General features: G+C 43.4%; 4 protein-coding genes across 6 annotated transcripts; 3 read left to right on the top strand and 1 right to left on the bottom strand.

The window, feature by feature from the left end:
• Positions 1-5,610: 5,610 nt before the first annotated feature.
• LOC139552288 (PR domain zinc finger protein 12-like) lies at positions 5,611-10,381 on the top strand. The gene is made up of 5 exons (XM_071363865.1): positions 5,611-5,983; positions 7,673-7,863; positions 8,212-8,367; positions 8,721-8,835; positions 9,081-10,381. The coding sequence occupies exons 1-5, from the start codon at positions 5,764-5,766 to the stop codon at positions 9,524-9,526; spliced, it is 1,128 nt and encodes a 375-aa protein (XP_071219966.1). The 5' UTR covers positions 5,611-5,763; the 3' UTR covers positions 9,527-10,381.
• Positions 10,382-12,122: 1,741 nt separating this feature from the next.
• On the top strand, positions 12,123-18,980 carry LOC139552287 (exosome complex component RRP4-like). The gene is made up of 9 exons (XM_071363864.1): positions 12,123-12,315; positions 16,568-16,669; positions 16,876-16,921; positions 17,026-17,115; positions 17,327-17,392; positions 17,633-17,701; positions 17,823-17,999; positions 18,220-18,348; positions 18,584-18,980. The coding sequence occupies exons 1-9, from the start codon at positions 12,155-12,157 to the stop codon at positions 18,662-18,664; spliced, it is 921 nt and encodes a 306-aa protein (XP_071219965.1). The 5' UTR covers positions 12,123-12,154; the 3' UTR covers positions 18,665-18,980.
• A 5,591-nt stretch (positions 18,981-24,571) lies between these two features.
• LOC139552284 (tyrosine-protein kinase ABL1-like) lies at positions 24,572-82,761 on the top strand. 3 transcript variants are annotated; one of them, XM_071363860.1, is made up of 11 exons: positions 24,572-26,432; positions 67,607-67,771; positions 70,776-71,071; positions 72,712-72,984; positions 73,349-73,433; positions 73,538-73,715; positions 77,199-77,383; positions 78,766-78,918; positions 79,348-79,437; positions 79,675-79,800; positions 79,992-82,761. In XM_071363860.1, exons 1-11 carry the CDS (start codon positions 26,300-26,302, stop codon positions 81,605-81,607), a joined length of 3,300 nt encoding a protein of 1,099 aa, XP_071219961.1. In that variant the 5' UTR covers positions 24,572-26,299; the 3' UTR covers positions 81,608-82,761. The 3 variants fall into 3 exon arrangements, with proteins under 3 accessions (XP_071219961.1, XP_071219962.1, XP_071219963.1); XM_071363861.1 differs by lacking the exon at positions 24,572-26,432 and adding an exon at positions 47,675-47,819; XM_071363862.1 differs by lacking the exon at positions 24,572-26,432 and adding an exon at positions 57,676-58,293.
• Positions 82,762-83,179: 418 nt separating this feature from the next.
• On the bottom strand, positions 83,180-103,642 carry LOC139552285 (ras-related protein Rab-14-like). Its single transcript, XM_071363863.1, has 8 exons — positions 103,354-103,642; positions 96,148-96,206; positions 94,544-94,597; positions 93,263-93,440; positions 92,371-92,437; positions 89,921-90,008; positions 85,023-85,053; positions 83,180-84,916 (listed from the first exon to the last, which is right to left on the bottom strand). The coding sequence occupies exons 2-8, from the start codon at positions 96,197-96,199 to the stop codon at positions 84,736-84,738; spliced, it is 651 nt and encodes a 216-aa protein (XP_071219964.1). The 5' UTR covers positions 96,200-96,206; positions 103,354-103,642; the 3' UTR covers positions 83,180-84,735.
• Between the last annotated feature and the right edge of the window lie 13,613 nt (positions 103,643-117,255).

Raw genomic sequence — 117,255 nt, 5'->3', positions numbered from 1 at the left:
ACCCATAACATGATGCAGCCACCACCATGCTTGAAAATATGAAGCGTGGTACTCTGTGACGTGTTGTGTAGGATTTGCACCAAACATAACACCTTGTATTCAGGAGAAATTAGATTTTTCCTCTTTTTTTTCTCTTTTTTTAAAAACTTTAGTGCCTTAGGATGCATGTTTTGAAATACTTTTTTATTCCGTGCAGACCTTTTCACTGTCATTTTGGTTAGTATTGTGGAATAACTACAATGTTGATCCATCCTCAGTTTTGTCCTATCACAGCCATTAAAATCTTACTGTTTAAAAGTCACCATTGGCCTCATGGTGAAATCCCTGAGCGGTTTTCTTCCTCTCCGGCAACAGAGTTAGGAAGGACGTGTGTATCTTTTGTAGTGACTAAGTATAAATGATAAACTATCCGAAGTGCAATTAGAAACTTCACCATTTATCCATCTACTATTAACACAACAAAATGTGGAAAAAGTCTAGGGTGAGAATATTTTCTGAGTGCTCTTATGTCATGGTACATTTTTTTTTCATACCATTTCTCTTATGTTTTTTTTCTTTGCTTGGCAGTTGGCAACCATACCTTAAGACATGAAGAAACAATACAAATGTGTAAAGTTCATATACATGTCCAGAAGATGCATGGCAGTGATTGCCAAAGTCTAAAATGCACTTGCCCATTGGGAAAGTCAGGAGGACTTTTTATTTTTTTTGGTTGCCTAAAGACTGATCAATTGCCCGTATATGTAAATAAGCAATTTACATGCAGAAGTGCCATTCCCCCCCCCCCCCCCCCCTGCTTTTACTCACCTATGTGTAGGTGGATCAGAACTGGAATTATTTGGGTTCCCATACAATCAGTTAAAAGGTGTTTTTTCTTTACCACAAGGTCCTGTGTGATCTCAGCTGTATGAATATGGCAATTGTGGTTTCTTATTGTACATGTATGTATGTGTATATATATATATGCAAGTTCCCCCAATTCGGTGCCTTTGGAGATGTGTAACTTGGTAAAAAAAAATATATATGTATTTTGTTTTCACCTAATTTTGTCATTCTGTCAAAGAGCACATGTTCAATTTCATAAACATATTTTCCCATCTCGAGGTTAAATAAAATGACTTAAATTCAAAATAAAGAAACAGGATTGGCTGTAACAGGGTTGTCTAGTTAATCTTAAATCCTCCACAAATCACATTGTGACGGGCATGGAAGCTTGTGTGCAACAGGGAGTGGCAATTGAATGCGAGCTTCACATTTTTTTTAATATTAAAAACATTCTAGCCTGCAGGGTAGAAGGCTTGACGTGTTAACCTCGACCCGCTCAGTTTTCCACCACAAAACACCAGAAAAAGGACCAGCTCACCTGCTTATACACTGATTTCACTATTTGATGTTACATTTTTATTTTAAGAAAGGAATAGTTTCACCAAATGAAAATGAGAGTTCAGGTAACAAGGTTGACTTCATGAGGGAGAGGTGTAAATGAATCACTAACATGAAACAATCTTCAGAAATGACTGTCAGAGCAACAAAATAACTAGGGCTTTACAATGGTGAACCATTTTGGAGTTAGAGACATGCAAAAATGCTGACTTTTGGAACTTTAGGAAGACTTTTCATATTTCAGATTGATTGCATTCTCTACATGGTCTATATTAAAGAGCACTTTATTGAATATAACAGACTTAAATTTCAATATTGGTGCACAATTTCTGAATATCAAAGGGACACAAAAGACACGAATTTCATGGAACGACCCAAATTCTTTTCATAGACCACCTATTGGCTGATTTCTAAAACCATCCCAATATCAGGGAAAGGGGATTAATTGATCCACTCTGCTGTTAAACCCATTTTAATGCATCATCACTGCGTGAACTTAATCTTGTGACCATGCACGAAAAGGTTTGTGGACAAGTTAGTGTATGCCATTTTTGCATTTGCCATATTTTTCAACCTTAGTGTATGTTCTTGTAGTTAATGAGATGTAATTTGGACATCGCTTTATCTACCATCGACTTCAGACTGGAGAGGCAGAGCCAGGCTGAACAACTTTTGCAGGTATGGCAAAACACTTGGAGAAATTCTCCTGAAGTTCTCCCATAGTTCAGTTAGGCAATGTTTTATACTATCGCAAAGCTTTATAATTCCCGTCTATACCAAAAATTAAACGCGTAGGTTGAGCATATTCTTGGATTTAAAAAAATCCGTTATTCTTTGCTCTTGTCTCTGACTCTTCTCATTGTCCCTCTCCCTTTATGAACGGTCCACAGGGGTGTCCCCAGAGCACCGTTATTGAGCAGCTTTGTCATCCCACATCTTTACTCCCCGTGGGGGGGCCTCGGCCATAGTGGACCCTACTCTGCCCGGCCCTGTCCCCCCCATTGATACTGTGCAGCTGTTTCCAAATCCAGCCCTTGATTTTGATCCTCTTGCTTTTTAATATGAAGCCCCTGCGGACAGTCCCTGGCCTGCTTGGCCATTGTATAGGCGTGATCATTTAGTTGTTCTCCAGATCACCTCCAGATGGGTTGAGAGCCATGATTATGAAGGGGTTGGCCGTTCATTTTTGAATAGGGTCTCTATGCTGCTGCATGTGAAACCTAATCCCTATAGTATCGCTAACTGTATATGTTTCGTTTTAGGTGTACGCCAGGGGTATTCATGTAGAGAATGTGGAATGTGAAGGGGACAGTACGTATTATGGCTCATTCACTGTTCACAACGTTGGTCCTGAATAGCTGCCCTGTACAGCAATGAATAGTTTATTAAATGGGCTTTATTGATTTGTTTATGCAGGGCTGTCCAAATAAAAATGGATGGTTGTGCAGTTTGTTTTCACGGGTCTGGGTAAGTCAACAGTGAGACAAATTATTTGATGAAGTGCAAGTATTTGATTATAGTCTAATTAATTTGGCCATTTTAACAATGTGTTTACTTAGTACCAAGCCTGTCTATCTGAGTAGGGGGGGAATTGGGGGTGCTCTATCTCTCAAACACACACACATACACACATCTGCATTCCTCCTCTTTGCCCCCCTCTAAAGCTCCAGTTTCGTTAAGCAGGTGTCCTGCCCCCCTGTCTCATTCCAGGGAAACCCCTTTATGGGAGGGACTGGCCCTCTCTCACCTTTCCTGCAGATAAGCCGATCTACTGTATCCACCATGCTGGGATATCTACCTTAATCTCTTTTTAATGGCCCCAAGGAGGAGCCCAGGGGAGGCCTGTCTGCCCATCCCTCTCAGCTGAGGTTGTAGTTGGCAAGTAGCTTTTTTAGTAACAGGAATGATTCAGCTTCGAAATGAATGACAATTTGTCTTCCGGTTGGGAATGTTTGTTTGGTTAAAAACTAAAAGGAGCTTGGTGTTTTTAATACGATTTATTCAGCCCACTTTAATGTTGAATGCTTGTTATATAATAGCATGGCTGAAGGGGTGTTTTTGTCTTTTTTAAGAGGACTGTTTTAAGGAAAGCATGTTTTATGTAAGACTTTAAGGTAGGAAATATGGATTTACAGTAATTCAAAAAAATTATAGGGGGTATTATGAGCTTGGTCTATTTAATGGGTGACTACAAATATTGAAGTAACATGCCATGTACAAAAAAAATGAGTCTTTGCAGCTATAATTTGATTAATGAAATAAAATAAGTTGTTTTAAATGGAATTATAAAAAAGGCCTACTCTTAAGCTCAACCCCGTTAAACAATAAATATCATATAGTGTATATAAAGTTTAAGAATATATAGGCTAACGTAATTTGTAGTGATATAAGAACCTTTAGTTTAATTGTTGTAGGCCTACAAGATTAATCTGCGATATTTTACTTTATTCTATACAACTTCATATTTCTTTAAGAATTGTAGGTTTAGTGGCTGCTTGCCCTAGGCCTAAAATGTGAGATTTCTTTGCAAAATATTGGAAAGAAATCTATAGCAAATTTAAAGGCTATTGTTTAATCCATAGGCAACACTTTAATTGAGAAAATATTGGCCTAAATAGTTTTTCAATAGATCTTGACGTGTCCATCGCTTTACCAGACAGAAAAATTAAAAGGTTAATGCATATAAGTAAATCAAATCCATGCGTTACCCCATTCCAATTCATTTAATTCCTCTTTAATAAAGACCGGTCCCTCCCCTGGCCCTACGATTTAACTCAAAGCTGAAGCCTCTTAGTAAAATAAATGCTGAAATGCAATACATGTAAATAAATCTGAGAACGAATCAGATTCAGCGAGGGGGACATTTCATCTGGGAAAAGGCACACATGTAGGAGGTGCCCCTCCTAACAAAACAAAAAAAAGCAGCTGTGTGCGCAGTCATCTTTTTTCGTGCTTTGTCACTCACCTTTTCACTATCTCTGTATTCAAAACAACCCGTTCTATACTTTGCATTTAGAATCCATATCTTCTTTTCCATTCGAATTCTAGTCCACATTCGTCAGAGACCAACTTTTCGGACCATCCCCTTGTAGTTGTTGGAATGAAAGGCGGAGTGCATGGGTGTCAAAGTGCCCTCAAAACACCATGAAAGATTGATTTGCAGCACTTTTCAGCCCCCTGACATTACTTGGAGAGGAACTGAATAGGAAACCCGCGAGCCGGGGACGGAATAAAGATGTTCTCTCTGCTGGAAGAGAAGGAAAACTGCTCATTTACCCCCAGTCCATCAAGCCCGAAAAATAGAGAGGAAAAAACAGAGAGAACTGTGGCTATTGAGAAGAAAGGGGCTGTATATACTCATCTAAACGCTGTCACAATATACTGAAGGGCTATGAACAACCATGAATATTAAACCGCTTATTTCAACAAGGGCTAGAGAAGTGAACCACGTCAAAGCAGCTTTGCATTTTTTGCATGGGAACAATGCGGTAAAGCACGTTGAGCTTGTTTCTATTATATTATTCCCGCGCTATAACTCCCTGGAAGAAAATTAATATTGCCAGCCACATGAATGCGGAATGCCTGAGAAAGAACGTTTAAGCAACTCCCAGACCCAATGACCTTAATTTGATGACAGACAAACTTTTAAACGAATTGTTGAACCAGTTTAAAGTTGACAGTATTTTCACTCTGTTAAATAATCGTGGGACTCATTGTGCTGTATAGCATTTGAGTGGAATATAGAAACGTGAATTTTGCATCAATTGTTTAGCCATATTTACATGTGATCTGTGCTATATGTTATACGGCCCTACTCAGTAACATTAAAATGTACATTTTATATTTTACTAAAACTATTGGTAAACTGGCGACCAGGTGTTTTTTGGAATTCGTTTTATAGAAGGCAGTCTTGGACATCTCTCATGAAGAAAAATCTCATCTGATTGGTGTGTAAAGGGATGTTGAATAATTTGTAAGCGACTGAAAAAAATGGATACTCCCCTAACAGATTTTTGTTTATTTACAATCATGTCTGCATTAAAGACATTATGCATTTATATTGCTGAGTAGTCTATTGGCTTAGGCTCCTTGTTGTCTCTCTCCATTTCACTCTCTCTTTCGTTCTCTCTCTCTCTCTCTCTCTCTCATGAAAGGGAAGGACCGCCTAATAGAGGCGGCTTTTCTTCTGCTGGAGCAGGTCCATACCATAAGGGGAGTGTCATTAATAACTCATTAGAGAGGGGTCAGACCAGCAACTTATAAAGAGGACCCTCGCTGCAGGAGGACGGCACATTTCCACCCAGCCGTCTAACGGGAAGGAATATCCACTTTGCATTTGAAGACACTCATATCTGAACACGGCTTGCAATAGTTTGCGAGATGGGCTCGGTATTACCTGCAGAGGCTTTAGCCCTGAAGTCTGGATTTAAATGCCAGAGTCGGTCCTTGTCTGATATTATCACCTCAGACATTCTGCACAGTTTCCTGTATGGACGGTGGAGAAATGTGATCGGAGAGCACCTGATGGAGGAGAGGCAGAGCAGCATCGGTCCCAAGACAGCCTTCACAGCTGAGGTCCTCGCGCAGTCGTTCGTTGGAGGTAATTGCCCCTTTTGGAATTCTTCCTATGATTTCTGTACGGGCAACCAGCCACTAGGCCTAAAGAACGTGTTGCCTAGGCCTATCTGTTGCAATTTAACATCCTAATGCTTGTCTCGTTAAATGTAGGCTTATTATTATTATTATACCAAATTGTGACATGGGCTATACTCAGGGTGAAATCATATATATATTTTAAAGATGGTTCATTTTATTAGGCTATAAAACGACTGGTCCAAAAAAACAATACCCTCAACATGTTGACTCAACCTAGATTTATTTTCTATTAACAATTTCTGTTATTTCAACAAGTGTCCCTCTTGTTGACAATAATTGACTAAAAGGCGTGTAAAATAGGCATTTTGTAAGAATGTATTCAACACAAGAACCTCAGTGAGGTCTCATGTGTCATTGAGAGTGAACCAAAAGAAGTGGAAACCGTCACTCCTCTGTTCTAGATTTCTTCCCAAGGTCCCTGTGACTTTCTCATTACTGTTCTCCCGTATTTTCATTCTTTGGACCTTTTATTTCCACCCATTTAGCGCATTAACCCATTTAGTGCTTTGAGACCTTGCATTTAGAAGCTTGTTAGGCGTGTAACTGTTGCTGACTGAAAGACGAAGGGTATTAAACTCATTTGGTTAACTTTGTGCTTGACCTGAGAAAGTTTCCACTTAAACCGAAGGGAGAGAAAGGTTCCCTTTCTTTGAGGTGTCCCGGGTTTTATCCCGCATTCATCAATCTCCGGACAGTCTCTTTTCCTATTTTGGCAGCTATGGGCTCCGGCGCTTTTCTCTTTCTCTCGCCTTAAAAGATTTCTGTTCTTCAGATAATGCGCCGTGCAGGCTAATTCTATTGCCATTCATACCATGTCAACCATCTAATCGCCTTTCCATTTTTTTGTTCGAGAAATTCCTGGGCCTTTTAAACAAGTCCTCATTTCATTCAGCGCAATTTTATTGCTACAAAGTTCTTAAAAGGATAATGAATTTGGAATTAGCCGTTTCTTTCCAGTAGGGTATAATGAATATCACATCTGAAGCATGACAAATGGCTGGACCCTGAGCAATAGAAGACCATTTAACCTCTCTTCGAGCCGTCTTTTCGCAGTCCCAAATACATTTTCTTTGATTCTGACATTAAAGAAACCCAAGTGTTTTCTTAATTTTTTTGAATGAGGGTGAAAATGCTTGCGAGTTAAATATTTTTTTTGAAACAATAACTTTCAATTCATCCATTTAATCGAATTAAACGGTGGATGAGATGTTAGGCTACCTAATATTTCGTCACCAAAATAAGATGCAATCTATTTGCTGTGTTGGCAATTACAAAATGTTAAACACCTAATTCGTAAGACACTTAAATAATATTTTAGACCAGCCAGTACAAATATATATTTAAAATTCATGATTTATCAAAACATCATATTTAACTTTTTTATTCGAAAGATGGGCCTATACATCAACCATTTGCTTTTTGACATTTTATTTTATGAAAAAAAAACGTAATATTGGCATTAATGCACAATGCCTGACTTAAACCACTCCTATCCTCAACGTCTTTTAGGCAAATTGATTAGCTTGGGTAGGCCTACAATTTCATGCATTTATAACCATGGAATGACCAAATTCACAGGTTTAATGAAATGTACGCAGCAGTCAAATAACCTACATTTTTTTTCTGTTTGCAGAGGTCCAGAAGCTGTCCAGCCTGGTGCTGCCCAGTGAGGTGATCATTGCCCAGAGCTCTATACCTGGCGAGGGCCTGGGCATCTTCTCCAAGACCTGGATCAAGGCAGGCACAGAGATGGGTCCATTTACTGGCACGGTCATCTCCCCTGAACACGTGGACCTGCTAAAGAACAACAACCTCATGTGGGAGGTGAGAATCATCTGTGCAGCTACCATAACTAGGGACTGAGCTGCTATCACAATTAGGCAGGAGAATAACAGCAATGAATCTGTATGTCATGTTTTTGTGAAGGAAGCACATGTGCAAGGGGGAATAGTTGGTCTTGTTCACCAGTAAGCTGTATGTATAAGAGTCTATGTCACACATGGACAATAATACCCACTGGGCAAAGACATAAATTCAACGTCAATTCCACGTTTGTGTTAAGTAATTTCATTTAAATAATGTGGAAACCAGTTTAATTTAACCAGTGTGTGCCCAGTGTGTAATTTGCATTAAAATTGTACCAGACTCCTAACCTCTTGCTGTTGATCTCAGGTGTTCAACGATGATGGCACGGTGCGCTACTTCATTGATGCCAGTCAGGAGGACCATCGCAGCTGGATGACCTACATCAAGTGTGCCCGCAACGAGCAGGAGCAGAACCTGGAGGTGGTGCAGATCGGCAGCAGCATCTTCTACAGGGCCGTGGAGGTGAGAACCAAGCCAGATACGGTCACTCACAACTCTGACATGCAGCCTTCACAAGGACCGTTGAAAGCGTGTGGTTGCTGCCATGACAAGTTCTGCAGCTAAGCCCATTCGTTTGTAGGCCTTTGTTGGTATAGACTCCATAGACTGTATAAAAGGGTCAAATCTCCCCTAGCCTGTATAGGGCAACCTATTTTCAGCTGCTGAATAGCACAACCTGCTGTTTGTACAGAGATCTGTGACTCTTGATGCGTAATGCAAAGTTGGTGGAGAGTATCATCGGAACAAAGAATCTCCACAGATATAGTTACCTCATCCTATTCGTTCTTTAACATTCCTCCTCCTGCTCTCTACAGACTATCCCTCCAGACCAGGAGCTGCTAGTGTGGTACGGAAACTCCCACAACACCTTCCTTGGTATTCCTGGCGTTCCCGGTACAGAAGAAGAGCATCAGAAAAAGAGCCGCAATGGTGAGCTCCTTTTTCCTCATGCTATGGGCGTTAGAGAACCAGATTACTATCTGACCCCCTTTACCTGTGGGGCCAGTGTGTTATGGGCTCTGCTGCAGCCAACAGATTTACATCACCCTTATTCGTTTCAAACTACTGCAAATAGACTGATTCTATTCCATGTCAAAATCAACATTTGGTATGGCAGTCACATCAGTTTATGAATTAAAGATCTCACCTTCCCTCTCTTTCTCCTTTCCCTTCAGAGGACTCCCACTCATGTGACGGCTCTTCATCTTGCTCCCCCTCCTCCTCCTCCTCCTCCTCTTCCTCGTCTGCGACCAGCCGCATGCGTTGCGTAATCTGCCACCGGGGCTTCAACTCGCGTAGTAACCTGCGCTCCCACATGCGCATCCACACCCTGGACAAGCCCTTCGTCTGCCGCTTCTGCAACCGCCGCTTCAGCCAGTCATCCACCCTGCGCAACCACGTGCGACTGCACACCGGAGAGCGCCCCTACAAGTGCCACGTGTGCCAGAGCGCCTACTCCCAATTGGCAGGGCTGCGGGCACACCAGAAGAGTGCCAGGCACAGACCAGGTGCGGGGGGCGCAGACACTGCCTCCCAAATCTCACCTCCACCCCCACCGATCACCAGCCTGACCCAACACCAGGTCCCCCTGGTTCACCATATCCCCACCATGGTGCTATGATAGCAGAGAAGAAAGAGAAACTTGCTAATGCAAACAACTCTGCACTTTACTTCTGCACACTTGAGCCACAGGTTGCGCTCTCCCTCATTCTCAGAGAAGCTACTGTTTGCTGGTGTGGCAGGCATCGCTATGACATTGCAATGGACCAGAGTATGTCTGAGTGTACTATGTCTGGTGGGTTGAGCTGATACTACAGCCGTTCTCAAATACTTTTTTACTGGTTGCCTTATTTACAATCGAGTCTGCTTAGACTTATTGGGTATTATGTCTGTAATGGTCACGAAAAATCAGAGTGTGTCAAAAACACTTTGTTGTTCCAAAGGAAACTGTTGTACTATTGCCTGTACAGAGAATCTGAACAAAGGACTGAATGTTGGTTCCAAGAGTAGGCTATTTTTAGGTTAACTGTCCATTATTCATCTGTTTGTTTACTCAATACACTATTGCCAGGATGCAGCATGTCAAAGGAAATACTTTGCTATTCTAGTTAATAATTCTATTGGTCAAGAAGAGTACTCTGTATTTCAGATAAGGATGTTTTACCATAACATATTTTAGTTTTTGGGTGGTTCCTTCATGCTGTCATTAAATACAATTATCCCCACTTTACGTCCTGTCATCGTAGGCCTTCCAACTCAGGAGGAAGGTTGTTTGAAAAAGTAAAGTAAAAAAGTTGAATTCCAATGAAATGTACAGTATGTAGAAATAGGTGTACATTTATTTCAAAATTTTACACTGTAATAAATTGTCCCTTTATCTCTGTATATTAATGTAAAGTGTTGTGTAATTATGAACTGTATGTGAATGTAAATACGTGTGCTTTCCTTATATTCTAAATAAAGAATGATATTAATACGTCTGCATAGTGTTCTTTACTTTGGACATTTTGGTAGCCTATTATGAACTAGCGCAGTGGAGGCTGCTGAGGGGAGGACGGCTCACAATAATGGCTTGAACGGCGCGAATGGAAAGGCAATTGATACCATTCCTCTAGCCATTACTACGAGTCCGTTCTCCCCAATTAAGGTGCCACCAACCTCCTGTGAACTATACAAAACATTAAGAACACCTGCTCGTTCTATGACAGAGTGACCAGGTGAAAGCTATGATCCCTTATTGATGTCACTTGTTAAATCCACTTCAATCAGTGTAGATGAAGGGGAAGAGACAGGTTAAATAAATATGTTTAAGCCTTGAGACATGGATTGTGTATGTGTGCCATTCAGAGTGTGAATGGGCAATACAAAATATTTAAGTGCCTTTAAACAGGGTATGGCAGTAGGTGCCAGGCGCACCGGTTTGTGTCAAGAACTGCAGCGCTGCTGGGTTTTTCATGTTCAACAGTTTCCTGTGTGTATCAAGAATGGTCCACCACCCAAAGGACATCCAGTCAACTTGACACAACTGTGGGAAGCATTGGAGTCAACGTGGGCAAGCATCCCTGTGGAATGTATTCGACACCTTGTCGAGTCAATGTTGTGCAGAAGAAATATCAGCCAGAGCAGAGAAGCACGAGATTGAACTTCACTCAACTTCCTAGAGAGTTACCCCCTTTACTGTGGGAATTGTAATCAAATCAATGCAATATTAGCCTCTTTCAATGCAAAACAAAACAAACTATGCAAGAGTATGCAAAACTAACAATGCCAGAGATGCTGTTGTAAGCAGAAAGTATCGGAGTAGGATTCTATTGCATTGACATGCACATCTCGGCCGTGCTCTACACAGACCTGTGGGGCATAACCAATCAGGGCTGCAGTAGGCCTATATGCAAATAGACCATTGCCATATATGTATCTGTGCCGTTCCCTTTGAACTGGACTGTGTTTACAGCATGAGCTGTAATGAGTAGATGGCTTGTTTTGAGATCAAAGCGAGAGCTGCATGTAAAACGTGTGCACATTTGTTCATATCCTTTGCTAGTTAGTGAATTATTAGCCCTGTTAGAGATCATTTGTAGTCAGAAATGGGGGAGCGATTTTTTCCTACAAGAGCACAAAATGTGTACATTTCTATCAAAAGCTAGTCAGGTAAAGAGCTTTTTTTGTCTTAAAGGGGCAGTGTTGTATTTTGAGACAGGCTTGAAACAGCTAAGTAGCCAATAGGCAGAGGGTAGCATAATTTGGCTGATTCTCTGTAATAAAAGTATGGGAATAATAACGCATTTTATTTTGTAAAGTGGTTTCTTGCATCAAACAACAACACAACATTTTCAGTCACTTCCTTTTCGAAAGTCTCATGGAATGTAGGCCTACTTTGAACACCACACATTGGCTACTACTGTAGGCTGAATTATAGAACAGCTATTTCCATGTTAAAATGTTATGATTCTCTGTTATTTATTTATTGCCCTCTACACATAATGATAATGAAAAACGCTCTCGGTGGGTTGTATCGCTTCAAGTCCACATGATGGCGCAAGACACTAAAGAAAACTAGCATCCTTACGTAAACAATGTTTTTTTTTGCAAAGCAATGCATTGTCTGTTTCACATTATTACTCATGCAGTTTGAAATATTGTGAAAATAAGTTATAAAATGAATGAATGTCGAGAGACATTATTTAGATTTTGTGGAAATCGGCTTCGGTACATTCTGAATGGCCAAGTATCCGATGACGTCAATTACATGCGCCGTTTAAATTTACAGAAAACAGAAAACATGGCTGCGGACATGAGATTACCAACTTTTCGGAAACAAGTAACGTTATCACCCTCTCTGTCTGCTCTTGATGGAAAAGATCTAGTTGTGCCCGGTGATGTGATTACATCAGATACAGGGTTTATGAGGTATGTCTGTCTACAAGCTAGTATGAATCTCACGAGTACAAGTAAACAATCCGTCAACATGCTGCTCCAATTGTATAATATTTTGAGTCTGAGCTTTTTTTTTTTGTCCTTCTCTTTACTGTAAATCAATATTAATCCACGTCTTGTTTGCCTAATTTGCTTTAGATAGGTAGCTAGTTAACGTTAGATATGATGATGTTGACATGATATGTCAGGTCTCACTTGTTAGTGCATAATACTCTGCAAGTTTCACTTGTGCAGTACTGTAGCTATTCACTCCATTCATAGGTTATTTAGCCAGCTTGACGTCCCGTATGGATAATAATAATGAAAATCAAATAAGAATCTTGTATGGCAGAAGATTACTTATACAAAAATCGAATAAGTAATCCGTAATAAGGATCCTGTAAGGTGTTATTCCTTATACACTACAGTTCAAAAGTTTTGGGTCGCTTAGAAATGTCCTTGTTTCTGAAAGAAAAGCAAAACTACATAGGCGTACAGATGCCCATTATCAGCAACTCCTGTGTTCCAATAGCACGTTGTGTTATCTAATCCAAGTTGATCATTTTAAAAGGATAATTGATCCCTTTTGCAATTATGTTAGCACAGCTGAAAACTGTTGTTCTGATTAAAGAAGCAATAAAACTGGCCTTCTTTAGACTAGTTGAGTATCTGGAGCATTGGCATTTGTGGGTTTGATTACAGGCTCAAAATGGTCAGAAACAAAGTACTTTCTTCTGAAACTCGTCAGTCTTTTCTTGTTCTGAGAAATTAAGGAAATTATTAATTTAATGCTAGAAATTACCAAGAAATTGAAGATCTCGTACAACACTGTGTACTACTCCCTTCACAGAACAGCGCAAACTAGCTCTAACCAGAATAGAAAGAGTGTGAGGGCCCGTTGTACAACTGAGGACAAGTACATTAGAGTGTCTAGTTTGTGAAACGGACGCCTCACAAGTCCTCAACTGGCAGCTTCATTAAATAGTACCCCCAAAACACCAGTCTCAACTTCCAACAGTGAAGAGGCGACTCCGGGATGCTGGCCTTCTCGGCAGAGTTGCAAAGAAAAAGCCATATCTCAGACAGGCCAGTAAAAATAGAAGATTAAGATGGGCAAAAGAACATAGACACTGGACAGAGAGAGATTGTAAAAAGTGTTATGGACAGACAAATCTAAGTTTGAGGTGTTCGGATCACAAAGAACAACATTTGTGAGATGCTGGAGGAGTGCTTGACGCCATCTGTCAAGCATGGTGGAGGCAATGTGATGGTCTGGGGGTGCTTTGGTGGTGGTAAAGTGGTAGATTTGTACAGGGTAAAAGGGATCTTGAAGAAGGAAGGCTATCACTCTATTTTGCAGCACCATACCCTGTGGATGGCACTTAATTGGAGCCAATTTCCTCCTACAACAGGATAATGACCCAAAGCACAGCTCCAAAATATGCAAGAACTATTTAGGGAAGAAGCAGTCAGCTGGTATTCTGTCTATAATGGAGTGGCTGGCACAGTCACCGGATCTCAACCTTATTGAGCTGTTGTGGGAGCAGCTTGACCGTATGGTACGTAAGAAGTGCCCAAGAAGCCAATCCAACTTGTGGAGGTGCTTCAGGAAGCATGAGGTGAAATCTCTTCAGATTACCTCAACAAATTGATAACTAGAATGCCAAAGGTCTGCAAGGCTGTAATTGCTGCAAATGGAGGATTCTTTGATGAAAGCAAAGTTTGAAGGACACAATTATTATTTAAATTAAAAATCATTATTTATAACCTTGTCAACGTCTTGACTATTTCCTATTCATTTTGCAACTCATTTCATGTATGTTTTCATGGAAAACAAGGACATTTCTAAGTGACCCAAAACTTTTGAACGGTATTGTATGTCAGTGGTGTATTTGTGTTAAATTATATGCCTTATATGATATACACAATTGAATACTTGATTGTGCTGCATTTCCTACAAATATATGGTATGACATATTTGAGCCAAAATATATTCATTATGAGTCGTCTATGAATATTATAAGAAAAGTGTGTACTGAGAATGTAACCTCTACAAAATAAATGCTTTAATTGTAGGTTTTACATTGTTTTTATAAGTCAACATATAAAAAAACATGACAATTACTAAAAGAAATACAATATTTGTATTGTATATGAGTTTCCATGATTAAGGCTGGGCAGCACCTCCTACTGGACAGTTAATGTATCTACAGCTATGCCGTTGGTCTCCCATCCAGTGTTTTAACCAAGCCCAGCCCTGCTTAGCTTCAGGGGTGTCATGCAACCCAAAAATATGAGGGGGCACAAAGTATGTGAGGATGGCAAAGGGGTGGTCTCGAGGGGGTCAAGTTGGAGAATTTAGCATTTTGAAATGAGAGAGCTTTTTCCTGAAATCTGGAGCAGGGATGGGCAACTTGATTTTTACTGTTGAGAGAATAGAATACAAAAGACTGAAAAGCAAAGCTAAAAAGTTGTGTTTTTAAGATCGCTTTTAAAAAATGTCCACAGTTTCAGCCCCCTCAGGTTGTCTGGCAGGCTATTCCAGAGGATTGGGGAATGGCAACTAAAGGCTGCCTCTCCATGCCTTTTGGTCCTAGGCTTTGGGATAGTTAAAAGGCCAGAGGAACTGAGGGACCTACTGGGTACACAACTTAAAATCATCTCTGACATGTATTGTGGTGCACAATCATGGATAGATTTAAAAACCAATACACCCAACACATCAGTTATCGTATTAAAACTGCAAACATTTGCCTCCACCCTATAGCAAAATGTGTAGAATTTCAGGAAATGAGCTTTAAAACTGCAATTATTTCTATATGCCGCATGGCAAAATGAGTAGAATTGCATGAAATTAGTTATACAATTGCAAAATCTTCTCTCCGCCCTGTGGCAAAATGTGTAGAATTTCAGAAAATGGGGGGAGGGGTTATGGATGTGGGTACGCAGACCTACAAGCCACTGCAGCCCCTCATGAGTTCTGTTTTTGTGTGGCCCCACCCCAATAAAAGTTGCCCATCCCTGATCTAGAGTATATCATGGTTTCTATGTGTAGCACCTTTTTAATTAAACTAAATATGCTTATCTGCTGAAATCTGGGTAAAAGATGGAAAGGAATGTGAGTCTTATTCAGTACATTTAGTAATTACTTGCCAGCAGGCATTCCAGCTAAGATAGTTAGACAAGCTAGCTACTCTAACTTTTTATTGATAGCCTGAAATGTCTTCGTGGTAGCAAGTTAGAATATTGGGAACCAATCTACGATAGCTAAAGCCAACTTCATAAAATTGCCAGGTGGCTAGTAGTATTACAGAGAAAAACAACCAAAAATTCCACTATATCTATATTAAACAGGACAATTATGAGGGGGCACATGCCCCTGTGCCCCCTATGGGCATGACGCCTCCACTTAGCTTTGATATTTTTCCCAGACTAGTACCAATGTGCTATCGTGAGAATGATTGTAGGATTGTTGCGAGATCTCCACTTAACAGCAGTGAATCTATTTAGTTATCAGTCATTCCTCATTCTCCCCCTCCTCCTGTCCTTTTCTCCCCTCTCCTCCTCCTCTTCTCTCATCTTCTCCCCTTCCTCCTCCTTCACCACTCCTCCTGCTTTCCTCCTCGAGGTGGTCTTGCATGCTTCAATGACGTCAGACAGTGGTATGCAAGTGCTTTGAAATGTGTATGTCCCATGTATGTGAGACCTTAGAATGCTTTGCTTTCATGTCTCTTGTATGTTTTTTATATAATACATGCAATATTTCTGTTATGTCTAAATGTTAAATACCCATATGTCAGATATTAAAATAATATTCTATGAATCTTGTAAGTATATTTACTGCTATATGTATTACTTACAAGTTCCAGGTAGAACATATAACAATCTTTTCCATATGGGTTACTATACTATTGTTAATATTTGCTGCACAATTTCAAGTTTCTCTTAATTGAATCATACACCTTCTGCCAAGTTAATTTGAATTGTGTTCAAATCAAATTTTATTGGTCGCATACACATATTTAGCAGATGTACTTGCAGGTGTAGTGAAATGCTTGTGTTCCTAGCTCCAGCAGTGCAGTAATATCTAACAATTCACAAGAATACACACAGATCTAAAAGTAAAATAATGGAATTAAGAAGTATATAAATATTAGGACGAGCAATGTCGGAGTCCGGAGTATACATGACATTGAAAGTGGATATAGAGTGAGTCATGATTAGACCACACTGATTTTCATTCTAGGGGTCATGGGACTTACATGGATGAAGAAAAACTAACAGCCTCTGTGGCAGGAGAGGTGGAGAGGGTGAATAAGCTCATCTGTGTACGGCCGCTCAGGACCAGGTAAGTGGACCAGGTGCCACAGTAATGTCTGTAGGCTTAGATTTACCACAGTGGTTAGCTACTGACTCTATGTTGAAGACAACTGTTCCATTGTGCAGCATCTGCTGTTATTGTATCACAGTCTAAGTTGGTATGTACAACAACAACAAAAACTATATGACTTGTTATTGATTAATTTTGCCATCATAATCTGTTCTGATTCCCAGGTTCAATGGGGAGGTTGGAGATGTGGTGGTCGGAAGGATCACAGAGGTAAGTTTCCGTTTGAGGTGGTGATACGGTCAGTAAGGCTAATAATGACTTGGGGTGATCGTGCTTCTCCTGGTTGGAGCTTAGTGTTTGTCTGCTGTTTGCAGGTGCAACAGAAGCGCTGGAAGTTGGAGACCAACTCCAGACTGGACTCTGTGTTGTTGCTGTCCTCTGTCAATCTGCCCGGAGGAGAGCTGGTGAGTGGAATAGACAACTTAGATCTGGGAATATGGAAGTGTCTTTGGGTAAATGTGTGCTTGGTCCTCTCTTCCTCTTAGCACCCAGTGCAAGCATATTGTTATGACACTGTTGGTCAAACTTCTTTGGATATTTATTTTCATTATTCTCTCTTTCTTTCTTTGTCTTACCATAAATCAATCTTTCTATGTCTATATCTGTCCTTCTTAGAGGAGACGGTCAGCAGAAGATGAGCTCACCATGAGAGACTACCTTCAGGAGGGGGACCTCATCAGTGTATCCTCTGATCTGACCCTAACCAGTAACCTGGGCCCTTTTGCCTTCATAATATCCAGCCTACCCTCCAAACCACACTGAAATACATGGAATCTTTGTTATCTTGAGATTCCCTTTTTTTTTACTCTACCGTCTACTAGAGAGGGTCATTCTCTCATTGATGAATGCATTAACTTCTATCTGTTTCATAATTTGTATGTGACTATGGTCAAGATTGTCCTTGACTAGCTCTTCTCTCAGGCAGAGGTACAGTCTGTTTTCTCGGATGGAGCACTCTCTCTTCACACCCGCAGTTTAAAGTACGGAAAGGTAGCAAAGATGAACTACCCAATGTGTGATCAATAATTTTGATGTTCTATGGTTTTTAAATTGATTGAAAATCATTGACCTCATATTCTTCTCTTATTAATTTGCAACCACATCACATCAGCTGGGGCAAGGAGTTCTTGTGCAGCTATCTCCCTCTCTCATCAAGAGACAGAAAACCCACTTCCACAACCTGCCGTGTGGGGCCTCCATCATCCTGGGCAACAATGGCTTTGTGTGGCTGTACCCCGCCCCAGGACAGCAGGATGAGGAGGCTGGAGGATACTACACCAGTCTGGAGGTAAGAGCTGCCTGGGGCTACAGAGATGCGAGTGGGAAATACAAGGGATCCAACTTCTATGTAGATAATATGAAGTGTTACTTGAATTTGTACTTATCTTTCAACAAGACTTATAACTGTTTGACTTTTACTAGATTTATATTATCTACCCCAATCCTTCTGTTTCCCCTTTTCAACATGGTCTTTCAGCTCACCTCACTGTAACCTCTCCCTCTCTCAGCCTGTCTCTCTCTCTGATCGGGAGGTGATCTCGCGGTTAAGGAACTGCTTGCTGGCCTTGGGGGCACACAAGGTGCTGCTGTATGACACCAGTGTGCTCTACTGTTACGAGTCATCACTCCCACACCAGGTAACGCTGTCTGTACTGATCTGGCTAATGGAAAGAGGATCTGAAAGAAGCAAACCTTTCCATTCATTGTGCCTCAGTTAGATCATTAAGGACACGATGGCAAGCCATTTTGCATGACACACAATCTAAAGCCATCCAAGCCATTCATATGATGACATTGCCTTTTTAGCACCTTTCATCAGATTTCAAAGTGTTTACAAAGCATATAAAGTTACCTGTCTCTCTGTCTTTCTAGATCAAGGATATCTTAAAACCGGAGGTGATGGAGGAGATTGTGATGGTGACACGTCAGAAACTGGTGGAACAGGAGGGTTAGAGTATCAGATGCAACCTTTCTGTGACCTTGTCGCAATGGAAGGTTTGTGTTCCCTGCATTCCAAGTCTAGGAACCAAGGCCTTAACTGTGTTATGGACTGAACCCCCACCCAAGGTCTGAACTCTCAACCAGAAGATACCTGGGTCGTTCCACGAAAAGCGCCTTTAGCCCTTTGATAATTTAAGTAGAAATTGTACACCAATATTGAATTTGAATTGTTATATTAAATGAAGTGCTCTTTAATAAAGACCACATGGAGCATTCAATAAATCAGGTGTTTTTTTTATATGAATAAAGGCTTGCTGAAGTGTAAAAATTCAGCATCTTATTTAACCCTGTGTCACTTCTAGGAAGATTTCAACCCACTTAATTCCAAAATGTCTCCCAAGTTTCACCATTGTTGTAAATCCCTAGTCATTTTGTTGCTTCAACAGTCATTTCTGAAGATTGGGGATTAATTTACGTCTGTCCCTTAATTAATTTAAGGTCAACCCTGTGAACTGAACTAATTTTAATATGGTGAAATTATTCCTTTTTAAATATTTTTTCAAAAACATTGAACAATCATAGTGTAAAATCAGGTGAGCTGGTTATACTACTTTTGTCCATTTTCTGGTACTTTGTGGTGGAAAACATACCGGGTCGTGCATAACACGTCAACCCTGTTACCCATAGATAGACAGGCTTGAAATGTTTTGGCAATTTCAATTGCCACTCCCTGTTGCACACAACCAGCTTCCATTTCCCCTGTCACGAGGGGATTTATGGCTGATTTAAGATGAAATCCTGTTAACGTCAACATTGTACACTTACTATAGTCATTATTTTATTTAAACTCTTGAGATGGGAAACATGTTTTTAGGAAGTTGAACATTTGCTCTTTATGACAATGTTAAATTAGGTGAAATCAAACACTTCTTTTGATCAAGTTACACTTCTCAAACGGCACCGAATTGGTGAAATGGCCCACCTGTGACCTGCATATCCCCCTTTTGATAAATGCATTTCCTGGTCAAGCCAGAAGAGTTTATCTCCTGTTTAGTTTATGAAGAAAATCAACTATAACTGTTTCTCAATAGAAACCTATGTTAGAGTGGGATTGTAAATGATTTACTGTATTATAATGTTTTTGCATTCTGCACCTAAGTTTATAGAGAACTGTATTTGTATTTATTATGGATCCCCATTAGCTGTTGCCAAGGCAGCAGCTACTCTTCCTGGTGTCCAAACACATTAAGGCACTTTCATTACATATAAACAGCACATCATATTACATTATTACACCACTACATATCTATAATACAAAATGTATAATACCACCATACAACAATATTACAATGTATGTGTGTGTAGAGTGCTTGCGCTTGTGTGCGTATGCATGTGTCTGTACCTTTGTGTGTCTCTCTTCACAGTCCCCGCTGTTCCATAAGGTATATTTCTACCTGTTTAAAAAAAAATCTGATTCTACTACTTGCATCAGTTGTGGAATAGAGTTCCATGTAGTCATGGCTCTATGTAGTACTATGTCTGTTCTGGACTTGAGGATTGTGAAGAGACCTCTGGTGGCATGTCTTGTGGGGTATGCATGGGTGTCCGAGCTGTGTGCTTGTAGTTTAAACAGACAGCTCGGTACATTCAGTTTGTCAACACTTCTTAAAAAAACAAGTAGTGATGAAGTCAGTCTCTCTTCTACTTTGAGCCATGAGAGATTGACATGCATATCATTAATGTTAGCTCCCTGTGTACTTTTAAGGGCCAGCTGTGCTACCCTGTTCTGAGCTAATTGTAATTTCACTAAGTCCCTCTTTGTGGCACCTGACCACACGACTGAACAGTAGTCCAGGTGCGACAAAACTAGGGCCTGTAGGACCTGCCTTGTTGATAGTGTCGTTAAGAAGGCAGAGCAGCGCTTTATTATGGACAGACTTCTCCCCATTTTAACTACTGTTGTATCAATATGTTTTGATCATGACAGTTTACAATCCAGGGCTACTCCAAGCAGTTTAGTCACCTCAACTTTCTAAATTTCTACATTATTCATTACAAGATTTAGTTGAGGTTTAGGGCTTAGTGAATGATTTGTCCCAAATACAATGCTTTTAGTTTTAGAAATATTTAGGACTAACTTATTCCTTGCCACCCATTCTGAAACTAAATTGAGTAAAATGGTGCCGATAGAGAAGGCAGCCGAGCTTCTTGCCCCTAGGCAACTTTGCAGTATTTTTTTTAATGTGTTATTTCTTAGATTATTAGGCCAGATTTTTTTGTTTGTTATTACATACAGCCGGGAAGAACTTTTGGATAACAGAGCAGCGGTAACTTACCAACATTACCAGCATTACGACCAGGAATGCGACTTTCCCGAATCAGATCCTTTGTTCGTAACCCCCAGGGCAATTGAACTAATTCCAGAGGCTGACCCAAAACATCGCAGACGGAGAAGAGGAGTGGACTTCTAGTCTGACTCAGGAGGCGTGCTATCCACCCACAGCTTCCGAGTATATTACTCGCTAAGTTGACGAGCTGAAGGCGAGGATTTCCTTCCAGAGAGGGATTGTAACATACTCTGTTTCACGGAAACATGGCTCTCTCGGGATATACTGTCTGAGTCCGTACAGCCAGTTGGGTTCTTAGTTCATCGCGCAGACAGGAATAAATATCTCTCCGGGAAGAAGAAGGGCGGGGGTGTATGTTTCATGATTAACTACTCATGATGCGATTGTGATAACATACAGGAATTTAATTCCTTTTGTTCACCCAACCTAGAATACCTCACAATCAAATGCCGACTGTATTACCTCCCAAGATAATTCTCTTTGATTATAGTCACAGCAGTGTATATTCCCCGTCAAGCTGATACCACAACGGCCCTCAAAGAACTTCACTGGACTTTATGCAAGCTGGAAACCACATATCCTGAGGCCGCATTTACATAGCTGGGGATTTTATCAAAGCAAATTTGAGGAAAATGCTACTGAAGTTCTGTCAACATATTGACTGCAGTACTCGCACTGCTAAAACACTCGACCACTGCTACTCCAACTTCCGGGATGCCTACAGGACCGTCCACCGCCCTCCCTTCGGCAAATCTGATCATTTTGCTCCTCCCTTCCTATAGGCATTTTGCTCCTCAACACTGGGGCGTGCTCAGCCCCCTCCTGTATTCCCTGTTCACCCATGACTGCGTGGCCACGCACGCCTTCAACTCAATCATCAAGTTTGCAGACGACACAACAGTAGTAGGCTTGATTACCAACAATGCCGAGACAGGTGAGGGCTCTGAGAGTGTGGTGCCAGGTAAATAACCTTTACTCAAAGCCAGTGGCATGCCTTTAGTAAAGATTGAAAAAAGTAAGTTGCCTAGACAGCTGCCCTGGGGAATTCCTCATTTTACCTGGATTATGTTGGAGAAGCTTCCATGAAATAACACCCTCTGATTTCTGTTAGACAGGTAAATCTTTATCCACAATATAGCAGGGTGTGTAAAGCCATAACACATACGTTTTTCCAGCAGTAGACTATGATCAATACTGTCAAAAGCCACACTGAAGTCAAACAAAACAGCTCCCACAATCTTTTTATTATCAATTTCTCTCAGCCAATCATCAGTCATTTGTGTAAGTTCTGTATTGAATGTCCTTCCCTATAAGCGTGCTGAAAGTCTGTTGTCAATTTGTTTACTGTAAAATAGCATTGTATCTGGTCAAACACAATTTTTTCCAAAAGTTTACTAACGGTTGATAACAGGCTGATTGGTCAGCTATTAGAACCAGTAAAGGGGGCTTTACTATTCTTGGGTAGCGGAATGACTTTTACTTCCCTCCAGGCCTGAGGGCACACACTTTCTAGTAGGCTTAAATGGAAGATATGGCAAATAGGAGTGGCAATATTGTCCACTAATATCCTCAGTAATTTTCCATCCAGGTTGTCAGACCCCGGTGGCTTGTCAACAATTTTTTCACCTCTTCCACACTCACTTTACGGAATTCAAAAGTACAATGCTTGTCTTTCATAATTTGGTCAGATATACTTGGATGTGTAGTGTCAGCATTTGTTGTCCTGCCTAAGTTTACTAATCTTGCCAATGAAAAAAGAATTGAAGTAGTTGGCAATATCAGTGGGTTTTGTGATGAATGAGCCATCTGATTCAATGAATGATGAAGCCGAGTTTGCCTTTTTGCCCAAAATTTCATTTAAGGTGCTCCAAAGCTTTTTACTATTATTCTTTACTTTATTTATTCTTTACATTATTTATTTTTGTTTCATAGTATAGTTTCTTCTTTTTATTTAGTTTAGTCACATGATTTCTCAATTTGCAGTACGTTTGCCAATTGGTTGTGCTGCCAGACTTATTTACCATACATTTTGCCTCATCCCTCTCAACCATACAATTTTTCAATTCCTCATCAGTCCAAGGGGATTTAACAGTTTTTACAGTCCTTTTCTTAATGGGTGCATGCTTATTAGTAACTGGAATAATCAATTTCATAAATGTGTCAAGTGCAGCATCTGGTTGCTCCTCATTACACACCACAGACCAGCAAATATTCTTTACATCATCAACATAAGAATCACTACAAAACTTATTGTAAGATCTCTTATACACTATATTAGGCCCAGCCTTTGGAACGTTGGTTTCCCTAAACATGGCCACTATATTGTGATCACTACATCTGATGGTTCTGGATACTGCTTCAAAAATCAAATTTCTGCAGCATTAGTAAAGATGTGATCAATACATGTTGATGATTTCATTCCTCTGCTGTTTGTAACTACCCTGGTAGGTTGACTGATAACCTAAACCAGGTTGCTGGTTTTGGGTCATTGATAAGTCATTGTCTCAACGCAGCCTTGAAATGTGTAGACAGAGTCCAGGAGCCAAGATGATTTGGATGGACTCCGTCATTCCTGTAGAATATCTTCTGTTTCCAGAAGGTGTCAAAGTTATCTATAAAAGTGATTTCAACAGAGGTACAGTAGTCTTTTAGCCAGGTGTGTCATGCCAGTAGCCTGCTGAATCTTTCACACCCATGGACCAACAATGGTAGCGGACCTGAAATGATTGCCCGCTTTTTGGAATCTTTCAGTGCTAGAATCAGTTCTTTAAAATACATTTTCAGAAGTTCCAAGCTAGGACTCCTGATGTCATTTGATCCCACATGGACTACGGCAGCATCAGCTCCCGGCATCTGTCGTAGAACGGTCGGAAGCAGTCTTGTAAATGTCCTGTACTCGTGCTCCTGGGTAGCACAGGGTTTTTGCCCTGGGAACCAAGATGTTTCTTACAATAGAGCCGCCGATGACGACAGCTGGTGCAATGGCTGAGGAGGTCAGAGGAATGTTGATAATGTTGTACTTTTGTATGAATAACTACTCTTGTAAGAAATAAATACCAAGCTGTTCATGCCTCAAGCTATCAGTGTGTGAGAACTTGATATAATCATGCTTGCAAGTAGTGTTTCTATTTAGAGGTTTCCCCAATAAGACTATCTTACCTCAAGAGGGCACACGTTCTGAGATTATGAGATCCTTGTGGAGGAATCTTAGACAGCCCCTATATGTCCATCCCAAACATTTCTCAGCTGATTCTTTCTTTTTTGTTTACTCCTATTTTCCGAAGATGAGTTGAAACGACTCCAGTCAGTAAGGACACCTTTTTGATTCATGAAACCAACTCTGCTGCCTGCCCTTTACTTTACCTTTAGTGAAACTGCTATTTATCAACAGTTGATACTTTGCAATGATTTTATGTCAGTCTATGACTTTAGCCACATTGACATACTACAGAGTAGTTCAGCATGTCCCATCAAAAACACAGAAGAGATGAGTTTGTGTGGGCCCCATCCCTATCTACTTGCCCACGCACGCTCTGACGTAAAACGTATCCCCACCCATATTTTAGCAAACCACCTTGCTTACGGAAATAATATGGCGGCCTCAGCGGCGACTATCCGACCGAAGTTAATTGCACATATTTAATCGAAAGAGCTATGAATAAGTATAGGAATCAGGGAGATACAAACGACGGGCTTGTTATTTGCACATGTTGAGAAGGAGCTGCGAAAACTCCCTGACAACACACTGGCTGTCTCGAGAAGTTTGGAGTCTGCGCCTTGGTTAAAGTACCTGGGTCGGGATGCACTGCTGGAGATAAACTCTGCAGAACGGTGGACGCGGAAGTTTGACAAATAATTGAATACCAAGGGTTGGGTGGACATTTAGCCAAAACTTTATTCATGGTGTCACTATTTACTCAAACGAGAAGACAACGTACTCAGTCCGAAGTTATCGTTGGTTGTTAGCTAGTTAGACAGATGTTGACTGTTCCGATGTGTGTTTCCAGGTTCTCGCACGCCATCTAGCAAGCAAGGCTAGCTCCGCCGTTAGCTGTAACTAGCTAGCATTCCAACAAACAAAGTGTTGCACGACCACTCTTGCATCTTCAAAGCTACTGAATAACATTTTTCAGTTGTCTGCAAACTAGCTCATTAAATTAGTGTTTAAACCTTTTATATTAGCTTTCTGGTAAAGCCAGTGGCTATCATCTAAGTAATGCTAACTAGTTAAGTTTCCCATGATTGCTCATCAAACACAGTTTAGACCGTACTAGTGCCTTTTGTCATGCCTAAGTGTGGCCTGAAAAGCATGAGAGATGGCCACAGAGGGATATGACAGCAAAACGAGCTAAATGTCAAATATACATTTAAGGCCTGTCAAATGAGTGGTTTGCATGGAGATGAAAAACAATACGTTTGTTTAAGGGCACAATCAGAAAACATATTATCCAGTTATTGTAGTCTAGGAGGAAGTTGCTACAGGGCCATGTGCAGTATTGACATGATCACAACTGTTGTACAACATGTAGCCGGTATTTGACTAGGCAAGTGTTATATGACCTGTGTCTGCAGAGATACTGTATTGGGACCACCAGGATTGGTGCCTGTAGCTGTCTACCGCGGTTGCTAACTCTATGAACCATTTGACCAGATATGGAACTGAGGTTTCTCAGCTCAGCTGGTAAATGTAGAAGTTATTGTGCCTTTTCTATCATTCTGTGTAGTTCCTCATCTTTGTAGTAGCTTTCTCAGTTGTTCTCTTAGTCCTCTTTACTTTTAAAGCAACCATGTCGATGGAGCACAATAGTGGCTTAGGCCTGCATTATGTTATTTCATGCTAGATGAATGTAAGTCATCACGATTAGGCCTTGGATCTTCATTAATGTCTTTTGATTGGGCCTCCTCCAGTATTCTTCTGACTGCCTTCGTCTTACAAATAAAACCCACAAGTGCCATTAGAGACCTTATCTTATCTAATAGTAACAGACTCCACCAAAGCAGTCAATGCATGATAAAGAGGGAGGAATTGGAGTAATAAGGACCAGCCTGCCCGTTCGCCATTGCATTGACCTCCATCCAAAACTCCTGCATTGGTGTCAGTGGTGGGATGCAGAAGTGAGCATCTCCCACCGCCTCCACTTTCCAGTCATCACCGCACCAGGAGAGACCAAACTGACTGAGGGAAATCGCACCACGGAGGGGGTCCCTGCTCTCCATCTCCTACCCACCAGGTTCCCTACACCCAGGTGGTGAGAGAGCCCAGTTTGGTGACCCGGCTGCGGCCTGGCACCCTGCACTTATGGGGCAGCAGCCGGGGAAATTTGTTGGGGACCAGAGGAGACCGAGTCTGCCAGCGCTGAATTTCATCAAGGGAGGGAAGAGGGAGTCATCACGGCATGGAGCCCATCACTGTAACGTGTTCGCCGTGCACGGTAAAAAAACACTGTTTCTGTACCTTCCCCCTACTTTGGTCATTAACAATATATTGTCTTTCTTTTCTCCCTGTCTTCTCTTCCGAATCTGCTTCTACTTACCTCTTCCTCATTCACAGTTCAGTAGAGTTTGGTCATGATTGGTTTCATCATGCTTGTTCACCCTGAAGGTCAACCTTTTATGTTCGTTGGTGATATAGGTTTCAGGGCTGTGATGAGGCAGGCACAGTTTCTATTAGGACCTGCATCTCAGTTCCTTTCGCTATCATTTGACCTTGCTAGTATGCCCACGCTAGTATGCCCACGCTATTACTCAATCTTCTGTGGTAGCATTATTGATTTGTGTGAGAGGGGTCGTGTGAGTGTTTGGTCATGGAGATTGATGAATAATATCCCACTGTGATGTCAATTGACATGGCAATTAAAATTTTAAAAAATCCATCACTGTACTCCAGCTATTGGTGGGTTGGACAGTTTTTGTGTTTCCTCAGATTTTCAGATGAAGCTTACCATAGTAGGCTAGTGGAGACAACAAACTGCAACAGGTGATATAAAGAGTAAATGGCTTGCTTTGACTGAAAGTCAGGCCGAATTGACCGGATAAGCCCCAGGAGATGCATCTCCTTGTTTTCACAGGGGCACTGTGCAAACATTAAGCATAAACATTTTCAGGGATTCTGTATAGAAAACTTTGATTTGGTAGCCTGTTTGTTGACATGTTCCCTTTTTAATCAGATTGCATGGCAGTGATACTGAAGGTCTTTTAATACAGCGATTGTCTCGGCATGGATAGATACTCGGAGGCCTCTTGCTTAACAATAATGGGTAAGGATGCAAATAAAAGGTGCTGCCAGTAAATGGAGAGGAGGACTGGAGTGATCTCCGGCAAAGGGTCAGTGGCAGAATTATTATATATATTTTCTCCTTCCTCCTGCAATGAGTCAGATAGGTTACGAGGTGATGTGAGTCATGTTGCGAGAGGAGGGTGATCTCAGTCACTCACATCCATGTTCTACCCGGGATGCCTTCGCTAGCTAGTGAGCTGCTAGCCTACGCAAAGCTTCTCACCAGGCCGGTTTAGACCTCTGCACACAGCCAGGGAGAGAGGCAGAGCAGGGCAAGCAAAGACCTGTCTCCCCCTGCACCACTGTGTCACCACCCAAGAACATCAGAGTTGGGCTTCTAGAGAGTAATTGGAGTAGGTTGGTCTTCCCTACCTAATTTCCTCTAACTCCTGGTAATATTGCAATTCAGATAACAAGAAGTGGTTTAAAAGCCTGTCATTTGTTACCTGATCATCGCCGTAGTTCTGTATCAGCTATTGTTTTTCCTCTCAAGGGCGCTTGCACCAAGGCATGACGGCTGCCTGCTGGGAGGTTTTTGCTGGGGTTCAGGAAATGGAAATGCTGTGTAAATGTATCTAAAGGACAGTTGAGGAGATGCTCTGTTTTCTTTCCCTTTGTCCCCTCAAAAACAAGCCTGAAACAGGAAGGAGGAACGAGGTGTGTGGTCTAGGATGGAGATTGTAGAGCAGAAAGGGATGTGAGCAGAGTGAGGAGGCCATTCCCCCAGGTTCCTGACTGACTTTCCAGGCTATTGCCCTCATGTGCTGCAAGCTAGTCTGACATGGTCCTCCTGCGTTTATCTTGGTCTCTTCCAGGATTCATGTAGACTAACATAAGAAGCATACTGGCTGTTGTACGTCTTTTATAGACCAACTAATGCACCTGCCATGGAAAAATCTAATGAGGCAGGCCTACTTGCCTGATTTAGGTCAATGAGCCGGTGAGATAATAAACGTTCAAATGTTATAGACTTAGTGTAAAATACACTAAATTATGGGTAGCATGATCTAATTTTGAAGACTATTGCTTCGGATGATAGCCAGGATATACTTCTCCAGTCTCTCCATATGAGGAGCATTGGTTAGCCTACCCCCCTCTAGTGCAGGCATGTTGTGATATCACCCCCACTTCCTGGTGTCCTATGCCAGGGATCTGGGCTGTTCTAGCAGCTGCATTCATCATGTATGGCCCATGGAAGAGTCACCCCTTGTTTTTTCCCCCCCTCTGTCTTTTGTCTGGAACTCATGGAATCTGTGCAGTCTAGACACCAAAGCTACCCCCTGATCCCTTTGGGTCCTGAAGACTGGGGCAGCAGGCGCCTCCTGGTAAGATTTGCCGCTCACTGCGGCCAGCTGTTTGGCCCCTGGTGGCCTGGTCCTGGCCACGTCGCCTAGCTCTAGAGACAGACAGCACTCTGATGTGTCAGAGGAAATAGGCCTATACAAGGCTACATGACTGTCTGTTACTGTTTTACTATCTGATTGTTCAGATGGATGATACGTAGACTCTGACTCTTGATGTGATTGATGTTGGGAACTCTGACTCTTGAACGGTGAAGAGATTTTTGGTCAAGGAAATTTAATTTTGTGATTCTAATGCTGGCATGTAGTTTTGATGTCTATTTTGAGGGTTCTGGAACAGTTAGTCTAGCTGGTGGAACTTACCGGTAAGTAGATATTGACATTTCTCATGTCATCTGTTTCCATGTTGGAATGTCCCACTGCGGGGGTGGTTGGAGGGCCGTCTTGGCCCCCCCCCCCCCCTACATTTTGCACTGTCAATTCTCTGTAACGACCTTTGTGCCCCCGCTTGAGCAACACCTCCTCGATGAGTCATTTTGACCACCTGGAAAGGAGTGGTCAGCAAAGCCACTTTAGTCCCTAGCTGATGACTGGCTAAAGCAGGTATGTCTGTGTATAGACAGAGGGTGAATCTCTCCTTTAGGTCAGCTTGACATGTCCCCTCTCTCTAGGGGGCTGTTCACAGCATGCAGGTGGTACCAACACTCTCTTATGGTCTCCTTTCCTTGTTTCCTATCCTCCATAATGTTTGAGTTAAAAATTATTCAAATGAGAGGTTTTGAAACAAATGTTGTCACAAGTAACGCGCTCTTTTCACACTTGCACGTGTCAAATTGAGGTCCAGTCCATATAGGTAGAGCTCAAGGCTCCACACACCTTTAGCCTACATGTAGCCTAGCTTGAAGGCAATGAATGAACACTGATGCTTTTGCCAAATCTCTCATTTGGCTTTTTTCTGTTTTGCACTTCCTCCTCCATTCATAATGGGGTGTTTTGACATTTGGTGCATATCCTCTTCACCAGTGTACTCTACACCAGTCTTATCTGTACACCCCACCCACCCCTCCTTTCTATTCATTAATTGGCCCAGTGTGAAGCATTTTGAGTGTTAAATAGTCTGGGTAGCTAATTGGTTAACTATCTACTCTTTTTGACTCTATGCAAACACACTGGACACTATCCGCACACTCACACATACTGACACTCCAACACGTACACACACACACACACAACACACTTCCACACTCATCACATATGCTGCTGCTATTGCCTAGTTACTTTACCCCTACCTATGTTAACATATCTACCTAGATTTCCTCGTACCTCTGCACATCAACTCTGTACTGGTACCCTGTGTATATAGCCAAGCTATCATTGCTCATTGTGTATTTATTCCTCGTGTTAAATTTCAATTATTTGATTGTATTCTGCATTGTTGGGAAGGGCCTGTAAGTAAGTATTTTACTGTGGCTCTTCACCTGTTTTTTTAACGAAGCATGTGACAATAACAATGTGATTAGTGTTGCCCCAGAGGCAGCTAGAATAGTATTGCCTATTTTGCAGCGAGAGAGAGAGAGTTGAACATAGGGCAAGCCACAGCAGTAGAGTCAGGAATGTGACCTCCTGTGCATTCCTTTCTCAAATAGCTGGTGCAACCCCCCCCCTCTGTTCCTTGCTCTTACTTTCCTTTTGTCTCCCTCGCTTGCTCTTGTTTCATAGCAATTATAGATAGACATATTGTTTTCTTGGGCAATTGGTCCCAGTGGCAGAAACCGGTTTGGTGGCTATAGAGTCCAGAGGTTTGTTGATCATGTAATGTAACATGGGTTATGATGATTATGATAAACCATGTCTAATCGCTACGATAGCCAATCATTAGTGCGTGTGAATGAGTTGGCTAAAGGTCATGATAGTGACATATGAATTAGATGGGGAACTTGAAAGACTAGTTTTCTAATGTCCTAGAGAAATAGCCAACAGTGATGGAATGAATACATTGTATACATTTTGCAGTGCATAGACATGCTTTATAATCGTCTGGGGTACTATTGTTAGTTACCTAATGCAGGCTGTAGGGCAGATGGGACTTTACCTAGCCTGAGGGCAAGGCTGAATCATCAGTGAACCTTTCATCGTAGAGGTATGTAGGCCTAGGTGTTTGTCGTTGTTATAAACACATTGTAAAAGGCTGGTTGATGATTGTTCAGATTCCCATAGTTTAGCCTCGGTCAATGGCTTGTACTTATTTTTTTAGGCCATACTGTCCTCACCTTATTCTAACTCCAGGTAGGCTATACAACTTCAGGCATGCATGTATGTTGATGTTCCATTATGAACTTCATATTAACTGTGTGTTATTGTGGTCACGTCTTCATACTTCATTAATCTTATTTGGCATCATTTTCACTTTCTGCTCCTCCTCTGTATGACTGCTCTCTGGCATAGGCCAGAGAGCCTGGCTTCGGAGTCGAAGAGTAAGCTTAAGCCTTGCGTGAAATGTGCTCAGAGGAGCGTGTTTCATCATCGCTGTGCTAACCGGTAGGGCAGCAGCGGGCCCTCTGGAGGGCTGTTAAAACAACAACAGAACCCTATGCAAAAAACACTCATCAGCCCATCTCTGAGTCCGCCTGAGCAGAGAGAGCAAGGGAGAGAGGATTTAAAGCTTCTGCCCCGCTCCACATCCCCCTCTCCCTATACTCTCGTCGTCTCCTCACCCCCCCATCCCCTACTCCTTTTGGTGGTGCTCCTCATGGTGCTCCTCATGGTGCTCCTCATGGTGCTCCTCATGGTGCTCCTCATGGTGCTCCTCATGGTGCTCCTCATGGTGCTCCTCATGGTGCTCCTCATGGTGCTCCTCATGGTGCTCCAGATTTTCGGAGCAGAAACACGCTCCAAGTCGGGGCAGGAATGCACTGTGTGAGCTCTCTCTCTCTCTCTCTCTCTCTCTCGCTCTCGCTCTCGCTCTCGCTCTCGCTCTCGCTCTCGCTCTCGCTCTCGCTCTCGCTCTCTCTCTCATATATTCAATTCAAGGGGCTTTATTGGCATGGGAAACATGTGTTAACATTGCCAAAGCAAGTGAGGTAGGTAATATACAAAAGTCAAATAAACAATAAAAATGAACAGTAAACATTACACATACAGAAGTTTCAAAACAATAAAGACATTACAAATGTCATATTATATATATGCAGTGTTGTACAAATGGTTAAAGCACACAAGTTAAAATAAATAAACATAAATATGGGTTGTATTTACAGTGGTGTTTGTTCTTCACTGGTTGCCCTTTTCTTGTGGCAACAGGTCACAAATCTTGCTGCTGTGATGGCACACTGTGGAATTTCACCCAGTAGATATGGGAGTTTATCAAAATTGGATTTGTTTTCGAATTCTTTGTGGATCTGTGTAATCTGAGGGAAATATGTCTCTCTAATATGGTCATACATTGGGCAGGAGGTTAGGAAGTGCAGCTCAGTTTCCACCTCATTTTGTGGGCAGTGTGCACATAGCCTGTCTTCTCTTGAGAGCCATGTCTGCCTACGGCGGCCTTTCTCAATAGCAAGGCTATGCTCACTGAGTCTGTACATAGTCAAAGCTTTCCTTAAGTTTGGGTCAGTCACAGTGGTCTGGTATTCTGCCACTGTGTACTCTCTGTTTAGGGCCAAATAGCATTCTAGTTTGCTCTGTTTTTTTGTTAATTCTTTCCAATGTGTCAAGTAATTATCTTTTTGTTTTCTCATGATTTGGTTGGGTCTAATTGTGCTGTTGTCCTGGGTTTATTGGCATGGGAAACATGTGTTAACATTGCCAAAGCAAGTGAGGTAGGTAATATACAAAAGTCAAATAAACAATAAAAATGAACAGTAAACATTACACATACAGAAGTTTCAAAACAATAAAGACATTACAAATGTCATATTATATATATGCAGTGTTGTACAAATGGTTAAAGCACACAAGTTAAAATAAATAAACATAAATATGGGTTGTATTTACAGTGGTGTTTGTTCTTCACTGGTTGCCCTTTTCTTGTGGCAACAGGTCACAAATCTTGCTGCTGTGATGGCACACTGTGGAATTTCACCCAGTAGATATGGGAGTTTATCAAAATTGGATTTGTTTTCGAATTCTTTGTGGATCTGTGTAATCTGAGGGAAATATGTCTCTCTAATATGGTCATACATTGGGCAGGAGGTTAGGAAGTGCAGCTCAGTTTCCACCTCATTTTGTGGGCAGTGTGCACATAGCCTGTCTTCTCTTGAGAGCCATGTCTGCCTACGGCGGCCTTTCTCAATAGCAAGGCTATGCTCACTGAGTCTGTACATAGTCAAAGCTTTCCTTAAGTTTGGGTCAGTCACAGTGGTCAGGTATTCTGCCACTGTGTACTCTCTGTTTAGGGCCAAATAGCATTCTAGTTTGCTCTGTTTTTTTGTTAATTCTTTCCAATGTGTCAAGTAATTATCTTTTTGTTTTCTCATGATTTGGTTGGGTCTAATTGTGCTGTTGTCCTGGGGCTCTGTGGGGTGTGTTTGTGTTTGTGAACAGAGCCCTAGGACCAGCTTGCTTAGGGGACTCTTCTCCAGGTTCATCTCTCTGTAGGTGATGGCTTTGTTATGGAAGGTTTGGGAATCGCTTCCTTTTAGGTGGTTGTAGAATTTAACGGCTCTTTTCTGGATTTTGATAATTAGTGGGTATCGGCCTAATTCTGCTCTGCATGCATTATTTGGTGTTCTACGTTGTACACGGAGGATATTTTTGCAGAATTCTGCATGCAGAGTCTCAATTTGGTGTTTGTCCCATTTTGTGAAATCTTGGTTGGTGAGCGGACCCCAGACCTCACAACCATAAAGGGCAATGGGCTCTATGACTGATTCAAGTATTTTTAGCCAGATCCTAATTGGTATGTTGAAATTTATGTTCCTTTTGATGGCATAGAAGGCCCTTCTTGCCTTGTCTCTCAGATCGTTCACAGCTTTGTGGAAGTTACCTGTGGTGCTGATGTTTAGGCCGAGGTATGTATAGTTTTTTGTGTGCTCTAGGGCAACGGTGTCTAGATGGAATTTGTGGTCCTGGTGACTGGACCTTTTTTGGAACACCATTATTTTGGTCTTACTGAGATTTACTGTCAGGGCCCAGGTCTGACAGAATCTGTGCAGAAGATCTAGGTGCTGCTGTAGGCCCTCCTTGGTTGGTGACAGAAGCACCAGATCATCAGCAAACAGTAGACATTTGACTTCGGATTCTAGTAGGGTGAGACCGGGTGCTGCAGACTGTTCTAGTGCCCGCGCCAATTCGTTGATATATATGTTGAAGAGGGTGGGGCTTAAGCTGCATCCCTGTCTCACCCCACGACCCTGTGTGAAGAAATGTGTGTGTTTTTTGCCAATTTTAACCGCACACTTGTTGTTTGTGTACATGGATTTTATAATGTCGTATGTTTTACCCCCAACACCACTTTCCATCAATTTGTATAGCAGACCCTCATGCCAAATTGAGTCGAAGGCTTTTTTGAAATCAACAAAGCATGAGAAGACTTTGCCTTTGTTTTGGTTTGTTTGGTTGTCAATTAGGGTGTGTAGGGTGAATACATGGTCTGTTGTACGGTAATTTGGTAAAAAGCCAATTTGACATTTGCTCAGTACATTGTTTTCATTGAGGAAATGTACGAGTCTGCTGTTAATGATAATGCAGAGTATTTTCCCAAGGTTACTGTTGACGCATATTCCACGGTAGTTATTGGGGTCAAATTTGTCTCCACTTTTGTGGATTGGGGTGATCAGTCCTTGGTTCCAAATATTGGGGAAGATGCCAGAGCTAAGGACGATGTTAAAGAGTTTTAGTATAGCCAATTGGAATTTGTTGTCTGTATATTTGATCATTTCATTAAGGATACCATCAACACCACAGGCCTTTTTGGGTTTGAGGGTTTTTATTTTGTCCTGTAACTCATTCAAGGTAATTGGAGAATCCAATGGGTTCTGGTAGTCTTTAATAGTTGATTCTAGGATTTGTATTTGATCATGTATATGTTTTTGTTCTTTATTCTTTGTTATAGAGCCAAAAAGATTGGAGAAGTGGTTTACCCATACATCTCCATTTTGGATAGATAATTCTTCGTGTTGTTGTTTGTTTAGTGTTTTCCAATTTTCCCAGAATTGGTTAGAGTCTATGGAGTCTTCAATTACATTGAGCTGATTTCTGACGTGCTGTTCCTTCTTTTTCCGTAGTGTATTTCTGTATTGTTTTAGTGATTCGCCATAGTGAAGGCGTAGACTCAGGTTTTCCGGGTCTCTATGTTTTTGGTTGGACAGGTTCCTCAATTTATTTCTTAGATTTTTGCATTCTTTATCAAACCATTTGTCATTGTTGTTCATTTTCTTCGGTTTTCTATTTGAGATTTTTAGATTTGATAGGGAAGCTGAGAGGTCAAATATACTGTTAAGATTTTCTACTGCCAAGTTTACACCTTCACTATTGCAGTGGAACATTTTACCCAGGAAGTTGTCTAAAAGGGATTGAATTTGCTGTTGCCTAATTGTTTTTTGGTAGGTTTCCAAACTGCATTCCTTCCATCTATAGCATTTCTTAATGTTACTCAGTTCCTTTGGCTTTGATGCCTCATGATTGAGTATTGCTCTGTTCAAGTAGACTGTGATTTTGCTGTGGTCTGATAGGGGTGTCAGTGGGCTGACTGTGAACGCTCTGAGAGACTCTGGGTTGAGGTCAGTGATAAAGATCTCTCTCTCTCTCTCACTCTCACACTCTCTCTCTCTCTCTCTCTCTCTCTCTCTCTCTCGCTCTCGCTCTCGCTCTCGCTCTCTCTCTCATATATTCAATTCAAGGGGCTTTATTGGCATGGGAAACATGTGTTAACATTGCCAAAGCAAGTGAGGTAGGTAATATACAAAAGTCAAATAAACAATAAAAATGAACAGTAAACATTACACATACAGAAGTTTCAAAACAATAAAGACATTACAAATGTCATATTATATATATGCAGTGTTGTACAAATGGTTAAAGCACACAAGTTAAAATAAATAAACATAAATATGGGTTGTATTTACAGTGGTGTTTGTTCTTCACTGGTTGCCCTTTTCTTGTGGCAACAGGTCACAAATCTTGCTGCTGTGATGGCACACTGTGGAATTTCACCCAGTAGATATGGGAGTTTATCAAAATTGGATTTGTTTTCGAATTCTTTGTGGATCTGTGTAATCTGAGGGAAATATGTCTCTCTAATATGGTCATACATTGGGCAGGAGGTTAGGAAGTGCAGCTCAGTTTCCACCTCATTTTGTGGGCAGTGTGCACATAGCCTGTCTTCTCTTGAGAGCCATGTCTGCCTACGGCGGCCTTTCTCAATAGCAAGGCTATGCTCACTGAGTCTGTACATAGTCAAAGCTTTCCTTAAGTTTGGGTCAGTCACAGTGGTCAGGTATTCTGCCACTGTGTACTCTCTGTTTAGGGCCAAATAGCATTCTAGTTTGCTCTGTTTTTTTGTTAATTCTTTCCAATGTGTCAAGTAATTATCTTTTTGTTTTCTCATGATTTGGTTGGGTCTAATTGTGCTGTTGTCCTGGGGCTCTGTGGGGTGTGTTTGTGTTTGTGAACAGAGCCCTAGGACCAGCTTGCTTAGGGGACTCTTCTCCAGGTTCATCTCTCTGTAGGTGATGGCTTTGTTATGGAAGGTTTGGGAATCGCTTCCTTTTAGGTGGTTGTAGAATTTAACGGCTCTTTTCTGGATTTTGATAATTAGTGGGTATCGGCCTAATTCTGCTCTGCATGCATTATTTGGTGTTCTACGTTGTACACGGAGGATATTTTTGCAGAATTCTGCATGCAGAGTCTCAATTTGGTGTTTGTCCCATTTTGTGAAATCTTGGTTGGTGAGCGGACCCCAGACCTCACAACCATAAAGGGCAATGGGCTCTATGACTGATTCAAGTATTTTTAGCCAGATCCTAATTGGTATGTTGAAATTTATGTTCCTTTTGATGGCATAGAAGGCCCTTCTTGCCTTGTCTCTCAGATCGTTCACAGCTTTGTGGAAGTTACCTGTGGTGCTGATGTTTAGGCCGAGGTATGTATAGTTTTTTGTGTGCTCTAGGGCAACGGTGTCTAGATGGAATTTGTGGTCCTGGTGACTGGACCTTTTTTGGAACACCATTATTTTGGTCTTACTGAGATTTACTGTCAGGGCCCAGGTCTGACAGAATCTGTGCAGAAGATCTAGGTGCTGCTGTAGGCCCTCCTTGGTTGGTGACAGAAGCACCAGATCATCAGCAAACAGTAGACATTTGACTTCGGATTCTAGTAGGGTGAGACCGGGTGCTGCAGACTGTTCTAGTGCCCGCGCCAATTCGTTGATATATATGTTGAAGAGGGTGGGGCTTAAGCTGCATCCCTGTCTCACCCCACGACCCTGTGTGAAGAAATGTGTGTGTTTTTTGCCAATTTTAACCGCACACTTGTTGTTTGTGTACATGGATTTTATAATGTCGTATGTTTTACCCCCAACACCACTTTCCATCAATTTGTATAGCAGACCCTCATGCCAAATTGAGTCGAAGGCTTTTTTGAAATCAACAAAGCATGAGAAGACTTTGCCTTTGTTTTGGTTTGTTTGGTTGTCAATTAGGGTGTGTAGGGTGAATACATGGTCTGTTGTACGGTAATTTGGTAAAAAGCCAATTTGACATTTGCTCAGTACATTGTTTTCATTGAGGAAATGTACGAGTCTGCTGTTAATGATAATGCAGAGTATTTTCCCAAGGTTACTGTTGACGCATATTCCACGGTAGTTATTGGGGTCAAATTTGTCTCCACTTTTGTGGATTGGGGTGATCAGTCCTTGGTTCCAAATATTGGGGAAGATGCCAGAGCTAAGGACGATGTTAAAGAGTTTTAGTATAGCCAATTGGAATTTGTTGTCTGTATATTTGATCATTTCATTAAGGATACCATCAACACCACAGGCCTTTTTGGGTTTGAGGGTTTTTATTTTGTCCTGTAACTCATTCAAGGTAATTGGAGAATCCAATGGGTTCTGGTAGTCTTTAATAGTTGATTCTAGGATTTGTATTTGATCATGTATATGTTTTTGTTCTTTATTCTTTGTTATAGAGCCAAAAAGATTGGAGAAGTGGTTTACCCATACATCTCCATTTTGGATAGATAATTCTTCGTGTTGTTGTTTGTTTAGTGTTTTCCAATTTTCCCAGAATTGGTTAGAGTCTATGGAGTCTTCAATTACATTGAGCTGATTTCTGACGTGCTGTTCCTTCTTTTTCCGTAGTGTATTTCTGTATTGTTTTAGTGATTCGCCATAGTGAAGGCGTAGACTCAGGTTTTCCGGGTCTCTATGTTTTTGGTTGGACAGGTTCCTCAATTTATTTCTTAGATTTTTGCATTCTTTATCAAACCATTTGTCATTGTTGTTCATTTTCTTCGGTTTTCTATTTGAGATTTTTAGATTTGATAGGGAAGCTGAGAGGTCAAATATACTGTTAAGATTTTCTACTGCCAAGTTTACACCTTCACTATTGCAGTGGAACATTTTACCCAGGAAGTTGTCTAAAAGGGATTGAATTTGCTGTTGCCTAATTGTTTTTTGGTAGGTTTCCAAACTGCATTCCTTCCATCTATAGCATTTCTTAATGTTACTCAGTTCCTTTGGCTTTGATGCCTCATGATTGAGTATTGCTCTGTTCAAGTAGACTGTGATTTTGCTGTGGTCTGATAGGGGTGTCAGTGGGCTGACTGTGAACGCTCTGAGAGACTCTGGGTTGAGGTCAGTGATAAAGATCTCTCTCTCTCTCTCTCTCTCTCTCTCTCTCTCTCTCTCTCTCTCTCTCTCTCTCTCTCTCTCTCTCTCTCTCTCTCTCTCTCTCACTCACTCACTCACTCACTCACTCACTCACTCACTCACTCACTCACTCACTCACTCACTCACTCACTCACTCACTCACTCACTCACTCACTCACTCACTCACTCACTCACTCACTCACTCACTCACTCACTCACTCACTCACTCACTCACTCACTCACTCACTCACTCACTCACTCACTCACTCACTCACTCACTCACTCACTCACACACACCTTGCCTCCTCTCTGCTATGACGGACAAAGCCCCCTCTGGCCTGGCCTGTGGACAGCCTGTTACCTATGATGTGAATTCCATCTTGTGATAGAAATTCCGTCCAGTCACAGCATGTTTAATCCTAATGCCTCTGTCCCCTATTGGAATGCTGTGGCCACAAATGTCCATTTTGCTCATGGCTTCCAAAATTCTAAGAAGGGTTAAGCTAATTTGTGATCTTTTTGAAAAAGAACTTGGGGTAGCCAGCCTAATTATCTGTATTCGTTTGAATATAACATTCTTTAGATCGTAGGTGATTGATTGCTCTAGGGTCTAGGTACAATTGTTGTTATTAGATGAGTAGTGTCTAGTAATTCAGCACTGTCCTTTCTACTCTATTTCGTAGGCAACCTGAGTAGATTTGGAATACATTAGTCTACTGTATTACAGAGGAAAAAAAATAAAAAATATAATATATTTATATATATATACACACACCACACACACACACACACACACACACTACAGTTCAAAAGTTTGGGGTCACTTATAAAATGTCCTTGTTTTTGAAAGAAAAGCAAAAAAAAATTGTCCATTATTTCTGATCAATTAGATTTATTTTACAGTGTAGACATTGTTAATGTTGTAAATGACTATTGCAGCTGGAAACGGCAGAATTTTTTATGGAATATCTACATAGGCGAACAGAGGCCTATTATCAGCAACCATCACTCCTGTGTTCCAATGGCACGTCTTGTTAGCTAATCCAAGTTTATCATTTTAAAAGGCTAATGGATCAATAGAAAACCCATTTGCAATTATGTTAGCACAGCTGAACTTTTGTTCTGATTTAAGGAAGCAATGAAACTGGCCTTCTTTAAACCAGTTGAGTATCTGGAGCATCAGCATTTGTGGGTTCGATTACAAGGCTATTCCATGCGAGAAATTGCCTATAAACGGAAGATCTCTATTCTTCAGTTATTCCTCTATTCGGGCTGCATCTGGATCCACTTAGACACAAAGAAAACCAACCAGTGACTCCTCCGCTCTAGCTCCCAGCCTCCTAGCATATGCTAATAACCACTCTCTCTCTCTACCTCTGGACAGGCAGACCCTCTCCCTCCCAGACCTAGAAACATCTGCAGGACGTCTCGTTAAGGTCGATAGCCTGTAAAAAGAGCTGAGGCATTTACTGCGTGTGCCCTGTTTACTGCGTCTGGGCTAAGTGTATACAAGTGGCCTCGTTTAGACTGAACTAACTGAGTATGCCGCCACTACCATGCATTATTTTATGTAGGTGGACCTCATAACCGTTAACAGGGTATCTATGGTCACCAAATGGGAGATAGACCCAGGCATGGTCAGTTCTGTCATAGCGGAAAAGATTCCAGCAGTTACCACTCTCTCTCTCTCGCTGTCACTCTCTCTTCCCGTCTCTCCCCACCCACCCTGGTGCACACCCACTCACCTCTTTCTTTCGCAACAGTTAGGCTTTTCTGTTCTTCACCTTCCTAACATAATGGAATATCAAATGTTGCTCCATTGCCAGTTGTCTGGGTCAAATGAGGATTTTTGTAAAATTGTGAAAACTACTGATTTACTTGTGCTTTATGTATTATACACCTCCAAAAAATAAAGGGAACACTTAAACAACACAATGTAACTCCAAGTCAATCACACTTCTGTGAAATCAAACTGTCCACTTAGGAAGCAACACTGATTGACAATAAATTTCACATGCTGTTGTGCAAATGGAATAGACAACAGGTGGAATTTATAGGCAATTAGCAAGACACCCCCAATAAAGAAGTGGTTCTGCAGGTGGTGACCACAGACCACTTCTCAGTTCCTATGCTTCCTGGCTGATGTTTTGGTCACTTTTGAATGCTGGCGGTGCTCTCGCTCTAGTGGTAGCATGAGACGGAGTCTACAACCCACACAAGTGGCTCAGGTAGTGCAGCTCATCCAGGATGGCACATCAATGCGAGCTGTGGCAAGAAGGTTTGCTGTGTCTGTCAGCGTAGTGTCCAGAGCATGGAGGCGCTACCAGGAGACAGGCCAGTACATCAGGAGATGTGGAGGAGGCCGTAGGAGGGCAACAACCCAGCAGCAGGACCGCTACCTCCGCCTTTGTGCAAGGAGGAGCAGGAGGAGCACTGCCAGAGCCCTGCAAAATGACCTCCAGCAGGCCACAAATGTGCATGTGTCTGCTCAAACGGTCAGAAACAGACTCCATGAGGGTGGTATGAGGGCCCGACGTCCACAGGTGGGGGTTGTGCTTACAGCCCAACACCGTGCAGGACGTTTGGCATTTGCCAGAGAACACCAAGATTGGCAAATTCGCCACTGGCGCCCTGTGCTCTTCACAGATGAAAGCAGATTCACACTGAGCACATGTGACAGAGTCTGGAGACGCCGTGGAGAACGTTCTGCTGCCTGCAAACATCCTCCAGCATGACCGGTTTGGCGGTGGGTCAGTCATGGTGTGGGGTGGCATTTCTTTGGGGGGCCGCACAGCCCTCCATGTGCTCGCCAGAGGTAGCCTGACTGCCATTAGGTACCGAGATGAGATCCTCAGACCCCTTGTGAGACGATATGCTGGTGCGGTTGGCCCTGGGTTCCTCCTAATGCAAGACAATGCTAGACCTCATGTGGCTGGAGTGTGTCAGCAGTTCCTGCAAGAGGAAGGCATTGATGCTATGGACTGGCCCGCCCGTTCCCCAGACCTGAATCCAATTGAGCACATCTGGGACATCATGTCTCGCTCCATCCACCAACGCCATGTTGCACCACAGACTGTCCAGGAGTTGGCGGATGCTTTAGTCCAGGTCTGGGAGGAGATCCCTCAGGAGACCATCCGCCACCTCATCAGGAGCATGCCCAGGCGTTGTAGGGAGGTCATACAGGCACGTGGAGGCCACACACACTACTGAGCCTCATTTTGACTTGTTTTAAGGACATTGCATCAAAGTTGGATCAGCCTGTAGTGTTGTTTTCCACTTTAATTTTGAGTGTGACTCCAAATCCAGACCTCCACGGGTTGATAAATTTGATTTCCATTGATAATTTTTGTGTGATTTTGTTGTCAGCACATTCAACTATGTAAAGAAAAAAGTATTTAATAAGAATATTTCATTCATTCAGATCTAGGATGTGTTATTTTAGTGTTCCCTTTATTTTTTTGAGCAGTGTACTTATGCAGAAAGATCAAATGCATCTATCTTACTGCCATTTACTTTATGTTCGTATTCTTTTATTATTTCTTATTGTTGTAGCATTGTCGAGAAGGAACCTGCAAGTAAGCATTTTGTTGGACGATGTATACCATGTGTATCCCGTACACACGACTAATAAAACTTGAAAGACACACACACACACACACACACACACACACACACACACACGTGTTGTCACAATACTAATATTGGGATACTAGGAAGTAAGGGAAAAAAGGAAACAACTTGAAGTGGGCATCATTTTTAAGGAAAATATTTGTAATGTTGGTAAAAACTGACTTATGTTGTCACCCAGTCACATTTGTTTATTTTGATGTAGCACACACTATTTTACAAAAGTAGGTTTTAAAGGACCATCAAGTTGTCTGCTTCGTAATTTATTTTTTGCCAAGAAAAATCTGGTATCGTAGTATCGCAATGCTGATATCGTGACAGCGTCCTGTTGCATTCCGTGGTGGGCCTTACTTGTCTGATAGCCCTCTCTCCTACTCCGTATTGTTTTTCACCCCCTTATTGCATCAGGTGATTCATCGTTCATAAAAACAAGTGACGCTTTTGGGATCCATAAGACTTGGACAGGTTACACTAGCCACCACTCCCTACAGTGGGAAAGGAACATGTTGGCCAGGACTTAGACTACACTACTCAAAAGATTTCAATTATGGCATTGTTGGGTTTGTGAGTATGTCTGTCTGTGTGAGTTTTTTAAATCCTATTCCTGTGTTTGTGTATACACAAGTGTACTGCATCGCCCTCTGCTCGTACTGCATCGCCCTCTGCTCGTAATGCCTTGTGTGCGTGCATTTGCCTTGTGTGTGCGTGCCTCGAGTGTGTGTGTGCCTCGTGTGTATCTGCCTCGTGTGTGTGTGCCTCGTTTGTATCTGCCTTGTGTGCCTCATGTTTATTTAAAAAAAATGTAACCTTAATTTAACTAGGCAAGTCAGTTAAGAACCCTTGTTCAGGGGCAGAACGACAGATTTTTACCTTGTCAGCTCGGGGATTCGATCTTGCAACCTTTCGGTTACTTGTCCAACGCTCTAACCAGTAGGCTACCTGCCGCCCCGTGTGTGTGCCTCGTGTGTGTGTGTGCCTGCATCTGCCTTGTGTGTGTGCGCGTCTGCCTCGTGTGTGTGTGTGTGCGCGTCTGCCTCGTGTGTGTGCGCATCTGCCTCGTGTGTGTGTGTGCGCATCTGCCTCGTGTGTGTGTGTGCCTGCATCTGTCTCGTGTGTGTGTGCGCATCTGCCTCGTGTGTGTGTGCGCATCTGCCTCGTGTGTGTGTGTTGAAACATTTCAACTGCTTTCACCGTCTCGGCATTCTAGCTTGCGATGTGGAGATTAGCACAGGTGCTCCTTCCTTGCCATGGCGCCCCCTGAGTATTTCCCCGACGACAAAGAAGAAAAGAGTCTTAAGTGCTATCTGGCCATCGCATCATAAAAGGCCCCATCCACCAATGACATGGGATCAGTCTTTCAGCTATGCTCCGTAGGTGGTCTGGGCTGCCTGTATCAAAGGGCCAATGGAGCAATGCTGACAGAGATCCTGTTTTGGCAACAGGTCTCCTACTAGATCTTAACTCCAAGGCAGTGATGGCTAAAGGGCGAGGTGAGGAGGGGAGTAGCAGTGGTGATATGTAGTCGCCAAGTCATCGGTGCGGAGGCAGATATGCATGTCAAATCAAATCAAATCAAATGTTATTAGTCACATACACATGGTTAGCAGATGTTAATGCGAGTGTAGCGAAATGCTTGTGCTTCTAGTTCCGACAATGCAGTAATAACCAACAAGTAATCTAACCTAACAATTCCACAACTACTACCTTATACACACACACAAGTGTAAAGGGATAAAGAATATGTACATAAAGATATATGAATGAGTGGTGGTACAGAACGGCATGGCAAGATGCAGTAGATGGTATAGAGTACGGTATATACATATGAGATGAGTACTGTAGGGTATGTAAACATAAAGTGGCATAGTTTAAAGTGGCTAGTGGTACATGTATTACATAAAGATGGCAAGATGCAGTAGATGATATAGAGTACAGTATATACATATGAGATGGGTAATGTAGGGTATGTAAACATTATATTAAGTGGCATTGCTTAAAGTGGCTAGTGGTACATTTTTACATCATTTCCATCAATTCCCATTTTTAAAGTGGCTGGAGTTGAGTCAGTATGTTGGCAGCGGCCGCTAAATGTTAGTGGTGGCTGTTTAACAGTCTGATGGCCTTGAGATAGAAGCTGTTTTTCAGTCTCTCGGTCCCTGCTTTGATGCACCTGTACTGACCTCGCCTTCTGGATGATAGCGGGGTGAACAGGCAGTGGCTTGGGTGGTTGTTGTCCTTGATGATCTTTATGGCCTTCCTGTGACATCGGGTGGTGTAGGTGTCCTGGAGGGCAGGTAGTTTGCCCCCGGTGATGCGTTCTGCAGACCTCACTACCCTCTGGAGAGCCTTACGGTTGTGGGCGGAGCAGTTGCCGTACCAGGCGGTGATACAGCCCGACAGGATGCTCTCGATTGTGCATCTGTAGAAGTTTGTGAGTGCTTTTGGTGACAAGCCGAATTTCTTCAGCCTCCTGAGGTTGAAGAGGCGCTGCTGCGCCTTCTTCACAACGCTGTCTGTGTGGGTGGACCAATTCAGTTTGTCCGTGATGTGTACACCGAGGAACTTAAAACTTTCCACCTTCTCCACTACTGACCCGTCGATGTGGATAGGGGGGTGCTCCCTCTGCTGTTTCCTGAAGTCCACAATCATCTCCTTTGTTTTGTTGACGTTGAGTGTGAGGTTATTTTCCTGACACCACACTCCGAGGGCCCTCACCTCCTCCCTGTAGGCCGTCTCGTCGTTGTTGGTAATCAAGCCTACCACTGTAGTGTCATCCGCAAACTTGATGATTGAGTTGGAGGAGTGCATGGCCACGCAGTCGTGGGTGAACAGGGAGTACAGGAGAGGGCTCAGAACGCACCCTTGTGGGGCCCCAGTGTTGAGGATCAGCGGGGTGGAGATGTTGTTACCTACCCTCACCACCTGGGGGCGGCCCGTCAGGAAGTCCAGGACCCAGTTGCACAGGGCGGGGTCGAGACCCAGGGTCTCGAGCTTGATGACGAGTTTGGAGGGTACTATGGTGTTAAATCCTGAGCTGTAATCGATGAACAGCATTCTCACATGGGTATTCCTCTTGTCCAGATGGGTTAGGGCAGTGTGCAGTGTGGTTGCGATTGCGTCGTCTGTGGACCTATTGGGTCGGTAAGCAAATTGGAGTGGGTCTAGGGTGTCCGGTAGGGTGGAGGTGATATGGTCCTTGACTAGTCTCTCAAAGCACTTCATGATGACGGAAGTGAGTGCTACGGGGCGGTAGTCGTTTAGCTCAGTTACCTTAGCTTTCTTGGGAACAGGAACAATGGTGGCCCTCTTGAAGCATGTGGGAACAGCAGACTGGGATAAGGATTGATTGAATATGTCCGTAAACACACCAGCCAGCTGGTCTGCGCATGCTCTGAGGACGCGGCTGGGAATGCCGTCTGGGCCTGCAGCCTTGCGAGGGTTAACACGTTTAAATGTTTTACTCACCTTAAATGTACACGCACACACCATTGATTTTTTCATCCCTGTTGTCTTAAACACTACCCTACCCAAAAGCCTGAGTGGCCCATCTCCCACCACAGCTGTGCCATGCTGATGGGGGATATGTGGAACCCAAAACCCCTTTCCTCATCCCCAGGCCTGCAAGGCCGAGACACCCAGGCTGCGTTCTCCAGTGACCCTGAGTAAACACACACACGCCTGGTTCCTCACTGTCTGACTGACCGAGGGAAGCTGAGGGAGTAACCAGGTCAGGCACAGCGATGGAATGAGGAGCCTAGTATGACACTGTAATAACAGTATGAGGTGTAATAACACTACAAATGCTGAAATGAACTACAGCTGGGCGCCCCTCTCTCTTTCTCTAATTAGTATTCTGGGTGTAATAGCTCAGGTTCCTGCACTAAGATGGGCAGGACGAGTGTCAAGCTTTGCATTGTTAGACAGTCTCCTGGTACATGCGAGACGTGTGTGTTAAATGTTCAGCTTAGGTTACTTACATCTTCTGTGTTTGAGAGAGACGCTAAGACGACTTTTTGATAAACTGACTGACGTCCTCGCTCTTAGCCCCATGTCTGGAAGAGACTATAGGGCAGTTGGCAGAAAGCTGCCAGGATTATATACAGTGCCTTCAGAAAGTATTCACAACCCTTTCCACATTTTGTTGTTACAGCCTGAATTAAAAATGTCTTTTTTTATTTTTTTTAAATACACAATACCCCATAATGTCGAAGTGGAATTATGTTATTCATTTTTTTTGGACAAATTAGTCTTCAACCTGTCATTTAGGTTAGTATTATGGAGTAACTATAATGTTGTTGATCCATACTCCGTTTTCTCCACATAAATATAACTCTGTAACTGTTTAAAGGTCACCATTGGCCTCATGAGTAAATCCCTGAGCGGTTTCTTTCCTTTTCGGCAACTAAGTTAGGAAGGATGCCTGTATCTTTGTAGTGGCTGAGTGTATTGATCCACCATCCAAAGTGTAATTAATAACTTCACCATGTTTAGAGGGATATTCAATGTCTGCTTTTTACCAATAGGTGCCCTTCTTTGCGAGGCATTGGAAAACCTCCCTGGTCTTTGTGGGTAAATCTGTGTTTGAAATTATCTGCTCGACTGAGGGACCTTACAGACCTGTACAGATATGAGGTAGTTATTCAAAAATCACGTAGAACACTATTATTGCACACGGTTTGTCCATGCAACTTATTATGTGACTTGTTTAGCACATTTTAACTCCTGAAGTTATTTAGGCCTGCCATAACAAAGGGGTTGAATACTTATTGACTCAAGACTATTCAGCTTTTCATTTTTTATTAATTTGTGAACATTTATAAAAACATAATTCTACTTTGACATGATGGGATATTGTGTGTAGGCCAGTGACAATTTTTTTTTTTAAATGTAATCAATTTTAAATGCAGGCTTTAACATAACTAAATGTGGAAAAAGTCAAGAGGTGTGAATACTTCTGAAGGGACTATATGTAAATGAGGAATATCTGTATTAAATTTGAGATACATTTGCTAAATATATATTTTTTTTTTAACTGTGTCATTAGGGGGTATTGTGTGTAGACGGGTGAGAGAGAATCTATTTAATCAATTTTGAATTCAGTCTAACTTAACATGTGGAATAAGTCAAGGGGTATGAATACTTTCTGAAGGCACTGTAGATCTTTATTGCCTGGCCATACCAGTGTGTCTGTTGTGTTGGAAACATGATTACTTCCTCTTCAGTTTATTGGTAATGTCAACCTACAGTATCACCACTCTACTACCCATCCGAAGGGGCCTTTTACTCCTTTTCATGGTCCTAACACTTCGTACCAGATATCGTCCATGTTGCTGTAATTACTGTAATTACCAATTGCGCGTTTTAATAATTTTCCTCAAATGCATTCCTAGGTGACATACACTAGAGGGGCAAGTGTCAAATTACAGTCAAAGTGACATAACTATGGTCTGAATATTTTCCTTGTCCCATGTAATCACAAAGCTCTGCAAGGGTTTTTGTCAACACTAAAATGTTGTCTGAAAGGAGTTTACGTTGCTTTGTTTCGTCCCCATCTCTCCTGTGCTGGAGGGGTTGGAAAAGGGGAGCAATGAACGTGGCAAAATAGGAAAAGTCCCGAAAATCATCCTGTGTATGTCGGCTAACTGTTAACACACAGAAAGACGGATTATATAAAACGCAATGGATTCATTCTCATTTGAGCTCATGGCCAAACAATGCGCTTCATGTTTCTCCATCTGCAACCTTTTTCCCCCTTGTTTTTTTTTACAGCCTCTCCATCTCTCCTCATCCCCTCCGCTCTGTGACTGCGGTGAGTTAATGAAGTTTCGGGAGGAAGCAGGTGCGTTTCTATTTGATTAGTGTGCTGGCGAGATGACACGTTTGCCATGCCAGGCTGAGAGGATGTAAGGCCTGGTGGCATGTGACTGGATGCTCTGGAAACTTGGGTCATTTCTAAGTCTCACACCATGTGTCAGGATGCCCTATAGCAGGGGTTCTCAAACTTTTTGGAGCTGGGACCTCTCTTGTGATAGCAACTTCATCAGGAACCCACTCATAATCAGAACACAATATTGAGTGATATAAAAATAGCATACAAGAGGTTTTACTATGACTTTGGCAGTGCATGGCCGGACAAACAGTCTCAGGCCCTGGGAAGGAACGTTTTAAAAGCCCATCTCTTGGCATTGGAGAACATTTAGCAGGTTTCAAGTTAATTTCCTGTAATTCTACACATTTTGTCATAAGAGAGAACTTTGCAGTTTCAAAGCTTAACTTACCCAGGGTTTATGTAAATAAATAAAAAATACAAATAGTATTCAGTTAAAGTGGAAGTACTGTGGATACCAATATCCCTGTGAGTCTCCCAGGCCAATGTTTCCCAGGGTTAAGAACAAATTGTAGATGAATAATATGACATTGTGTTACACACTTCAAACTTATTCCATGGATCCCTTGGCCAAAAGTCGTTTAACCTGTTGGTAATATTCAATAGCGGAACCCATTTTGAGAACCTATGCCCTATAGATGCCTTGATGTCATCCCCCTCCACGCCCTACATTAGTCATACAGTTAAGATACAGTAACTGGAATGAAAAAGTTGACCAACACAAACCCATGATGCTTTTGAATGCACAAGACGATGCGCATTGCATAGCCATGATGTTGCACAATGATTGATGACAGTAAATGTGTGTTTTAGTCAGTGATATATTTGGCCTTGAAGTGGGAAAATACTTTTCAGTCTATGTTTTTTTTCAGGGATGTTTTTTTATGTTACCACCTACCAGCATGGCATTGTTTATCAATCAGAAACACTTGCAAAGTTCTTCCTCTTCAGAGTGGTGACTGAGCTGAGCCAAACAGCTTTACTTTGCACTGCCATTTTTTACCAGAACATTTAAATAATCCATTGGATAATTTGTAAATGTTCACTTATTTTGTTGCTAGTCTATATTTAAAAAAAAAAGTATACATCTGACCATTTTATAATTAATAATTGTATGATATGTTGTTTTTGCAACCCTGCTCTGAATGGTTTTGACCACTAAAGTCTTGCTTCACTGCTTTGATTGGTGCAGCTAGAAACAACAAGTGTCTATCCTATAATGAACAGGCACATGCGAAGAAAATTCAAGGAACTTGTTTATCTATTTTGTTGTGCTCTTACATTTTGTATTGGTCTTTCATGTTTGATGCGCTCAGGGTGTTACGTCTCATTTGCGACGTGCATCATGATGAGCAAAGTCATTGTAGCCTATCATTTCACTTCCCCTGTGAGAACCATGAGCACAGGCTTATTTGGCTTTGCTGTACCGAAGTTTCCCTAAATGCTTATGACCAATCCAGAACCAGCCAAGCCAGCTGGCTTTTGAATACAGTGTAGTAAAAAATTAAATAAAAACTGCAACAGAACATTAGCTAGCTAGATAAGATTAGTATGCTGCTAGCTACAATGACAGCTGTCAGTTGCCCATGTGTTGTTTCTCCACTCCATGTGGAAATCATCACAACGTTCTTTCCCACCCCCAATTTGTGAATATGTATAAGTAGTAGGGCTATGACGAGACCACTATCGCGCAAATTGTTTTCCATGGCAAAAATGAAAACACGAAGCAGACCAAACTCTTTGGTCCTTTAAAAACTAGCTGTACGTAAGAGTGTGCTATAGCTTGGAAAAGAAATACATGTGACTCTAGATGACAACATAAGGATGTTTAACAACCATTAGGGCTGTTTTCCTAAAGAAGATAAATCCGCTTCATGTTTTGTTTCCTTGGCACGACACTAAAGAGTATCGCGATACTGGTACCTTCCTGGCCCAAATACGTAGCCTGCGTCATTCTTCGGAGTTGGAACCTAAACGAGCGTTTCCGCTCTAGGGCAGGAGTTACATCGAAATAGGGGCGGCATTGTCCTCTGGTGGGTGCTTTTTAAGTATGGATTTCCATCCGATCTGAGGATCTCAGATCTGGCTGCAGTTACATGACGCAACTTGCACACAATTTTAGTTGCAAGTGACATGTCAAACAACTTTGCTGTTAGATGAAGCTACTTAAATGCAATTTTAAAATTGACAATCAAATTGAAGCTGCTTCTGTCATATTGTTTGAGAATTCTAAACTCCGCACATGTCATCTGATGCTTTACATGATTTGTTTATTCAACCGTTTCGTTATTGTATTTGGGGGTAGAAGCTTTTAAGGAGCCTTTTGGACCTAGACTAGGCGCTCCGGTCCCGCTTGCCGTGCGTCAGCAGACAGTACAGTCTATGACTTGGGTCTTGGGCCTTCCTCTGACACTGCCTAGTATATAGGTCCTGGATGGCAGGAAGCTTGGCCCCAGTGATGTATTGGCCCGTACGCACTACCCTCTGTGTAGCGCCTTGTGGTTGGATGCCGAGCAGTTGCCATACCAGGTGGTGATGCAACCGGTCAGGATGCTCTTGATGGTGCCGCTGTATAACTTTTTGAGGATCTGGGGACCCATGCCACATATTTTCAGTCTCCTGAGGGGTAAAGGTGTTGTCGTTTGTTGGTGATGTGGACACCAAGGAACTTAACTCTCGACCCGCTCCACTACAGTCCCATCGATGTTGGTGGGGGCCTCTACGGCCATCCTTTTCCTGTAGTCCACGGCTATCTCCTTTTTCTTGCTCGGCACCACACTGCCAGCTCTCTGACCTCCCTATAGGCTGTCTCATTTTTGTCAGTGATCAGGCCTACCACTGTTGCGTCATCGGTAAACTTAATGATGGTGTTGGAGTTGTGCTTGGCCACACAGTTGTGGGTGAACAGAGAGTACAGGATGGGACCAAGCATGCACCACTGAGGGGCCCTGATGTTGAGGATCAATATGGCAGATTTGTTGTTGCCTACCCTTCCCGGTCACCTAATCATCCCCAGCTTACAATTGGCTCAATCATCCCCCCTCGTCTCCCCTGTAACTATTCTTCAGGTCGTTGCTGTAAATGAGAATGTGTTCTCAGTCAACTTACCTGGTAAAATAAGTGTTAAATAAATAAAATAAAACCTTACCTCCTGAGGGTGGGATGTCCCAGGATCCAGTTGCAGAGGGAGGTGTTTAGTCCCAGGGTCCTTATCTTAGTGATGAGCTTTGTTGGCACTATGATGTTGGAACGCTGAGCTGTAGTCAATGAAAAGCATTCTCACATAGGTGTTCCTTTTGTCCAGGTGGGAAAGGGTAGTGTGGCGTGCGATTGAGATTACATCATCTGTTGGGGCGGTATACGAATTGGAGTGGGTCTAGGGTTTCTGGGATGATGGTGTTGATGTGAGCCTTGACCAGCCTTTCAAAGCACTTCATGGCTACCGAATGCTACGGGGCGGTAGTTATTTTGGCAGGTTACCTTCGCATTCTTGGGCAAAGGGACTATGGTGGTCTGCTTGAAACATGTAGGTATTACAGACTCTGTCAGAGAGAGGTTGAAAATGTCAGTGAATACACTTGCCAGTTGGTCAGCGCATGCTCGGAGTACACGTCCTGGTAATCCGTGTCGCCCTGTGGCCTTATGAATGTTGATCTGTTTAAATGTCTTGCTCACATCGGCTACGGAGAGCGTGATCACACAGTCATCCGGAACAGCTGGTGCTCTCATGCATGCTTCAGTGTTGCTTGCCTCGAAGCGAGCATAAAAGGCATTTAGCTTGTCTGGTAGGCTTGTGTCACTGGGCAGCTCGTGGCTGGTCTTCCCTTTATAGTCCGTAATAGTTTGCAAGCCCTGCCACATCCGACGAGTGTCAGACCTGGTGTAGTAGGATTCAGTTTCCGTATTGAGCTAGTCACTGGTACTTCCTGCTTTAGTTTTTGCGTGTAAGCAGGAATCAGGAGGATAGCATTATGGTCAGACTTGCCAAATGTAGGGAGAGCTTTGTATGCTTCTCTGTGTGTGGAGTAAAGGGGGTTGCACATGTGACATGCTGGTGGAAGTTAGGTTAAACAGATTTAAGTTTGCCTGCATTAAAGTCTCTAGCTACTAGGAGTGCCGCTTCTGGATGAGGATTTTCTTGTTTGCTTATGGCCTTATACAGCTCGTTGAGTGCAGTCTTAGTGCCAGCATCAGTTTGTGGTGATAAATAGACCGCTATGAATAATATAGATGAGAACTCTCTTGCTAGATAGTGTGGTCTACAGAGTTCGTTTTCCAGTGATTGCACGTTGGCCAGCCAATAGAACTGATGGTAGAGGAGATTTACTCACTCCCCGCCGAATCCTCACAAGGCACCCAAACCTTCTCCCTCTGTATCTCCGCCTTTTCTTCCTGCGAATGACGGGGATTTGTGCCTGGTCTCCAGAAAGCAGTATACCCTTCGCGGTGGACTCATTACAGAAAAAGTATTTGTCCAGTTCGAGGTGAGTAAACGCTGTTCTGATGTCCAGAAGTTCTTTTCGGCCGTAAGAGATGGTAGCAGCAACTTTATGTACTAAATAAGTAGTTACAAACAATTCGGAAAAACAAACAAAATAGCATGGTTTTTAAGGAGCCCGTAAAACTGCAGCCATCCCCTCCGGTGCTATTATGGACCATCTCCTTTGCGTAGAGTTGATCAGGCTGTTGATTGTGGCCTGGGGAATGTTGTCCCACTCCCCTTCAATGGCTGTGCGATGTTGCTGGATATTGGTGGGAACTGGAACACGCGGTCATACACGTAGATCCAGAGCATCCCAAACGTGCTCATCGTGTGACATGTCTGGTGAGTATGCCGGTCATGGAAGAACTGGGACATTTTCAGCTTCCAGGAACTGTGTACAGATCCTTGTGACGTGGGGCCGTGCATTATCATGGTGAAACATGAGGTAATGGCGGTGGATGAATGGCATGACAATGGGCCTCAGGATCTCGGCACGGTATCTCTATGCATTCAAATTCCCATCGATAAAGTGCAATTATTGACGACAAGAACGCAGATGAGCTTCCCCGAGATGGTGTCTGACAGTTTGTGCAGAAATTCTTTGGTTGTACAAATCCTCAGTTTCATCAGCTGTCCAGGTGGCTGGTCTCGGATGATCCCAACGGTGAAGAAGTGAATATGGAGGTCCTGGGCTGGCATGGTTATACGTGTTCTGCGGTTGTGAGGCCGGTTGGACATACTGCCAAGTTTTTTTTATGATGTTGGAGGTGGCTTACGGTAGAGAAATTAACATTCAATTCTCTGGCAACAGCTTTGGTGGACATTCCTGCAGTCAGCATGCCAATTGCACACTCCTTCAACTTGATACATCTGTGGCATTGTGTGTTACAAAACTGCAAATTTTAGTGGCCTTTTATTGTCCCCAGCACAAGGTGCACCTGTGTAATGATCGTGCTGTTTCATCCGCTTCTTGATTTGCCACTCCTGTCAGGTGGATTATCTTGGCAAAGGAGAAATGCTCACTAACAGGGATATAAACAAATTTGTGCACCAAATTTGAGAGAAGTAAGCTTTTTTGTGCATATGTGACATTTCTGGGATCTTTCATTTCAACTCATGGGACTAACACTTTACATGTTGCGTTTTATATTTTTGTTCAGTGTAGCCAACACTGTTTGATCAAGCTCGCTAGCTAGCAACGAGTTTACAAGCTAGCAACAATTTTTAGCTGGTGCAGTTCATGTTGAAAGTGTTAGTTTATTGACTTCAGAACCATGTACATAACACCTTTACTAGTCTTGATGCCAGTATTTACTTCAGCTCCCGTTTGGGTAATGTCTCTTCTGTCCACCTTGATCACGGTTCCCGCAGTACTGACAGCTGTGTTGTTGACATGACAAATCGGCCGGAGTTCCTAACCTTCGAATGGATCATGTGACAAAAGCATTCGTTTTGATTGGCTGTTGCAAAGTCGACATATTTCAGCTGGATGCATCCGAGTTGCAGATTAATTGCAGGCTAATTAGGGTTTTCACAGACCAATCAAGAAGCAACTCAGTTACAAGCCACAAAAATTCCGTGCAAGTTGCGTTGTGTAACTGCAGCCTTAGACTTTTTTTGGCAGTAAACATACAGTTGAAGTCGGAAGTTTACATACACCTTAGCCAAATACATTTAAACTCAGTTTTTCACAATTCCTGACATTTAATCCTAGTAAAAATTCCCTGTCTTAGGTCAGTTAGGATCACCACTTTATTTTAAGAATGTGAAATGTCAGAATAATAGTAGAGAGAATGATTTATTTCAGCTTTTATTACTTTCATCACATTACATACACTCAATTAGTATTTGGTAGCATTGCCTTTAAATTGTTTAACTTGGGTCAAACGTTTCGGGTAGTCTTCCACAAGCTTCCCACAATAAGTTGGGTGAATTTCCTCCTGACAGAGCTGGATGAACCAGACTTGTGGAGGTCTACAATTGGCTGATTTCTTCTGATTTTCCCATGATGTCAAGCAAAGAGGCACTGAGTTTGAAGGTAGGCTTTGAAATACATCCACAGGTACACCTCCAATTGACTCAAATAATGTCAATTAGCCTATCAGAAGCTTCTAAAGCCATTACCTAATTTTTTTGGAATTTTCCAAGCTGTTTAAAGGCACAGTCAACTTAGTGTATGTAAACTTCTGACCCACTGGAATTGTGATACAGTGAAATAATCTGTCTGTAAACAATTGTTGGAAAAAAGGACTTGTGTCATGCACAAAGTAGATGTCCTAACCGACTTGCCAAAACTGTAGTTTGTTAACTTCTCTAGGATATGTGGTACGCTAACGTCCCACTTGGCCAAAAGCCAGTAAAAATGCAGAGCGCCAAATTCAAATATATTACTATAAAAATCAAACTTTCATGAAATCACACATGAAAGACACCAAATTAAAGCTACACTTGTGAATCCAGCCAACACGTCTGATTTCAATAAGGATTTACGGCGAAAGCACACCAAACGATTATGTTAGGCCAGTAGATGGCCACAGAAAACACAGCCATTTTTCCAGCCAAAGAGAGGAGTAACAAAAGCAGAAATAGAGATAAAATTAATCACTAACCTTTGATCTTCATCAGATGACACTCATAGGACTTCATGTTACACAATACATGTATGTTTTGTTCGGTAAAGTTCATATTTATATAAAAAAATCTGAGTTTAGGCGGGACGCTACTGTCTCACTTGGCAAAAAGCCAGAGAAAGTGCAGAGCACCAAATTGAAATGAATTACTATGAAAATTACTATAAAAATCTAACTTTCATTAAATCACACATGAAAGTTACCAAATTAAAGCTACACTGGTTGTGAATCCAGCCAACATGTCAGAATTCAAATAGGCTTTTCGGCGAAAGCAAACTGCTATTATCTGAGGATAGCACAATAGTTAACAAGGACAGAGAAGCATATTTCAACCCTGCAGGCGCGACACAACGCAGAAATAGAAATATAATTCATGCCTTACCTTTGACGAGCTTCTGTTCTTGCCACTCTAATATGTCCCATAAACATCACAAATGGTCCTTTTGTTCGATTAATTCTGTCGATATATATCCAAAATGTCCATTTATTTGGCGCGTTTGATCCAGAAAAACACTGCTTCCAAATTGCTCAAACGTGACTACAAAATATCTCAAAGGTTACCTGTAAACTTTGCCAAAAAATTTCAAACTACTTTTGTAATACAACTTTAGGTCTTTTTTAACGTTAATAATCGATAAAATTGAAGACTGGGTGATCTGTGTTCAATACAGGATTAAAACCAACTATAGCCAGCTTTCTGCTCACGCGCTTCTATCTAACAGGACACTTAATGTGACTCATTCAAGATGGCCGTACTTCTTCATTACACAAAGGAATAACCCCAACCAATTCCTCAAGACTGTTGACATCCAGTGGCAGCGGTAGGAACTGCAAGCAGGTCGATTAGGAATCTGGTTTCCCAATGAAAACTCATTGAAAAGAGAGTGACCCCCCCAAAAATAATATCTGAATGGTTTGTCCTCGGGGTTTCGCCTGCTAAATAAGTTCTGTTATACTCACAGACATGATTCAAACAGTTTTAGAAACTTCAGAGTGTTGTCTATCCAAATCTACTAATATGCATATCTTATCTTCTGGGGATGAGTAGCTGGCAGTTGAATTTGGGTATGCTTTTAATCCAAATGTGAAAATGCTGCCCCCTATCCTAGAGAAGTTAACAAGAAATTTGTGGAGTGGTTAAAAAACGAGTTTTAATGACTCCAACCTAAGTGTATGTAAACCTCCGACTTCAATTGTAAGTCCTGAAATGATTATCAATGGCTTGATTGGAGAATTCTTTTTTTATTTTATTTATTTTTTATTTCACCTTTATTTAACCAGGTAGGCCAATTGAGAACAAGTTTTCATTTACAACTGCAACCTGGCCAAGATAAAGCAAAGCAGTGTGACAAAAAACAGCAACGCTGAGTTACACATGGGATAAACAAAAGTACAGTCAATAACAATAGTAACATTGTTATAATTGTCTTCCTTGGTGGCATGTTTTCACCTTCTATACCACTGACTCTCATCTTTTTATAGATGGGATTGACTACAGCAACAGACTCCTGGCCTATATTCAGTGAATTTTCCTCCTTTTCCTTATGATTTGGAAATTTCAGTGAGCGTGTTAGCCAGCTAGCGTGCCTCTGGGCTGTGGACTGACAGATCTAAGGTTCCAGCCAGTCTGGAGTCACCCGCTGAAGTGGTATTACACACACTCGAATGTAGCGTCTGCTTAATGGCAAGGAAAGTGAATCAGCGGTTTTGAGGGATACTGCTCTTGACTGAAGTCAGAAATGTATCCAAAGAATACCTATATTTAACATTGCCTTCTTTCTATAGCGGTAACTCTTAATTTGCCCACAATTACCTCTGCACCTTTTATTGTCAATGTTCTGGTTTTGGAGAGACCACGTGGGCAGACCTGTTTTATAGTCTATTCATTCTAGTGACTCTTGTTGATAACATTTCATGGCATAAGATGCTGAAGAATGACACAACCAATCCTTGAGTTCAGTATGGCCACTCTAAACAGACAGCTGAGGGAAGACGGAGCTAGAGAAAGGCATGTCGCAAGAGTGCCTGACTAATGCCAATGATTCTTTGTTCATCACAGAAACGGCCAAACATTCACTCCCTAGAAGCACATGGCCCTGCATGCTTCTTTTTAGATTAAAGTATTTTTTTGATCAGTTGAGATATTAGATTTCACAATTATCGCAGTTCACCTCCAGTTGAACCAGCCCGGGGCAATTTAATCTTATTTGAGCAGTGTAAAAAGTTAAGGGGGGGCTCAGGGGGATAGCATACCTTTCTCTGTTATCTGATTGCAGAATAGCTCCCTACTCCGAGCTCAAGCTATTGTGCTTTTAAAAAGCCAGGCGGCTTCCAGACCCTGTTCTTTAACCTGTAAGCATTTCAGATCTGAGTAAGAGAAAGGGGGAAACGGAGCGAGAGAAGGAGAAGGGGGTGGGGGTTTGAAATGTTGGAGAAGGGTTTTTTGAAAAAGTGTCTTGTGACTCTCCAACAGAAGGACAAAGAGAAACATCTCAGACTGGATCTTTCACAGTTGTAACTTCAAGTTTGGTTGTCAACAGAGGTTTCATCTCTCTCCTTTGGATGTTTTTTTGCATACTGTTTCTGTTTGCGTTCCTCTTGGTGTGTGTGTGTGTGTATAGTAGTTCTTGCTCTCTTGTGTGTTGTGGGAGGGCCAGCCATCTGATGTCATTCAGTGCAGCAAGCAGAGCCTGAAAGAGGCCCTTTGTTGTCAGCCTGTAGCACGAGTCCCTGTGCTTCTCATGCTAACAGGGACACACAAGCACACGCACACGCGCACAGGCGAGAGAATGGCACCATCCGAACTGCCCTACTGCACGCTCAACTGACATATCCGCATGTCCAGCCAGCTTTTGGCCAGAACGGGCGCACTTTTGGGTCGCTTCTGCCTCCTCCGGAAAGGAGCTAACCAAGCCAGAGAGAGAAAAAAGATGGAGCCGCTTGGACTACAAAGTTTGTAGACTTTGCGGGCAGCACAGAGTTCGCTTTTGTTTGGTGGAATAGAGGAGAGAAAAGGGGGTCACAACAGCCAAAGATTCTGAGAGGAGTAAAGCAGAATTCCTTGTTATTTTTTTGTTCTTTGTCTTTTCATGACAGACCTGCGGAATTTTTTCTGTTGATCTCCCGGCAAAAGGAAACATAAGGGATACTGGGCTGATAAACAAACAGGATTTTTCAAGTGGAAGCGAAAGAAAGCAAATGAAAATGTTGGAGATTTGCCTGACATTGGTGGGGTGTAAATCTAAGAAAGGCCTCTCGTCCTCCTCCAGCTGCTACTTGGAAGGTAAGAATTTGAGGAACGGCAGTAGGGGGTTGGTTTGGGATTGATTCTTAGAGAAAGACAAAGATGGTCAGAGAAGGAGAGGACACTGTAGGGGAGTTAGTTGCGCTGGGAAGGGGGAGAGAATGTGGCGCATCTTCTCCCTCTATCTCTGTGTGAGGCCTCTTGTCGTTCCTCTGGAAAGCGGATGGGGAGAGCATCAGGGAGAGGGAAGCCAGACACTGGCTTGCTGCAGAGAATAGAAGGGGAAAAAGAGGGATGAGAGAATACAAGGAAATCTGACTCCAGGCTGGGCTCGTTTTTACTTTTGTTTATGAGAGTTTCATCTAAATCTACGCTTTCCTTTTCACTCTTTGCTAACATTTGCATCTTGTTTATTGTTTTTCTACGTTGAGTGCAAAGAAAAGTTGAACTGAGTTATAGAGGTTTAAGACTTATAGGCCTTATAGAGTGTGCCATTGTAATTATTTTCTAAGCCTACACTTGGCCTTACTTTAAACAAAGATGCGCTAAATAGATTAGCCTGAATCAAAGATTAATGGAATTTGAGGAAATCCGGGGTACGTTGCGTTTCAACAGTCTAATTGATTTGTAATGGAAGACTGTGAAATGCACCATGTGCTAAGGATTGCGCAACGAAATGATTTAATAGACAATATACTGTAGTCCTGGAACACTTTCCAGCAAAGTAGATGTTGATCAATAACTTTTTAAACGCACATTTTCATATAGTGGTGGTTACATACACACACACACACAGACCAAAAATGAAATTACAATCTAATTTGGAATTAAGTTTTCTGTATTTCTGGAGGAAAAAAATGCAATTCTCTCTTTGGAGGGATGTCCACTTATTGAATTTGCAATAAGTTAGCTAGCCCCCAATTTAACCTTCTTTCTGTTTACATTACTCATAGCCTTGTGTGGCAAATTCTTCTGCAGTCAATAAAGCCTAGCATTTTACACCTGTCCCTCTCTGTGTGGCAGGTTCACTCACCCTCATGTCTAGTGTACCAATGTTTGACCTAATCACAGTAGAGCTGGGGGAAGAACTAGTCTACAGTGGGCACCAGATCCAGATAGGATCTTTAAACAGTGGTTAGACCTCCAGATCTCAGGCTTGATCCAGCGTCAAGCTCTTTGTCACCCATCACAGGTGTCGACAGCGAGGTGATGCAACAGAATCGCTCAAGCGTGAGTTCTTTTCCCTCCCTCCGACTTCGCCTCAAGTGGCTTGGTTTTACGTCATGTAACTTGACTGTTGTTTGGATTCTTATGGCCCTAGTCACTATGTTTTGATCTCAGAGGTCAAGGAGGTAGTGATGAACTCCACTTGGCCAATCTATGTATCCCCTGTTCTGTCAGTGTGTTTGTGGTTAGTTTTAATTCATCCCTGTTGTTCATACCAACTCTGTCATAGCTGTCAAGAGTTCCACACATATTTAATCACTGCTGGATGGATTATCTCCCCCAGTGATCCAGCCAGGATATGCTGTAATCCCAGCCTCTCCACTAGCAACTGCTGTTTCTCTTTTTCCTTTCTTCCTTGCCTCATTTTAAGTCTTCTTCCATTTCTCTCTCTCCCTCTTGCTCTCTCTCAGTATGCTGCCATGTCATGCAGTATGTCTCAGTCTGCTGTCACTCCTCACTAAGAGCAGAGGTATTTGAGGTTAGTAAAATGAACATGTGTAGGCGGGGTGGGCTGTTAGTGCCCACACACTTATGACCAGTCTATCCCCTCCTCCACCCTCTTCCTCTCATTTCTCATCCACTACACTCATATGTATCTCCCTCCATCTGTCTTATTTCCTCACCCGACAACCCCCGCCTGCCCATATTTATTCTACAAAATCTAAGCGTTTATCTTTTGCGGATTGAATCATAGCCTTGGAGTTCAATTGTTTTCAGTCGCTCACTAAGAAATCAAGCTGTCATTCCTCATGCTCACTCTTGCACTTGAAGTCTATAGTTCAAAAGATACAGGTTCTGTTTTGAGATTTTTGGTTTGGGTCATTCTCAAATGTCCAGAATGATTATAGATTGAGAGACCTTCTTTTCTGCTCATTGTCTGAATGGTGAAGTTTTGCTCTGCAATCACACTCAGCTGCTAACAGGACACCGCTCTACCATAAGGGTCTTCAATTCAAGGGACTTTATTGGCATGGGAAACATGCAAAGCAAGTGAAGTAGATAATATACAAAAGTGAAATAAACAATAAAAATAAACAGTCAACATTACACTCACAGAAGTTCCAAAAGAATAAAGACATTACAAATGTCATATTATGTATATATACAGTGTTGTAACAATGTACAAATGGTTAAAGTACAAAAGGGAAAATAAATAAACATAAATATAGGCTGTATTTACAATGGTGTTTGTTCTTCACTGGTTGCCCTTTTCTCGTGGCAACAGGTCACAAATATTGCTGCTGTGATGGCACACTGTGGTGTTTTCGAATTCTTTGTGGATCTGTAATCTGAGGGAAATATGTGTCTCTAATATGGTCATACATTTGACAGGAGGTTAGGAAGTGCAGCTCAGTTTCCACCTAATTTTGTGGGCAGTGTGCACATAGGCAGACCTGGCTCTCAATAGCAAGGCTATGTTCACTGAGTCTGTACATAGTCAAAGTTTTCATTAAGTTTGGGTCAGTCACAGTGGTCAGGTATTCTGCCACTGTGTACTCTCTGTTTAGGGCCAAATAGCATTCTAGTTTGCTCTTTTTTTTTGTTAATTCTTTCCAATGTGTCAAGTAATTAATTATCTTTTTGTTTTCTCATGATTTGGTTGGGTCTAATTGTGTTGCTGTCTTCATCTTTTTCCTGCCCAGGGACCCCCTCCCAGGCAAACTAGTGACCCAGGGACCCCATCATACGTTAGCAAAAATGTTGCTGTCTTATCAGGTGAATGATAATGGAAAAGGGAAGTAATAAACATTCTCCGTGCCAAATAAATAGATTTGGTTGAAAGTTTTCCATTATTTTGACCTCCCTACTAGGCTTCAAGGGTGTCCAGATTGTCATACCTTCACACTGAACACAAAGGGCGCTATTTTCTAACCCCACAGCCTCTGTAAACCGAAGGTTAGCAATGCTAACAAGTACATGTAAAATCCCATGGAGAATGCTAACTAATGCTAATGAGCGCAGTGCAACGTTTTTAGAGTCTCCAACCTAAATTACTGTATTTTCAGAACAGACATCCCAGCTCATAAATAAATACAAGTACCTACTTTTTTATTTTATTGCAAACACAAAACAAATATTAGATAGCAATGCTCTTGATCCACGAGGGGATTTTGTGCTGTTACCAAACAAAGCTTGATTTTGGAAGAAGATAACCACTTAGCTAAATAGCTAACTAACTACTAAATTAGAAAATAAACTGCAGTTGTGCATTTACCTTAATAGTTATAGTTTAAAAGATATTTAGCTGGCAACATTTTAGTTGTGAATTCCATACTGTAACTAGATCACCTGGCGCGTGCTGCACAACAGTGAGTGACTCACAAGGCTCCGGTCTCTCGTCGTTGTGTGCTTGTAAATAAACACCACATGACTGGGGACTACCGGTAAGCTTCATAATGAAACATTTTGACGGGTAAAATGAAGAACGCATTCTTTATCTCCTAACGTATTGCACAAGTTGACTGCAGGTATTTACTTAAGTAGCTACAAATATAAAAGTTTATAGAGAAACTTCAAAGACACAGTTTTGACGGTATTGAAAAACCATCCCATGGCTATTTCCAAATACCCGGGTATACGGTACACCGCCCAAGCCTACTCACCACATAATTGGAATAGGAAGTGTAAACTCTTAACTTAGCCTATTACAGTGCCTTGCAAAAGTATTCATCCCCCTTGGCGTTTTTCCTTTTTTGTTGCATTACAACCTGTAATTTGGATGGATTTTTTATTTGCATTTAATGTAATGGACATACACAAAATAGTCAACATTGGTGAATTGAAATGAAAAAAATTACTTGTTTAAATAAATTCTTTAAAAAATCAAAAACAGAAAAGTAGTGCGTGCATATGTATTCACCCCCTTTGTTATGAAGCCCCTAAATTAGATCTGGTGCAACCAATTGCCTTCAGAAGTCACATAATTAGTTAGATTGCACACAGGTGGACTTTATTTAAGTGTCACATGGACAAAGTTGTGGAGAAGTACAGACCAGGGTTGGGTTATAAAAAAATATCAAAAACTTTGAACAGAGCACCGTTAAATCCGTTGTTAAATTTTTTAAAGAATATGGCACCACAACCAAACTGCCAAGTGAGGGCTGCCCACCAAAACTCATGGAACAGGCAAGGGGGGCATTAATCAGAGAGGCAACAAAGAGACCAAAGATAACCCTGAAGGAGCTCCATAGCGGAGATTGGAGTATCTGTCCATAGGACCACTTTAAGCCGTACACTCCACAGACCTGAGCTTTACAGAGTGGCGGGCAGAAGAAAGCCACATTTTCAGGTCTCTCCAGAGATGTTCGATAGGGTTCAAGTCCGGGCTCTGGCTGGGCCACTCAAGGACATTCAGAGACTTCTCCCGAAGCAACTCCTGCGTTGCATTGGCTGTGTGCTTAGGGTCGTTGTCATCTTGGAAGGTGAACCTTCACCCAGTCTGAGGTCCTGAGCTTTCTGGAGCAGGTTTTCATCAAGAATCTCTGTTCATCAAGAATCTCCGTTCATCTTTCCCTTGATCCTGATTAGTCTCCCAGTCCCTGCCGCTGAAAAACATCCCCACAGCATGATGCTGCCACCACCATGCTTCACTGTAGGGATGGTGCCAGGTTTCCTCCAGTCATGACGCTTGGCATTAAGGCCAAAGAGTTCAATCTTGGTTTCATCAGAGCAGAGAATCTTGGTTCTCATGGTCTGAGGCCTTGAGCTATTTACTGAGGAGTGGCTTCCGTCTGGCCGCTCTACCATAAAGGCCTGGTTGATGGAGTGCTGCAGAGATTGTTGCCCTTTTGGAAGGTTCTCCCATCTACACAGAGGAACTCTGGAGCTCTGTCAGTGACACCATCTAGGTCTTGGTCACCTCCCTCCCTGCTCAGTTTGGCCGGGCGGCCAGCTGTAGGAAGAGTCGTGGTGGTTCCAAACTTCTTCCATTTAAGAATGATGGAGGCCACTGTGTTCTTGCTGCAGAAAGGTTTTGTAACCCTTCCCCAGATCTGTACCTCCACACGATCCTGTCTCAGAACTCTACGGACAATTCCTTCAACCTCATGACTTGGTTTTTGCTCAGACATGCACTGTGTCAACTGTGGGACTTTTATATAGACAGATGTGGGCCTTTCCAAATCATGTCCATTTAACAGTTTGAAAAGAGTGAAACTTCTCGTTTCGCCTCTTCCCTTCTGAAGAGGAAAAAACTGGCATAATGGATTATGATCATTGTAGTTAATTACCACGTGTCTGTGCTTAACTAGAGTGAATATTTGCTTACTGAAAACTACAACTCCCTTCAGCCCAGCTTCCCACATAGTTCTTGACTTGATTTCTTTCGTGAATGATTTGAGTTCTCTCTAGAGACAAGTACATGTTGGGTGCACAAAAAAACAGATCTAAATGGAATTCAACTAATTGGACCGATGTCGGTCAATTAGTAATTTAATAACCCCCAAAAAACAGAATTACTGTTAATCGCTCAGCACTATTAGCTGATGTAAATAAAGTTAAGAAAGCTTACTAGCAGCCAGCGGCACTTGCCGCACTGGTAGCCTATTTGCGGGTACTTTTTCAAACCCTATGTTAGATACTCCAGTGAGTGCAATTAGCTCGATATTAGGAGTTGAGAAATAATGTTAACATCCATTAGAAATAAGATAAACCTCTACTCTACTCTAGGTATGTTATTCAAAATGTGTTAACTGTGAAAAAAAAAGAATAATAATAATAATGTGTGAACCCACAGTTGAATATTCCTGCTCTTCCAGTGTAGTGCTGGGGAGCAGAAAGTGTTCCGATGCCTCTCAGCTCTTATCTCACACTCCCCAGGAATGTTAATCATGCACATCCCTAATCTGTCATGCGCCCAGTTAGAGCCCAGCCTGTCAGCTGTGTGTGGTGACCATGGATTTATCCCATCTTTCTCGGGGGGCTCCCGAGTGGCGCAGCGGTCTAAGGCACTACAGACACCCTGGTTCGAATCCAGGCTGTATCACAACGTGCCGTGATTGGGAGTCCCATAGGGCAGCGCACAATTGGCCCAGTGTCGTCTGGGTTTGGCCGGTGTAGACCGTCATTGTAAATCAGAATTTGTTCTTAACTGACTTGCCTAGTTAAATAAAGGATCCATTTTTCTTTTAATAAAATAATTCTCCCTCAGTGGATCTCATCATGTAATGTGGGTCCACAGTAGATCACCAAATAGCTTCCCTCTGCATTTCACCAGATAACTCTGGTAGGGCTCAGTTAACCTCATTAGGGTATGTGGGACGCTAGCGTCCCACCTCGTCAACAGCCAGTGAAACTGCAGGGCGCCATATTCAAAACAACAGAAATCCCATAATTACAATTCCTCAAACATACAAGTATTTTACACCATTTTAAAGATACACTTGTTGTAAATCCAGCCACAGTGTTCGATTTCAAAAAGGCTTTACGACGAAAGCACACCAAACAATTATGTTAGGTCAGAGCCAAGTCACAGAAAAACACAGCCATTTTCCCAGCCAAAGAGAGTCACAAAAAGCAGAAATGGAGATAAAAGTAATCACTAACCGTTGATGATCTTCATCAGATGACACTCATAGCACTTCATGTTACACAATACATGTATGTTTTGTTCGGTAAAGTTCATGTTTATATCCAAAAATCTCAGTTTACATTGGCGGGTTATGTTCAGTAGTTCCAAAACATCCGGTGATTTTGCAGAGAGCCACATCAATTTACAGAAATACTCATAATAAACAACTGATACAACTGTTATGCATGGAATTTTAGATCCACTTCTCCTTAATGCAACCGCTGTGTCAGATTTTTTTTTTTACTTTACGGAAAAAGCACACCATGCAATAATCTGAGTACAGCGCTCAGAGACCAACACAACCCAAACAGATATCCGCCATGTTGTGTAGTCAACAGAAGTCAGAAATAGCATTATAAATATTCACTTACCTTTGATCTTCATCAGAATGCACTCCCAGGAATCCCAGTTCCACAATACATTTTGTTTTGTTCGATAATGAAAAAAGAAAACTCCTTTTTGTTCGCGCGTAATCAAAATTCATGAGGCGCGATCACTAGATGCAAACGAAAGTCAAAACGTTCCGTTACAGTCCGTAGAAACATGTCAAACGATGTATAGAATCAATCTTTAGGATGTTTTTAACATAAATCTTCAATAATGTTTCAACCGGAGAATTCCTTTGTCTCTAGAATTGCAATGGAACGCAAGCTAATTATCACGTGATGGCCAGCTCGGGGCTCTCTGGCAGACCTCTGACTCAATCCCGTCTCATTCGCCCCCACTTCACAGTAGAAGCCTCAAACAAGGTTATAAAGACTGTTGACATCTAGTGGAAGCCTTAGGAAGTGCAATATGACCCCATAGATACTGTGTATTCGATAGGCAAAGAGTTGAAAAACTACAAACTTCAGATTTCCCACTTCCTGGTTGGATTTTTTTCTCAGGTTTTTGCCTGCCATATGAGTTCTGTTATACTCACAGACATCATTCAAACAGTTTTAGAAACTTCAGAGTGTTTTCTATCCAAATCTACTAATTATATGCATATTCTAGCTTTTATGGCCGAGTAGCAGGCAGTTTAATTTGGGCATGCTTTTCATCCAAAATTCCCAATGCTGCCCCCTACCCTAGTAAAGTTAACAACCGAATACTTCTCACCTACACAAAAGGTGTTGGTTTGACATAAGATACAAATGTGATGGCATCGGAGGAGATGGCTGTCTTTTTACGATCCCCTAACCAATTGTGCTATTGTGTGTTTTCGCGTAATTTGTAACTTATTTTGTACATAATGTTTCTGCCACCGTCTCTTATGACCGAAAAGAGCTTCTGGTTATCAGGACAGCGATTACTCACCTTGTACTGGACGAAGATTCTTTCTTTAACGAGTCGGACGCGAAGGATTTACTCCAGACACCCGACAAGGCCCAAATCCCCGCCATTCGCAGGTGAAAGAGACAGAGATATTGGGGATGTAGGTCTGGTTGCCTTTTTGAGGATCCGACGGCGAGTGGGTAATCTTCCTTTACCATCGGTCCAATTAGCCAACGTACAATCATTGAATAATAAAATCGATGGTCCTAGTGTCCGAGCTGAGGACGTGTGTTGTGTGAGATGCAAGGTGCTGGATGTGTGCTGACAGCGGAGCTGGCCACAAAATGAAGTCACTGTGTGGGCCAGCCGGGGCTCAGTAAAAATTCCCTCTTCTATCTCTTTCTCTTTCCTTCTCTATATTTCCACCTCCCCTCTCTGCAACTCATTCCAGTTCTGGTGACCTTGACGTAGCATCCAAAGCCCTCTGAGTCCCATTATTTGAGTATGAGCGTAATCTGTGGCTGAAGTGTCGATAATCTCTTACGGTGTTATTCCAGTCCAAATTGGAAGCTTAACGCAGCTCGAATTTCCCCTCTCACTACAAAATTATGATGGGCCAACTCTTATTGGAGAGTCTTGTTATTGAAAGCAAAGTGTTGAAATTGAAAGGAAAGCCTGGAACTCCAGGAAATGAAAAGCACAGGTGGTGGAGAGATGGACTATGTTATTGGACTTTATTAAAGAACTCAGTTAATATTGCTGCCTTTAATACCATAGTCAAATCACAGTAGCTGTGCAGTCCACGACAATGGTGCAACCATGAAACCTTTTTCGGGGAAATGTTCCTTCGATGTGACGTGGGGAGGTTCTCTGGAGTATATATTTTTTTAAATACACAGAACGCATACAGGTGTGAATGTGTTTGTGTCTGTGTGTGTCCATGGAATAGACTGAAGCAGTGACTACCTGTTCTGAAATGCCAGCACAGTGACATTGCTTTTTCTGCTTTCTCTGTTTGTATTAGATGGGTGCAAGTCTGTTTCTGCTCTCTTGCCAACTCCTGATGGATTTGGCATTATGCATGACCAGGTGTGGAATGAAAGCTAAACAGACTGGAACCCAGGCTGTGTTTCTATGACAAGGTGATAGGAAGGCTATTCACCTGATTAGTTGTTGGTTTATTTAACACGGATCTGATCGACTCACTCCAGATCTCTCTCTCTCTCTTTCTCCCAAAGTCCACTTGTTTAATAGATAAAGACATGTTCTAATGTTGGACCTGTCTGTTATGTGTTCCAGAAGCTCTCCAGAGACCAGACTTTGAGCCCCAGGGTCTGACCGAAGCGGCCCGCTGGAACTCCAAAGAAAATCTTTTGGCCGGACCCAGCGAGAATGACCCCAACTTGTTTGTTGCTCTTTACGACTTTGTGGCCAGTGGGGACAACACTCTCAGCATAACTAAAGGTAAGAAAATGTGTGTGTATGTGGGGAGACGAGAGATTCTCTCGGTGGGAGTTGGGATCAATATTTAAAAATTCTTGTCATTTCAGGAATTGAGTTTCACTAGTATGACGTGACGTGAAATAGAACAGCCCCCAGCTCTGCGCCGTGAGTCGGTCTCTGTGAGAACACATTCATTTTCCATCCAGACAGCTGTCAGAAAACCGTTTCTGTGCCCAGAGAGCATCAGGCTTTGTGAAAATACTCCCTCTGGGCATATTGTGGTCAGGGATGTGCCTCAGTCACTGGTCATGGGGTCAATGTGCAATACGGCCCTCAGCAGCAGCAGTTAAACAGGACAGACAGTATGCGTGAGCATGAGTGTTTTTCTTTTCCTTAAACTTGTGACTGTGCTGAGATGGGTACAGAGTCCTCCCAGGGGATGGGGAGGGTTTCGACGGTGACGTATCTGACTGGAAATCCACATATTTGCGTCCCGTTCCCTATCTCTCCCTGTGACGCTCACTTCCTGGCTGTCCGCTCACACACAAGTTCTTTCCAATGGAGCAGCTAGAAAACAATGGTAGCAGTTGCAGGAGAGAGTGTGATGGAGGATGGGATGTAGAGATTCACTTTAAAGGACCAGGAAATACAGATCCAAAAAATGTTATGTAATATATGAAATACGGTATTTTTTATTTAACCTTTATTTAACTACGCAAGTCAGTTAAGAACCAATTGTTATTTTTTTTATTTTTTATTTTTTTTACCACCTTTTCTCCCCAATTTTCGTGGTATCCAATCGCTAGTAATTACTATCTTGTCTCATCGCTACAACTCCCGTACGGGCTCGGGAGAGACGAAGGTCGAAAGCCATGCGTCCTCCGAAGCACAACCCAACCAAGCCGCACTGCTTCTTAACACAGCGCGCCTCCAACCCGGAAGCCAGCCGCACCAATGTGTCGGAGGAAACACCGTGCACCTGGCCCCCTTGGTTAGCGCGCACTGCGCCCGGCCCGCTACAGGAGTCGCTGGAGCGCGATGAGATATCCCTACCGACCAAACCCTCCCTAACCCGAACGACGCTAGGCCAATTGTGCGTCGCCCCACGGACCTCCCGGTCGCAGCCGGCTGCGACAGAGCCTGGGCGCGAACCCAGAGACTCTGGTGGCACAGCTAGCGCTGCGATGCAGTGCCCTAGACCACTGCGCCACCCGGGAGGCCCAAGAACCAATTGTTATTTACAATGGTGGCCTACCAAAAGGCCTCCTGGGGATGGGGGTTGGGATAAAAAAAATATATATATATAATATAGGACAAAACACATCACGACAAGACAACACTACATAAAGAGAGACCTAAGACAGCAACATATCATGGCAGCAACACATGACAACACAGCATGGTAGCAACCAGAGGTGGGACCAAGTCATTGTTTTACAAGTCCCAAGTCAAGACAGGCAAGTCCAAGTCAAGACAGGCAAGGTCAAGTCCTAAACTTTGAGTTTCAAGTCCTGAACACGTCATAATGTGCTCTTCACCAAATGTAATACCATTTCATATTTTTAACAGGAGTAATAGTTAGTATATTACATTTACGCAAATCGTGAATGCTTTTAAAAATATCTATGTATTTATTACTTTCCAAATAAACGTTATTTCCATGGAAATACATGGGTAGCCATGAGAAAGACCCCCCCCCCCCCAATCCCACTATCGAGGATCACTATGGGGCGCAATCGGGCGATGTAGGCTTGTACACAATCGCCCAACCTTAACACACACACACACACACTCTCTGTGTGTGGTTACAGTAGGCTTATGTATGTCAATGGTTTTAGGAACAGCAGCAACATCAGGCAGGATTTAGGCTACCAACTGCCTAGCCAGTTGTAGCTCAATCTTGGGTGCAATGTTTACGTTCCCACACTGACTGACTGTGTGGAGGCTCATTGATTTAACGTTATGTTAGCCTACATGCTACACTAGCAAAGTTGTAAATTATGCCACGCACAGCTTTTTCTCAGCTGGCACAATTTGATTGGTTGCTGTCCGATTCAAACTATAATCCGTTAAATGAAGAGTTGATGCGCTGCACTTTTTTTAATAGCATCATTTTTAATATTTGGGCTTGAGGAGGGTATCAAGCCAGGTCGAGTCAAAAGGCTCAAGTCCAAGTTAAGTCCCGAGTCATTGGTGTCAAAGTTGAGTTGCAAGTCATCATATTTGTGACTCAATTCCACACCTCTGGTAGCAACACAACATGACAACAACATGGTAGCAACACATGGCAGCAGCCCAACATGGTAGCAGCACAAAACATGGTACAGATCTAATTTATGTGGTCATGTCATTTATAATTTTGGGGATAAGCTTACTTCTTATTAAAAGAGTTGGGTTAGATTCATGCCTCCAAATGGAAATGTTCTTCCAAGTTATTCAGTCTCAGATTTAATCTTAAAGTTTAGAAATAAGTATATTAACAGCTATTGACACTAGTATTATTGTAGTTTTATGCTGAGCCACTATGTAAACTTGAGTCTAAAACCGGGGGCAGACTGATGTCAACCCAGCTAACCTCAAGACCAATGGGAAAAAAAAACAGTGTCGCAATCTGAGTAAACATTGTATTAGATACAGTGGATTCCTGACTCAAGGATTGACCAGCCTGGCTCAGTCTCAGAATAGTGAGCAAGTTGCATAGTGTCACCTCAGACTAACACTTTCATGTTTTTCTATGATTCCAATGGAAAAACCGTTAGCACAGTCTCCTCGCAAGCGTAGCCTCAATTGCGTATAATGTAGAACCTTTATACAGAACATAGTCACTATACTAGTAACGTACAGCAAGCAGCCATTCTATAGCAAGTCTCTTTTACATGTGAAGTTTATCCTGTAACCAGTTGAGATATAGGCCTACTTGGCGTGGTGTCTATGTAAACCACCTACCATACTCAGAAAAGGTCTCACTGTAGATTTCTCCTGTAGTTTCCCCTGCTTTCACCCTAATGGCATGTCCCCCGTGCAGGAGAGAAGCTGCGAGTTTTGGGTTACAACCATAATGGGGAGTGGTGCGAGGCGCAGACCAACCACGGCCAGGGCTGGGTGCCCAGTAACTACATCACCCCGGTCAACAGCCTGGAGAAGCACAGCTGGTACCATGGGCCTGTGTCGCGCAACGCAGCAGAGTACCTGCTCAGCTCGGGCATCAACGGCAGCTTCCTGGTCAGGGAGAGCGAGAGCAGCCCCGGGCAGAGGTCTATCTCACTGCGCTACGAGGGACGAGTCTACCACTACAGGATCAACACAGCCTCCGACGGGAAGGTGAAGATGCACAGTACACACACACAAACATCCTACCTCTATTCTATCACATCGCCATCGCACATCTTTATATGAAATGATGCCCCACAGACTATGTCCCCAAGTCCTAAACAGCCACTGGTTTTACCTCTCTCTCTCTGGTTAACAGTAATTATCTCAGGCAGTTGTAAGTGGCCTGACTGTCAGTGGGCTTTAGTGGTGGTCTCCACAGAGCAGCTTATTCTACCCCCTCTGGGAAAGGCTCATTTAGAGAGGACATGGCAGGTCTGGAGCTGATTGGCCTACGTTCCAACACTCTAAAATGGCCTCTCCTCTCCTTCATGACCACTGACCTCAACAGGTACCAGAAAGATGCTGGGGACCAAATCCAGGGAAGATGCAGGGAGTGGGAAAAATAAGTACCCAATAGTGCAGTATCAACCAAGTATATTTTCACCTCGATCATAATTATCATCTTTCATTGTAGAAGCCTATCCTCTCACGTATTGTCTACCTCAATTAGACGGGGGCTTGAAGGAAAGGAGGTCGTATATGACTAGGACACACCCTTCTTGTGTGCTACACCAACCCTTATAAGTGGTCATGAGGAAAGGAGACAGAGAAAGAAGCCTTATATGAACATTAGGATAATCAGTCTGCCAGTTGTCTTCTCCCCTCTCTTGACCGCAGCATCCCAGCATTCCTCACTGAGGTGAGCAAGAGGATCAGCAGCCACCAGATAAGGACAGACCAGCATGTATATATATGCACACACAGACATTCAATCTCCCACCCTCCCTAACCCCTGCAGTTCCACTATCTCCCACTGTGCTTATATTCAGCCGTCTGGAATGTAGACTTTTCCAATATCTGTACCTCACTTTTCCTGTTTTTTGGAACACTCCTCATATCACCCCCACACAACACAAATTGAGTGATTAACAGTATTCTGATCAGCCCAGATTCCTGTGTTAATGAAATGGATCCCCTGCTGGGATGATTGTTCCTGAAAGACAGGCCCTGCTTACGTAAGTGGTCAAGCTGGAGCTTTAGGCTAAATGTGAGAGAGTCTCTTCATTGTTCAAGACCTTCAGATGCTGCTCTCTTCAGGTTTTTCTTTCACTATCTACTCAGTCAGTACCTACATACATTATATCCAATTACATTCTGTTAAACTATAAAAAGTAATCAATTTGTGAAGATGTGCAGACTACTATAAAATGTTTCCAGAGTGGAACAGGCCATGCATAGCACACTGAAAACAGGATCTGGGACTGAGGTCTTATGTAAGACATGGACAATGGAAAAGACTGTCCAGTCAGCCTTGACCAAGATCCCTCACCAGAGATTGTCTCCAGTTGGGAAGTGCTCTCAATGCTTTTTGAGAGTGCTGCTGCTATTCTACATATTATCCAGCCAGTTCAGTAGCTTCATTTTACAGAAAATATATCTATCCTATTTTCAGCATTGTTCATACTTGCTGCCGCATATGATAATAAGATGTTAATTTATCAGACACTTTAATTTACAGTGACCTATGTAACGTCTAAGTAACTTGAGCTGGAATTAAAACCACAACTCCGGTGTTTCTGAATCTTCTTACTGTTATTGGCTAAACAGTCATACAATGTAAACTCAAAACGGCCTATCCCTCTCTCCAGCTATACGTGTCGTCTGAGAGCCGTTTCAACACCCTGGCAGAGCTGGTGCACCACCACTCCACGGTGGCTGACGGCCTCATCACCACGCTGCACTACCCAGCGCCCAAACGCAACAAGCCCACCATCTACGGCGTGTCACCCAACTACGACAAGTGGGAGATGGAGCGTACAGACATCACCATGAAGCACAAGCTGGGAGGAGGGCAGTATGGGGAGGTCTACGAGGGGGTCTGGAAGAAGTACAGCCTCACTGTGGCCGTCAAGACCCTCAAGGTACGCAGGGAGACGGGACGTGTCTCTGGGAGTTGTTTGGAGTTCAGGGAGTGAGATTGGACCATCAGAATGAGTTAATGACAATATTGTCTGTTAGCTGCTGAAATGTTAGTTAGGCAGTTGAAAAATAAGAGTGGCGTTTCAGATGATGGGATCTGAGCCTGGTAACCGTGCTGAGTATACCACGTAGGGCTAGAACAGAGACATCTGCTGAGCAAACACACTTATTGGACAGCTTCTAGAGATAGTTCCATGTTGGAAACATGTCACGATGGCCTGTAGTCTAGATGTAGCTATCCGTTTGAATGTATTTTCTCCTGATGTGTGTGTGGTTGAGCATCTAGTCCTGTTCTCACCCACTCAGGAGGACACCATGGAGGTGGAGGAGTTCCTGAAGGAGGCTGCTGTCATGAAGGAGATCAAACACCCCAACCTGGTACAGCTACTGGGTGAGTTACTGTGGAACAACACTTTTCAGTTGCAGATGTCCTATAAAGCTACTCTGTACTGCCATTGTCAGTGCTGTAACTAATGTTGTCCCTCTCTCTGTCAGGCGTGTGCACGCGGGAGCCCCCGTTCTACATCATCACAGAGTTCATGACCCATGGCAACCTGCTGGACTACCTGAGGGAGTGTAACAGGGAGGAGGTGAACGCTGTGGTGCTGCTCTACATGGCCACGCAGATCTCCTCCGCCATGGAGTACCTGGAGAGGAAGAACTTCATCCACAGGTGAGACATGACATTCTCTCTTCCCATTTCTTACCCTTCTTCACTCATTTTTCCTGCTTCACTCTTTTATAATTTGTCCTCTTCTCACCCAGACAAAGATATTATACAGTGCATTTGGAAAGTATTCAGACTAGAGGTCGACCGATTAATCGGAATGGCCGATTAATTAGGGCCGATTTCAAGTTTTCTTAACAATCGGAAATCGGTATTTTTGGACACCGATTTTGTATTTTTTTTTTGTACGTTTATTTTGATTTTTTTACACCTTTAACTAGGCAAGTCAGTTAAGAACACGTTCTCATTTTCAATGACAACCTAGGAACGGTGGGTTAACTGCCTTGTTCAGGGGCAGAACGACAGATTTTTACCTTGTCAGCTCGGGGATTCAATCTTGCAACCTTACAGTTAACTAGTCCAACGCTCTAAACACCTGCCTCTCATTGCACTCCACGAGGAGCCTGCCTGTTACGCGAATGCAGTAAGAAGCCAAGGTAAGTTGCTAGCTAGCATTAAACTTATCTATAAAAAACAATCAATCATAATCACTAGTTAACTACACATGGTTGATGATATTGCTAGTTTATCTAGCGTGTCCTGCGTTGCATATAATCGATGCGGTGCGCATTCGTGGAAAAAGGACTGTTGTTGCTCCAACGTGTATCTAACCATAAACATCAATGCCTTTCTTAAAATCAATACACAGAAGTATTGATTTTTAAACCTGCATATTTAGCTAAAAGAAATCCAGGTTAGCAGGCAATATTAACCAGGTGAAATTGTGTCACTTCTCTTGCGTTCATTGCACGCAGAGTCAGGGTATATGCGATAATAATAAACGTTTTGTTTTCGAAATGATCGTTTCCGGATTCGACCATATTAATGACCAAAGACTCGTATTTCTGTGTGTTATGTTATAATTAAGTCTATGATTTGATATTTGATAGAGCAGTCTGACTGAGCGGTGGTAGGCAGCAGCAGGCTCGTAAGCGTTCATCCAAACAGCACTTTTGTGCGTTTTGCCAGCAGGTCTTCACTGTGCTTCAAGCATTGCGCTGTTTATGACTTCAAGCCTATCAACTCCCGAGATTAGGCTGGTGTAGCCGATGTGAAATGGCTAGCTAGTTAGCGGGGTGCGCGCTAATAGCGTTTCAAACGTCACTCGCTCTGAGATTTGGAGTAGTTGTTCCCCTTGCTCTGCATGGGTAACGCTGCTTCGAGGGTGGCTGTTGTCAATGTGTTCCTGGTTCGAGCCCAGGTAGGAGAGAGGAGAGGGACGGAAGCTATACTGTTACACTGGCAATACTAAAGTGCCTATAAGAACATCCAATAGTCAAAGGTATATGGAATACAAATGGTATAGAGAGAAATAGTCCTATAAATACTATATTAACTACAACCTAAAACCTCTTACCTTGGAATATTGAAGTCTCATGTTAAAAGGAACCACCAGCTTTCATATGTTCTCATGTTCTGAGCAAAGAACTGAAACGTTCGCTTTTTTACATGGCACATATTGCACTTTTACTTTCTTCTCCAACACTTTGTTTTTGCATTATTTAAACCAAATTGAACATGTTTCATTATTTATTTGAGGCTAAATTGATTTTTATTGGTGTATTATATTAAGTTAAAATAAGTGTTCATTCAGTATTGTTGTAATTGTCATTATTACAAATACATTTTAAAAAATCGGCCGATTAATCGATATCGGCTTTTTTTGTTCCTCCAATAATCGGTATCGGCGTTGAAAAATCATAATCGGTCGACCTCTAATTCAGACCCCTTTCTCCAAATTTTCTTACGTTACAACCTTGTTCTAAAATTGATTATTAATTTATTTATTTTTTACCCCTCATCAATCGACACACAATAACCCATAATGACAAAGCAAAATCTGTTTTTTGTTGCAATTTTTTAATTTTTTACTGATCACATTTACATAAGTATTCAGACCCTTTACTCAGTTCTTTGTTGAAGCACCTTTGGCAGCGATTACAGCCTCGAGTCTTCTTGGGTATGAGACTACAATCTTGACACAACTGTATTTGGGGAGTTTCTTCCATTCTTCTCTGCAGATTCTCTCAAGCGCTGTCAGGTTGGATGGGGAGCTTCGCTGCACGGCTATTTTCAGGTCTCTCCATAGATGTTCGATCAGGTTCAAGTCCGGACTCTGGCTGGGCCACTCAATGACATTCAGAGACTTCTCCCGAAGCCACTCCTGCGTTGTCTTAGCTGTGTGCTTAGGGTCGTTGTTCTGTTGGAAGGTGAACATTCACCCGTCTTGAGGTCCTGAGCGTTCTGGAGCAGGTTTTCATCAAGGATCTCTCTGTACATTGCTCCGTTCATCTTTCCCTCGATCCTGACTAGTCTCCCAGTCCCTATTGCTAAAAAAAAAACATCCCCACAGCATGATGCTGCCAACATGCTTCACCATAGGGATGGTACCAGGTTTCCTTAAGAGGTGATGCTTGTCATTAAGGCCAAAGAGTTGAATCTTGAGGAGTTGCTTCCATCTGGCCACTCTACCATAAAGGCCTGATTGGTGGAGTGCTGCAGATATTGTCCTTCTGGAAGGTTCTGCCATCTCTACAGAGGAACTCTGGAGCTCTGTCAGAGTGACCATCGGGTTCTTGGGCACCTCCCTGACCAAGGCCCTTCTCCCCTGATTGCTCAGGGGCGGCCAGCTCTAGGAAGAGTCTCTTGGTGGGTCCAAACTTCTTCCATTTAAGAAGTATGGGGTCCACTGTGTTCTTGGGGACCTTCAATGCTGAGACATTTTTTTGGTACCATTCCCCAGATCTGTGCCTCGACACAATCCTGTCTCGGAGCTCTACGGACAATTCCTTTGACTTCGTGGCTTGTTTTTTCTCAGACATGCACTGTCCACTGTGGGACCTTTATATATAAATATATAGTGTGTACCTTTCCAAATCATGTCCAACCAATTGAATTTACCTCAGGTGCACTCCAATTAAGTTGTAGAAACATCAAGGATAATCAATGGAAACAGGATGCACCTGAGCTCAATTTCTAGTCTCATAGCAAAGGGTCTGAATACTTAGGTAATTAAGATATATATATTTTATTGTTAATAAATTTGCAAACATTTCTAAAAACCTGTTTTCACTTAGTCTTTATGGGATGTTGTGTGTAGATTGATGCAGATTTTGTATTTATTTAATCCATTTTAGAATAAGGCTGTAACATAACAAAGTGGAAAAAGTCAAGGGGTCTGAATACTTTCCGAATGCACTGTATGTGTGCTATTGCTGTGAGATTGACTTTGCCCCAGCATGTTTTATGATGGCCTAGAAGGCGATATGATTTATGTCCTCCCGTCGATTTTCAAGCTTGTCGAGACTCCCCTGCTTGCTCAAGTGTGCACGCAACGCCAACACTTAAAGACATGGATATTAGAAGAGATTGCCATCCAAAATAAATACATAGTGCTGCCTTTGACGCCATATTCTCTCTTTGCTCCAGGGACCTGGCAGCCCGTAACTGTCTGGTAGGGGAGAACCACCTGGTAAAGGTGGCAGACTTTGGGCTGAGCAGGCTGATGACGGGGGACACGTACACGGCCCACGCTGGGGCCAAGTTCCCCATCAAGTGGACTGCCCCGGAGAGCCTGGCCTACAACAAGTTCTCCATCAAATCTGACGTCTGGGGTGAGTTTGGAGAAGCAACAGTAATTCAAAGACAAATGTATTTCTGATATTTAGAATTACTTATACTGAACAAAAATATAAATGCAACATGTATAGTGAAATAAGATTCCATATATGTTCCATACGCACAAAAAGCTTTTCTCTAAAATGTTGTGCACAAATTTGTTTACATCCTTGTTAGTGAGCATTTCTCCTTTGCCAATATAATCAATCCACCTGACAGGTGTGGCATATCAAGAAGCTGATTAAATAGCATGACCATTACACAGGTGCACCTTGTGCTGCGGACAATAAAATGGAACTAAAAGGTGCAGTTTTGTCACACAACACAATGCCACAGATGTTTTGAGGGAGCGTGCAATTGCCATGCTGACTGCAGGAATGTCCACCCGAGCTGTTGCCAGAGAATTTAATGTTAATTTCTCTTCCATAAGCTGCCTCCATCGGCGTTTTAGAGAATTTGGCAGTACATCCAACGGCCTCACAACCACATGTAACCATGCCAGCCCAGGACCTCCACATTCGACGATTTCACCTGTGGGATCGTATGAGACCAGCCACCCAGACAGCTGATGAAACTGGGTTTGCACAACCAAAGAATTTCTGCACAAACTATCAGAAGCCGTCTCAGGGAAGCTCAACTGCGTGCTCGTTGTCCTCACAAGGGTCTTCACCTGACTGTAGTTCACCGACTTCAGTGGGAAAATGCTCACCTTTGATGGACAGTAGCACGTGTGCTCTTCATGGATGAATTCCGGTTTCAACTGTACCGGGCTGACGACAGACGGCTTGTATGGCATCGTGTGGCTTCGCGGTTCGCTGATGTCAACATTGTGAACAGAGTGGTCCATATGGTGAGGGTAGGCATTAAGCTACAGACAATCAACATAATTGCATTTTATGAATGCAGAGATACCGTGACGAGATCCTAAGGCCCATTCTCATTCATCCTCCGCCATCACATCATGTTTCAGCATGATGATGCAAGGATCTGTACACAGTTCCTGGAAGCTGAAAATGTCCCAGTTCTTCCAAGGCCTGCATTACTCACCAGTCATGTCACCCATTGAGCATGTTTGGGATGCTCTGGATCGACGTGTATGTCAGCGTATTCCCGCAAATATCCAGCAACTTCGCACAGCCATTGAAGAGGAGTGGGACAACAGGCCACAATCAACAGCCCGATCAACTCTAGGCCTAATTTATTTATTTAAATTGACTGATTTCCTTCTATGAACTGTAACTCAGTAAAATCGTGCAAATTGTTGCATGTCGCGTTTTATATTTTTGTTCAGTGTTTATCATTATGATTACAATGTCATGAATAGTCCTGTTTTGGCATGAAAATGTACTTATCTCTGTACTTCATCCCAAACTCCCAGCGTTCGGAGTGTTGCTATGGGAGATCGCCACCTATGGGATGTCTCCGTACCCTGGCATAGACCTCTCCCAGGTGTATGAGCTCCTAGAGAAGGACTACCGCATGGACCGGCCAGAGGGCTGCCCAGAGAAGGTCTACCAGCTCATGAGGGCCTGTGAGTATGCATACACTGAGTGTACAAAACATTAGGAATACCTGCTCTTTCCATATAGACTGACCAGGTGAAAGCTATGATCCCTTATTGATGTCACTTGTTAAATCCACTGCAAAATGGGGTGCAGTGCAACTCAATATTAGGAAGGTGTTCCTAATGTTTTGTTCACTCGGTTTTCATCGGACTATGGCTGATTAGCACAGCCTGGCTTAGCCAGTCAGTACTTCATTTTTTTGTTTGTGTAATGTCTACTGGAATGAAATCATTGACTAGTACCAAATCTAATTTCCTGGGATTTGTCTTGAAGGGATACAGCTTTTGTGAGAATTTATGCAAAAATTTAGCTAAAATGCATATCCTTTTGACTTAATTTAACAATAGCTGTATCCCTTCTAGACATGACCAATTTCCTGTTCTCTCCTCTCCCAGGCTGGAAGTGGAACCCTGTGGAAAGGCCCTCCTTTGCAGAGACCCACCAGGCCTTTGAGACCATGTTTCAGGAATCCAGCATCTCTGACGGTGAGAACACCCGTCTCCTGTCACAATTACACACGTTAATTCAGCTATAAGACAGCAACTACAACTTTAATTTGAGGCATTAGCTGTAGGTTTTGTGCTAGTTGGGAAAAAATCGGACCATTACCATTTTAGTTTAGAAGAGTTAGTTTGTCATATGTTTTCCAGTTGCTGTACATCAGTAAGTAGTAGGTTAATACAGTCTCTGATGCTTGTTTGTGTGTGTGTATCATGTGACAGAGGTGGAGAAGGAGCTGGGGAAGAAAGGGAAGAAGGTGACACTGGGCCCCATCCAACAGGCTCCACAGCTGCCTACCAAGACCAGGACCCTCCGTAGGAATGTGGACAGAGACGGAGACAGCCCTGGTGAGACTCGCCTACCTTTACCTATCCCTCGTCCGAATACACTGCACCCTAAAGTGGATGCAACCCATATTTAAACAGATGCCATTGGGACAATGTTCTACAACATTTTTAATGCTACAGTGTTTTCCCAAAAATGTTCTGTGTTGAGTGTTGCTCAAACTGATGATTTGCATATCTGTGTGTTCACCCAGATGCCGTGGAGCCAGAGGTGGCCGTGTCCCCCATGCTCCCAAGGAAAGAGCGTCCGTTCCTGGACAGCAACCTGAACGAGGATGACCGCCTACTGCCCAAAGACAAGGACAAGTCCCGCAACAGCCTCTTCAACCTCATCAAGAAGAAGAAGAAGACTGCGCCCGCCCCGCCCAAACGCAGCAGCTCTTTCAGGGACATGGACGGACACGCGGAGAGACTGGGGCTAGCGCCCGACCCCCGAGACGACTTCAACAACGTCTCCTCAGCCTTCAGTGTTACTCATACCATCGACCCCAGCAAGTTCCCGAGTGCTAACAACAATGGGGTAGGGGGTATTACCAACGGGGGCCCCACCTACCCAGGCCCCCTGTTCCCCCCACATCATGCCAGGAAGAAAGGTACGCCGGTGGTGCCCAGTGTAGTGGGTAAAACAGCCACCACCCCACCCAATGAGGAGGATATAGTCTCTAACTCCAAGCGTTTCCTGCGCTCCTCCTCGGCCTCTAGCATGCCCCCGGGCTCGGAGCGCACTGAGTGGAAGTCAGTCACGCTGCCACGCGACCTGCACAAAGGCCACTTTGACTCGGGCACCTTTAGGAGCAAGCCCGCCCTGCCACGCAAGAGGGCCAATGAGAAGCCAGAGATCAGCGCCCCTCGCATGGGCACCCTGACCCCCCCGCCCCGCCTGCCCAAGAAGACAGAGGACATGTCAGACGAGGTGTTTAAGGACACTGAGCCCAGCCTCCTGACGCCCAAGCTTGGCAGAAGGCTTCTAGGGTTGGGGGTGGACAGCTCCAAGACCAGCGCCCTGCAGGCTGAGCTGCTCAAGCCCAACGTGTTCCCTGCTTTGGGGGCAGCCGGGGATGAGTGCAGGGCCCGCCGCCACAAACCCAACCTGGACTCCTCCGGCCCCAGGGAGAGAGGCAAGTTCCAGAAGACCAAACCTGCTCCCCCTCCACCCCCCAGTGCCAAGATCTCCCGCAGCCCCACCCACGAGCTCCCCTCATCCACAGATGCCAAAGCCAAGGCCTCAGACCCCCACTACCCATCTAGCTTCAGTGACCAAGTCCGCTCTCCTCTGGAGGCCCACAAGAAACTCAACCTCAACACCTCCTCCAAACCACAGCCATTAAAGACCTCCTCCTCTTCAGTGTCTGGCTCTACCTCCAGCCCCCTGGGCTTCTCCTCCCTCAACTCCCCAGGAGACCAGGCCTCTCCCACAGCCTTTATCCCCTTGATGAACACCCGCCGCTCCCTGAGGAAGACTCGTGCACTCCCGGAGCGCCAACCCAACTCGGCCATCACCAGGGAGATGGTCCTGGAGGGCACGGAGCTGCTGCGCACCGCCATCGGACGCAACTCTGAGCAGACAGGCAGCCACAGCGCCGTGCTGGAGGCGGGCAAGAACCTGTCCAAGTACTGCGTAAGCTATGTGGACTCCATCCAGCAGATGAGGAACAAGTTTGCCTTCCGCGAGGCCATCAACAAGCTGGAGAGCAGTCTGCGCGAGCTGCAGATCTGCCCTGCTGCCACCGGGGGCGTCAGCGGAGCGCAGCAGGACTTCAGCAAGCTGCTGTCGTCTGTCAAAGAGATCAGTGACATCGTTCAGAGGTAGCAGAGAGGCCACATTGACTGGGATAAAAAGCTGAACCTAACCTCCCCCTCTCTCACTGCATGTAATGTTCCATGGCCGTGTCTCCTCTACCGTGGTCATGCTGAACTCACGTTGAGGTGGAGGGCAGGACATGTTACAGTGCCACTGGACGGTTTAAGCATGACGCACACGCCAGAGGAAGACTTTATGCAGCTTTACAGGAGGTAGGAGAACACTAAAGACTGGTTACTGTGTTCAGAATCAAAGAAACAATATTCAGAAGTTAGTTTTTCCTTATGTCGAAAGCCTTAACTATGGAGGCATGGGCCCAATTCTGCATCACGTGTCTTTTTCATCAATCATTGTCGATTATTTTTTTGACACTATAGACAAAACGCATGTCACATTCTTTCCTTTACTGTCAGTGGTTTACAATGGGAAGTGCACATCGTCTCTACACCTCCTTTTGGTAGCCACTTCATCTACTGTACCTCTTTCCCCTTAGCTTGCTGCCGATCTCTGATGTGAATGGTAAAGATGTGCGACAGTCAGTTTTGAATGGATGCTAGTAGCAGTATTGCGCCATAGAGGAAAGACCACCTGGGAACATTTTGCATCTGAATAAAGTGCCTTAACACTATCAGTAGAATTACAAGGTAGTTCCCCAAAGCCAAACTAAAAACAGAGCAATATGGCCTTACAAAAATACTGCCTTCAGGCAGTCATATTCCATACTGAACACTATCCAACTAAACTAAATGGATCTGAATGTTTCCATCATGTTCAAGATACGCTACGCCTTCTGGAGTTGGATGGCTTGTAATAAATGGAGGACTCACATCAATTTGTCTTACTACTTAACAAACCAATGAAATTCCACTGTGTAGTCAGGGGGAGACTAAGACATGTTATTTTTCTACTTGTCATTGAAATAATGATTTCAGTGAAATGTACCTTTGCCCGGTCTGACTGCGATATCAACCACAAGCTGCCTTTATTTCAATGTTGACTCCTTGTTTTATTCTTCCCATAAAAATCATGCCGCTACTTTTGTTGGATCCGAGCCGCCTCAAATTTTGTTAGACTAATTTTGCAAATAAATACTCTTTATTTGTTCCTCCTTGTAACCGTGGTGCAATGTAACATTAAAATACAAAGCAATTTGCTACTTGAAACACAATGTTCTGTGTTTTTACTTCACGCACGGTATTGGTGGAAGTGTGATTGTCCATGGACAATGTGACGAATGACGCAAGCAGAACAGGTTATGTATTTCTGTCTAGAGCACGTTATCGTCATCAAAATGTCAACATCTTAATCATACACATGTACGTTTTAACTCATGTGGACAGAAAGTGACTCCGATAGCAGAGGTGGGACAGCACAAGGAGCCATCACTAGCCCCTAAAGCCACTCCCCAAAATGAAGACAGCACAGGCCCTTCCAATACAACATGGGTTTTTTACTCCTCTCCAACTCCAAAATAAAGGAGTTAAGAGGAAATGAACCACACTTGAAAAAAGTAAGTTTGAACACTTTCCCTCTACCCAGAGACTGAACAGAGGGAAGAAACAAGATGGTATCACTAGTCAGTAGAGGAAGTCTGTCCATACACATTTATTCATAGAAACTATGTTACAGAATTCCCAAGCACGAAATACAAGCATCCCACAAACACAACTGTACAGATCTCTACAAAGCCAGCATGATTTGTTTATCCTCGAAGTAGCATGGTCACCAACATATATAAGCTATATACACAGCTGCCGAATTGGGGGAATTATTCTATGGTACAGAGTCAGACAAACTCATCCCATATGGGGCGTGCTGCTTGGTCTTGTTATACAAGCCTATGGGGAGAGCAGGCTGGAGAGATAACCCTACACCTATGGTGCAGACAGGTCTAAGATGACCCTTAGCGTTGATCTGGGGTCAGTTTGAATTCCTCACCTCATAGTTAAAGGACTGGAGTAGGGTAACTTCTACCCCAGTCTTTTCCTCATTGTTAAACCAGTTTCATGTTCTCCACTACCATATAGTAAAACAATTTGATAGCAGTATGTAGAGCAAGAGCAGCAAAGAAAATATTAAACACTATTAACATTAAATCATAAGGCAAACAACGACAAAGAAAATGCTGTTAAGGACAGAGATTGTATTGATATGGGGCGGGGCGGGGGTGCAATGAAACTGATGATCTGAAAGAATCCTTCCCATAAAAAACAAGATGAAGTTTTATTTGAAGTGTCATTAACAGTCAAATAAATCCCGCCCCGGCCACGCACACCCAGAACCTTTCCTGTGACGTCATGTAGAGGAGATTCTGGGGAATTCCAGGTCTCCTGGGCTTTAAAAGTGTCTCTACTACACTAGTGTTGCCACACAGGTGTACTGTAGGACACCATCAGAAGTATGAAATATCTGTCTAGTATAAGAGCTTTACCATAAGGACCAGGGGGAAAGCTTTGGCTAAGGACTGCTCTAGACCCTGTTCAACAACTGGACCAAACACACACACACATCTGCCACCGCCGATAGCGAGCAGTAGCGGGGCTGCATCATACATTACATCATTCCCTTCACTAACCATCCAGGGAAAATTTGAATCCTAAACATGTCATTTCAGTTTAAAACAGTCCTAGATCATTGAACCATGCAGGACTGATGCGGGGGGAGTGTGTGGATAGCTTCATGTCAATGGCGGTTATCGACTATACAGGCTTGGTTTGGGATGTGGTGGATGAGACTTGATCGGTGTATATAGTATAGGTAGACGCTATAAAAGGAAACGTTTAAAAAGCATTTATTCTGGTTGTGTTATGAACATTACCTATCTGTGTCAGTAACCCATGTCTTTATATATATTAAATGTGTGTGGATCTGGGTTTCCATGGCAGATGAGCTGCACAATGGGGCAGAGGAAGAGAAGGAACAAGAGAGAAGTGAAGAAGAAGACAAAGTGAAAAAGGTGGGGGAGGAGGAATGACAGATTCATAGAGGTACACTCCCATTCAGCCCATCCCTCGTTCCCTCCCTCCACCCGTACCCCACACTCATGCAGCCCCAGTGGAGTGGGGTGGGGGCGATGGAGGGAGGATGAGGAGAGCGAGAGGGGGGTGGAGGAGGAGAACAGAGAGAGGCGTTGGTCATTAGCAGCCGCAGCCTTCCCTCTGGGGCTGTGGTTCGTTGGTTATTAGCCGGCCTCCCTGGGGTGCGGAGGGCTTGTGCTGGACACCAGACTCTGCAGCATTCAGGTCCAGACTGCCGTCCTGGATATTCTGGTAGATCTTCTTAGCTGCCTCCAGGAAGGCATCCTCCACGTTCTCACCCCTGGGCAGAGGACACACACAGTCAGTCACATGGTTAGGAACACAAAGCATTTCAGCACATTTCAGACCAAATGTGAAGTAAAAGCAGGCAGTGCCCTACGCCTTACGTTTTTGCGCTGGCTTCCAGGAATAAGAGACCTGTAACAAGGAATGTACACAAGATGGAGTCAGACTACTGCAGAAGAAAATTACAGATCCCCAACCATCCTCCTTACTCACGGGTGCAACTTTCACTGGGGACTGACATGTCCCCCCCTACATTCTGAAATTGCATTTGTCACCCCACTTTTATCATTGGTATGTGATACAAAACGAGACAACAGTGTGCTTTAGGACCATGAGGACGCCTACGAGCGGTCGGGTAGGCTGTTAGGAGTGTTTATCCGACTGGATAAACGTTTCCCCCACCTCTAAAACCAAAGTTGCGCCCCTGCCTAGACTTACACTACATGACCAAAAGTATGTGGACACCTCGTTGAACACTCCAATATCATGGGCATTAATATGGAGTTGTCCCCCCCCTTTGCTGCTATAACAGCCTCCTCTCTTCTGGGAAGGAGTTCCACTAGATGTTGGGACTTGCTTCCATTCAGTCACAAGAGCATTGGTGAGGTCGGGCACAGATGTTGGGCGATTAGGCCTGGCTCGCAGTCAGCGTTCCAATTCATCCCAAAAATGTTTGATAGAGTTGAGGTCAGGGCCCTATGCAGGTCAGTCAAGTTCTTCCACGCCGATCTTAACAAACTATTGCTGTATGGACCTTGCTTTGTGCACTTGGGCATTGTCATGCTGAAACAGGAAAGGTCCTTCCCCAACCTGTTGCGACTAAGTTGGAAGCACAGAATCATCTAGAATGTCATTGTATGCTGTAGCGTTAAGATTTCCCTTCACTGGAACTAAGGGGCCTAGCTCAAACCATGAAAAACAGCCCCAGACCATTATTCCTCCTCCACCAAACTTCACAGTTGGCACTATGCATTGGGGCAGGTAGAGTTCTCCTGGCATCCGCCAAACCCAGATTCGTCCTTTGGACTGCCAGATGGTGAAGTGTGATTTATCACTCCAGAGAACACGTTTCTACTGCTCCAGCTTTGCACCACTCCAACCACCAACACTTGGCATCGCACATGGTGATCTTAGGCTTGCGTGCGGCTGCTTAGCCATGGAAACCCATTTCATGAAGCTCCAGATGAACAGTTCTTGTGCTGACGTTGCTTCCAGAGGCAGTTTGGAACTCGGTAATGAGAGTGGTAATCGAGGATAGACGATTTTTACACACTACGCGCTTCAGCACTCGGCCTGTCCCGTTCTGTGAGCTTGTGTGGCCTACCACTTCACAGCTGAGACATTGTTGCTCCTAGACGTTTCCACTTCACAATAACAGCTCTAGCAGGGCAGAAATTTGACCAACAGACTTATTGGAAAGGTGGCATCCTATGACGGTGCCATGTTGAAAGCCATTGAGCTCTTCAGTAAGGCCATCCTACTGCCAATGTTTTTCTATGTAGATTGCATGGCTGTGCACTAAATTGTATACACTCGTCAGCAACGGGTGTGGCTGAAATAGCCAAATTCACTAATTTGAAGGGTAGTCCACATACTTTTGTATACAGTACCAGTCAAAATTTTGGACACACCTACTCATTCAAGGGTTTTACTCTATTCTTACTATGTTATAGAATAATAGTGATGACATCAAAACTATGAAATAACACATACAATACGGAATCATGTTGTAACCAAAAAAGTGTTAAACATATCAACATATCATTTTAGATTCTTCAAAGTAGCCACCCTTTGACTTGACAGCATTGCACACTCTTGGCATTCTCTCAACCAGCTTCATGAGGTAGTCACCTGGAATGGAGTTCAATTAAACAGGTATGCCTTGTTAGCCCCCGTGATATGCAACTTTTCAGGGAAGTTAGGAACCAATATACACAGGCAGTTTGGAAAGCGAAGGCTAGCTTTTTCAAGCAGAAATTTGCATCCTGTAGCACAAACAAACAAAAAATTCTGGGACACTAAAGTCCATGGAGAATAAGAGCACCTCCTCCCAGCTGCCCACTGCACTGAGGTTAGGAAACACTGTCACCACTGATAAATCCACTATAATTGAGAATTTCAGTAAGCATTTTTCTACGGCTGGCCATGCTTTCCACCTGGCTACCCCTACCCCGGTCAACAGCCCTGCACCCCCCACAGCAACTTGCCCAAGCCTCCCCCATTTCTCCATCACACAAATCCAGATAGCCGATGTTCTGAAAGAGCGGCAAAATCTGGACCCCTACAAGTCAGCCGGACTAGACAATCTGGACCCTCTCTAAAATGACCTGCCGAAATTGTTGCAACCCCTATTACTAGCCTGTTCAACCTCTCTTTCGTATCGTCTGAGATTCCCAAAGATTGGAAAGCAGCCGCGGTCATCCTCCTCTTCAAATGGGGAGACACTCCAGAACCAAACTGCGACAGGCCTATATCTATCCTACCCTGCCTTTCTAAGGTCTTCGAATGCCAAGTTAAACAGATTACCGACCATTTCGAATCCCACCGTACCTTCTCCGCTATGCAATCTGGTTTCAGAGTTGGTCATAGCCTCAGCCACACTCAAGGTCCTAAACGATATCATAACCGCCATCGATAAGAGACAATACTGTGCAGCCATATTCATCGACCTGGCCAAGGCTTTCGACTCTGTCAATCACCACATTCTTATCGGCAGACTCAACAGTCTTGGTTTCTCATATGATTGCCTCGCCTGGTTCACCAACTACTTCTCTGATAGAGTTCAGTGTGTCAAATCGGATGGCCTGTTGTCCGGACCTCTGGCAGTCTCTATGGGGGTACCACAGGGTTCAATTTTCGGGCCGACTCTCTTCTCTGTATACATCAATGATGTTGCTCTTGCTGCTGGTGATACTCTGATCCACCTCTATGCAGACGACACCATTCTGTATACTTCTGGCCCTTCTTTGGACACTGTTAACTAACCTCCAGACGAACTTCAATGCCATACAACTCTCCTTCCGTGGTCCCCAACTACTCTTAAATGCAAGTAAAACTAAATGCATGCTCTTCAACCGATCGCTGCCCGCACCTGCCTCCCCGTCCAACATCACTACTCTGGACGGTTCTGACTTAGAATATGTGGACTACAAATACCTAGGTGTCTGGTTAGACTGTAAACTCTCCTTCCAGACTCATATTAAACATCTCCAATCCAAAATTAAATCTAGATTTGGCTTCCTATTTCGCAACAAAGCATCCTTCACTCATGCTGCCAAACATACCCTCGTAAAACTGACCATCCTACCGATCCTCGACGATGTCATTTACAAAATAGCCTCCAACACTCTACTCAACAAATTGGATGCAGTCTATCACAGTGCCATCCGTTTTGTCACCAAAGCCCCATATACTACCCACCACTGCGACCTGTACGCTCTCGTTGGCTGGCCCTCGCTTCATACTCGTCGCCACTGGCTCCAGGTCATCTATAAGTCTTTGCTAGGTAAAGCCCCGCCTTATCTCAGCTCACTGGTCACCATAGCAGCACCCACCCGTAGCACGCGCTCCAGCAGGTATATCTCACTGGTCACGCCCAAAGCCAATTCCTCCTTTGGCCGCCTTTCCTTCTAGTTCTCTGCTGCCAATGACTGGAACGAACTGCAAAAATCACTGAAGCTGGAGTTCACAGATCACTGCACATAGCCCATCTGTAAATAGCCCATCCAACTACCTCATCCCCATACTGTATTTGTCTTGCTCCTTTGCACCCCAGCATCTCTACTTGCACATCTACCATTCCAGTGTTTAATTGCTATATTGTAATTACTTCGCCACCATGGCCTATTTATTGCATTACCTCCCTTATCTTACCTCATTTGCACACAATGTATGTAGACTTTTTTATTATTGACTGTATGTTTGTTTATTCCATGTGTACCTCTGTGTTGTTGTATGTGTCGAACTGCTTTGCTTTATCTTGGCCAGGTCCCAGTTGTAAATGAGAACTTGTTCTCAACTAGCCTACCTGATTAAATAAAGGTGGGGGAAAAAAGTTAATTTGTGGAATTTCTTTCCTTCTTAATGCATTTGGGCCAATCAGTTGTGTTGTGACAAAGTAGGGTGGTACACAGAAGATAGCCCTATTTGGTAAAATACCAAGTCCATATTATGGCAAGAACTGTACAAATAAGCAAAGAGAAACAACAGTCCATCCTTACTTTAAGACATGAATGGTCAGTCAATATGGAATATTTCAAGAACTTTCAAAGTTTCTTCAAGTGCAGTTGTAACACTTGTTCAAGTGCATCTGTAATTGAGATGGTTTGGGATAAGTTGGACCGCAGTGAAGGAAAAGCAGCCAACAAGTGCTCAGCATATGTGGGAACTCCTTCAATGTGTGAACTACTGTTGGAAAAGCATTCCAGGTGAAGCTGGTTGAGAGAATGCCAAGAGTGTGCAAAGCTGTCATCAAGGCAAAGGGTGGCTTCTTTGAAGAATCTAAAATATATTTTGATTCGTTTAACACCTTTTTGGTTACTACATTATTTCATAGTTTGTCTTCACTATTATTCTACAATGTAGAAAATGGTAAAAATAAAATAAAAACCCTTGAATGAGTAGGTGTTTCCAAACTTTTGAATGGTACTGTATATAGTGCATCTCTCACTCGCTCTCTATGAATGTGTCCTCACTTATGCGTTAGCATCTCTTTAGCATTCTCCCTCTGTACCTGAATGTATGCGCCATTTACTCTCTTTCACCTCTCCCTTTCAATCAGAGACGAGTTGCTACTTCTCAAACTCTCCATCCCTCACTATATGGAGGAGTCTCTTCTCTCTTGGTCTCCCTCACACTCCCCCTTCCAATCACCTGGTGAGAGTGGGGGGGCCTGGGGGCATTCTCACAGCCATTCAGATAGGGTGGAATAGAGAGAGACAGATTGTTACTCCTCTCCCATCATCCCTCTCATTGAGCCCGAGGATGTTCCCTGTCTCACCGTTCTCCTCAGCGAACTGCTTGGCCTCCTCATACGTGACATCTCTCTGGGCCTCCAGATCTGCTTTGTTACCTATGAGAATGATCACCTGTGGGAGGACAGAATGAGTCGGTCAGTCCTCCAGGCACCAAACACATTAACACAGTGGCAGTAGCAGCCTGGCAGGCACTAAACTCACATCCTCACTCACTTATAGGCAGAAAACGACATACGAGACAGCTCAGACACACTTCACTGAGCGAGAGCTCTTACAGAACTTAGTACCAGTGGGAGAAATGGATTCAGCAATACTGTATCGGCTACACACCATGAAAGATACAGATATTAATATTAGAGGTCGACCGATTAATTAGGGCCGATTTCAAGTTTATATAACAATCGGTAATGGGCATTTTTGGACACCGATCATGGCTAATTACATTGCACTCCATGAGGAGACTGCGTGGCAGGCTGACTACCTGTTATGCGACTGCAGCAAGGAGCCAAGGTAAGGTGCTAGCTAACGTTAAAATCAATCAATCTTAACATAATCACTAGTTAACTACACATGGTTGATGATATTACTAGTTTATCTAGCTTGTCCTGCGTTGCATGTAATCATTGAATCACAGCCTACTTCGCCAAACGGGTGATTTAACAAGCGCATTCGCAAAAAAAGCACTGTCGTTGCACCAATGTGTACCTAACCATAAACATCAACGCCTTTCTTAAAATCAATACACAAGTATATATTTTTAAACCTGCATTTTTAGTTAATATTGCCTGCTAACATGAATTTATTTTAACTAGGGAAATTGTGTTACTTATCTTGCGTTCTGTGCAACAGAGTCTGGGTATATGCAGCAGTTTGGGCCGCCTGGCTCGTTACGAACTGTGTGAAGACTATTTATTCCTAACGAAGACAGCCAACTTCGCCAAACGGGATGATTTAACAAAAGCGCATTTGCGAAAAAAGCACAATCGTTGCACGAATGTACCTAACCATAAACATCAATGCCTTTCTTAAAATCAATACACAGAAGCATATTTTTTTTCACCTGCATATTAAGTTAAAAGAAATTCATGTTAGCGGGCAATATTAAACTAGGGAAATTGTGTCATTTCTCTTGCGTTCATTGCACACAGAGTCAGGGTATATGCAACAGTTTGGGCCGCCTGGCTCGTTGCGAACTAATTTGCCAGAATTTTATGTAATTATGACATAACATTGAAGGTTGTGCAATGTAACAGGAATATTTAGACTTATGGATGCCACCCGTTAGATAAAATACGTAACGGTTCCGTATTTCACTGAAAGAATAAACGTTTTGTTTTCGAAATTATAGTTTCCGGATTTGACCATATTAATGACCTAAGGCTCGTATTTCTGTGTTATTATATTATAATTAAGTCTATTATTTGATAGAGCAGCATGACTGAGCTGTGGTAGGCAGCAGCAGGCTCGTAAGCATTCATTCAAACAGCACTTTCCTGTGTTTGCCAGCAGCTCTTCGCAATGCTTCAAGTATTGCGCTGTTTATGACTTCAAGCCTATCAACTCCCGAGATTAGGCTGGCAATACTAAAGTACCTATTAGAACATCCAATAGTCAAAGGTATATGAAATACAAATGGTATAGAGAGAAATAGTCCTATAATAACTACAAACTAAAGCTTCTTGCCTGGGAATATTGAAGACTCATGTTAAAAGGAACCACCAGCTTTCATATGTTCTCATGTTCTGAGCAAGGAACTTAAACGTTAGCTTTTTTACATGGCACATTGCACTTTTACTTTCTTCTCCAACACTTTGTTTTTGCATTATTTAAACCAAATTTAACATGTTTCATTATTTATTTGAGACTAAATTGATTTTATTGATGTATTATATTAAGCTAAAATAAAAGTGTTCATTGTTCATTCAGTATTGTTGTAATTGTCATTATTACAAATATATATATATTAAAAAATATATATATTTTAAAAAATATATATAAATATATAAAAAATTTAAAAATATGCTTCTTTTGGTCCTCCAATCAATCGGTATCAGCGTTGAAAAATCATAATCGGTCGACCTCTAATGAATATACAACTTCCAATGCATCTGGGCACTAGTCATGTCCCATTTTCCAACGAGAGACTGTGGTCTTCGAGTACAAACAAGCCGACTGTGAGTGAGTTTAGGATGTTGACGTTGTATAAGCAAGCTAGACACATATTCTAATCTGTACATGAAAGCAGTGTGATTTGGCCATAATCATATTAGTCAAAATGCAATTTAGAGATGGACGGGGCTCTGGGGCATCAATCAAACACACTGGGTGTGCTGCGGTGGGATACAGCAGAGACACAAAGAGCATTAGATGAGAGAATGCAAGAAAGGGGACAGGGAGACTACTTGGTAGTACATTCAACCAGATAGTGTGTTTGACAGGCAGCTAGAGAGCAGCAGTGTGAAACCATACTCACAGTATTTGGGTTGGTCAGATTTCTGGCATCAGTCAGCCAGCTGCTGAGATGGTTGTACGTACTTCTCCTGTGGAACACACACAGGGAAGAGTGGGAGTTAGTTTACCTGGCGGCAGGTCGGGACAAAACAGAGTGTGCCACATCATAAGTGGGATCAAAGGAGTGGCCGTGACGAATGGAGAAATGTTCCTGGGTCTGTATCTATATATATATCCTTTCACTAATAGAATAAACTTTCTGATATCGCTTACTGATTCTTCAGTTTTGACAACAGTTCTTACAGGCCGAGACACGGGTGTCAATATGGAACGCTAAAATTAGGCTAGGGAACAAACGAGCAATCGAATCCCAATTCATAAAACAGAGGCAATGATATGCTGCATAGACACTACTATTAGTGGGAAAACTACAATATAGAAAAACTGCAATACTTAAAGCTTTACTCTGAGCCTATGCTTTCTATGAGAGGAGACAGACATTCCACTGTTAGTTTAGATGGCCACTGATACATTCTCACAGTTTGGGGGGAGGAAGGTGGGGAGGGCAACAGGATGCAGACACCATGTTTGTTCAGGAAGAGAGGGGCACACTTTATGCCATCTGCCCCTTTTCCTTTCCTTTGTCTCGCACACAGACATATAGGCCTACAGACCGAGAGCAATCTGACTAGTACAGCTAACAGGGTGGGTTGTGTATTGTAGAACAAGCTGAGGGGACTAGGTGGGAGTAGGATGAAGTTGGCCCTAGATGCTTATCGGAGGCCAGTTTTTTTTAATTTTCTGTATGGTTTGAGCTAGGATTGGGGAAGGGTAATTTGACCCTAGCTTTTTGCCTACAGGCAGCTTCTACCTGGAGCATCAAGGTTCGTGCACATCGGCGTGTGTGCGCGTACCTGGTGATGTCGTAGACCATGAGTGCGCCCGCGGCCCCCCTGTAATAACTACGCGTGACGGCCCTGAAGCGCTCCTGGCCCGCCGTGTCCCAGATCTGCAGCTTGATCTTCTGGCCGCTCACCTCGATTATCCTCGTGCCAAACTCCACGCCGATCGTGTGGGGGCAGTCCGCCATGACTGGAGGAGCGAGAGGTGGGGAAAGGAATAGATCATCAGTATAGCTATGAGGAATCCAAGGAGGCAACATTCCTCTATACACAGAATTCAATAAATACCAAAAACAGAGTATTGTCACTTTGTCAAGAGACATGAAGAGACTCTGGAGAGTGAACTACATCAGAGATCTGTACATAATGACGAGATGCTCGTGTCTCCGCCCAAACAATAGGAGACGTTTTCAGCCGACAAGTGTCGGGCCAAAATAAGCCCATAGAAACGCATAGGTGAAACCTCTTGCATCGCATCTTCTTCTCCAACTACATCTCCCATCACGGAAGTCTGACTCAGTAGACCTTCCGCAGCCTGCCTCCCTTTCTCGCTCTCCCATCCTTCTCTCCGGAGTGTCATTAGACTGCTGTGATTAACCTGCTCTCTACTCCATTTACCGTTACTACACCTCCTCCTTCCCCTGCACAATCTCTCTCCTCTCCCTACCATACAGAACAGCCTGCCAGTGGCACAGCTAGCACCAACTTGAACTATGAACAGCACCCATATACATACGCATCTTTCCACACAGTCACGAACACATCCAACCACACAGAGAAAACAGGTGCACCCTTGACCGTATACACGCACTTCATCACTTCCATTGTGAGGGAACAGAGAGAGCAGGTGGGTTGAGTATCCATCTCAGACTGGCAGATCAGTTGGTTTTTACCACTTGCATTTCAATGTTAACCAGAGACAGGGAGGAAGTCTTCAAACCTGGCATTCAGCACTCACAAAGCAGCTGCCTGTTCCGAGCCCAAGACTACGGGCCATGCAGGATGCGATGCTAGATAGATGAATGAGGAGCATCTGCATTTACTGCTGCCTGCTAATAATGCCATTAAAATGCATTCAAAAGCCTGGGTGTTATAGTGAAGTGACTGAGAATACAGCTGAGAAAGCACACACAAATAACATGAAGCAGACACACATTTCAAAGTGGCACCCACACTCTCCCCCTCTCTCAATGAGCTGAAGTCATCAGAGGGGATTTACAGTGAGACAGTCCATTCCTACAGCCTGTGTGAGATGGGGGGGTATCTGTCTGGAGTCAGTGGGGATGTACTTACATTTCTTCTCTGTGAACTGGTGAAGCAAACATGACTTCCCTACCCCCATGTCCCCTACAGAGAGAGAGAGAGAGAGAGGGAGATGTGTCAGGATCCATGTTCAAATATTAACATTACATACAAGACGGAGAGGACAAAAAAAACACACAGACATACAACTTGTTTCATATTTTCCTATGAAGGGATCCGTTTTCACTGACCACTCGGTCTGACCAGGAACAACTCTGGTTGTAACACAGAAAGAGCATCTTCCCTCTCCCCCTCAGACATTGTTAACAGAATGCTATGGTGGTTGCCATGTGTGTGCTTTACACATATGGAGGGCACTTGAAGAGGCAGCATGAACAGGCCTGCAGGGCTTTGACTTAAGAGCTTGCATGGTTACCTCTAGTGGAGTGGGGAGAGCAGAGCATTTTATTTACTTTTTAAAGCTGCAATATGTAACTTTTTGGATGACCCAACCAATTTCACATAGAAATGTGAGTCATAGATCTGTCATTCTTATTGAAAGCACGTCTAAGAATCAGTAGATCTGTTCTATGTGTGCTAGTTCTAGGCTTAACATTCTTGCGTCTTCTGCAGTCGGTTTTGTACACCAGCTTCAAACAGCTGAATAATACAATATTTGTAGTTATTGAAAATATATTTCACAGCGGTTTAGATGGTACAATGTTTCTGAATACTTGTTTGTTTTGTCACAAACTGAAATTAAGCGAACTACTCAAATTTTTGCAACCAGGAAATGGCGGAGCGATTTCCGCATATTGCACCTTTAAGGCCTATACACTAATGTCTGCTCTAGCTACGGAGCTAAAGTGACGTGTGTGTGTTGTATGACCACATTGATGTCTGGGTAACAGACAGCAAACAAGAGGAGCACACGACGGGGCCTTTGGCAGTTGTCAAACAAGTCCAAAGTTGACATTGAGGTGGGGTTTTTAAAAGCCTCAATGCAGCAGGGTAAACCACCTCCAGGGAGTTGGAGATGGAGAGATATGGAGATTTAACTTCCCTATTTTGAGGTGACAAACTGGTTGGAAAATACACTAAGGGGAAGAGTGGAATGCACAACAAGATAAAACTACCACCTCAACTCAGAACATTTTGGCCAGGGCTATGCACCAACAATACATAAGGTTAATGTACTCTCATTGCTTCTGTTGGTAATTTAGATCAAACAGGAGAGCAATCGTTCTTTTTTAAGTTCATTAATAACCCCGTTACGAGCACATTGTCGGTACAGTATGTCATTAGAACACAAACCATTTTGCTTTGCTTAGGCTAGCTTCCGGGGAAAACATTTATTGATGAAAACGTTTTAAAGCACTGCGAGATGGCGACCACATACCGAATCAAAAGGAATCTGCTGTAATGGGGTCATGGTTGAGACCTGGAGTAATCCTGACCACATGACCTGACCAGGACAAACTCCTGAGCTACGGTTCTAGTCTCGTGATGGGTGCTCTTTCAGGGCTTGTAGCATCTCAGTGAGCTGTGTGCTAACTGCAACCAATGGGTGACCTACATACAGCACAGCACTGTACACACAAACAAACAGGCCTCCATTCCAATCCAGTCAACACGCATGCTCGCGGCTCACTTACCGATGATGATGTATTTGAAAATGTAGGAGTAGTTGTACGGTGCGGTGGCCATCGTGGCTCTGAAAGAGAGAGAAAGGTTCAAGATGAGTCAGAGAAAGAATCAGGGTGCTGTCTATGAATCTACTCTAGCTGAGCATCATGCAGAAACCACACATTATCATTGAATTCTGTCTGTCGACATCACTCACTATCCCATCTAATTGTACAGTGCTTGGTTTGACCACACACTTAGTCAACTGAAACATTGCATCTTGCTGCTCGACCACTGGCACTCCACAACATTAAACTACAACATCATGCCTGGCATATAGCATGGGCCTGTGAATTGGTCAACATGCTCAGTAGAGAATGATGTCACCATGTCTCAGACCGTACTAGAGAGACTGAGCAGCTGGTGTGCTGTATGAGAACTAAAACATTATTCTAGGTAGTATGAATAATTCCCAATTTCTCAGGATTCCTGTCATGTGATTTCTCAGTTAGACAGCAGGCCCAGGAGCACTGACCTCTCAAACATATGGGTAGGACTCAACCCAGCTGGAAGAGCTGAAACCATCTGATAGCGATGTATCTGACCACATACAAAGTCAACGTATTTGTAACTCCAATATCGGACATTAATCTACAGGGCCTAACTCAACTGATATCTGTCTATCAAATCAGCATGAGGAAGTCAAGCTTCAGCCAGCTATCACTGGATAGGTCCCAATTATCTCTCCTTCCTCCCAAAGTGTGCACTTTTTCACTTCCCTTCACCGATTTGAAAGGACATTTCTGGTATAAGAAACATGGTGGAAACTCCCTCTAGCCCATGCTTCCACCAGTCCAATGCTTTTAGATTTGTGGGAAGTAGTGAATGAGTGTACACTTCAGGAGAAAGGAGAGATTATTGGGACGCACCCTGTGGGCAGGTTGTGTAAGAAGAGAAACCAACCAGGATTAGACAACGACTCAGCCTAGCTGAGGAAGAGAGATCTAGAAGGGGAGGTAGGCTACAAAAAAAAAAAAATCAGACAAGGAGGGTCATCATAGATCACACACTCTGATGGACAGGGCCTGTCAGGGGAGTTCTTCCAAGAAGCCGTCATCTTATTCACAACAGTACCACGGACTGTAACAAGACGTGGCAGAGCCAGACTCTTCTGTATTACTATCCCGTGATGCACCTACAATTTGAAGTTTCCATTATGATCTTTAGGCCAGCAGCCATTAACTAATGGGGTTAGTTAGAGGATGAATAACCACCAATTACAATACGGATGTTATCAATTTGAGGGGCCCATTAATCAAACAATCGCTTAGCCACTCGTTTTCATCAAGATGAAGATAGAGAACTTCTCTAGATGTAGCCTAATCTCACACAACGGAAGCTAAAACAAAAACAAGTGCATAGGACCAAATGGGTGTTTATGTTGGGTTGGTTGATCATCACCATTATGCACCATGTTCAATGGTTCAATGGTTTCCTCTCTGCATCACAAACCTGGAGCAACAACTGCTCTGAGAACTCTCAGACAGATGTCGGAGTAAAAAGAGAGGTTTAAATTGAATGGTAAGCATTAGCCTTGTTCTGTGCTTAGCCAATGGGGGAGCAAGGCTATATCTCCACAATAGCAAAGGCTTAGGTGCATGGTCCCGGGCAGACTGAGGTGCGTGTATGAACATCATTAAAAAGAACAACATCGATCTGCATAGAAAATAAGCAGCTATTTTCTATGATACACTCAGATAAATATGAGGCTTCTAGCCAATTGTGTCATCGATACGGCAAGTACAGGCAGCCAACATCCCCAGCAGTGTTGTGTCACTGAGGCAAGCGATTTCATTAGACTTAGACTTCACATTCAGGAAATTGCATCATATGTGCACAGCTCCTTTTAATCTCAAATGAAAGGAAGACATTACATTAGGCTGTAGAAGAGGAGAGGTTTTAAGAGGGATAGCGTTTCCTTGCGTCTCCCTTGTCCATTATACAGAGGCCCTGTCAGAACCATTAGCAGCTGTCCTTTCACAAGAGTACCCAAGGGAGGACAAGTAGCACCTTTAAATTCTGCTTAACAGTCTGGCTAGATACTGCACGGAAACACACAGGTCTAGGCCCTAAGTAATTGGTATCCCTAGATACCAGCTACTCACACAACCCATCTGTTGCCTTTATGCTGAGCGACATTCATTCAAATGGATTTGAATTATAACTAACTACACCTACAGTAGCAGTTAAAAGTTTGGACACACCTACTCATTCAAGGGTTTCTTTATTGTTTCACTTTTTTCTACATTGTAGAAGATTAGTGAAGATATCAAAACTATTAACACACATGGAATCATGTAGTAACCAAAAAAATTGTTAAACAAATCAACATATATTTTAGATTCTACAAAGTAGCCACCCTTTGCCTTGATGACAGCTTTGCACACTCTTGGCATTCTCTCAACCAGCTTCATGAGGTAGTCACCTGGAATGCATTTCAATTAACCGGTCTGCCTTGTTAAAAGTTAATTTGTGGAATTTCTTTCCTTCTTAATGCGTTTGAGACAATCAGTTGCGTTGTGACAAGGTAGGGGTGGTATACAGAAGATAGCCCTATTTGGTAAACGACCAAGTCCATATTATGGCAAGAACAGCTCAAATAAGCAAAGAGAAACGACAGTCCATCATTACTTTAAGACATGAAGGTCAGTCAATACGGAACATTTCAAGAACTTTGAATGTTTCTTCAAGTGCAGTAGCAAAAACCATCAAAGGCTGTGATGAAACTGGCTCTCACCGCCACAGGAAAGGAAGACCCCGAGTTACCTCTGCTGCAGAGGATAAGTTAATTAGTTACCAGTCTCAGATTGCAGCCCAAATAAATGCTTCACAGAGTTCAAGTAACAGACATCTCAACATCAACTGTTCAGAGGAGACTGCACGAATCCGACCTTCATGGTTGAATTGCTGCAAAGAAACCACCACTTAAGGACACCAATAAGAAGAAGAGACGTGCTTGGGCCAAGAAACACGAGCAATGGACATTAGACTGATGGATATCTGTCCTTGGTCTGATGAGTCCAAATTTGAGATATTTGGTTCCAACTGTCGTGTCTTTGCGAGACGCAGAGTAGGTGAACGGATGATCTCCGCATGTGTGGTTCCCACCGTGAAGCATGGAGGAGGTGTGATGGTGCTTTGCTGGTGATACTGTCAGTGACTTAACCAGCATGGCTACCACAGAATTCTGCAGCGAAACGCCATCCCATCTAGTTTGCGCTTAGTAGGACTATCATTTGTTTTTCTAAAGGACAATGACCCAAAACACACCTCCAGGCTATGTAAGGGCTATTTGACAGAGAAGGAGAGTGATGGAGTGCTGCATCAGATGACCTGGCCCCCACAATCACCCAACCTCAACCCAATTGAGATGTTTTGGGATGAGTTGGATGAGAGTGAAGAAAAAGCAGCCAACAAGTGCTCATCCTATGTGGGAACTCCTTCAAGGATGTTGGAAAAGCATTCCTATTGACGCTGGTTGAGAGAATGCCAAGAGTGTGCAAAGCGGTCATCAAGGCAAAGGGTGGCTACTTTGAAGAATCTAAAATATATGTTGATTTGTTTAACACTTTTTTTGGTTACTACATGATTCCATGTGTGTTATTTCAGTGTTTATGTCTTCGCTATTATTCTACAATGTAGAAAATAGTAAAATTAAAGAAAAACCCTTGAATGAGTAGGTGTGTCCAAACATTTGACTGGTACTGTATATAAAGAGACGGTCAGACTCAAACGCACACCTAGAGCATCACTGTTAGAAGCTGCCTGCTATTTATAGCACAGACACCTCTCTGAATTATTATCCATTGCTGCTTATATGGTAATATAGTCTATTCCATAGTCTATAAGAAAGGATGGGTGATAATCAGGAATATAGACACACATAGTCATGCACATTTGAAAATATTCAAACAGATGCTTGGCTTAAATATAGTCTCAAATTGAAATCAACCTTGTTTATGAATACATGATCTGACTTCACATAAGAGCATCAACTATTCAGGAAGAGAGAGGGCGTTCTCACAAACAATTCAAATAATTCACTTGTCAGTAATTCAGTCTCACACTATAGCTGAGCGCGGACATCTGTAATGCAAGTATTAGGCACAAGGGAACAATGGGATCTGATTCCAAATCAATCACCCTAAATAATAGCCTACACATACAAGTCTTCTAACTTGCGATTAATTGTGACTAGGCTATCCGTTATCATCTCTAGAGAATGTTTCCCTCTATCTAGGAAGTTTCTCTTAAGTCTGTGGTTCAGTACACAGCAATTATAAATGCATTGCAGTTAAACCAGATTTTGGAGATTAAAATTGCTATGCAATAGAGCCTGGTGCCAACCAGAAAAATACATGATGTGGCCTGCTGTTCAATGACCAAGTTTTCCTGCTAAACAATATAGCACTATGACAAATGCCTCAGGCTAGAGCTGGGGTGGGTTGACTTGAGAGAAGATGGGAGAAGGTGAAGAAGAGAAGGAGAGTGTTAAAGGAGAACAGTCCGGGTGAAGAAAGAGAGGTGAATTAGGGACGCTCACATTGTGATATAAATAGCCAAATTTAGTAAACTAATCACGGAAGACTGATATTTAGGATCATCTTCCAGAATTGAATGAATTTGTGCTAATCATCCGAGGGGGTTAATTTCAGGTCAAGGTGTCCCCTCAGCCTCATCCTCTCTGCATGGGGTTGGTCAGAGACCCTTGGGTGCCACTCCCCTGAAGTGGCCTACAACAAAATGGCCCCACTCCCCATTCCAGCTCTGCCTGCTTGAAAAACAAAGTGCAGCGAGAGTACAGTAGAGAAGTAAACAAGTAGAAAGACAGTTGAGGTGGTAAGGGAAGTCATGTAGTTAGCGTGTGGGATAAGCTCCAGTAAGGGATTTGATACACTGACCGTGAAGTGAACTAGTATCACAGCCTGCCTTGCTGCTAGCCTGACTGCCTCCCCTCACATGACCCTCTGTCATGTGATGCCTCCAGACTCATGTGAGTTTTCCATAAGGCGAAAGCTATAGGTCTACTAGAGCTGTACACACTCTAGGGCTACTCCTTCTTTGGGTAAATTATAGAAAAAAATCCCCTTTTCCCGAACGAGGCCCTGGGGAAGTATACATCCAAGGAGAGTGCGATTGAGAGCATGTGACCAGAATGCAGTCTCAGCACTTCTCCATACACTCGCACTGATTCATAAAACAGAGCGCTGTCACCTCTTATCACATCCACTACCTGTTGTTGAACGAATATAATTGGTGTCACATACTGTACATCTGGGCTATTTTTCTTTTCTCTGACTCATTGTCATATTGCTATGCTGCCATACAAACAAAATCCTGCTGTAAATTGCAGAAGCACATTTGGGTTGTGATCACCATTACCAAAGGCAGAGATGGAATGGACAAATCAATTGCGAAACTTGGGTTCAATCAATGCACATACAGTGTATTTCTTTCACTTTGTGATCTGCCATTTTAAGGGAATATTTTTTCCATCAAAGTAAAATTCAAGGCCAAGAAAATACCAAATGCCTCTGCTCTTGTCACACAGAGGAGAGGAGTATCTCAGGTGACACATCTACATGAATACATTCATATTCCATCCTAATCAAAGCCTCATTCTTATATCAAATAAATATTTCAGTGATTGACAGTAAGGGCTGGCCCGAGACAAGGCCTAGATATGAATGCATGCTGTGTCATCTATGTGATTACTGGATAGCTGGCTGAGCTAAAGAGCTACTGTACTATAAATTATTAAACTAAGGGCCTATGCAGTCAAAAATGTAATTTTCCTGTGTTTTAAATATATTTCCACACTATGAAATTGGGTTGGACTGCCTACCATGCAGAATAAGTTAATAGACCAATAACAAAGAGAGTTTGCCCTCCTCTTGGCCAATAAAAGCTTGTTTTTAGGTTACACTTCCCTTCCATTAGGCCAGTTTTTTTCTCCCAAAAACAGCTGATTCAAATAATCAAAGCTTGATGAGTTGGTTATTTCAATCAGTTTTGTAGTGCTATGGCAAAAACCAAAACATGCACCTAGTGGGGCCCCAGGACCGAGTTTTGGAAACCCTGCATTAGACCACTCCAAAACAGTCCTAGCAACATTTATGCTTGAGAAATTGTTTGTTTCTTTTTTACAACTTAAATTGAAAACAATCACAGTAAGGTACTTAATTGTTACCCAGAAATGATTTGATGTTGAGATTAAACGGCTGCGTTGGACCTTTTAATGGACGCCACAATTTCAGAACAATACAGTTGGCTTGTGTCAATGTAGGCTAGAGGGAGGGCATAATCTAGCAAACTGCTCATGACAGTTAAAGCACACATCTGACTATAGCTAGCTACATGAGATGAAAAGGTTGATAAACTAATTACCTACGAATACAACACCCCAAAGCCTCTATCTGCTGGCCAACGACGTTAGCTAGCTGATGCTATCAACACAAACCGTGGCAACAGTCTGTTTAGATAGCTAGCATCTTGGTTTATTGTTTAGACGGGACGCTAAAATAATGTATTGTAAAATGTACTGGCAGTGAAGTTCGGAGAGGTGTGGGTTGCTAGCTTGAGCAGTTAAATGTCCAAATATGACCATAACGTACTAGACTAGACCCGATCTTAACGTTAGCCATCTTCATTGACCTGCTAACTAACTAGCCAGCTGGAAACAGGCTAAACTGGCTAACCATAATACATGTGTCATCATTTATTGGCGAATAGGTAGCTAGTCATGTCGACCTAAAGGGAAGAATACCGTTACCATGACATGAGCCTTGATAACTAACTTAGGCGAAATGTTGGGGCCAACAAATGATAGCTAGCCAGCGTAACGTTACTCTTTCGGATACTACAGTAGTTGGTTAACGTTAGCTCCTAAGCAATGGCCTGTTCCAAAAACAACGGACACCTGGCTAGATCCACAGTGGTTAGACAAAACCACGGGTGCCTGTGAAGAATGGTAATATATTACACAGCGCAAGATAGATAACATTAGCTAGTAGACACTTTACTCGTTGGCTAGCTAACCGCTAACTTAACTATATTAGCGTAGTAGCTAACTGTTAGCTAGTCACTATAAATTGTAACACAGAAGGTTCAACGTTTTATAAATGTGTTAGCTATATGTGGATACGAACACTCCTATATTATGTTTATATTCTTACCGGAAATTGTCGGTTTAATGTCTTGAGCTCTTCAGAAGAGATCTGCAGGTTATCCTGGCTGAAGTATCTACCTTGACTGCCTGTCCAAGATGGCTGCTTGCACTGCACAGGGTTTTTCCTTCTGTTGTGTGGCTTCTGGGACAAAGGGCAATGCATATGGGGCGATTTGCGCTGTTTGCACTAATTATAAATGCGCAATGAAGTGCGCAAACTGAAAAATCATTATCAATGTATTGGACGCGATAGGTAGTGTCGCCGATATTAAACAGTTTTGTGGCATGAAGAATCACTTATGCTTTGGTCGGTGTGATGGCAGTGCTGCATCAGACGGCCTCAGCCTACATGTGTGCGAGTAGACTAACCTAATATTCGACCATCAGTATCAAAGTACAGTACTATATATTCAATTGCTGGTCCTTTTGTTGTGGATCCACACTAGGAATATTTATAAAGAAAGACCTGTGTTGGGAATGGGATCTAAGCCAACTACAACATATTCCATAACTAGGCTTATGATTTGTAGATCAAATGTATTTTCTTTATGATTCACACCCAGACACATAAACAATAAGATGATCTATTTTGTAAACCTCAGAGGCTATCAGACCCAATTCTCTTTTGCTGATATGGAATAGGCTATGGAGGGAAGGCTTCATACTGCATGTAACTTGTTTAAAAATGACTTGACAGAAGTCAATGTGTATCTACTGATGGTGTTAAATAAGGTTTCCTCGATATTACGAAAGGTGTCCCGCAGGGGTCAATTCTGGGCCCTGTGCTTTTTACTGTTTACATTAACAATATCGACTTCCACTTGTGTAACCTGCACTTGTATTTAGATGATACTGTTGTGTATGCTATTGCCCCCACGGTTGACCAGGCTCTATCTAACCTACAGTCTGCCTTCATTGTATAACAGAAAACTTTATTGACCTGAAATTAGTATTGAATGCAGGTAAAACTAAGTATATGTTGTTCTCTAGAGCACATAAAAATAACTCTGATGATTTAGCATATGTACTTTGGATGGTGTCCACATTGATTGTGTCCCTGCTTATCTGTGCATCTGGATAGATGAAAAACTGTCTTTTAAAAAGAATATTGATGAGTTAAATGGGCTTCTTCTATAGAAATAGGTGTAGACAACAGAGCCTTTTGGACCTAGACTTGGGGCTCCGGTGCCGGTTGCCGTGCGGTAGCAGAGAGAACAGTCTATGTTCTGACTGGAGTCTTTGACAAATGTTTGGGCCTTCCTCTGACAATGCCTTGTACATAGGTCCTGGATGGCACGAAGCTTGACCCCAGTGATGTATTTGGCCATACGCACTACCCTCTATAGCGCCTTATGGTCGCATGCCGGCCAGTTGCCATACCAGGCGGTGATGCAACCAGTCAGGATGCTCTCGATGGTGCAGCTGTAGAACTTTTCAAAGATCTGGGAACCCATGCCAAATCTTTTCAGTTTCCTGAGGGGGAAAAGGTGTTGTTGTGCCCTCTTCACAACTGTCTTGGTGTGTTTGGACCATGATAGTTTGTTGGTGATGTGGACACCAAAGAACTTGAAACTCTCGACCCGCTCCACTACAGCCCTGTCGATGTTAATGGGGGCCTGTTCAGCCCTCCTTTTCCTGTAGTCCACGATCATCTCCTTTGTCTTGCTCACATTGAGGGAGAGGTTGTTGTCCTGGCACCACACTGGCAGGTCTCTGACCTCCTCCCAATAGGCTGTCTCATCGTTGTCGGTGATCAGCGCTACCACTGTTGTGTCGTCAGCAAACTTAATGATGCTGTTGGAGTTGTGCCTGGCCATGCAGTCGTGGGTGAACAGGGAATACAGGAGAGGACTAAGCACGCACCCCTGAGGGGCCCCGGTGTTGAGGATCAGTGTGGAAGATGTATTGTTGCCTACCCTTACCACCTGGGGGCGGCCCTTCAGGAAGTCTAGGATCGAGTTGCAGAGGGAGGAGTTTAGTCCAGGGTCCTTATCTCAGTGATGAGCTTTGTGGGCTCTATGGTGTTGAACACTGAGCTGTAGTCAATGTTGACATTCCTATCGGTCCTAGACTATGGCAACATCCTCTATATGAATGAACACAGCTGCCACTTCATTAAAGCCCTAAGATACAGTTTGTCGTAGTGCACTGTGCTTTATTACGGGCGTCAATTTTAGTACTCATCACTGCATTCTCTACCAGAAAGTTCGTTGGCTGTCTTTTTTTAATTCAATTTTATAATTTCACTTTTATTTAACCAGGTAAGCCAGAACAAGTTCTCATTTACAACTGCGACCTGGCCAAGATAGAGCAAAGCAGTGAGACACAAACAACAACACACACATGGAATAAACAAACGTACAGTCAATAACACAATAGAAAAAAGTCTATATACAGTGTGTGCAAATGGCGTGAGGAGGTAAGGCAATAAATAGGCCATTTGATGTCACATATGTTGATACATTGGTATGTTTTCATTTATAAAGCACTTTTCCAAAAGGGCTCCGTACAATTCCATTGTACCTAACATCTTTACTCAACTTTAGACATGCGAGTTACCACACCTGGTCTTAGAGATGGCTAACTCTGGAAATTCCTGAGTTAGGTAAATAAGCGTTTAGTTTTCTTGCATCTTATTTCTGGAACAATCTTCAACATTTTCTTAAATGTTATATTTTGATGCCTGTAGGGCAATTCAGAAAGCTGATTGAAGACCTTATTACTGATGAATATGGGGGATCCATAATAAATACAACATGTGTTCGTTTTTTATGACCATGTTTTTCTTTCTGCTTGCATTTTGTATTTATATTTTGATGTGTGTATTTCCTGTAATTTATGTAATTCCGTGCTCACTGTAATATAGACCTTGGTCTCAGTATGATAAAAGCCTGATAAAAGCTTAAATAAAAAAATATAAATCATAGTTGCCTAATAAATCAGACTGTGATAAGAACGTTGCGGCTAGCACGTTGATCAGACGTTGTCACTATTCCGGCGGCTGTATGCTTAGTGGTTAGAGCGTTATGCCAGTAACCGAAAGTTTGCTAGATCGAATCCCCGAGCTGTCAAGGTAAAAATCTGTCTTTCTGCCTCTGAGCAAGGCAGTTAACCAACTATACCCCGGTAGGCTATCATTGTAAATAAGAATTTGTTCTTACCTGACTGGCCTTGTTAAGTAAAGGTACAATTCCTACCAGAAATGCATCAGCTGTCATAAAATCAACACAATACTATATTTTTCGTACACAGAAAAAACCTTTTGAATGTGCCTTTTCCCACTTGATATATTTCTCATTATTGTGTATGAACTTCCTAACTCCCTCACAGAAGACATCTAGTGCCCAGAGGATGTAAAGACATCCTAACTAGACCTAACTGCTCTGAGATGGAAGCATAGACCAACACAAGTCTCACAAAAAGAGGTGATGGTTTTTCTGGGATTAATTGTAGGTTACTTACCTTGCCATGTAAAGAGTAACTTTTCAGTCTTCTTTTTAGTCTCTCTGTGGGCATCTTCAACTCAGTTGCATTAATTATTTAGACCAATGTTTTAGATAGCATTTATACCATGGTTACTAATGAACAATATATAAGTGTGTATGTTATAGTATAGGATAGAGAACATGGTATGACTAAGTTTTTAATACACTATTTCACAACATTACATGCTTTCACTGTACTATTATTTTGTACATTTTTACAATCTGAAATAAAAGCAACATGCAGCGTGCATCTCCAAGGAAACGGAATAAACAATACGGTTTACGTTGAACCTTATTTTACTGTATTATCTAGGGTTTAACCCTGAATAGACATAACCCACATAAATTAAGATTTATGCTTTACAAGCAACTGAAGCAGTACGGATGATTAGGACTAAGATGATATCAATTTGAATAAATACAGAATGTCACAGCTGTCAATTAATCCCCCAGATCACTCATTCCAATGATATTCAAGCCATATAACTAACAGCCTTGCTTTTCCTTTTCTTTGATACCCATCGGCCTGTGTGATGATTTGTTAATGAACATTACTCTCAGGGACACTTCCTAAACTCAATGACTGTGTAAAATCATCGTTATAATGGATTATGAGAAAACCTTCGCTTAGTTATTTGCCTTTCTATTCTGACATTGGGATAAGGAGTCCAGTGTAAAGTCATTGTCACAAAAGCTGCTATTGCACATTGCTCTGATGTATCGTGTTGTACAACCCTCCTCTCAGACTCTTAACATGTGGAGCTGAGAAGAGACACTGAGAACTAGTAATGTAAAGTGTCATTCATAGATGGTTTATCCCGAGTTCCATCTTTCTATTTGATCGATTGTTATGTCCCTGTACAAGTTGTGACCTCATATCACAACCACAACCTCAGCAGCAGCAGGCTTGCCAGGGCGCAGATGTAATGCAATATGCTTGCTCGACAGCAGGGGGTGCTGTTACAGAGGTCTGAGGCACAGCAGTGGATGCGCACTCCAGGCAGCTCATGTTGCTGGCAGTGTCTTGACGTGGCACATCCACTGGTCAGGACAATTCCCAGGGCCGCTGAAATGACAGGAAGTCAGAGCAGAGTGACAAGTAGATGGTGAGGTCATCAGGAAAAAGGCAGAAGAAGCAAAGAATGCCAGTGTATTCATGTGTGTTTTGAAGTCCTTGAGAGCCAAAGGAGTGCAGAGAGGGATGCTGTCATAGAATGGAATTACATCATCAGATCTCTCCATTTTCCTTGTGGTAAACTGTGTTTACTGATTGAATGTAATGGTTGCTTAGGAGGACACATCGTAAGTGTACAATAGATTGAAAAATATGCATGTCTGTAAGTCAGAGATAAAAAGTTTAAACTTGGCCGTTGATTGAAAGTTCTTATTGTACAACTATATAAGGGCATCCAGCCAAGCCATCAAACACTCCATAAAACTTGGTACGTAAACCTTCTACAACCCTTGAGAAAAAACACTCACATCAATGCTCTCTTTAAGTCAGAGCAGACCACTTTTGTCTAACAAGAGCCATAAATCCCCCATCAGTCTTAAGAAAGGGACAGCTGGGCGGTGGATACAGTCCAGGTGGGGAACAGCCGCATCAGACAAATCTCCCAGCTGGGGACAAAGCGAGGGGAGTGGGACGCTAAGCTGGTTATGAAATAACAGCCGCCGGACCAGTCGGAGTTGTGCCCATGGGATTAAAGTGAAGAACAGTTCTAGATGATCCCCAAGATGCTGTTTAAAGGGATCCTGCATCCCGTCTTAGCATTCATTGACCCCATTATTTCCCTGAACCAATAGAAACAGTGCCACATCAGCCCTTTACGTGAGTGGCTCCTTCAGCTGTCAACAGCAGAACAGCTGGATCTTACATGCATGGATGTCAGCAGATCTCCATCAAGTATTTAATATTACGTATGGCAGTCCGTCGTCTCTATTTTGATTTTACCTACAGGAATGACTGACTGTTATTTACAAATTTGGTGGAATAAAGCCCTTGTTGTAGCTATGTAGCAAGATGCGATGGAATCTTTACATCAAGATAAGATCTTGCCCTTTTGACGTACAATAGTATGGCTAAAGAGTGCAAAGGAGAGGTTAGGGGATTTCCTCCTGTTTAATCTACATTTTCTGGACAATGAGGGTCAATAGACTTTCTACATATTGACATTACGGGGTTCTTTCACACAGACACATTCATTAACAGACAGAGAAGACTGTGAAGGAGAAAATCTATGGAAGGGAGGGACTGGAGATGAAGACAGGCATTGATTGAGACAGTCATCAGTTCAGGAACATTAGAAACAGACTCACTGCTCTCTGTCTTGATGCAGAAGCGGTGCTTGAAGCCCTTGTGTGAGTGGGTGCAAGTGAGGACCTCTGGGTTGGTGCAGCCAATGTCCACATACCTCTGGCCCTGGATGATGTTACAGCCATAGCACTGCAACCCATTGACTAGGGAGGAGAGAGGGGAGACATATCACTTTGTTAGTGTGCACTGGTAGATATGTAAACTTATTAGTGTGCACCAGTAGACATGTCAAATTGTTAGTGTGAACCTGTGATGTTACAGGCATAGCAGTGCAATCCATGGACTAGAGAGGAGAGTGGACATCTCATCTTATTAGTGTGCGCCACCAGATATGTCAACTTATTAGTGTGCACCCTATGGGATGTTGCAGCCATAGTACTGCAGCAGCATGGACTACAAAAAAGCTATTATGTATTCTTTGTTTTCTTATGTTTGCCAATATTCCCTACTTACAAAAAACATTAGGAACAAAGGCGCAACAGATAATTAATTTGCTTTTACTATAAAAGCATCTACATCTGCAATGCCTTTATGCTTGCTTCGAGGCAAGCAACACTGAAGCATGCACGAGAGCACCAGCTGTTCTGGATGACTTAGTGATAACGCTCTCGGTAGCAGATGTGAACAAAACCTTTAAACAGATCAACATTCACAAAGCCGCTGGGCCAGACGGATTACCAGGACGTGTACTCAAAGCATGCGTGGACCAACTGTCAAGTGTCTTCACTGACATTTTCATCCTCTCCCTGACCGAGTCTGTAATACCAACATGTTTCAAGCAGACCGCCATAGTCCCTGTGCCCAAGGAAGCGAAGGTAACCTGCCTAAATGATTACTGCCCTGTGGCACTCACGTCGGTAGCCATGAAGTGCTTTGAAAGGCTCACATCAACAACATCCTCCCGGACACCCTAGACCCACTCCAATTCGCATACCACCCCAACAGATCCACAGATGACACAATCTCAATCGCACTCCACACTGCCCTTTCTCACCTGGACAAAAGGAACACCTATGTGAGAATGCTGTTCATTGACTACAGCTCAGCATTCAACACTATAGTGCCCACGAAGCTCATCACTAAGCTAAGGACTCTGGGACTAAACACCTCCCTCTGCAACTGGATCCTGCACTTCCTGATGGGCCGCCCCCAGGTGGTAAGAGTAGGCAACAACACGTCTGACACGCTGATCCTTAACACTGGGGCCCCTCAGTGGTGTGTACTTAGTCCCCTCCTGTATTCCCTGTTCACCCATGACTGCGTGGCCAAACACGACTCCAACACCATCATTAAGTTTGCTGACAACACAACAGTGGTAGGCCTGATCACCGACAATAATGAGACAGCCAATAGGGAGGAGGTCAGAGAACTGTCAGTGTGGTGCCAGGACAACAACCTCTCCCTCAATGTGAGCAAAACAAAGGTGATGATCGTGGACTACAGGAAAAGGCGAGCCGAACAGGCCCCCATTAACATCGACAGGGCTGTAGTGGAGCGGGTCAAGAGTTTCAAGTTCCTTGGTGTCCACATCACCAACAAACTATCATGATCCAGACATACCAAGGCAGTCGTAAAGAGGACATGACAAAACCTTTTCCCCCCTCAGGAGACTGAAAAGATTTGGCATGGGTCCCCAGATCCTCAAAAGGTTCTGCAGCTGCACCATCGAGAGCATCCTGACCGGTTGCATCACCGCCTGGTATGGCAACTGTGAGGCATCTGACTGTGAGGCGCTACAGAGGGTAGTGCGAACGGCCCAGTACATCACTGGGGCCAATCTTCCTGCCATCCAGGACCTACAGTTGAAGACGGAAGTTTACATACACCTTAGTAAAATGCATTTAAACTAAATTTTTCACAATTCCTGACATTTAATCCTTGTAAAAATTCCCTGTTTTAGGTCAGTTAGGATCACCACTTTATTATAAGAATGTGAAATGTCAGAATAATAGTAGAGAGAATGATTTAATTCAGATTTGATTTCTTTCATCACATTCCCAGTGGGTCAGAAGTTTACATACACTCAATTAGTATTTGGTAGCTGTCAGGTTTTGGCCAGGACTGTTCAGGTTTTGGTCACTAGATGTCCCCATTGCACCTTTTTTTGTACCTTTTGTTTTTTCCTTGCTCTATTATTGTTTGCACCTGTGTGTCATTCCCTTGTTAGTATTTAAACCCTGTGTGTTCCTCAGTTCTTTGCTCAGTGTTTGTAAGTTAGCACCCAGCCCCAGCCATGCTGTTAAACTTTTTCTCTTGTTGGATTTTCCAGAGGTTCGCTGGTTTTGTTCTTGTTTATTTTGGATTAGTCTTTTGAGGTTTGTTTTTTTCCCCTTGCTGTTCTTACCACTTTGTGGATTTTCTTTGTATTTTGGAAGATATCTATTTTTGTCTCTTGGCTTTTCTTTGGACGTTGTGGATTTATATTTTTGCCGGAAGATCTTTTCTTTGATTAAACCACCGTCTCTTGTACTGCTGTGTCTGCCTCATCTTCTGGGTTCTGCCGATTTATTTAGTGACTGTTTCTCACACCGGGTCCTGACAGAAACACTGAGCCAATATAATGAACCCAGAGGCAGCCAGTACCCAGGATTTTTTTTCCATGCTGTCCCACCACGAGGGGACTGTCCAACGCCACGAAGCTGCTCTGGTTCAGCAAGAGGCCTTAATGGCTAGACATTCTCAACTTCTGTCGGAGATGCTGACTTCCATAAAGCAGATTTCTGATCGACTTTCCCCGGCAACCGCTTCTGCTCCAGTACATCAGATTCAAGTGCCCGTGGCAGTTAACCCCCTGGCTGAACCTCGTCTGCCGCCTCCCCAACGGTTCTCAGGTGATCCGAGTGTTTGTAAGGGTTTTTTTACCCAATGTTCTCTCTCCTTCGAGCTGCAACCATCGTCGTTTCCCACCGACCGGTCCAAGATAGCATATATCATCACCCTGCTGTCGGGAAAAGCCCTAGCCTGGGCTACTGCTGTGTGGGATGCCCAAAGTCCCTGCTGTGCCAGCTACTCTACCTTTGCTGAAGAATTCAAGCGAGTTTTTCAAGGTCCTACCAACGGCCCTGACTCAGCCAAACAGCTCCTGACTCTCTGCCAGGGTCGGCGCAGCGTGACGGACTATGCCATCCAGTTCCGCACTGTGGCAGCAGCAAGTGGCTGGAACGACGAGGCGCTCACAGTATGCTTTTTGAAGGGTCTTTCCGACACCATCCAAGATGAACTGGCCACTCGGGAACCACCGGACAACCTCGAGTCCCTTATCAAGTTGGCTTCGCGCATAGACCAGCGTCTGAGAGAGAGAGAACTCAACCGTAGACCTCTCACCCTAGCTCCTATCGGTCCCAGCTCTGAGTCCCCACCTTTATCCTCGCTGGCTCCACCAGAACCCATGCAGGTTGGACGCATCTCCCAGGCTGAGAGAGACCGCCGGATGAGGGAACGATGCTGTCTATATTGCGGCAAACCGGGCCATTTCCGCTCCACGTGTCCCGGGCTCCAGGGAAACGCACTCTCCCGTGCAGGCCTGGGAGGACTGTAACGGGAAACATAACCTCCTCCCATCCATCCAACTCCCGCCTGCTCATTCCAGTTACCCTTTCCTGGGACGACCACGAGTTTCCTCTTCAAGCCTTGGTAGACTCTGGAGCCGCAGGTAACTTCATGGATGGGGTCTGGGCGAAGGAGAATGGCGTTCCCTCTGAACCTCTAAGTGACCCCATAAGGGTTACTACGTTGGATAGAAGTCCTTTGGGATCTGGACTTGTCACTCATGCCACTACCCCCTTGCGACTTTCAGTTTCCCAACACCAGGAAGTGATGAATTTTCATCTGATCTCCTGTTCCGAGTTCCCTCTCGTCCTTGGATACCCCTGGCTTCACAGCCATAATCCTCACATCGACTGGTCTGTAGGCACCATCAAGCAGTGGGGTCCTACGTGCCAAGCCACTTGTATCTTCCCGAGTTCCCCGAGTTTCCCTCCCGAGTCTCTAGAATCCATCGACCTGTCCTGAGTTCCCGAGTGTTACCATGACCTCAAACCGGTATTTAGCAAACAGAAGGCCACCAAACTACCACCCCATAGACCTTACGATTGCACCATCGACCTGTTTCCGGGCACCTGCCCTCCCAGGGGTCGGATCTTTTCCCTATCTCCTCCCGAACGAGCTGCTATGGATACCTACATCAAGGACGCTCTGGCAGCAGGCCTCATGCGTCCATCCACCTCGCCGGCGGGAGCAGGGTTTTTCTTTGTGGCCAAAAAAGACGGTGGATTACGACCTTGCATCGACTACCGGGGACTCAATGCCATAACCGTCCGTAACCGCTACCCGCTACCCCTTATGGCCACAGCTTTTGAGCTGCTCCAGGAAGCAGTTGTCTTCACTAAGCTTGACCTGCGGAACGCATACCATCTTGTGCGGATCAAACCCGGGGACGAGTGGAAGACCGCTTTCAACACGCCTACTGGTCACTACGAATACTCGGTGATGCCCTTCGGCCTGACCAACGCCCCGGCTGTGTTCCAAGCTCTCATAAACGATGTGCTTAGGGATATGCTTAACATCTTCGTGTTTGTTTACTTGGATGACATCCTCATCTTTTCGAGCTCCCTTCAAGAACACACTAAGCATGTCAGACAAGTGCTCAAACGCCTCCTAGACAGCCATTTGTACGTTAAGCCGGAAAAGTGTGAATTCCACTCCTCTCGAGTACAATTCCTGGGATTTGTAGTGGAACCCGGTCGAGTCCAGATGGACCCCAAGAAGGTAGGGGCGGTAGCGGATTGGCCCACCCCCAAGTCCGTTAAGGAAGTTCAGCGTTTCCTGGGCTTCACTAACTTTTACCGCAAGTTCATCAAGAACTTCAGCTCGGTGGCAGCCTCTCTCTCAGCTTTAACCAAGGGTGACAACACAAGGTTTCTGTGGGGAAGAGAAGCTGAGACGGCCTTCCAAGGACTCAAGCAGCGCATCCTCTCTGCTCCCATCCTGACACTACCGACGGCGGATGAACCTTTTGTGGTGGAGGTAGACGCATCAGAGGTTGGTGTTGGAGCTGTCCTGTCTCAGAGGGGTGAAGACAAGAGGCTTCATCCTTGCGCCTTCTTCTCTCAACGGCTTACCCCGGCCGAGAGGAATTACGATGTGGGGGATCGTGAACTCCTAGCGGTTAAGATGGCATTGAAGGAATGGAGACACTGGCTCGAGGGGGCTTCTCAACCATTTCAAGTGCTTACGGACCACAAGAATCTGGAGTATATCCAGCAGGCGAAGCGGTTGAACTCCAGACAAGCTCGATGGTCTCTGTTCTTCAGCCGATTCCAGTTTATCCTCACCTATAGACCCGGGTCGAAGAATCTCAAACCGGACGCATTGTCACGAGTCTACTCTCCTGCCATTCGAGAAGATACTGACATGACTGTCCTTCCTGCCGCTAAGATCGTGGCTCCGATCTCGTGGCAAGTTGAGGATACCGTGAAACAAGCTCAAGCCATCGAACCGGGTCCTGGAGGAGGTCCTGCCAATCGGTTGTTTGTTCCCAATGCAGCAAGGTCCCAAGTCCTTCTGTGGGGGCACTCCTCTCGCCTCACCTGTCACCCGGGTGTAGGTCGCACCTTGGAGTTCATCCAGCGTAAGTTCTGGTGGCCCACCATAAAAGAAGACGTGGCCACTTTCGTCAAGGCCTGTTCCGTGTGCTGCCAGGGCAAATCTTCTCACCTCCGCCCTCAAGGACTTCTTCACCCTTTATCTATTCCCCACCGACCCTGGTCCCATATCTCGTTGGACTTTATTACTGGCCTTCCTCCGTCCCATGGTAATACTACTATCCTAGTCATCATCGACAGGTTTTCTAAGGCGGCCAGGTTTGTTCCCTTGACCAAATTACCTTCTGCCAAGGAAACGGCTGAGTTGGTGATTAACCATGTGTTCCGAGTCTTTGGCATTCCGCAAGATATGGTTTCCGACAGAGGTCCCCAGTTCGCCTCTGGGTTTTGGAAGTCCTTCTGCCAACTCATAGGGGCCACGGCCAGTCTTTCTTCAGGGTACCATCCGGAGTCCAACGGCCAAACGGAGAGGATGAATCAGGAGCTGGAAACCACCCTCAGATGTATGGTCTCCAACAACCCGTCCACATGGTCATCCTTCATTGTTTGGGCCGAGTACGCGCACAACACCTTGTGCTCCTCCTCCACTGGTATGTCTCCGCATGAGTGTCAGTTTGGCTATGCTCCGCTATTGTTCCCGGACCAGGAGGCAGAAGTCAGAGTGCCTTCAGCCTTGAGGTTCATCAGACGCTGTCGGCTTACGTGGAAGAAGGCCCGTCTTAATCTTCTGCGTTCCTCACAGCAGTACCAGCGACAAGCCAACAGACGTCGCCGTCCCGGTCCTACCCTGTACCCCGGCCAGAGAGTATGGCTCTCAACAAAAAACTTACCGCTAAGGGTGGAGTCTCGCAAGCTGTCCCAGAGATTCATCGGTCCCTTTAAGATTGCCAGGAGAGTCAATCCCGTTACTTTTCGCCTGCACTTACCCAGATCCCTTAAGATCAATCCCACATTTCACATTTCTTTATTAAAACCTGTTGTTTTTTCTCCCCTTATCCCGGCAGGCAGACCTCCCCCTCCGCCCCGTGTCATCGGAGGCCAGTCGGCTTATACCGTCCACCGGATACTGGATTCCCGCCGGGTGCAGCGGTCCTGGCAGTATCTGGTGGACTGGGAAGGCTACGGTCCCGAGGAGCGCTCCTGGGTTCCTGCCAAGGACATACTGGACCCTGACCTCATTCGTCAGTTCAGGGCCCTCCAGCCTGAGAAGGCTGGTAGGAACGTCAGGAGCCGTTCCTAGGGGGGGGATTCTGTCAGGTTTTGGCCAGGACTGTTCAGGTTTTGGTCACTAGATGTCCCCATTGCACCTTTTTTTGTACCTTTTGTTTTTTCCTTGCTCTATTATTGTTTGCACCTGTGTGTCGTTCCCTTGTTAGTTTTTAAACCCTGTGTGTTCCTCAGTTCTTTGCTCAGTGTTTGTAAGTTAGCACCCAGCCCCAGCCATGCTGTTAAACTTTTTCTCTTGTTGGATTTTCCAGAGGTTCGCTGGTTTTGTTCTTGTTTATTTTGGATTAGTCTTTTGAGGTTTGTTTTTTTTCCCTTGCTGTTCTTACCACTTTGTGGATTTTCTTTGTATTTTGGAAGATATCTATTTTTGTCTCTTGGCTTTTCTTTGGACGTTGTGGATTTATATTTTTGCCGGAAGATCTTTTCTTTGATTAAACCACCGTCTCTTGTACTGCTGTGTCTGCCTCATCTTCTGGGTTCTGCCGATTTATTTAGTGACTGTTTCTCACACCGGGTCCTGACAGTAGCATTGCCTTTAAATTGTTTAACTTGGGTCAAACGTTTCGGGTAGCCTTCCACAAGCTTCCCACAATAAGTTGGGTGAATTTTGGCCCATTCCTCCTGACAGAGTTGGTGTAACTGAGTCAGGTTTGTAGGCCTCCTTGCTCGCACATGCTTTTTCAGTTCTGCCCACAACTTTTCTATAGGATTGAGGTCAGGGCTTTGTGATGGCCACTCCAATACCTTGACTTTGTTGTCCTTAAGCCATTTTGCACAACTTTGGAAGTATGTTTGGGGTCATTGTCCATTTGGAAGACCCTTTTGCGACCAAGCTTTAACTTCCTGACTGATGTCTTGAGATGTTGCTTCAATATATCCACATGATTTTCCGTTCTCATGAAGCCATCTATTTTGTGAAGTCCACCAGACCTTCTTGCAGTAAAGCACCCCCACAACATGATGCTGCCACCCCCATGCTTCACGGTTGGGATGGTGTTCTTTGGCTTGCAAGCCTTCCCCTTTTTCCTCCAAACATAACGATGGTCATTATGGCCAAACAGTTCTATTTTTGTTTCATCAGACCAGAGGACATTTCTCAAAAAAGTACGATCTTTGTCCCCATGTGCAATTGCAAACCGTAGTCTGGCTTTTTTATAGCGGTTTTGGAGCAGTGGCTTCTTCCTTGCTGAGCGGCCTTTCAGGTTACTATGGATATAGATACTTTTGTACCTGTTTCCTCCAGCATCTTCACAAAGTCCTTTGCTGTTGTTCTGGGA

Source organism: Salvelinus alpinus, chromosome 24 (assembly GCF_045679555.1).
Source record: "Salvelinus alpinus chromosome 24, SLU_Salpinus.1, whole genome shotgun sequence".
Taxonomy (NCBI): domain Eukaryota; kingdom Metazoa; phylum Chordata; class Actinopteri; order Salmoniformes; family Salmonidae; genus Salvelinus; species Salvelinus alpinus.
Note: the sequence above shows the minus strand (reverse complement) of the source record. Positions and strands in the feature narration are given on the sequence as shown.

Coding starts and splice junctions, on each gene's coding strand:
- LOC139552288 (XM_071363865.1), top strand. CDS start 5,764: ATGGGCTCGGTATTACCTGCAGAGGCTTTAGCCCTGAAGTCTGGATTT. Junction 7,864..8,211: donor ACAACAACCTCATGTGGGAG/GTGAGAATCATC, acceptor TGTTGATCTCAG/GTGTTCAACGATGATGGCAC. Junction 8,836..9,080: donor TCAGAAAAAGAGCCGCAATG/GTGAGCTCCTTT, acceptor CTTTCCCTTCAG/AGGACTCCCACTCATGTGAC.
- LOC139552287 (XM_071363864.1), top strand. CDS start 12,155: ATGCGCCGTTTAAATTTACAGAAAACAGAAAACATGGCTGCGGACATG. Junction 16,670..16,875: donor GTACGGCCGCTCAGGACCAG/GTAAGTGGACCA, acceptor TCTGATTCCCAG/GTTCAATGGGGAGGTTGGAG. Junction 17,702..17,822: donor GCAGTTTAAAGTACGGAAAG/GTAGCAAAGATG, acceptor ACATCACATCAG/CTGGGGCAAGGAGTTCTTGT.
- LOC139552284 (XM_071363860.1), top strand. CDS start 26,300: ATGGGGCAGCAGCCGGGGAAATTTGTTGGGGACCAGAGGAGACCGAGT. Junction 72,985..73,348: donor TGGCCGTCAAGACCCTCAAG/GTACGCAGGGAG, acceptor TCACCCACTCAG/GAGGACACCATGGAGGTGGA. Junction 79,438..79,674: donor GGAATCCAGCATCTCTGACG/GTGAGAACACCC, acceptor ATCATGTGACAG/AGGTGGAGAAGGAGCTGGGG.
- LOC139552285 (XM_071363863.1), bottom strand. CDS start 96,199: ATGGCCACCGCACCGTACAACTACTCCTACATTTTCAAATACATCATC. Junction 93,441..94,543: donor CCAGTTCACAGAGAAGAAAT/GTAAGTACATCC, acceptor TCGCTCCTCCAG/TCATGGCGGACTGCCCCCAC. Junction 84,917..85,022: donor CTGGAAGCCAGCGCAAAAAC/GTAAGGCGTAGG, acceptor TCCTCTGCCCAG/GGGTGAGAACGTGGAGGATG.